The 144,179-nt window shown below is 36.7% G+C and overlaps 1 protein-coding gene and 1 long non-coding RNA gene across 2 annotated transcripts; one reads left to right on the forward strand and one right to left on the reverse strand.

The window, feature by feature from the left end:
- Positions 1-437: 437 nt before the first annotated feature.
- On the reverse strand, positions 438-103,436 carry LOC148066058 (roundabout homolog 2-like). Its single transcript, XM_087807891.1, has 27 exons — positions 103,037-103,436; positions 98,030-98,356; positions 46,879-47,036; positions 46,658-46,778; positions 46,343-46,481; positions 42,534-42,670; positions 39,709-39,833; positions 38,053-38,224; positions 33,522-33,727; positions 31,130-31,211; positions 30,891-31,056; positions 29,266-29,432; positions 29,051-29,172; positions 27,388-27,619; positions 20,564-20,688; positions 20,296-20,467; positions 18,143-18,319; positions 17,655-17,681; positions 17,531-17,570; positions 14,775-14,902; positions 13,969-14,241; positions 11,445-11,604; positions 9,424-9,690; positions 8,740-8,945; positions 4,628-4,780; positions 4,267-4,521; positions 438-3,074 (listed from the first exon to the last, which is right to left on the reverse strand). Coding segments are annotated over exons 1-27 (4,194 nt in total). The 5' UTR covers positions 103,092-103,436; the 3' UTR covers positions 438-3,072.
- Positions 85,644-98,671, forward strand: LOC148066059 (uncharacterized). Its single transcript, XR_015713332.1, has 2 exons — positions 85,644-85,675; positions 98,638-98,671. It is a non-coding gene; the product is annotated as an uncharacterized LOC148066059 (long non-coding RNA).
- Positions 103,437-144,179: the final 40,743 nt, after the last annotated feature.

Here is a 144,179-nt window from a genome sequence, read left to right on the forward strand (position 1 = left end):
CAGGTCAGAATTATTGCTGCAGAGTTCTGCATTTTCTTGTTTAGACACGGAAATAAACTGTAACAATAGTCTACATGAGAAGACACAAACGCATGGATTATAAGCTCCAGATCATGTTGTGACATCATTTTCCTAAGTTTCGATTTGTTTCTCAGTTGAAGGAAAAAGTTTCTGGTCAGTTTTCTCTAGTGTTGCTCTAGAGACATCTCTAGAGTGCCATCTAGTGACCTTTCAAAATAAAGACACTGTTTCACAAGACAGTGCCATCACTACACAGCTGTTTCATGAGGCTTCACGAACCCATCCCTAAAAAAATGTTTTGATATCCCAGTGTAAACACATAAGTTTGGGGGGTAAAACTGAGTATATTAGCAGCCCAAAGGAAATCTGAGTCAGAATCAGAGTCAAAAATATTGTCGCTTTTTACACACAATGTTTTATTTTTGCATCAAAGGATTGAAGAGAACCGACCCGGCGGACTGTGGCTGTGTATTCCTGAAGACAAACCGATCTGGAAGGGAACCATTTCTGGACTGCTGGTCAGGAGAAAAAAGCAGTGAGGACGTTGCAGCGATGATGAAAAGTTTCCCCGATTCTCATCTTCACAAGATGATACAAAATGAACAGTAAGTTCCTATGAACAAAAAGGTGTTTTTTTTTCAGATGTTAAACATCACATATATAAATATGCTTCTTTGTGACGTCACAACATTGTTTTTTTCATCTTGTTTCCCTCACTGTCCTTTAAATATTGCACTTGTATCATGTCAGAGAAACTATTAACTACTCATAAATATTATCTGTCAATCACAGAGTGGCAGTGGAGAAAAGTATACCCATTAAAACACGTATTTGCTCTGGATACCATAAATATTGTGTTGTATTGCAACTGTAAAGGAATTCTTTGAAAGCATTGAGTCTGTGTCAGAAGTTGTCGATGTATAAATCACCCATTGAAGGTCATTAAAAACAAAAAAAAGAGGCAAAATCTGGTCACAATTAATAAGAAATGGGGGTTAAAATCTCAAATGAAAGAAAAACAATTTCATGCAAAAAGAAACCAGGTCGTGTCAAAAGCATGTCGTTAAATTTCTTTCACTCCATGACAAAACTTTTATTTTATAGTGGACGTCAATTATTTAACACAGGGGGTGTCAAACTCAATCACACAAGCGGATAAAATCCTAGTGATGGTCTGATGAAGCTTCATGAAGCAGTGTCATTATTTTCAGAGCCCACTAGATGGCGGTCTCTACACTATATACTAACTGTTCTAATGAAACGTCACATCATTTTTAAAATGATGGCGCCACCTACTGACCTCTAAACAACATGACACTGTTTCATGAAGCTTCACCAACACATGACTACAAAATCCTTTAGCCTTCTTAGTAAAGTGTTGCATCAAATGTATATTTACTAAGCTGTCTGTAGCAGGAATTGAGTTTAATTGCTGTATTTTAAACAAACACTCACCAAGCAAATTTCTTATTGGACTCCTCTGTATATAATTATAAAAATGCATAATCTCTTCCTTATATTAGTGTAAGCATTGGAATCTTCATAAGACACCATATATATATATATATATATATATATGTAAATGACTTGGTGGGCCTGATTTGAGTTAGATACATGGATTGCTCTCTTCAATATGGAAATTAAGACGAGACCAAACGTTTTTCTACTTTTCTTTCTTCTGTTTTTGCTTTTGAAATAGTATCTTCTCAAGTAACAAAGACATAGAGTCTCATTTGGTCATTTTAAAAGACCTAGATATTATTAAAACTGAGGTTTTTATTTTGATCAAATAAATGTTCATTGTCAAACTCAATCAAAAAATAAGCCAAAATCATTAAGTACTCTTGGTCAAAAAGCCAAAACATATTTAATACTGACCAAACTGTTTTTAATAGAATATAATCCCCATCAAATTGGAAGTCTCTTTGCAATTTCGTAAAACCGATAATCTCTTTTCCTTATCATAGCTTAATCACTGGCATGTTTATAGGTCACAATATCAAAGTGATAATTAATCTACTTTGATTTCTAGTCAAACATCTCGCAGGCTTCCGAAAATGACTTCACTTTTTGAGACGTGGGCTTTTCGAAAGTTCATTTCAATAGGGAAATAATAGAAGACCAAAGGCAAGTTTTGCTACTTTTCTTCTTATTGTTTCCGCTTTTGAAATAGTATCTTAGCAAGTCATGAAGAAAAAGACCCTCATGTGCTAATTTTTAAAGCTTTTTACTTAAAAAAACTGAACTTGATGGATAAAATAAATGTCCACTGTCCACCTCCATTATATTATGATCCAAAGGTATTATTATTACCCCTAATTAAAACAAATAAACCCCCAAAATTGTATTTGAAAGTTTCAGTCATTGTGTAAATAGTGCTCGAGTCCATGTGAAGTGATCAGTAAAATCCATCCATGCGTCTCCTGCCAACATGATAATGTTCGAGTTCACATCCACATTTCGGACGAACTCTCTCTCTGCCACGACGATTCTCCTCCTTCAGCTCAGTCCACAATTTGTGCTTATTTTTTCACCAAAAAACAAACAAAAAAAACACTCTGTGCAAAGTACAATGATACAGTAGCTTCATAAAAGTTTGAGCATCAATGAAAAAAGATTCACAGTAATAAATCACAAGAGAGAGAGAGAGAGAGAGAGACCGCGTCAGGTTTGGCTTGCATAGCAAAGCAAAAGAAACATTAAAAAAGATATTTACAAATGATGCAAGTCCGTTTTTGCACGAGTGTCGTTTCTTCTTCTTCTTCTTCTCGATCGCCATCCGTGTGAACATCAAGTGAAAGGAAACGGAAGCGGACATGGAACACATCGTCGTTTTTGAAGAGGAGGCGGGGGAAGGACGAGGGAGGGGGAAGGGGTCAAAGTTACACCGTGAGACAAGTGTCCGTGTCTGTACACGACATTTACACATCTGCAGTTTTTTTTCCCTTTATTCCTTTCATCTGCGTGTCTTTCCGAAATCGTTCCGTGCTCCAGTGAGGAGAATGTCAATTTTTTTTCCTGGGATCGGCAGGAGATGAAGCAGCTCAGCGACTCTGGAAGACACAGAAATATATTTTACTGATATAATAAAAACTTCAAGTTCACTGTATTTCAACAAAGTGGTTTACCCTAAAAAGTATATAATATACTTGATGTATTTATCAAGATCTTCATTTAACATTTGGAAGAATACAGATCCTAATTCAGAACCAAATGATTTAGGAAGATTTAACATTTTTTTTAGCAAAAGAAAACAAATGAGGTCAAAGATCATTTAGAAACTACAAAACGGAATTTTGTATTTATTTATTTTATATTATTCTTTGATAGTCTCTAAAACATGACTCTATAGTTTTTTTTTTCTTCGCTTTTGGACAATTTTTAGCCACTCAAAAAGGTTATAGTGATTGTTAATGTGTACATGACATTTAAAAAAAGTATATAAAACACTATAAAATAATAATCTTTGCATGTTTATCTTGATTTTATAGATGTTTAGTTACTACTAACTAGTAGATTAGTTTGCACTACTGACTTCAAAAAACGTTATCACCTTTATATTTTTTAGCAAATTTCCACCACCATCAAGTAAGTAGTAGATAATATAAAGAAAATGTGCTTCAATACATATTAAAGAAATATATAAAGGTTACATTGAATAATTTTAAATAATAGGAGCTTTACAAAAGTGCACTTTTTTCCGGCTAATTTCTTTTGCTGTTGAAAAGACACTGAAAACTAGATTCTAAAATGTTGTCCAATAACCAAGTCATATTCCTGAGGCAGGAAAGTAAAATTAATTTGCTAAAAAGATACAACTTGAATAGTATAATTATACAAAAATAAAAGTTTTTTAAACCAAAAGTTAAAAAAAAGGCCTGGAAGAACAATATTTTTTGACAAAATGTATCTTCTATATTAATCTTAAACTATAAGTAATTAGCTAAATTGGACAGTAGGTGGCAGTAGCTTTATGAAACTCTTGTATAATATTGGCAAAGATGAGTTGCTTAGAGTGAGATATCCTTCAAAATTTTCCTGGATCCACATGGAACTCCAGAACACAATCAAAATTGAATTGTTGTTCCTTCGGTTGTTGAGTTTTTACCTCTTCAATAGAGGTAAATTTGTAAATTAAAAGGTGTCTTAAAATTCTTAAAATGTTCCTTAACTAGCCAACAAGAATGGTTTAACTGTAATAAAACTCCACAAACAGATTAATTTTGGCAGAAACATCTCACTCACAGTGGTCCAGCTTATCTGTGCTGTTGGTCGGTAGATGCCCGTTGTGGCAGTGGTCGGCGCCAGGCCTCTTGTGGGAGCCCCGTCCCAGCGTGGCCCTGTTAGATGCCGTGGTGCCGCTCCATGAAGCCATATGCTGGCGCTCCAGCGTCGACACGGTCACCATGCACTCGTCTGAGGCGTCTGGGGCCGCAGCTGCCCACGAGCCGTGCAGACGGGAACCCACGCTGTGCGGCGGCTTCACTGCAGGCGTGTGAGCTGCAGGAGTGGATGGTTCCACGGTTGCGAGAGTGGGACGGCGATCAGACGGGGTTTGCTTTTAAGTGATGAATAATGACTGAGGCGTCGGCGCGCCTTCACTCACCGTCTGAATGGTTGTCTTTCCGTCTGGGCAGAGTCCCAACCTTGTCCGCCTGTGATCTCAGGCCAGGATGTGGCGCCCTCTGGTGGCCGAGGCTGTGCGTACTCTTGTCGGCCGCGCCAGACCCGTCTGGGTGGCACTGCTGACGGGGTTTACCTGAAAGAGGGACGGATATGATTGATGTCTCTTCAGAGAGAGTCCACTCCACTGAAGTCCGCGCTTGACTTCTAATCGACATGAGCGTATTGATCGATCGCGTTTTTTTTGTTTTCAAGCTGTGATTCCGCAATGTCAGGCTGAAATAATGAAAACACACAAGGTTTGTTTTTCGCTGCCCTTGAACGACAACAGAAGAGAAGTTATGGATGTTGACACATGACAGAGTCACTCTGATTTGTTGCTGCAACTTTTGAAACTTTCAAAAATAACCACGCCACTGACCACCAGACTGCTTCACGGTAGTGGGTCGGAGACGGAGGTTGAATTAATTTCCATATTGAGTGAAACTTCCGGGAAGACCAACAGACAATCAAAAGGTTTTTTTCATATTTTTTTTTATATTGTAGTTTTGAAATACACGACACACTGAGCTTATGGAGTAAAGTTTGGTCAGGTATTAAAAAATAAACCTGTGAAATTTGATCCGACTTGTCATTTTATGAGGCCCTGACAATTTTGATATCATGACCTATAAACATGCTAGTGATTAGGCTAAGATAAGAATCAGAGATCATCGATCTTAACAATAAAAAATAAACTTTCAATAACTAAAAAACCTGGTTTGAAAAAGAGGGATCTGATGGGGATTTTATTCTCTTAAATACAGTTTGGTGAACATAAAATATGTTTGGCTTTTTGACCGAGAGTACTCAAAGATTTTGGCCCATGGTGTGAGTGAGTTTAACCCCCCTGTCTTAAAAAAAAATCAAAATTTTAATTTTAATTTTAAGTAAAATGTGAATAATGTCTCTTGCTCTCTAGCTAAAATAAAATAAAAATAAATACTATTCAAGGTGCCTTTCATATTCTCTGATTTTCTTCCTTCTATATTCACATTCTAATTCCACATTACTAAGTTTCCTTTAAATATACATTTATATCCTATATTTTTATATATTTACAGAAAGAAAATCATATATATATATTTTTTTAATCATTGATTCTTGGTCAGCAAAAAATGTACTTCAGACATGGCAGAATTTCGTCGTCCGGGGTATAAACTTTCAACTGCTGAAGCCACAAACATTTAAATTTGAAGGAGAACTAACTGTGCAGTACATTATAAAGCTGACAACCGTCAGTAGATGCAGTACGATTATCATAACGTAAAGCAAGTAAATAATATTTTTTAACTGTAGCCATGAGTCTTCTTTAATAATCTATTCAAGAAAAATGAACTGGAAAAAAAAGAAACATTTTAACTAATGTTAAAGTATATTTAATTCCATTTTATTAAGTAATTTATTGAATTTATTATACAATTTACCATTATTTAGTTATAACTATTTTGTCATATACTTATTTAAGTTATTACAGCAATCCAAAAAATAGTTACAATTTTCCAATAATTTTGTGTTGGTAATTCAATTTCAGTGTTGTGTCATCTCATCTACATTATTTAGAGTCCTAGAACTGTATGTTTTTGAATATAAAGAGGGATATTTTATTGAGTCTGAAGTCATTTCATCCACATCCCGGACCCCCTGCTGAGTTTCCTTCACAACACCATCTTTGTTCATGTGTCCATCAACGACAAAACACGACTAAAAACATGAAAAAAGTGTCAACAAACACAAATACAGACGACTCGATTAAACGTTTGCATCGCTAATGGTAATATTTTTAGTCACGTTGACGCGTGATTTGCCCAGTAAAGTACATGAAAAAATACATATTCTCGACGCACAAGTAGGATCTTGTAACCTATCAAACGGCGGCGTCTATAAATGGTGCACTTTTATCCCGGCGGGAGACGCCGTCAAAGTTATTCTTTTAAGCGTTCAGACAGTAACAAACCCTATTTATAAATGCATTGTGGAGTTTTAGACAGCCGACTCTTCTGTGGACTTTTTAAATATTCTATGTTATGCCTTTGATGTCGGCACACGAGTGGCTCGGAGAGGCTTTTAGCGGAACATGTCTTTGATGGAGAATGCAAACAGTGACATAAGGAGACCCAGGAGCCGGTTTTAATTGGTGAGCGAGGCAAATATTTTCTACTTTTAATGGTGCCGATGTTTTTTTTTTAACACCTTTGAGTGTCAATCAAGCTCTCTTCTTACTGGCTGGATAAATATGTATCAGCTTGTCTAAACAAGACTGGCCAGTTGTGTTTGTGCCTTTAATCTTCTCTCAACTTCTTCTTTCACTGTTCACGTTCACAATATCAATAATATATTATATTTCCTTTCAGATTACTGTTGTTTCTACATTACAACTTTTCCTTTAAAACAAATGTTTATTATATATACAGTATAAATATAAATATATATATATACTGTATATATAATTATACCTGGTCGGCAAAAAAAACATGGACTGCACACAAGGCACAATTGTTCCGCGCCACCTCCAACCATAATACTGTTTTGGGATTAAACCGTCAACTGCTAAATCAATGAATGGTTGAAAAAGACCAGACTGTGTAGTACATTTATGGGGCTGAAAACCCCATAATATTTATTTTAATCCTCTCAATGTAAATGTATTTCTTTAAAACAGTCCTTGGTCAGATGTCTCCTTTAATAATCTATTCAAGATTTAGAAAAAAGCAAAATAATTCAGTGAAAAAACTCTTCAATTTTTTACATGATGTTTATAGTTTACTATAAGAAGTACATTTTTTTTTTCATTTTTTTTACAAAACTGCAAAAAAATATGAAATGAAAAATGTGATTGGCTGTGTAATTTAATTTTTAAAATATCTTAATGTCCCTTAAATGTCTGCATGAACTTAAAATGGTGCCAGTGCCGTTTTTCAGGCGAGAAAAAGAAAAATTCAAAAATTACACAGAAGCTGCTAAGGGCTAAAAGAAGACTAAAAACGTTAAGGGACTTGTGGAACTTGCTTAATATTTGAGCTACAGAGCTCATTTTTTTGAGCCACAGAGCTCCTTATTTGAGCTACAGAGCCCTTTATTTGAACTACAGAGCTCTTTATTTCAGCAACAGAGCTCTTTATTTGAGCGACACAGCTCTTTATTTGAGCGACAGAGCTCTTTATTTCAGTAACAAAGCTCTTTATTTGAGCCACAGAGCTCTTTATTTCAGCTACAGAACTCTTTATTTGAGCTACAGAACTCTTTATTTGAGCTACAGAGCTCTTTATTTGAGCGACAAAGCTCTTTATTTCAGCTACAGAACTCTTTATATGAGCAACAGAGCTCTTTATTTGAGCTGCAGAGCTCTTTATTTCAGCTACAGAACTCTTTATTTGAGCTACAGAACTCTTTATTTGAGCTACAGAGCTCTTTATTTCAGCCACAGAGCTCTTTATTTAAGCTACAGAACTCTTTATTTGAGCTACAGAGCTCTTTATTTGAGCCACAGAGCTCTTTATTTGAGCCACAGAGCTCTTTATTTGAACTACAGAGCTATTTTGTTTAAAAACTTCATTGTAATAAGACGATGACTAATAATAGGGGTGTAGTTAGCGCATAACTGATTTTGGCCTTTATGTCCAGATAAATAGGCCAAAAATGAAAAAAAGTCTGTTGTTTAGTCCAGACTCAGAGCAGCTCATGGCGATCATTCTGAGCCGAAGAAGAGTTCGGTAGGACCTGTGAGAGAACCAAGTGCACTTTAAATATATGGATTTAAATGCACTTTATTTCACAATCACTTATAATGAACCTTCCATTCTTGTGTAATAATTAAATTGGCATAAACTCATTTGAGTTATCGCGGCAATTCAATTTGATTCGTTCCATATAATAAATATAATTATTCCAATCACTTCCAGCTGTTAATTCCATTTTACGGTGTCTTGTCGTTTCACCTAAGTTAATTTAGAGTGATTCAATTTAAGTTTCTCAATATTGGGAAGGAAACGAGAGAGCGCGGGTGAGACCACCACGAAGACCTTGTTAAAAAACTGCTTCCCCTCGTCGGTGTACCTGAGTATTCCAGATGATCCCCGCTGTGTCCGGAGGAGTAATCGAAGCCGCCGGAGTTCTTGGCCACCATGGCGTATCTCTGCTCCAGCTCCTCCTCTTCGTCCTCCGACAGGAGCGTCTTCCCCAGGTCCGAGCCCAGCGTGCTGGACAGGAAGTCCATGGGCGGGACGGAGGTGCTGGACATGTTGGAGCTGCTCTTGATGTGCCTGCGCGTCGAAAGGGAAACGTGACAATCAATAACGCGACTGTAAGTGTCCGCCCGGGGGGGAAGGCGAGAGGATGCAGCAGTCATTCCGCTGATTGCTCTTCCCTTTTTCTGCTGGTGTGTGTTGTGCTAACACAATTCAGATGTAATTGGGCTGGATAAAGGAGATGTGGATGGGCTGGGCTGTCACCAACATGCCTCTTATCTCCCCCACAGCTGTCCTCCGTGATGGCTCACGTCCCACCATCGAGGAGATGCATGCATAATTACCAACTCTATTTACTGATGTCGGCGCTAAACCCAGTTATTACCACCCAACGTGGGTTGCCTGCGACTTGTCACAGTTTTTTTTTCCAGGCATGAAACCTGTTTTTATCTCCGTCGAGGACCATGGACTTTCCATGTTGTCACACCTGTTATTTGAGGAGGTTCTGTTCGGCCAATCCTGGATTATTCACGGGTACAATCTTTGGTCTTACCAGGCCTGCTTCGCCACCTCGTACTGGTAGGCCCGGGTCAGCTCGTCCAGGTGCGCCTGCAGGATGGACTGCATCTCCTCGTGGTGGGCCGAGCTGAGGGACGAGGAGGAGGGCTGGCAGAAGGGGGCCGCCGACGAGGTCGCCGGAGAGGACGACCTCCCTCTCAGCGGCGGGGTGGGACCCCTGTCGTCGTCGCCCTCGTTGTCCGAGCTCTGATGGCAGAAGCTCGGGACGGAGATGGCGGGAGCCCAACTGTTTGTGTCATACCTGTCATGGGATCCAAAAACACGTGTTACTGGTTCAGTTCATGGAAGACCTTCCAATTTTTTGAACCTTGCTCACTTCCCCTTGGGGAAATCCCTCCTGCCATCTTAACCCTTTTGTTGTCTCAGGGTCAAGAGGACCCAGTGGCCTGAGCACAAACGTGTTTGTGTTATCCCTTGTGTTTTATCCACTACCACTGCATATGTATCTATGGAAGCCAGGGAGGTTGTTCATCTTGACTAAAACCTGGCATCATTTTCATACTAAGAGCTCCATCTAGTGGCTACAGAGCTCTTTATTTGAGCCACGGTGCTCTTTATTTTAGCTACAGAGCTCTAGTAAGGACACTGTGTCATGATACAGTGTCTTTACTAAACCGCTGTTTCGTGAGGCTTCATCAACTCATCATTATTAGACACAAAAGTTACCCCCTTTTTATAGTCTCTTGGAATTTCTTGCTCATTCCAGTGTGAACAAGCAGTAGCTTTGCTAACTAGCTAAGCTCTGCTGGCTGAGCATTTTTTATTTTTTATTTCTCATGATGTGACATTATTGTTTACGTCAATATTTCTTAGCTTATTATCTACATCAACTACGAAATTTACGAGTGACTCTATAAGACTGATTATATTTCCACTTTGCATTTCAAAAAAATGATCTATAAAAAGCATTTTTATAAGACATTTATATTATGAAAGACACATAAAGTCATGGAAAAATGTTAGAGTTGCCTTGTTTACTTCAGCTTCTCGTAAATTAGGTTAGATTGGATATTACTTTATTATTAATTTGGGAAAATTCCTTCGGGAAATTACGGTTCCAGTCACAGCAGCCGACAGAAGATCAAAGTTCAAATGAACAAATTAAGTTTAGTGTCTTAAACTGATCTGACCAGAGGTACGTTTTTGATGAGACTGGGTCACATTCTTGGGGGTCTTTCAGTCCCTTTTTTTCTTTGATCGAAATGTAATTTATATTTTTGTGTAGTTTCACTGTGAATTTGGCCCATTTTTTCTTTCAAATTTTAAGTATTTCCACCAAAATCTGTCCAATCTTCACTATATAATCAAAGCTATATAGAGGATAAGATGAGGATTGATTATCATTATTCCTCAACAATTTGACATTGTATAAAGACAAAGAAGTCCCTTATTCTTGCACTCATAAAGCTCAAGTTTGAGACCCCTTGTTTGGAAAAATATAGGGATAAGACGAGCTGTTTTAAGAGCTGATATCTTGAAATTTTCCATGTTTTCTAAAATATATAAGAATCAGAAAAGTTTTATTGTAAGTGTTGTAATGACAACACAGGGATTTTCTATGGTGATGACAGTACAAATATGAGAAATGCAATACATATAAATGAATTAAATACAACTATATTAATAAAATTCAATGAAATAACAGACATAGACATGACATTAAATTGGCATATACATAGTTTTTAATTTAATTGAATTAACCCTAACCTTAATCCAAATACACATATAAAATGAAATAAAATACAATGAAACAACGGCATTCTATGATACACACACACAGGAGTTACTGCTTGATTTCATAAGCCTTGTCCAAGGTTGAACAAATCCTCTTCATCATCAATTTTCCATCAGACAAATAGTTTCCCCATCAATTGAACACAAGCATCCAGCGATGGGAGAATATGAACAACAAAGAGGGTACACAGGTGCAGCGGCGTTGACCCGTGTGTGCGTTCTGTGTCAGAAGAGACTGATGAGACGTGAACGCAGTCTTACCCTCCGCCGTGATTTTCCTGGGGGTAGCGGTCGAGGTCGACCTCGGTTCCAGGGAGAGGGTGCATGGGTGGAGGAGGCAGCGGCATGTTCGCCCAACACGTCCCGTTGGATTTCTTTGTTCCACCACCCTTCACCTTCTTCTTCTTCCCGCCCTTTGCACCTGAGGATCGGCACAAGAAATGCCGGTAAACTCATCTTTGTGTTTACCTTCAGATCTAACTCCCCTTTCATTTGCAGTGCAAACGGCGAAAACATTTTCTTTTCCACTAAACGGTGACATTTCTTAGCGCTCTTGAAGCACTTAAATCTGTTCTTCTCCTACTTCTTTATCTCAGCTTGGCCTGACATTTAGCTGAACACACTTAGAATCGTGTGTGGCAGACAAAAAAAAAAAGTCCATACGGCGTCCGTAATAATCTCACGGATATAAACTTTGCGCAATAAAATTGCTGCAAAGATTCCCCGTCATTACTAATAAAGTCAAAGCCCAAAGAAATGTGTTGTGATTGCGTGACATTTCTAGGCTGGAGAAGCTCTGCGGGTAGAATGGCGATGCAGAGAGAGGAAAGTAATTAGAAGTGTTGTCCTGAGGGTCCATTTTCAGTAAAGTCTGTTGTCTCTGCTGCAGATCATAATCATAAGGAACTGATTTTAAATCTCACGAGAGGCACTTGATACAAAGCAGCTAGCAAGCTAAAGTTCTATCATCCAGAACAATGCTGTGTCTCAGATCGCATACTTCTCTTAGTGCACTGGCGGTTAGTATGCATCAGGATAGTACGCAAATTCTCGTCAGATAGTATGTCTTAAATCAAACACTGCCACTACGCGCTAATATATATATGACGTAACTTCCGTTTACAACGTCAACGTCACTAAGATGGCGGCCGTTTAGGGTAGAAAGTGTCCATCGATCCTTACTCAGTTTTGTTGGTGTTTTAGTACGTCAATTTAGTGTACAAGGCGTAGTAAATTTAGCAAACTAAAAATTGTGACGGATGCACAAAAATTACCAAGTTTAAGTACGCAAGTATGCAATTTGAGACACAGCTTGGGCATGCCTTGATTCGCCATGTTTTTTTATGGCAACCCAAGTGGGACAACAAAACTGAGTATGTTACTAGTGTTGATACACGATCCGGAAAATCAGCCTTCCATTTGTGCATGTGCGTTGCATTTCAAAACTTTAGTCAAATACTCGATACTATAGTTTTGCTTCTCTCAAATCAATTTTATGAAAAAGATCTAGGGAAAGGTTTTCGTTTGCCAGTATGTCAGTTTAGAGCAGGAGTGGAAAATTCCATTATTATATACTGCTTTTTATAAGGGGCTGTTAAGCCAAAAAAGGACAAATAAATAATTCAAGATGGGTGAAAAACTTAAAGCAAATAAATAAATAAAAGCACTAATTTAAATATATATACATTTTTTAACTCTTAATTTGATTGAAGATCATTTCATTTTTTAATTTATTTTAATTTGAAGATTCAGTGGGTAAAAAAGATCATTTTAAACATTTGTTGTTAAAAGAATATAGTCAAAAACAAGTTATATTATGCCATTATATACATATTATTTAAAATATGATGTAAAAGCAGTACCAAAACATTTAAAAGAAATACCCATAAAAAGGACAAATGAATGGTAGCAAATAAACGACTAAAAGTTATATGTTATAAAGTTATATGTAGAATTAAACTAGTGATATTGTTAAATCATCATCAGAAACATTTCTAAATGGTTGATTTTATAGTGTTTTTTTGAACAAGCGCTACTTTTACTTATTATAATATTATAAAACAAATAACCATAAAAAGGAAAAAAATAGGAGAATAAAAGTCCTCAAACGATTAACAAGTTATATTTAAAATTGAACTGGTAATATTGTTGAATAGCAATTGGACAAATTGGTAACTGGTGGGTTTTCTAGTATTATTTTGACCTTAATGGAAAATTAATGGAGTCAGGGGCCGTGTGTGGCCCCAGGGGCGCAATTCGCCCAGGTCTGGTTTAGAGCTCTGGTGGGAAATTTAATTTCCCAAAGGGTCACATTATACACCAGGTTTGATGTGAGGGGCTGTCGAGCAAAAATGACCAAAAAAAGTTGATGTAGAGAAAGAAAATATAAACTAAAAAGTATAATTATTTCACCTAATAAACAATTATTAAATGCTTACGTTTCAATCCAATTGTGTATTATTTTATTTTATAATAATCGTATTCAACTATCCTCTCTATAAATAACATTGTGTGTAATTTCTGGGTCAAGTTGACTCAAAGGCACGGACATAAATGTGTTTGTGATATCCCCCGTGTTGTCTCTTGGTCAAAGCGAACATTTGTTTTCGGGCCTTCGGGTCACGTTGACCCTGAGATAACACAAGGGATGATAAGATATAACATAATAAATAATAAAAAAAGATGGACCAAATTCTGACGTACTTTAAAATACTTAAAAAGTCCAAGATAAAACTAAAGAGTAACAATTGTAGTAATAATACGAAAGTTTTCGGTTTTACGCTACCATTGCATGGCCGCCGGTCCGTTAAGGAGTATCCCATGTTGGCCATCTCCTGCTGGGCCTGGAGGGAAGTCTTCCAGCGAGGATCGGGTCGGTCCACCGCCAGCTCGTGGAAGCTGTTGGACTGCAGGATCTGGGTCGTGGCGTAAGGTCCCGGCTGAACCCCCCTCGCCGGGCTGCTGTAGCCAGCTTTCCCCATGAAGTCGATGCTGCTGTAGATGGCGCCGTCGGACAGCATGGTCCCCGTCTTCTCCACGGATGCGGACGGCAGAACATCTAAAGGAGGCAACAAGGAGGAATCATGGAGGGATGTTTCGGGATTACCTTTAAGGTCATTAGCGATCCCTACTGCTCTGGTCCTCAGTGTTGGTTAAAAATGATGCCTTTCGATGAGCTTGATTTGAACGGATGTGATTATTTACAAGCGTAATTAGCGTGTACCGCCCTGTTGGAGCCTGATGGAGGTTTCACCAGAGGGTACCTCTCAAACTGTGCTAACCTTCAGATCTGACCCGGCTCTTGCGAGCGCTGGACACAAGCGAACACGCCATAGACTTGAACTTTATAGCACACAATAGCTAGAGAAGAGAGAGAGTAATTACTTACAACACAATTCTAAGCCAAATATCATGCTTGTCACATCAGATTAGTAAAGTGTGACCCTCAAAGGCTCTGTTAATTTGCGTGTGTTTGTTTGTGTGTCATGTCCTGTCGCTGTGTTCACCACGGGGCGAATCGTCACAGCTGTCGGACCAGGCATCGCTAAAGCTCCATCCGTCAGGCGTGTTAGTGTGTTTTTTTTTCTTTACCTCCTCGGCCAAAGTTACTGCCGCCCTTCGGACTTCCTAAATCTCCGTTGGCTGGGAGGCTTGTCGTTGGCCAGGAGTCAGCCAGCCATGGCAGCCCGGGGTCGCCACCTTTCAACAAGCCCGGACGACTGGACAGAGGACAGAGGACGGAGAGTGAGTGAGTGACACAGAAAAAAAAAAAAAAAGATGCATTCTGACAACAATACCGCTCGCTTTATTCGCCACGCAAATTGATGCGAAACCCTATTCAGCATATTCTATGGAGAGGCCTGGCTAGCAGGCAAACGATAAACAACGGAGAGACATAAAAATGGCAAGTCTATAAATCAGACCGCTGCCTCTCCCTTAACACCACCTCCCCAGTAACTCTCCCCGGAGAGACAAGCAGGCCAAAACACACACTAAATCCACTTTGGAGCTTTAGCACAACAAAAAATTTACATTTTAAATCGAGAATCATAGACTGCCGCTGGCGGCGCCGGCTACAGCGGCGGCTGCAGTGTTTCCATGGCAACAGAGACAGCGAAAGCCTATTAGGTGCTTCAGTAGAGCTACCGTGTCATTTAGTGTTGGTGAGATTCAGCAGTCTTGAATACAAGAAGGTAAGACGGAGCGAGGCGAGCCTCGTATTCAAACACGGATCCGTCCAAAATCGTGTTTGCTAAATGTGCTGCCACGCGGGAATTCTTCCAGCCCGGGCTGATTGGAATTGTTTACAGCTGACTCAAAGGTGTTCAAACAATGACATCAATAATTTCCATTTTAAAATAAAGCAGGACAAGATAATGAATGAATTGAATACACAGGCATGTACGTTCATCTACATACGCGCCGCAACCTTGTCACAATAAGCCCTGCGGATGGAAATGTGTTTTTTTTTTTTTTCAATCCGTCACTGCAACATTTGTTGTGGCTCTGGGCTTATCGGCTTGTTTAGGTTCGACACAAAGGAAGGGACGGTTATTGTGCTGAGCGAATTCTTTGGACTATTTTTGAGAAGAGAAATGTTTTTGAGTTTGTCATGGGTAAACTGCATTGCTAAAACTTTTTTTTAAACAGAGCTTTTTCTACAATAATATAAAGTATAAATCCATTTATCAACTCTATGTTTCTTTAATGTATTTAACCCCTTTGTTATCTCAGGGTCAGGGTGACCCGGTGGCCCCAAAACAAATGTGCTTGTGGTATCCCTTGTGTTGCCTATCGGTCAAGGTGAATAACCTCTACCACTGCATTTGTATTTATAGAAGAATTTTGAATAAATACCTTATGCACTAATTCCATTGAAGACTTTCCAAACTTAGTTAAATTATCCAAACGCTTGATGAAATTTCAAGAATTACTGTATATGCAAGTTCAGTTTTGATTGTTTAACCCTTGTGTTATCGCTGGGTGAAATTATCCTTAATAAAACAGTTTTGATACTCAGTTAACAAGTGTTGTGTATGGGGTTCCATCGCACACAGCCTATTATCTCATGACCCTTGCAGGAGCCAAGGTCTCAAGCAATCAGGATACAATTTGGCAAACATTTTTTGCTACTAGTATGTACATAAAATACCAACTTTTCTTACCAACTGGAACTGAACCGAGTCATTCACCTTGACCCAGAGATAACAGAAGTTTTAAAGAATCAAAACTGAAATTTCTTAATTCACATATAAATCCTTAATTTTAATAAAGGATTCGGACAATTTACCCAAGTTTGGAAAGTCTTTCATAGAAGTATAAATTCAAAAATCCCAATTATTATCCAACATTTTCATGGTAAAGTTTAATTTTATCAAATGCAGTTAACTAGTTTTATGTACCTGATTAGTGTGTGTTTATTGTCCCGCCATGATTTAGCAACTCCAATCACAGCTGACATCACAGCTGATGATGTCATGGCCCTCGCAGGAGCCAAGGTTCTCGAGCTGTCCTGATTCAATTTGACACGATTTATTTACTACTTATACACAAAACACTCTTTTAATGAACCTTTATGACCCTGATCTGTGAAAGGCGCCTCACAAATAAAGCTTACTTACTTGCTTGCTTTATTACCAACTGAAACTGAACTTGCTCAGCTAGTCGAGCAGTCCATTTGATGTGTGATCAAACGTTTTATCTTAGTATATCTTTAAGGTTACAATTCTAAAGATAATTGGGATATATAAATAGGTTTGAAAATATATACTTTTAGGTCTATTGTGTCTGTCTTTATTTAATTTATAAGCATTAGTTTTGGTTTAAACCCAAGTATATGTAGGATAACACTGGTTGCAATAACAAGCAAATGGTAGTTTTGGGCATTTTTTAATCCTTTTTTTAAAAAAGATATCCAAGCCATCCCTTTTGGAACTTCCTGAAAGAAAAAATCCCAGTATTCGCAACTGGCACAACATAACACCCCCTCCCGTCCCTCCCCACCCTCTCACTTATTGATGCCAGCACATCTTCTCTTTGGTCATATTTCAGCCTTTTAGCGTTCATCCAAAAACATTAACGGTTGTGGAAAGGGGGCCGGAGCCAATTCCGGTTTACCTCAAATAAACCGAAAATCAAACAGCCGCCCACCTGCCTCAGTTTTGGCATCCTTGTTATGGGAGTGATTTATGACTTCATCAGTGCAGATCATACCCCACCATGAAAAGGCCAGGAGGATTATATGCAAATATAGTTCACGCCGAAAAACATCCCATTTAGCGGGAGCCAACGGAAACGGCACCTCTGGTGTTATGTATATCGTCGGGGTTGGAATTTGAGACACCCACCTTCCATTCCTGATGAGGCCTCTGTCTCTCTGGAATGTAACTTGAAAAAAAAATGGAGAGAAAAACAGTAGAATTAACACACTTTTTAAGGAGCTATTAACTTAGTGAATGGTGTTGACAATACCTGCACGAGTGAAGGTGAAGGATTGAACTGTAAAATAAACAACATTATAAGTAAATTGAGTTTCTGTCAAGAACAATCCAGACTCCATAATACATTTTCTCTCTCCATATAGCGTCGACTACGATCTTAGAAGTCATGCTTATAAAGATCTTTCAGAATCCATTTGCTGGCAAATCAATTTGAGCGGTTGTTGTTGCCATCTGAAAAAATATCTTTCCATATTCTGAATGTTCTCGATAGAGCAAATGAGAAGAGTAGATTATATTTATCACAATTGAATTAGGAAATCAAGATAGCTACTCCACTAAATCAAAACGAAAGCAACGCGCATTACGATAAAGAAAGACGGCGATAGTCGATCCACTCGGAAAGAAACAAGAGTCTATGTGCAAACATCACCTGTTGTGACGGGCTAATGGACAGCTTTGTTGAATTACTGAGTGTATTAAAGAGCTGACCGGGATCTGAAACAGTCGGTCGATGTCTACCTGCGTAATTGCTGAGTCCCTTCCTCTTTTTCCTCCTCCAGTAGAGCCACGCACTGAAGCCCATCAGGACGATCCAGCAGGCTCCTCCCAGACCGGCGATGAAGGCTGGCTGCTTCACCACGTCGGAGATGCTGTTGTTGCCCTCCGACCCCGTCATTACGTCCCTCTGCTCAGCACCTGAGAACAAAGACAAACACTCAAGGAAATGTCGGAATTCTGGCAAGAACGAGGAATAATTTAGCACCAAAGACATGATGGAACTAGATATACAAACAGTAGAAACCAGACACCCTTTTAAATGTTACTGAATGGACAACAAAGTTTTAGTTGTGTATAAACCCACTATTTCAGGCATTTCCAAAAGTCAGGCCCAGATTTAAGTCTGCCCACTACCTTGTTCATCAAGAGAATGTAAAGTATATATTTTTTAAATTCTAAACTTAAATATTTTTAAAGACAAAACAAGGTCTGGAGTCAATTAAAAAACAACACACGTTGAAGCTACCTAGTGTTGATTCCATTGTACCGGAAAAATTTGGCCATATTTTGGTTGAATTGGATCAAGAAATAGATTTATCCCGAAAAGTAGACATCGAATTTGTCGCTCTCTTCAAAATTTGACAAATACTACAAATGGTACAAACAGTAATAACACTTTATAGATATTTAAAGTAATCAGCAATGAGGCGGGCTGGTAGCTGTGTTTCTGTATTTTTATGTATTATTACTATTTTTTTCAAATGTATTTATTTTATTATCATTTTGTCTTCCCTTATATTTCATTGTTAAGCAAAAACAGAAAGAACAACAAAATGCAAATGTACGTATGATGCCATGTCCATCTTTTTGTCAATATATAGCATATTAAAAAAAAAACACACAAATAAAATTGTAACTTTTTGAGACTTAAACATATTAAACATTAACTTTTCCTAGTTCTGTTTGTAAAATAAAACCTTTTTTATTGTACTTTTTAGTTTCTGGTTTTCTATGTTTACTAGTGATGGAATAATGAAGCCTCATGAAACAGGTTTATAGTGAAGACACTTTCTACTAAATAGCAATCTAGAATCCCTCCAAAATCGTAAACACTAACCAATTTTCGAGTTATTTTTGAGCAATTTTTTACAAGATGGAGACCAACGCCAGCAAAAAGCAACAACCTTCTTGATGTTGGTAAACATTTCGTGTGCTGGATCACTTAATCATGCTTTATTCTAACATTTTTATTTCAGTTCAACCTCTTTTAATACCAATCAAATTAAAAATACATCAAGTCTCTCCTCTCACTGTCTGATCCATACATCCGTCCTTCCTGCCTCATGAATACTAAGACCGTCAAGGACTTTTCTTTACATATCTCATCTCAAGAAATGTGAGGAAACATATGAAAAAAAAAACGACAACAACAACAAAAGACAGGGCAACCGTGGCAAAAGCATAAAAAAAAAACAGCATCGCTGCACACAATGCAGAGTTAATCAATTCAGCAGTGCACTTATCAACACTGGCTGCAAGATGCGAGATTGACAGAGCAGCTCTGACAGAGTTTGATTTTCCGTTGCGGCTACTGTGCTGTGAAATTAGATTCACAGTCTCCAGCAGGAAACCAACCCCTCCCGGCCCCCCTAGACCCCCCCATCATTAAGCTCCAGTCCACAGGCCTGTGTTTCGTTTCCCCCCCCTGTGTGTTAACGCTGTTATTATATATCAGTCAGAAGTCCCAGATGAAGAGCACCTGGCCTCGACTCCGATATTGATTCCGGGCTTATATGCTCTGAGCATCCTTTAGCTGTTTGATAAGATGTGAAATGCTGATAAGCTCCAAACAAAAACACTGTCTACTTTGTTAGCAGCAGCTGCCCACGTAGTGAAGGGGATTATTGATATGGCTAACAGCACTTGGCACAGTGTTTCGCAGACACTATATTTAATGAACCGCTATTGATTTCTCAGTCGATGGCCGTGTTGCAAGGTGCAATCTTCTTTCTTCAATAGCGTTAAATTGATAAATCAGTTTTCAAGCACCCCCCCTCTACCCCCCGACTACATTCCCCCACCTACCACCACGAAACCCGACACCTCGGCCCTCAACATCAGGAGGCCATTTTATTTGAATCCCGGGTTCATCTGATTGTCTTGAGTGGATTTACCCAAGATGATGAGCTGGGGTTTGCTCCTGACCCCCACTCCTGCGCTGGTGCCCGCGGCCACCTCCACGCCGTACTGCACCCCCGCCTGCAGGCCGCCGACAACCACTGAACGGATGGTTGCGTCCACAGACTTATTGACGTGAAATCGTGTTTCGTTGGCCAGACACCAGATCTGAAGAAGATGGAGGCAGCAGACAGAAATCATCAGGGACGAGCGCAGGGGGGAGGCTGCACATTAAATTACGAGAAAGTATGAGCGTGAACTTACCTTGTATTCCTGGATGATGCCGTTCTGTTGGTCCGAGGGGGGAGGGTCCCATGACACGCTGATGGATGTGCTGTTGTGAGTCCCGACTTTCACGACCGTCACTTGCTGTGGAGGTGCACTTGGAGCTGGAAAGATTGAACCAAACTTGTTACAAGGAGATTAAAAAAAAGACCACTTCTGGTGAATCAATGATTCACGATGTGTCATCACTGGTATAACTTGTATTGATGCTTTGTTGAGCCTTTGTCAAGGGGTTGTGCGTTCTATAAGCTACCTCAACTGAGACAGAACATTGTGGTGCCTTATAATTTGGAAATGAATCATGTGTTCTAAAGATGTATTCAAGTGTTCTTTGAAGAAAAACCAAGGAAACAAACATTTTTCTATGATGCTAATAGAACCGAATAGAGACTGGCCAAAAGCCCATTCATGCATTGTCTCAGTTTTGTCTAGGTCTCTGGTCTTGATTTGCTCTTGATCTTGGTCCCAATCTTGGTATTGGGTTCTATACTTCACGTCCCAGTCTTCAACATAATGCATCACGGGTTTTGTTCCATATTTTCCTTTAATAAGACTAATGGTACAAAGGTTGGCACTTCTCTTTACACTCCAGAGGGATCAATTGACATCGTAGAAATGTCGTCAAAATTATTACGTGACCAAAGAGTATGATTGCGATATTATCTTTTCATTTTTCGAGGCGCGAATCCGCTATCCTAACAAACCTTGCACTAAAATCATAAAAGACTGACTTTATTATATTATAAATTCGATCATTCTTAAGGATGCGAGACGGCTGTTAAGAAGGGTTCGGCTAAGCTCTAAGATAAGGGTGTTTCCCCAGACACGTTCTTTACTACCTTCTTAGGAGAACCTTAAGATTAAGCCAAAGACGCTTCGTAGGAAGCTCTTAGTGGGCTTAGGCAACACGTTTATAATAAGTCGGATTTTCTCTATGTTAAATTACATCTGTTTCCTTGATATCTGTGAAATGCCACAGTGTTCTAGATGTCTATTATATGTAGTTGTTGAAAAGCTTTATATTTTATTTCCTTCTTAGTGAAAGATCTTCCCAAACTAAGAGCACACACATCCTTCTTTCACATATTCTTAAGGTCGCTCTTAAGAAGATCATAGCTTCTTAACCAATCTGGGAATCCTGACTCAAACAACTGAGGCATAAAAGCACTAAAAATGGGAAAAGAGAAAACAGTAATCCGACCATCCATGTCTTTCACTATCAGGTACTTTGTTGCCATCAGTGGAGATAGAATCAGTCGAACATATCTCAATGTCATTGCCTCATAATGCATTTCCTGCACATAATGCTGCAAGCATAGAAAACCTAAAATGTATAATTCCATCACTAATGTGGGTTTAATGTTCCTCCTTCTCTTCATAAAGCATTTGTGTCTTGCTAATGAAAACCCCTGCCAGCAGACACGTGAGCAGAAACATGGACTACAGAACTACTGACAAAAAAAAACACATTATCTGCAATACCCATTAATTTCCTGTAAAAAATCCACATGAGCATGTTTTTTGGCCAGTTTACTTCGAAAATATCTGCTCCAAAGCTATAAATAGATGGTTCTCTCACAAGGAACCACTTTTTGGGAGACACAAAATCTTGTATGGGCTCAGTTTATTTATTTCTCTAATATTGTCTCAATTTCACGCTGCATTACCGTTTTTTGTAGACAGCAATTATCTTTAAATTGTTCAAGAGAATGTGTATTTTCTGCATGTTATTTCGGATTTGGAAATGTGAAGGAAACATTGTGGGTTAATGATGGCTGGAACATCACTGAAGAGCCATTTACTGTTTGTAATAATGCAGATTTACTCTTTGTAAACCTCTCAGAATGAAAACAACCTGTTGTCAGTAATGAAGCAATGATCAGTAGTTGGTTGATGACTTAATAATAAAAAGAAGCAAGTGAATAAATACCAATATTGAGTGATCAGTGATGAGAAATACATTCCATTATAAATGAAGACAAAAGTGAAAACATGACAATATTTGAAGGATATTTTCTTAAAAAATACTATCAATAAATCATAATTGAACCATCTTCTCAACCATTAATCAAACCTTTATATTTCGTGGATCGAGCACTTTGACATATAGAAATGAAAAGATAAAAAAACATTTTTATTTTTATTTAAATTAACAGCATTTTTTCATCTCTCAATGTCTCATGTTGAAGCTGGTAACGTTTGTTGTTCAGTGACAGATGCAAATGCTTAAAAATAATGAGTGAATATTTACATTAATATTTATCTAGATTACTTTTCACTTCATGAAACATCAGCTGGACTCACATAGTTAATATTATTATATTCTGAAAAAATGATTTCACATATTTTAATTCAAATTTATTTATATTATATTTATTAATTCTGGAAATTTTTCAAGCCAAAATTCTGTTAATTACAATTTTTTGTGATAGTTTTTCAGAATTTTACTTCTGATTCTCTCAGGGTATTTATTTGAAATAAAATATAAATGTATTAAATTGAAATTATGCCCATTTAAATTTAAAAAACAAACTAAAATATTTACAAATATGATGTAATAAGCAAAAGTAAAGTACAACTGAAGTAAACTGATTAAAATAAACATTTCAACAGTGGTTATAAAACATGCATATTATTCCAAAAGTTATTTCCCTCACCCAACATTTCACTTACATCTCGAATAAAACCTTGTTGAGGTAAGAAAAAAAAAACATCATTCAGAATCCCCCGCTGCTCAGAACATTTCCTACTAGACACGGGAAAAGGCTGCTGCATAATTTAACTTTGCAGCAACCGTAACATGCTGCAGGTAGAGCCGAGACAAAGAAGCTACAATGAAACAGTACTGCAGTGAAATGGAAAAAAAACAGTGATGACTTTGTTGCAAGTTTATCTCTTACCCAAACTATATTTAGAGAAAATCTCTGTCGAGGCCATTAAAGGTTGGGGTGTGAGTGCACTGTAGCTTCCTGTAGCGATGCAAATCCATAGTCTAGAAAGAGTAGTGCTGCTTCAGCAGCCAGATGTCAATTCAAATGTTTACATAAAGACGTGCCAGGAAGCATTATGTGTCGATCTGAGTGACAGTGAGGCTGCAATACCAGTAATGACCTGTATTTTAAAAATGTGCTTCTGCACTTAACAGTAAATTCAATTGAATGATTTTCTTAGTGCAGTTTGTCGAAAAAGTTTCCAACAACGTATTAGAATTTACCGGAATGTCATTTAAAGTTTTGGGAACTTAATAAAACATGAATAAATGTAATTGTAGATTAAAAAAAAATCCTACTCTTTTAAATCATTTTTAACTAAAACTATGGGACCACCTCTGGAGATTCCTATATAGAATTATCAAACATATAGTTAAAAATGTATCAATTATAACCAAATTTTATTCAGAAACATTGTGTAAAAACAACACAGGATTATTTTGTGGTGTCTGTACAGAACAAAAAAATGAAATAAAATCAATGAAATAAAAAGAGATTAATAAAAATACAATAAATTAAAAATAAAACTAGAATCAACAACATATTATTTACATATAAATAATGAATTGTTCATATTAATACAGTTACAATGTACATTATTAAAAATGTAATTTATATTATATTATATTTTTAATTATTTATTTAATATGCTCCAACTGTATTGGTGAAGGAAGTTTAAAACGGTAAGTACTGTATATTTTTCCATGGTGGCGGCCATTTTGAAAATGCAAACATCCGTTTTTAGACATTTTTTTTTGGCTAGTTGTACGTGAATTTCTGTCTTTCTGCAGTAATCCTCAATAGATAAGTAGATATATAGATTGACTTTAGTAATCCCTCGGATCTCCTTCATGAAATTGGGTTTTATAGTTCGGTATAAAACAAGAACAGGAACAAAGTGCAAGGGATGACAAAGTGCAAGTTTAAAAAAACATAAATCAAAGGTAATAAAGCAAACAAAAAGTAGGAAAGGAAAAAGGATAAAGGGAAAACGGAAGGCAAGGTGAACTCAAAGAACTGTGGCTTTTTTGCACTTCCGCATTGACTTCACTTTTTAAATCAAATGTAGATCCTTGTTTCTTACCATTGGAACCCGAAAAAAAAAGGATTTTAGGTAAATTTCTGTCTGTACTTTTGAGTGGAAATATTGCAAATTCAATGCCACTTATTAAGATGATAAATGGAGCAGCTCCTGGAATCTGCTGAACCTATTGTCCTTAAATAACATTTCCTCGAGCTGACGCTGACGATGGATATGAGGTTGAGTCTCTGCCCTCCGACCCTCCCTGCTCTCACCACCGGTTCACCGAAGGGTCCCAACAATTACTCACCCGGATAAACCTTCTCTCATCGATTCTCCCATCAGCCATTACATGTGTTATCTTGGCCTTTGATATTAAGCATTTTCTCAAAGTGTCTTCAACCGTATGTTTTCTACCGAGCTGATTTTTTTTTTGCGAGAGCTACATTCTCCGGAATCGGACCTCCACTGATCCCATGAGTCCATTTTAATTGGGCTCCAGCGAGGTGAGTCTCTTCTTTCCCTCTTTTTCCTTCCTCGTCTGTCGAAGCACCGGGTTTTCTCCTCTCGTATATCACCATCCGAGGAAGATGCTGCGTGTGAATCTTTTCCTCCCTGCAGGCTAACGATCTCATCACCACTTGTCCGAGTGCACGGCGATGCTTCACATTTCAGCTAATGCAGTACTTGATCGGGGTACGGTTACACCGGGAAAAGGGAAGGAGCGACGACACCAGGAAGTGAGGCAGGATCTCTGGCGAGCCCGGTTCCAAACTACAGCGCGTTTAATCTTCATCTCGGAAAAAGGAATCTGACAGTCGTAGGCGGCACGCTGGGCCGATGTGGCCGCGAGCCGGGCTTTCATCCTAATCACATCCGTGTCATCACTTGGATGCAGTCGGCTCCATTGATCTTTTAAATGGACGCCGGACAGATATTACTACGTCGTTTACGCCACTTTGCCATTTTACTATATGCATTCAGGAGGATACGATTACTAATTGGATTCAATTTTTATACTTTAGTTTGCAGGGTGGTCATACTGATTAAACTGATGAACATTAGCTGAAAGTGAAGTTGCCCCTAAAGTTTCATGGACCCACTTATTATATGTATAAAGTTTTTTCTTTCAAAGTATTTCTAAGCGGCCATAAAAGGAGAAAAAGAGGCACAATTTAATGAGAAAACTAAAGAAATATGTATAAATGAATGATAGAAAATTTATATTTTAAACTCAATTAAATGTAATTATTATAAGATTCATTTTATTAAAATATCATGTAAAACAAACCAGAAATATCTTAAGACAAAACATAAAAATATATTATTTTCAGGTATTTTTAAAGTTATTTTTTTCATGGAAATAAAGAAAGAAAAGATAAAAAGTTTTTTAAAAAGTAAGGCAACAGAGGAATACATCCCGATAGGGGCGTGAGAAAATATCGTTTCATCGACAGATCGCAAAAAAAATATTTTTCACGATACGTATCGATGTTCAACAGCACCTTGTTAATTTGTCTTTAAGGATTAAAATCATATTTTATTTTTTATCATAGTTTTTTCATGATTTATATTTCAATAACGTGTGAGAAAATGAAATTGTATTATTTTATTTACAATTAACATGCAAATGTTCAGTGTTTGTTCATTTTTGTGTTGTGATTACACTTTTGAGTGCAGTCATTACATCCTCTACAAATGAAGGAACAAAGAAATCCTGGCGATGACTAAGAACGAGAGGATACAGTGGAATCCCCTTTTCCCATAATAATAATAAAATAAAACTTTAATAAATATATTTAGTGTAGATATACAAATAAAAGACACAGTTATTAATTTTATACAAATTCCATTAAAATATCCTGAAAATAAATCATAAGATTTACGGCGAAACCATAACAGAATGTGTATATATATAAAAAATAAATGTTCCCATTTTCTTCGGAAAACATTTAGACTGAAAATAAATACTTTTCGAAAATGCAGTGAAAGTATAATTTTTACCCAAATATTATTGATTTTATATAAATATACTTCAAATATCAAAAATATAAATAATAAAAATCTATTTAAAATCATTACAAAATAATATATACGTATACTTTCCTTCAAATAAATAAATGAATTATTTTGACGGACAAGATTTAATATTAACGTTATTAAAAACTTGAATATATTCCTTGGGCCATTAAATACAGTCAAAGGACCACATGTGGCTCCCAAGCCACACCTTTTTCCCAGAACCCTTTTATATTATATCTCGGCCTGCGGTAAAATGTTTGGATTAAGCTATACTGCTACATAAAGTTTTTTATTCCTTATGACATGCACGTAAACACACATGATCATGTTTGAAACCGCGTGTAAAGGAGGTCGACGTATCATCGGCATAGAAGGGGGTAGGGGGTTGTTATAGTGCAGGTCTTGCTCTGGTTAGAGGGGGGCTCTTTGGCGGCGGGGGTCCACATCAGCACAGTGAAAGATATCAGCTTATGTCAGAGGCGACAGTTCCTCCAACCTCCTAACCCACTGAGGCTCGGTCTTGTCATAGACCCCCCGCCGAGCTGTCTGGGAGACCTGTTTGCACGCACTGTAGCAGTGTGCGTGAGTAGGTGGCTGCACTTGAAATGCCATTATCCATTACTCTCTAACCATGCAGCCGTTACCAGGGGCCATGAGATATAAAAAAAAAAAAGGGGAAGCATCTACACAGGAGGATTTCATTAGCTCATGAACGGAAATGAAACTATTTTTGGAGATTAGATTTTTTTTTAATGGACTTGCCGACGTACCTTCCTCCATCGTGCGGGCCGTCATGGATTCGCTGTCCGCCCCCTGGAACTCGTTGAAGTAAGGCCTCACTTTGATTTCGTACACGATGCCTTTCTTCAGACCGGAGATGGTGAGGTCCCTCTCCGACGCCACCTTCAGGTCCTGGATCTGCCAGGGACCCGGGGAGGGCAGCCCCGAAGTCTGGCGGTACAGGACGCGGTAGCCTTGGATGAACTGGGATGGATTCTCCACCTGAGAGGAGAAGGAACAGGGATTGAAGATAAACTGAGATGAGGGTATATCAGGAAGTGACATGAACTCAACTCTTTACAGTTTATTAAAAGTTCTTCTTAATTAGTTTGTGAGGAATTTGCTAAACTAAAAAAAAATGAATCTTATATTTGGAAGCAAATATTTATTTGCTCCAAGTAAATACATCATAGATTTCTTTAAAATAAATATAAATTACAATTAAATAGATTACACAGGACTTTATGTCATGTGACATGTCTGCCTCATGAAACAGCTTTGTCGTGAAGACACTGTATCATGATACAGTGTCTTAATTTACCACTAGATGGCACTCCAAAATTCAAAGGATGCCAGGTTTAAATAGTGATGGTTTTGATGAAGCTTCATGAAACAGTGTCATTATTTTCAGAGTCCACTAGATGGCGGCCTCTGCACTATTTTGGTTTGTCTTGAACAACTGTTCTAATGAAAAATCGCATCATTTTTAAACTGATGGCGCCATCTACTGACCTCGAAACAACATGACACTGTATCCCGAAGCTTCACCAGGTTTAATTGTATCAGACATTTGTAGTATTTGTTCATTTTTTGAAGAAGGGGACAAGTTTGATTCCTACTTTTATTTTGGCGACAACGATAAAAAAATTAGAAAAACAATTGATATGATACAGTTTCTTCATTTTCTTCAAAGGCCACTAGATGGCAGTCTAATTTTGAAAATCATGCCAGGTTTCATTGATTTAGTAGAGAAATGTCAGAAATGTCAAAGCAGACAGTGCCATCTGGTGGCCTTTCTAAAATGAAGACACAGTATCATGAAACAACACAATACAAAAACTGAAACTATAAATAAAAACCACCAAACTATTCAAAAAATAACCTCTTTTCTTTCTTTCTTTTTTCCCTTCAAAACAGTCGCAGAAAAAGTCGTTTTTACACCGAAAAAAATTTTGAAACGAAAACTCAGAGTCTCAAGAAGTTAAAACGTTTTTACTTTGTGTTTGTATTTTATTGTTTCATAATCTCAATTCAAATATGTTGGGTCCGACATTCGTAGTATCCGTTGTATTTTTGAAGGAGGGCGACAAGTTTGATGCCTACTTTTCTTTGGGAGACAAGGATAAAAGTTTATGCAGTGCGTCATTAACCTTCAGCGGCAGACAGACGGGACACCTTGCCAGCAGACAGAAAAATAAGAGAGGACTGCAAACTGCCTTTTTCCTGAGGCGACATGTGTAGCAGCTAATGGTGATTTATTTGTCCTGTGGAGAAACATTAGTCTTGATTCATGCGACACCTCGTACCTAAACTCACACGGCAGTAGCTGATCTGCATATCAAGTTATTGTCTTCCAACAACTTCCTGTGTCGAATCCCAGATAAAATAACCAGGTGATAATAAAGTTGTTTGAAACAGCACAAGACTACTCACTGTCCATGTGACCTGCACCGAAGTGGAGCCGAGGACCACGGGGTTATGCATGCTGACCACCACGTCCCCCAGCTCCTTCTGCACGCGCCGATGGTCCACGCCCTGAGCCGGCGGACTGATGTCTGCGGGGGCAATAAAAACAGAGCAGGGGATGCAGAAGCCGATTGTCATGCTCCACTAAGACCGCATTACGATCCATCGATTTGTTTTTGTACCTTGTGTCCGCACGGGCTCAGACATCAGGCTGGGGTCTCCGAGCCCTTGAACATTGACAGCTCTGACGATAAACAGGTAGACGGTGTTCGGCCGGAGGTCCTTGACCGTGAACTCTGTGGTCTTTACGTGGTCTGCCATGGTCTGCCAACTGTTACTCACCGACTGGCTGTATGAGAAGAAAACATTTGAATCAATCGGGATTGTCTTTTTGACCTTTATTAGATTCCTAAAAAAGTATATGGAGGAGGAAGTGTGATAACTGAGGATGAGGAGAGATATATTTATGAAATAATACAGTAGTGTTTATGATTATATAGCAACTAAATTTGTATATGGTATGTATGTACAAGGATAATACTAATGTAGGATGTATGTGTGTATATATAACATATTTATATGGATTTCTGCCTCGTAAATGCATATATATTATACTACATCATCAATAAAGTTACATCTAATCTAATCTGATTTTCTTTTTTAAGTAGTTTTACTTCCTTCTACCATTCAAACTAAAGTTTTTAAAATTAAAGATATGTTTTCTTTTAATTTGTATTTTTTTTTTGTATGTTACAACTAACAAAGTAAAACTTGTCACAGCATGATCTGGAGCAGTGTTAAATTAAATTAATATATGGTATATATATACAAGGATAATACTAATGTAGAATGTGGGTGTATATATGATATATTTATATGGATATCTGCCTAGTACATGCATATATATTATACTACATCATCAATAAAATTAAATCTAATCTAATCTGATTTTCTTTTTTAAGTAGTTTTACTCCCTCCTACTATTCAGACAAAAGATTTTAAAATTATTGTTATGTTTTCTTTTAATTTGTATTTATTTATTTTGTATGTACAAAAACAAAAAAAATGTATTTACAACTAACTAAGTAAAACAACAAAAATGTGTGTGACCTGCTCTAGTAGAAGAACTCACATTTCTCTGATCCTTAAAACTCTTCACTGGCTGCCTGTTTCTTTCAGGATCGAAGGATAGAATTCTGGTTCTTACTTTCAGAGCTATAGTCACTAATTCATTTATTTAAAATGTAACAAAATGTTAAATTTAAAGGATTAAAAGGATTTTTTTACTGATGACTCCAGACAAATGTGTTTTTCTCAAAATGAATGTAGATTAATGTTCATGTTGATAAAGTTATTTATAAAGATGCTACTGTTTAAGTTAAGATAAGGGACGAAGATTATGATGAAGGAGAACAATGAAAAATCAATATTGTAAAATAATAGAATATATTTCAAAATATATTGTTTAGAATGTATCAGTCTCATCATTTTGATATTTTATATCCTTTAATATCTGTTTTAATTTCCTTTTTATATCAATTTCATATAAAAAGTTCTTGGAAACCTGTCAAATTTAGTTTGACATAAATGTGTATTTTCTTCTCTCTAGGATTGTTCAGAGATTTCGGCCCCTTGTGCGATTGAATTTGACACCCCTGACTCAGGGTCAAGTTAAAAAAAAAACAACATCATGGTAAAACATTCAGATTTTTCTGCTGGAGTTGCTACAAAAACACACACATCTGCTACTGTCAGGGGAGTTCAGGGGCCACTAGAAGAAGCTTGAGGCCTTAGGTCGCAGACATACCCGAAAGCCTCGATGACATAGGAGGACACGGGAGAGCCCGACTCTGATCCCGGTTCCCATGACAACGATATGCTGCTCTTGGTCACATCGGTGACCTCTGGCTTGGAAGGGGGGCCTGGTAGAGCGGTGGCGTTGTTTGACCTAAAGTCCACCAGATCAGTTGAGTCTGTGGAGGAACAGCACGATTTAGCCAAAAATAAAAGGGGGAATGATTTCAAGTGAGTAAAGTAAAAGTGAACCTTTGATGTCCAAGTAGGCACTCCATGATGTTTCACCACTGGAGCTAGTGGCTACGCAGGTGTACAACCCAGAGTCAGAGAGCTGTGAGAGACAAAGATGAGTATTTAAAAAAAAAACATTCTCAAGGTAGACTTGATGTTTGCCAGATTATGCATCTACCTACCTACCTACCTAGCTACCTAGCTACCTAGCTACCTACCTACCTACCTACCTACCTACCTACCTACCTACCTACCTACCTACCTACCTACCTACCTACCTACCTTCCTACCTACCTACCTACCTACCTACCTACCTACCTACCTACCTACCTACCTACCTACCTACCTACCTACCTACCTTCCTACCTACCTACCTACCTTCCTACCTACCTACCTACCTACCTACCTACCTACCTACCTACCTACCTACCTACCTACCTACCTACCTACCTTCCTACCTCCCTACCTTCCTACCTACCTTCCTTCCTTCCTTCCTTACTACCTACCTACCTACTATGACCAACCAACCATCCATCCGCCAAAACCAACCTACCTACCCATACATCCATCCATTTATCTATCCTTCTATCTCTACAATATCTCAGCAGTTTACTATTCAGCTACACAACCGCCTTGAAAAATGACTCAAAAATTCTTCATACCTGTGCAGTATGTGTTTCACTAAATTTCTAAAAAATGTTATATCCAAAGTGAGAAAACTCATTGGGAAGATGGTAAATTTGAAAATTGTCATATAGAACAGACTTTTAATCCTAATACATCTTGTCTTGTTATTAGTTTATAAAGTAAATAACGTGTTTTAGGGCATCAATAAGCCAGGGAGTCATGGAAACAATCCTATATGGAAACAAAATACGTACACAACTGAGCGCTGGTATAAGTTTATAACAGAAAAAATAAATAGGTCACTGAAACTTTCCCCTTTTCGTTTCTCCTTCATATCAACATCAAAGTAAATCTCAAACTGTGTTGCAGTGCAAAGAGAAGTAAGCCTTTTGTAACTTCCATCCCAGATGGCTTCAACAAGGACTTGCGTCACTCCGGGCTTCTGAGGAGCAAGTGGTAACAGTGAAAATGCATTAACCTTCTCTGGCCTGCATTTGGCTCGGGTAAAGCATGAGTGGATGAGAAAAGATTTTAACACCTAGTACTGAAAAAAAAAAAAAAAAAGAATCCAGTAAGCGCTTACATTAATTTTCCTAATTGATTCTCTCCAATAAGAGTCACTGCTGTTCCAGGAATCATCACCAACATTATGGTCATTGGCAAGGGGAAATAAGAGATATGACCGTCTACTTTATGGATCTTTCAGAAGATCTCTCAGGAGAAGAAGGAGTGAGACAAGACGAGAGCACTTTGACACCAGGACAGCACATGGAATATTGCAGTTCCTACCCTTGGACTCGGCTCACCTGTCCTTGAGTCCGGCTGATGCCGGGGGAGATTGCGACTAAATAGCAGCGTTTAACGACTTATAAAAATCAATACGCACTATTCATCTTTTAAAAGCAACATGACTGCACTTGTCTATTTGAATTAAGGCTGACATCAGCCGGTGGGAGACGGAGATTTTTCTGTGGATCGAGAAACTAAAATGTTTTGTAACATTCAAAGGAAAACACTCTAAACCCTTTCGTAAATTTAAATGTATTTTGATTGAAACTCAGCGATGGAAACACTTAGGATCATGAAAGATACTGAATGAAACTTAGAATCAAATCTCCTCTAAAGAACACAGCGACGGCTCCTTTAGGGATCAGTTAAGGATAATGCTTTTTGATTTCCTTGGGGCTTTTGCAGAAATTATTCGGGAGATCTAAGATTTTTTTTACAAGCACATAGCGGAACCTTGTCAAACCTTTTGACAATATCCTGTTATTGAAACGCGACTCGTATAAAAAAACAAAAAAGAAACATAATCAAAACGATTGATATCAAAACTTCTTCAAATGAAACACAACAAAATGTAACAAAACAAACAATAAAAAATAAAAAAAATGAGTGAGGGCACATAGTGTACATTTCAATTTCAGAAGTTACTGGTACACACCTCTGGTGTATGCAACTTTAATTTTGGGTCAACCTTATCTGTTATAATGTTATATATATTTGGAAAAAAAACTCTCAGAGATGCCTTTTCACAACAATCACTGCGGCCATGTGTGCAGAAATACACATACACAGTGATGCAATTTTTACGATTGCCATACAGTATGTATATAATTATGATTGGTCCCCAATGAATGTACTAATAAACATTTGATACGCAGAAAAAGAGAGAAAAAAACCCTTATTTGGATATTAATTGCCGCAAAGATACAAACATTTTGTGTGTTTTCTTTGGGATTAGAATTAGCTCAAATACTCTTAAAAAAAAATAAGAGCCTACCATGGCATTCTGGATTTGAAGACTTCCATGCTCCAGCAGTGAGTACCTCTGGTCCTTTCCCAGCAGACTGACCCCATTCTTTCGCCAGGTGACCGTGGGCTGTGGGTCTCCCAATGCCTGACACCTGAGAACGGTCACACCCCCCAAGGCCTGCGTCTGGTTGGACGGGCCCTGTCGGATTATTGGCGGTGGGCGGTCCTTCATGGCTGCAGATGAGAATAGCAAACCCGTAATCAAGTTATAATCGGAAACAATGCTTGAGCTCTCGACACAAATTGAGATTTGGGGCTGATTCGTGTCAGAAAATAAACCGTGACCTTATCACGGGGTGTTAATTTGTGATTGCGGTAATTGCGAAAACCAATATGTTAACGCTCACTCTGACGGCTTTGTTTTGAAAGTGAGTGTTTTGTGGACTTTTTTTTTTCCACGGTGTGTCAGAGTGCTCGTGGCACTGCATCGCACCTCCGAGCTTTAATTACTAGGTGAGGATTAACGCTTCTTCCCGAGGTGCTGATTACCATACTTTCTTTGTAACACCTCTCAACACATTCAAGCCTGTGATACTGACTCACGGTCCTACACCTTCTTTCGCTGTCTTGGCATCTTTATCCCCCCTTCTACATCATGAAACCCCTGAATTAACATATAGGACAACTATACATCTCTTTTACAGTGCTTTTTATCATTGGGAAATCTGCTCTCGGGATCTTGTTAATGCCCTTGCTTCCCGTTCAATCACTGCTGCTCCCTTGCCATTATCAGGTTCGTCTACATCTGCACATGTCTACACAAGTTCTCCTTATCTTTTATCTCTTTCTTCGCGGGTCCTCCAGAAACCCAGCAAGACAAATGAGGGATGAATGGAAAAGGGTTCAGATGCAACACCTAAAAAAAAGAGAATGTATTCTAGAAATATATCGTTGAAGTATAGGCTTTGTTGTTCCTAGGTTATGTATCGAAGTGAATTCTCACGGGTACATCAATACTGTAGCCATTCATGGTTGACAACGTGCTGCATTAGTCGAATCCATCGCAGCATGGTAAAGGCAATACACATGTTTTTCATGGCGTACAAGCTCTGCCATACTCAGGGACAGTTGCTTCCCTCGCCATCCTTAAACACTCCACTGGGAATCAAACTTCACTTTGTGCACTTACCTACTTGTTTACCTTGACTGCAAATGAACTGTACCTAACAATTTCACTTTATATTATGTCTGTCAATTTATATTTCTCCTTTTTATACTTGTTTTATGTACTGTTTTTAATGCTAGTAGTCTTAACGTTGTGCATTTTTAATGCTTTATAAAGAACACTTTGGCATAAACTGTCTTACAAATTCAAGAGGAATAGATGGACAAAGTTTCTTCAACTTTAGGAAAAAAAGGATCTTTTTTTTAATGTTCTTATTTTCCATTATTTTTTTGAACGCAACACAAATTAGAGATTAGATTTAGTTTGAGGTTACCTATTGCCCACAGGTGTCAAACGAGTCCAGAAAAGGGCTGAGAATCTCCAAAAATTGCAGTTCACTTATCAAAATTTTCATTAAAAATAACAATAGATATGAACCAAATTAAATACAAGCCAACTTTAAAATATCTAGTTAAAATACATTGTTTGCTTACTAAAACAGTAAAAACACCCCCGTCAAAATGGAAGAGCCCAACACCCCCCCAATCAGAGCTTTTATCTACCCCATTGGTCCATTCCATCTGCTTCTCCTGGAGAACAAGGAAGTGCGGTGTTTGAATGGTGGTGAGTAACTGCGAACTGTTTCCCAAATAAGTTTAAACAACTGCTTTAGAGAATTACTTCACTCTTTGACAAGTTAAATAGCGAGTGCAAATAAAAAATGTTACTGTTGTGTTTGAACTACCTCATGTTTATCAATTTTGACCAAACATTTTAAAATCCATGAAGGACACACAACTATTTCAATCAAAGGTTGTGTGTTATTTATTTTGCAGTTGTGGTGGGCCAATAAAGCTTCATGAAACAGTATCTTTATTTTAGCAGAATGCTAGTGACACTCTCGGCTCTACTAATGGTTTGATGAGGCCTCATTATCATGATACAGTGTCTTAATTTGAAAATAATTTGAAAAGCCACTAGATTGCACTCTCTGCTTTATGGTGACCTTTCAAAATAAAGACACACTGTATCATGATGCAGTGTCTTCATTACAAAACTGTTTCATGAGGCCTTATCAACCCATCACCACCCTGCTCTATAATCTTATTTTCTTTTAACCGATATCGGAATGAAACTTCTCAGTTTGTAGCAGGGTTTTATTTAGTTTCTTAACACTGGACCATTGATGGGACTAACAGGTAATTATTTAACAGGATGTGAATCATTTAAAAAAAATGTAACAATAAAATATTGTGTATATATATATATATATATATATATATATATATAAATATATTGCAGTACTATACGTAATGCACTGAAAGCTTAAATATACTGAACCTCCTGTCTCTGCCTCACAATGATATGGAACGAATGATTTTGTCCTTGGATTTTATTTTAATCAATGCAAAGAAGATCATCCCATTCCTTCTCCCATCATGGATTTATTCAGAAATTATTAACCCTGTCATTTTAATCCAACAATATGTGTACATTAAATCACAATAAGCGTGTGTTTGACGAGATGCACGTGTTTAAACACAACTGATACCTCTCTAGATGCATGGAATGGGTTCAGTAGGTGGTTGTTTTTATTTATGTGTTGGTAAAACCTCTCCTCTCCGAAGCTGAAGAGTGACCTTTAACAGGATTAATGTGGAATGTGATGAATAAGTTGGAGCGATGAGAGCGAGAATTGTCGTTCATCAGCCCTCGAGCTGCCCAACCTCCTTTGACCGTAGGATCGCGAAAGAAGATGGAATGGGGGTTAAAAATTCCCCTCTTAAGTAATATGATTATCTTTTATACATTAAGACAGATTTTCATTCCCTTCAAATTTTTTACCACCTTCATCAACCACATCTCAAGCTCAAGTAACACCATTTTCACTCCAAATAAGCAGATGTTTATTTAACGATGTGTGGGAGAAAGAGTCGCGCAACAAAAGAAAAGAGGAGCGTCAACGGCTACGAGGTGGGCGACAGCACGCCACTTAATCGTAGCATTAAAGCTTCGTCCCGTAATTGCGGGCGATATTTTCATTCAAAATCCTTATTAAATGAACGGCGAGATGACCATAAAAAGGGGGGAAGGTAAGCCGGACACGGATTCATCAACATGTAGTGGAACTCTTTCCTCAGCTTTGGGAAATACTAAAAAAAAAAGGATTTTAAATTTGACAGCCCTTATATGAACGCTGTATTGTCTAAATTAATGTTGCTATCAGTGCAAAGAGAAGCCCCTTCCAATGATACCATTGGGAGAAACCCTAATGGCTTTAATGTAGCGTTATTACCCGTGTATCGAGCCATGTAAATGTGCAATAGCGATTTGCATATTCAATAATTGTGCGTGTACATCCCATAAGGATTGTGTAGCTAACAAGGCATATAATAGAACATGTGACAAATCATATTACCACCGAGCTGTGTCACGAGAATGTTGTCGGTATTGTCGGCTCATTTTTTTTTGTTTGCCTCACACGCCGTGTCATTGATATTATTGTGCAGAAGAAAAATGTTGTTGTTGAGTTCACTTGACATTACACTTCCAATGTTTGGCTCGCAAACTAACTCTTTTGGGGGGAGGGAGGATATCCATGACAGCTCAGGAATATGCTTGAGGCGTTTTGCTTTAATAGCTTTGCAAGTTTCTTCTTTTTAAACCAGGCTTCTCCCGAGACCTAATCCTAAGTGAAGTCAACATCCTTGTAATTAATTTGCCGTGGTATTTTATTTGAACCATGAATGGAAGCCCTCACAGACTCTAGGTTTACAATCTGTGACGCGTCTTGTGTGTCAAAACTGCCAACATTTTCTTTAGAATTCTCCACATCAATTATCCCTTGACATTTATTTTCCTGTCCTTCCAAACAAGTCCCAATGGAAACCTGAGCATCTTTCACTCTGACTCTTCTAACTCTGCTTCCTGTTTCTGTGTCTGTGATCTTATTTTTTTCCTGTTAAACTTTTCGCTTGAGCCGCTGTTACAGATCATCCCTTGAACGTGACCTTTGTGAGCATGATTGATCCCAAACTGGAACTCTGCTTAATTGTACTACAAATCACTATATCATCAGCAAACATCATCGTCCCTGGAGACTCGTACCTAAACTTGTCTCATGTAAACTATAGTAAAAAGGGAGAACCTGTACATAAAAACAAAAGCTTTGCATTATTATTTATAGACGGATGGATGGATGTATAGATGGAAGGATAGATGGATAGATGGATGGATGAATGAACGCATGGATAGATGTATAAACTTTATTAATCCCTCAGGAGATCTCCTTCGGGAAATTGTGTATCATCTCATTATCATAATTATCTTGGTGACCATATGATACTACTTTCCGTCAACCACGTAGCAAATCCTGTTTTGTATCCATGCTTACCATCTGAAACTTCCAGCTGGGCTTTGGCCATGATGCTCCCAGCGACAGTCAGGGCCTGGCAGATGTAATAGCCGGCATCGGAGCGCTGCACGGATGTTATGGTCAGCTCCCCGTTCACGGACACCGACATACGACTGTCTCCTTGTGATGGCTGGCTGGGGAACATCAGATCCTGCAGTGAGAGGAAAGAAAGTCAGGCAGAAATATTCAGTTCTCAAATGTGGGGGTTAATCTAGCCTATATGTATTTAAACTAGGGTTGGGAATTAGTTTTGTAATTATTTGAATCTTTGACTCTACAATAGCAAAATAATGAACTGGTATAAAAATTCTGATTCCTGAATTATATAACTTCAAGTGATGGATCACACAAAATTCAAATATCATTTGCTTCTCACCCTCAAGTCGACTAAGGGTTGGGATTATTTTCAAAGCAATCTGTTGCTTTTTGGAGTTCTCAGCAAAAAGTGATGTCCATTCTAAAATAATGACCAGTGCTTGTTTACTTCTCCAAAAAGACACTCTAATGTGCCTCTTGCCTTGGTATTAAAAAGTTTTCCAAAAAAACATCGTAAATAAGTCTTAATTTAAACTTGTTTTTAGAGAACGATCCTATGCTACCAGCAGAAATCTTGAGCATGTGCACTGACACTGTGATTCAATGAGGCTAAACGTGTAGCTGGAGCCACAAACAAGCTTAAAATATATAGACTTATTTAATTTGTTTTTGTAACTATTCTTCATGTTGAGGCGTCAACTCAAAATGCAAGTTGCAGACGAGCATCACGGTGGTATTTGGATGGTTTTAAGCGTGTCTTTTTAGAAGAAGATGAAGATGAGGAACAGTCGATACGTTAATATAAACATACATTTTTGCCTTTAACTCTTAAAAGGAACCAATTACACTAAACATATTCACAACCCTTTAGATTACATGAGGGTGAGTATAAAGAATTTGAATTTTGGGTGATCTATCACTTAAACGGATTGTCTCTCCATGATTGGTTAAAGATTTAAAATACTGTTTTTGATTAATTTATAAACTGAAAAGTACATTAACTAGAAGTTAAACGTCACTTGTATTCATCCACTTGTTGTCTTAAATTTGTGTAGATGATCAAAATATCACATGTTAAATTGTAAAAGTTATCGTAATTTAATTTAATTTCCTGAATGCATGTGTTGATAGAATGTTGTTTATACTTGTTATATTTGTTTTGCTAAAAGTAAATGAAGGCATATTTTAAAATCTCCAGGCCGTAAGACACCTTGAATCTACTCCTTTTTCTTTTTACATTTATGTACAATTCAGTGAACAAAAGAGCAAGAATTCTATTTCCTGCCGGAACAAAATGACTCTTTTTGCCCCAGAGAGATAATCCCGCAATCATGGTCATGAAATTGAGGCATCAGCATTGTTCATTTCTGCAGCCCAAGCAGACGGGCTGACGGGCAGGAAAGGACATTAGCCTGCTTTCATTACGTCTAATGACTCTAGTGAGGTGGTCAGAATGGCGCAGGATTGATGATAAATGACCGTTTCATTATCTGTGGTGGCACACGACCGCTTACAATGTCACATCTGCTGTATTCTGATATTTCCCACCGAAACGTCCGGAAGGTTTTTTGAAATGGTCTGCAGGTCTGCTTTTCTCACCTGGCTACCCTCCCGTTGCCAGAAGACGGCGGGTTGAGGTTTGCCGCGGGTCTCGCAGGGGAAAGTGGCCGTCCTGCCCTGAGCCACGATCTGGTCCCGGGGTCGCACCACAAACTGAGGCGCCTCTGAGGTCAAATAAAGACATCGCATTTTCAGAACTTTGACGACAGGGGGAAAAAAAATCGGGAGGGCTATCTAGTCGGGTCATGCACTTGGGAGTGTGTTATCTATAGTTTACTGGGTGTGCGTTATCTCTATCCCTGGGCTTTGATAACCACACGTACCATTCATTACGTTGACGGGGACGTCAGAATGAATGATATTGGCTATCGTAATTAGTGGGCAGACTCGATGTCCTTCACAAGTTTTTCAACTAAACCTTCATAAGAGCTTCTCTAGGTCACTATGCTTCTTTAGAGAAAAAAAAAAAAGGGGAGAGATGAGGGTTGAGTGCAAAAAACGTAGATCCTCGCTTAATGAATGCATGCGTATGTGTGATTAAAAAAGAGAGAGAACAACACATGCACGATGGGTTTCAGCTCCTACTTACCAACAGGGCGAGCTGGTGACACAACAATGGTGACGATGACATAAACACAGAGAGCAGAGAGGAGCAGAACAGAAGGAAGGGGGGGAAAAAAATAATGATGAAAAATCCAGATGAATGATGTGGAGTTGTTTTTTTTCCCTTTGTGACCTTCAGTCGGGTGGAGGATGAATCTCCATCACCAAGGCGGGGTGATGGGAAGAGCATTAAGGACATGTTTGGTTAGAATGGTGAGCACTGACCAAAAGTCACAGGCTGAAATGATCAACACGTATGGAACCCTCCCCCTCGCAAAAAAGTCTATCTATTCATGAGTATTTTGTTTTTATTTTCCAGGTAAAATACAGTTTACAAAGCATGATTTAATCTGATCTTGCATTAGCTACCAGCAGACAGGGATGTGGTTTCTCTCAACTCTTCTCTGTGTTTTCCTTCTTGACTCTAATAGTATTTTACAGCAACTGAAATCCAACTGAAAAATGTTTTACCAAGTCATATATATATATCAAATGACACAAACAAAGTCAGTATTGAGTAACATCATTTAAAATGAACACAATAACATAAATGAAGTGGGGAGACAATATTTGGTTAAGCGAAATAGAAAAGAAGGAAAATCTTACATCTTTTCTTCTCTATGCTCCATTTTAATCGGTGAAACTTATTTGATAACAGTTGAAATGTGTATTTTATTACATTCTAGAAACAAATCTGTACTATTGTGAATACATAACAGATATAATGAAAACCGATGTAGATAAAGGATAAGAAATAATGAACAAACAACATCAACAGCTCTCGGCTAGTTTTCAGACGTGATTTCCTTCCAAAAATATCTTTTGTTTTTTCTTACATTTGTCCTTGTTGTTAAAAGTGCTGTTTCAACAGCCCTCCAAAGGTTGCAGTAAAAACATTTTCTCTTAAAACTGTTATTAATTATTTAAGGTGTGTTTTCGATGGACCAATAAATACATTTACTTCTTATTAAAAAAACGTTTGGGAAATGCATCAGGCAAATATATACTTAAGAAGTTTCTTCAAGTAAAAAAATCTTGGGAAAAAAGTAAAATGTTCAGAGTGAAATATATATTAAAGGTCTGGGTATCGACCAAAATGTTTTGATACTACTACAGATACCAATACTTTCACTTTGATACCAGTTCCTGTTCTTTACTTTTTTCAATACCAATTTTAAAACATCAATTCTAACAAAAGGAAAATTACATTACAAATTGTACACATTTTGTGTTAATTTTTTTAACCTTTGGGATATTTTCACTCCTGTTTTCTTACAAAAACAAAATAAACTAATAATTTCCATTGCAAAGAACATTTGCTAACAGGTGACACATGTTTCTGATGTTTCCTAACTTTGTCACTTCTCAGTTCTCTTTGGAAAAAAATAACTCATTATCATCGTCTCATCGTATCATTCGTGCACCGAAAAATAATCAAAAGTTGAAAGAAAATTTGGGTTTAATTGAATTCATTATGGTAGGTATTTGCAAATCATTGTAGGTTAGGTTAGTGTAAAAATAATAAAATAATTTGCTATGCACAACTAACCTAATGCAATTATTAGCAAAAACGTTATTTCAACTTTTAGTTTTTTCCAGTGTGGCCACCAAAAAGACGAGCATTTCGGTTGTTTGCCACAAAAGAATCAAAGTTCATTACCAATCCCTAGGATATGGATAACAAGAAACGATGAGTTCTAGTACTCGTGTGTACTCCTTTTAGTATTTTTATTGGTGAACCAAGATCCTAAAGGTCTCTTTGAACCTCCTCACAACCAATTAGAACCAGCCTCTGAAACCCCATCAAAAACCCCCTGGAGTTTTTAACAGATAGCTATAATCTCGGCTACGAAAAAAAAAATCCAATACGTGTTACGGCTGATCTGTGTACACAGCATACCAAAAGGATAATTACTTCACAGTTAATAACAACCACCAATATGCTTTATGATCCCTGGTATTTCACAATATTGTTTTCGTGAGGATCATTTAGGGGGTTTTTGCGCTTCCCGGGGGGACATATCATATCAGTTAAAGCTGGTGAGACGGTTCATATTTGGGACCTGGCTGGAGATCCCAGGCAATAAACTGCATCATCCGGATATATTAGAAGAAGCCCCTGCCTGGGCATAACCTTCCAGCAGGGGGCCAATAGCGCTCGCAAAATGAGCAATGGAAAAAAAAAAAGGAAAAATCCTATGACCTGCCTCAGGAGGGTTATGAAAGAAATAAAAATATTTCTGCCACGAGTTTGTACCCACCTCTGATCGTCAAGTAGGCAGACGCTTCCACTTTACCCACACGGTTCTCAGCCACACAGCCGAAGGTTCCCTGATCGCTGACGGATGCTTTCTTTATCCGGAGCAGGAAATCCTCTTTGTCATACTTGATGTCATATCTGGTGACGGAGAATTCCAGTCAGTGCTTGTCAGTCCATTTAAAAAAAACAAAAAAAAACGGAAGATGGATCAATGGCAAGGAGAGAAGACGGCGCCGTTGACGCGTTGATCAGGATAAACAAAGATCACAGGAAGTATCATGTCGGAGTAATTGACGAGTCAAACAAAGTCGTGGAACTTAATGTTTCAAACACATAGTCCTTTGAATGATTTTCTTTGAAATCCTAATTATAAACCAGTGATCTACTTCAAAAAATAGAAATAAACAAAAAACTAAAATACATCTGTTGTCTTATAAACTGAGCTGGTTTCCACTCAAAATATCGTCATATTTTCTCTGTAATACCTTTGAGTTGCATTCATTTTTTCCTTTGTAGCATATTTACTTCAATGTTTGTGTAACATTTCTAAATCTGATCAGGGAGGTTTTTATTACTATTTCAAAATGCACTTTCAAATCATCTCACAAGCATGTAAAAAAAACCCAAACATATTATTGAATTGATATTTTGAGCTCTTGTTTACAGAAGTAATTAGAGAAATGGAATGTTAATTTCATTTTAGAAATTATATACCATATGTTGGGACTTTTCACTGCATAATATAAATGAGGATTCATCTTAATCTCAGGGATAATTAATCCCATGGCCGAGAGCAGAGGACTCTCAAATTTACTCTGAAGCCATTCAAAAATCCAAACAATATCAAACGACAAAATATAAATCGGGAGACAAATGCTAACAGAACCTCCCAGTCAAAAAAGACCCCTGACTTAGAGCTATATAAAATACAGCAGACACCCTTAAGGAGCATGAATTATTTTAACCTTTGGTTAGTATTTTTGTGAATTTAACTATTTAAAAAAAAATAAAAAAAATCCCAATTCCTTGAAGTGTCATTTAGATCCCCTTAATAGTTTATGAGAGTCGTGTAAGATTACATTTCTTGTCAAATAAATCAAGGAGGTTCTTATTACTATACCAAAATGTACTTTCAAAAACTAGTCTGTTAGTTAGTTTGAGAAATGAAATTTCAATTTTAGTAAACTTAACTTAAAACTGCATACTTTAAATAATGTTTTATTCACTTCTTGGTGGAATTGAACTTGTGGCTCATCTACCCTTTTTAAGACATTAAATGTGATTTTTGATGTCTTCAATTTAACAATTGTGGGCTGACCAGTGGACTCCATCTTGGTACAGTGTCAGATGGTTAAGAAGTTAAAATAATCACATCAAATATTATTTATATAGCTTTAATTGTACTGTTAACATGGAACAGACCTTTAAAAAAAAAAAACACAGGAAAAAAAATGTAGCATGTTCACAGTGAAACCACAAAAAAATAAAGAATATTAAACAGAAAAATAAATAAAATTTTGATCAAAGATGGCCCCTTTCGACAAGAATATACACCCTTATTTAGATCTATTATTTAGAAATGCACATAAACACTTAAAATCGCAACATTTATTTTACCTCTGTGTGCTCGTTTTGTGATTTTAACCATACATTAAGTAAGAAAAACAAACACAAGCAGATTCTTCCAAAGCTTGTTGGGTTGCTCTTCTTAGTATTAGTACTATCTTTAAAAAATATAATTACTATCATGACAATTGGATAAGGAAAGGTTCAAAAATGTAAGTTGATTTGTTGAGTCTTAAATAAAAAAACAAACCAATAATAAAAAGATATCCTTTCAAAAACTCCAGCCCTATTCGTTTAAAGCGGGTACATATGAAAACTGTTGACAAACAATATGTCATTTTCTATAAAAATACACTGAGTTTTGAGGGCAATTAGGACTCCCCACTGTAAACACTTCATTGCGGGAACAAGTGGGGGGAGCAATTACGCTGTGATGAAGGAACAGCGAAATGAAAGATGCTTTCAGCTGGAACCCTGACTGTTCCACTATTTCAATATTTATAAAGATGAGCCACCCACTGTGGTGTGGGTTTGGCGTGTGTGTGTGTGTGTGAGTGTGTGTGTGCACGTAAAAAGAGAGACGGAAAGCCAAAGAAAAGGAGACAGAGCCGGAGACGTAGACAAACAGTCTGAGACTCGGGGAGTGGCGCGACAGACGGAATTTGACGAATGGGTCGAGCTGTAAGAAATGACTAATTCATGGCGGTGTTCAGCGCACCAGGGCAGAAATCTCCTACACGAGCGACGCATCTGAGCCCGAGTTAGGATAAGTAAGAGTTGAGGATCAAGCAGTCGGACGCTCCATCTCAGGGGTCTCTTTTTGCTGGGGGAGAGACATGGAGAAATCGTCCAGCCAGCCATGCCGAGTGGGGAAAAATAGTAGCCAAGTCAGGCAGAGTAATGGCACACGAGGTGAGAAAGAGTCATATTTAAAAATGTCCTTTAGGGGGAGAAATATCGATGGGGTCTTGCGAGAGGGAGTCCATTCACAGCCCATCACTGACCCAGAAACACACTTCACTCAAGTGCCGGTGATAGAAGAAAAGGATTGAAGGAAGGGGTAGGGGGCGGTACCGAAGGTGGGACATGTTTGCCAAGTCAAGGGCTACGGAGGTCAAAACATGTTCAGAAAGACTGTCGGAGAGAAAGACAGGCATTGATTATAGTGGAGAAAGCTGCCACTTTGGTCTCCATCTTTGGTCTCGCAAATGGTAACGGGGGATTGAAAGGTAAACATCCTGGCGAGAAATCACTTTTCACGACCGCGGATTACATTTTCACAAACCAAAACACTTTTATGTTTGATATTGAAGAATCAAAATGGTAATTTTAAAAAAAAATCTTACTACAATCTCATTCGACCATTGGATTTCTACAGACTTACTCAGACATTCACATCCAAACCATTATCGCCTTGCTTGGACTTTTTTTTTTTTTTTTTTTTTCGTAGCCTAGCAACAGTAAACGCCAAGAAGCACATTGAGAAAAAAAAAAAGAAAAAAAGAGGTCATGGATGCTGCCGGAGTAAAAAATTCATCCGATAACCTCGGGGGTGAACCTTGCATATAATATGACGTCGTTAAGGTTGTATGAGAATCGATTTTTACAAACTCTGCACCTTTTTTTCATCCGAAAATATGTGAGACACTGTATAAATTCATTCATTTATTTTATATTAAAAAAGTTTAATCTATTTCAACTATCCACTTAGAAGCAGTAAATGCCTGATCTTCATTGTCATTCCACGTAGTTAACATTTATTATTCATTTACTGTATATTCAACGTTTGAGGAAAAATCAACCTTTAGAATAAATATTGTAATTAATATTTAAGTGGATGCAGTGGTTGCTGCCTCACAGCAAGAAGGTTGCTGGTTTGCTTCCAGCTAAATTCCAGAAAAGGGAATAAGAAAATGAATAAAAGATTGAAACGGTAAAATATGTTTTCGTGTCACAGCGTTTGTTCACTTTAAGAACTTAAAAAATTGCGGGCTATGGTTGGTAGATTCCGACCACTTTTTTAGCACCAAAAAGTACAAATATGGTCAGAATATTAGCAGTAAAAATAAAATATTGGAGTGAAATTGAATTCATACAAAAATATCGTCTATAACAGGGCATTAAATAATGAATCAAAAATAATTAGCTAATGGCTATGCATTATTTTCCCTTGTGTTTACAACAATAGATAAATAAATACAACATCCTCATTTTTTTTTACAATTCAAGAGACCTCTTGCTCACCTTCCACGGGGAATATCCACATCATCCTTTTTCCAGCGAAGGGTAGGCGGCGGGTCACCCTGGACCTGACACCGGAACTCAACACTCTCGTCTACCAAGACCACTTGGTTCATAGGTCGCTGTACAAACGTTGGTCTCTCTAGATGTTGACAAAAAAAAAAGTAACACAACACGTGAATATTAAACGTGCAAGAAATAATATTCTGCTATTTTATAAAGGGTTATCAAACAAAAAAATGTAATTAGTCTTTTATTTCAGACAGAGCTTCTGACCCCTGTGGTAACACAATTCATGAATAGTGCAGGGTTTCTTACCAAAGACAGAGAGCTGAGCTTTCTCACTTTCCCTTTCGCCAACCATGTTGACGGCCACGCACACGTAAATCCCCACGTCACTCTTCTTTGTGTTGGTGATGGTCAACTTTCCTCCACGCACCTGAAGAACACAAACTTCCATAAGTGCGTCGACACACTCCGGGAGACACCGCGGTGTGACTGACTTGAAGTGAGATGAGCGAATCTGCTCGATGACCCACCGTGATCCTGTCGTCTTTGAGGTCGAGTCGAGTCTTATCTTTCCTCCAGAAGGTTGTAGGTTCGGGGTGCCCACGGGGAGGTTGACACTCAAGAATTGCAGTTTCCCCAACCGACACCACGATGTCCTGGGGATTTTGTCTGAAGTCGTCTCGCAACACTAAGAAACAAACACAAAAAGGATGCAATCTTATTAATTTCAGTATTGCTTTAATAATGTATCAGTACTGACAATAACTTTGAACTAGTGGAAGATGCAGCAAAAACTCTTAGAAGTTTCAATAGTAGGTTTTAGGTCTAAAATGTTTCAATATGCAGATGACACTTCTTTTTACAATTCTAAAGGTTTTTCATAAACATCACTGACACTGAGTTCAACCATAGAATACGAGGCAAATAAATTGGTGGGTTAAATTATAACGAAACGAATATTTCTTGGGAGTAATTGCCTATTACACTATTGTCCAACTCAAGGCCTGGGGGCCAAATCTGGTTCGCCAAGTCACTTTTATGTGGTCCCAAGATGGTTGGTTCATAGCAAAGAGTTCATTAATGCGTGTGTGGCCACACAATACATATCACAATACAGAGGCATCAATATGACCGCATTATAGAAAACGAGGATATATTTCTAGTATTGTCAAGTACTTGACTCTGGTGTTGCAGAATTTACAGACCACATGACTCTTGATGAAGTAGTAACCACTTTCATTTGTTTTGAAACCAAAATGTGGTTTGTCCGACTGTATCCTCTCATCCTAATTTCCAGGATTTCATTGTTCCTTAAGTCGCGGATGACTTAATAATTTCTGCTCTCTAGCGGCCGAAAGTTTAACTGCAACACAAATATGAAAATATGCAAACCATAAACCAGTTATGTGTTATTTTTAATTTCTAGCTTTTTTCAAGGATGTCTGTTTCAACTGATATTTTTCAGTTTTTAACGGTATTTTGAGGATCTTATGGTTAATTTGAATACTCACAAAAGCCCATTCTATATCAGAAATCTGTTGAATGAGCTAATTAAATAATTTCAGTTAACAACACCCTCATTTGTGAGGCAAACAAAGGTTCTCTTTTTTAACTCCTTGATTCACAATAATTACATGCTTTTATGCATACAACTAGAATACTATGCTGCATTTATCGGGAATAATAGAGCTTTTTTTGGGGTCCCACTGCACCGACAGTTATTCCCGTTGCAGCTAACGCATTTTACTTTGAACAAAAGAAACATCTATATTTGATTTTTTATTTTTTCGCTCTTCAAAGCGACTGGTTTGTCAAGATTTTGTCGTACACTGTCAAGAGAACGGTCATCGTGTATAAATTAAAGTTAAAAGATAGCCTCAAACACTCCCCAGTTCTGTCACAAGTGCTGTCCCGAATAACGGCTCCAAAGCTTTAAGGAGGCAAAGAGATGACAGCATTGTGCGGCTTTACTGGAATTATATGGTTAAAAATAGAGATCATGGATCCGACTCAGAATTGTGCAGCCTTTGCATTAATCGCTTGTGACATGTTTTTCTTTTTTAAAAATGTGCCTTTATGTGGTCCATTTTGTGATGATGGGAATAAAATGATGAAGCTGGAAAAGAGGAAATTACCATTTAGTTTAGATAAATGAATGAATAATTAATAAAACAAAGCTAGTTAACCAAATCACACTCTCTGCATAATAATGAACAGTTTATTATGTCTTACAAGTTGCTTATTTTGTATATTGAGTTGAAATAAACCCCTGAGTAAATTATATTTACAGAGGCTTGCTTCCACAATTCCCTCATTACAGCTATAAACTGTTCTGCTGATATGCGGCCGCATGGATTCCAAGTCCCAGGGGACACCTTTAGTGAGAAGGAAAATCAGCAAGGAGCCAACAGCCCTTTGGCCCAGCCGTCAATCACGGGCAGGCTGCGCTAGAGTAAATGAGACTCGCTAGCAGACAGTGTTTTGGCACAGGCATATGCCCGGCTGGCTGTCACATGGTACTATTCGCTCGGTGACCCTTTTTGTGAAGGAGAAAGTCCGGTCATGCAGTCACGACTTCCCTGATCCAGCGAAGATGCTTTTGGAACCAGTAGAATGTTTATTGATACAGAAGTGAATCCAGTACAAAAAAAGAACATCTTCCAGCATAATTCAAATGATGAATTATTTATTTAAATTTTCTAAAACGCAATTAAAAAAAAATCTCAAAAGCTGTAAACATGAAAAATTACTGTCAAAGAGAGACTTCAATGGACTTTTTACAACAGTTGAAACATTTATATTAACAAAAATACTATTTTTTTGTCAGGTTATTAAGTCTGTCCAGCTGCTTCTTGGTCTGACGATGCTTCACGATTGGCTAGGGTTATAGCTATTTATTTGTCATGCATGCAACACTAATAGACACAGGGAGGCATTCATTCCTTGTGCTACTATATTGTATAATTCTGAATTTGGGGGCAGGAGTGGAGTGAAAGGATGATGTATTGTATTCTATGTTAATCTTTGTATCCTTTTCTTGCATTTTTTTCTTTGATCTATGTTCTTTATATTTGCACTTGGTCATTCCTTGCACGTTGTTCTTTTGTTTGTACTTTGTTCTTGTTTTAAATTAAACTTGCTGTACAGAATAATATCCAACATTCCTGTCATAGTTAAACCTATTATAGATTATTTTAGGACCTCTTTAACAACAGTTTTTACAACATTTATATTGACAAAAAGACCATTTTCAAAAGCCTCTGTTAGTTAAGTTACTTCCTGGTGTGACGATGCTTCATGATTGGCGGCTAGTGCGGGTTATCGCTTGTTATTGTTTAGGCAATATTGATTTCTTAGTAGCCCAAAACAATTCTATAAATATGAGTGTTATTAGAACTATTATTAAATGATTTTATGAATTTCTACAAACCCCAATCAAAAAGATCTCGAACGCATTTGATCCTTTAACATGCAAATGTAAAAACGAAACATTTATATTAACAAAAATACAATGTTCGTCAATCTTCAGCTTTCCAACTCTGTCTGTTTTGTTACTACCAGATCTGATAATGCTTCATGATATTAAACCTTTTTTTTATTTGCTTATAAATCAGCCAACCTTATTGTATGTCTTCACTTTTAATTTTAAAGTGAAAATTGAATCCAGTACAAAAAAATACAAGTTTGAGTGCAATTAGAATCTATATTGTGAATTATTTATATGAATTTCTATTAAACAAAATGATAACAATCGATATTTTACCTAATAATATAAACCATTCCTGTCTCGATTTCAAAGGAAAACAAAAAAATGATTACCTATGATTATTACTTTCCAAATCCCAAATTCAAAATATAATATGTGTTTTACTGGGCTATATTTAAAAACATCATAGGGAAAGACCACTATATTATCAACCTCACTTTGGATATTTTTTGTCAAAGAATACAACTTTGTAGTATTTGGGCTGAATTCACTCGTTGTTATGCTCCTTAAGTACACTTTCTTCTCACAATACACCTCATTATTCTCGACAAATAAAAAAACCTATGAATTGTGTGCGTGAACGCAGACTGTCGCGTTGCAGTGTTTCGGGCTATTGATCTCAAATTTGGAATCCCCTGTGGAGCCATCACCCATGTGTAGTGTTGTTGTCGGCTGGTAATTATTTCCGATTGCAAGGGAAGGAGAGGGAGTGGGTGGTGGTGGTGGGGGTGAGCATGCCTCGCTGCCTCATGTTGTCTGATTGAGTAGCGCACAATTATTCAAACAAGCCATTCAGTAGACATTCTGCAGTTTAATTTATTAAATGAGATGGAGAGTGGTTTTTAAAGAGGCTGCATTTTGTTGCACAAAAGGTGCTAAAACATATGCAGAGGTGGATTTCTCTCCAAACAAAAGGAAAATATATAATTATCGTATATGTCTTGCATATGCTTTTTAATCTGTCTTAATGTGCTGTCACAAATATTTCTTTTATGGCCTAAAACTCTTAAGATCCATTTTTTTTTTTTGTTAATTTGTGTTTTGTTTTGCTGCGTCTCATCAGGAACGTGAAGGTCGTGCAAGGACGTTCTGTAAGTGGAAGCTTCAGTTAAGACGACTTAAACTGTCCTTGAGACTTTGAAAGCTTGATTGCGTTTATTCTCGAGCTTTTATAGGAGAATCCAGCATTTTAACATTACTACCATCCATCTGGTTCTTATCCCCGAGGAGATCTGAGAGCTGGAGCAAAGCCAAGCTGACATTCGCTGAGACCCTGAAAGATAAGGAGGCCACGTAATCTTACATGCTTTCATACCTGTTGTTCGATGTATGGAATGCATCCTTCATTTAGTTATTAAACTTAAGATAATTCTACTCAAGCACAGGCTAAAGCATTTCTATAATACATTTCCCTTTTAATGCAGTGAATATATATAAACATGTACACAGCCAACATAGAAATAAATACGTAGAAAATGTGCTCTTATTGTATTGATTATGACCGTCTGAAATGGGTTTAATTATTTTATTTGTTTCAGATTTTCTCTGATATGGCGTTAAAGGGATAGTTCACCCAAAATTGAAACTTCACTCATTTTATACTCTCTCACTATACCCTCATGTCGATTAAGGGTTGGTCTTATTTAAGGGGTAATCTGTGTTATTTGGGAGTTATAACAAGAAATGTATGTTGGTATCGTCGTCGCGACTGGTGCTAACTTTTTTTTACGTCCAATAAAACACACTTAAAAACATCCAAATACCTCCATACTGCTTCTGTGTAATGACCCATTGTATTCAAGTCTTGTTATGAGATACTCTTCGGAATAAAATCAAACAAGTATATATTTTAGGATTGTTTGTAGGAGGCTAACATGCTACACAGACAGGAAACACCTGAGCTCTGTGTACAGAGTCCTTATCTCGAAGCTGTGAATATTAGACAAGTTGCTAAAAAAAAAAAAAAAACCTTAAACTAGGACAAAAAAGAAAAAAATATATATAATATAAAGGAACAATCTTGTTGCATAGAAAGAATCCCAGGGCTGTATTTTTCATGCAGTAAATGTTGAATGTATTTGCATCTTCATTTTCGGTCGGTCCGAGAAAATATTTACAACATTAAATTGGTCCAAAAAAAAGGGTTGTGGAATTAGTATTCTCATATATATATATATATATATTTTTTTTTTTATGTGTTTGAGAAATATATGTTCTGGATGTTTTAGAAATATTGCTCCATCTCTCGGCATCCAAGTTTGAAATGATGATCTTTTGTAAAAACCTGTTGTCTTCACAATGGTATTACCTTAAAACACAGTTGACCCATATACAAAGAAAAGTATAAAAAAAAATCTTATTGAGAGTATAGATAGATAGATAGATAGACAAAACAACAATGTGTGAGTATATAGAACATCAAAATAAAGAACATGAATCAAAGGAAATGACACAAAGGAAAAGGGATTCAAACACTAACATAGAATAACATCATCCTTTCACTCCACTCCTGCCCCCAAAATTCAGAATAATACAATCTAATAGCACAAGGAATTAATGAGTCCCTAAGTCTATTAGTGTTGCATCAGGGGAGGAGCATTCATGCACTCCATCTGCTTCTCTGCTCACTGATGACTGTGTTCGCATTTAGTTGAAAATGGAAAGAAAAGAAACATACCAATGCAAACGCTTAAGCTATTAAATTCAACTTATCTCATTTTTCTTAACAAAGATTCAACAAATCTCCTCAAAAAAAGACGACAAAAGTGCGTACCTCCCTTTTTAAAGCTGCATGTCTCTGGTAACCATACCAAGCTACACCTGGGCAACTTTTTTTTACGAAGGGATTTTGTTCTCTTCATAATGAAAATACTTGTAAACACCTTATGAGCTGACAGATGGTGAAAAACCACAAGGAAATTAATTCCGAAAACATATGCCTAAATGTGTTAATGCTTGCCCAAGAGCTCGCGTGTGTGCTGACAAATGTGTGTTGGTGGGTGGTGGGTGGTGGTCTAGCCATGGAATACATTATCGCACACACCTCTCCTACCCCAACCCCGAGGACAACTGTTATTCTGCTCAGGCAAGGCGGCAGTGGCGAGAAAGAAACAGAATTATATATGAGTGGAGAGGAAAGATGAAGACAACTCGCTAGTCGCCGCATATAACAGATGGTTGGATTTCCATTTGGGAATAACAAAGGCAATAAGGAAGTGATGTGCTGCATGCCGACAAAGCTCACGACACATCAGCTTTACCAAATACCCTTCTTCTAAACAAATACTTCTCTTCTTCTGAGCAGAAACTGGCGGATGTCAGGTACTGGGATGTTAAAAAAAAAAAGAGCCCAATGTCTCCTAGAGGTTGAATAAGTCGAGTCAAGGAGAGATAAACAACAAGCCAAGTGATTGGATATGACAGAGGGATCTCGCATTGTGACTCAGAAGTTGTTGAAGATTAGTTTTGAACAAGATAGCCTGTAGCGATGTGTCACTTTCTCCACCACAGTCAAGGATGTCCCGCATCTGTCACGAGCGCCAAAACGCACAATGACAACCACAAACAAACACAAAGAAGAAGAAGAAAAAAAACAGCTGCCCTGGTCGTATATCACTGACATTGCTGATGACCACAACACATCGTCCTAGTTCAAGGGACGCAAGGGGGAAATCTGCCGACCCACAGATAACCGTGCGAAGAGTGATGAGTTGGTTATTTGCACGGTTGGCTATTTTTTTCTTTCTTTTTTTTTTATACATTTTGAATAAATAAATAAACAACTTAACATCCCCGTGCCCTGAAAAAGTCATCAGCAATCAGTCAGGACTACGATCAGCAGGGAGATGAGGAGCGTTTACACGAAGTCCCCAGAGGCGATACAAGCACAGCTCAGTCCTACATTACCTATTATAATTCTGCCCTCACATCAGCAGCAGAATTACAATCAAGGTCTACTTCCAAAGGCAGAACTGTGTGTCCTGAAAATCCTTCCAGGTAGAAAAACATCTTTAATGGACAAGGCAGTTTGAGGAGAAAGACACCGGGATCTAACCATTACCAGGTTTGAGTGACATTTTGGGATGAAGAGAGAGACGGCTGGTATATATTTCCTTAGGTTTAATATGTAATTTTATAGTTATATATTAAGATATTGAAGATGATTACGGCCTGTTTAAAAAAAAACAATCACAGAATTTGACAGATTTCTGACTTTAAATTCAAACTTCTCGGTTTGAATTTGGCTTTTAAACTCTCACCTTAATGATCATTTAAAAATGATGTCAGCGTTTTCTTTCTAATCTCAAAATCTAATCTTTGAAGACAGAAACCACACATTTAACTCATTTCACAAGATTTTTTAGCTCAACGTAGATTCTGACAGAATTCAGAACTCTCACTTTGATCTCGTTATTGTCAATTTTAAGGTCGGATTTACAAGATTTAAGCAAGTTTTCTTCACCAACTTTATATTCTGACTATAAGAGAGAATAAGAATAAGATTGAAGTTGGAATTTGGACTTCTTGAATTCTGAATTTCAAGTCAAAACTACTCTAATAAAGGATTCTTACACTGTTTAAGACTCACTTAAGTCTCTAAATTCTCACTTAAAAAGAAAATTCAATTTATAAAATGTTTTTGTTTCATAAGTATTTTCAATTGTGTTAGGAATTTACCCTCCAATTCTTAATTTGAAGATTCACTTAAAAAACACCCAAAAAACATATCCATAAAATACCCATAAAGTATTTTAACTACAGGACCCAACGTCACAAAAAGGTTTCTTCTGGTACAACACACGTTTGAAACTTGACACAAATGATGCTAAAACTGGTCTGGTTTTTCACAAGGATGATGCTTCATACGGAAGAGGATTAGGGCCAGTCGAAAGAAAAGGATCTCAGATTTCTCCCTTGAGGGATTTTAGCTCAAAGTAAATTATATTCTTTGATGTCGGAATTCAGAAGGTTTAACTTTAATTTCATTATTGTGACTCTTTAAGTCAGAACTCTGAAAACAACGTGAAGGGTTTAAACTCAATGTAAACTCAGATTTTAAGTAAGAATAAGATTAATGTGATCATTTTTGATCAGAATTCAGATTTCTGACTTCAAAGTCAATATTTACTTTGAGCTAAAACCCCTCAAGGGAGAAATTCGAGATCCTTTTCTTTTGACTGGCCCTAATCCTCTTCCGTATGAAGCCTCATGCATGTGAAAACCAGACTGGTTTTAGCATCATTTGTGTCAAGTTCCAAAAGTGTCAAACGTGTGTTGTCCCTGGCAACACAATTTGTAGATTAAATTACTTCTTACGATAACTAATTGTGAAATGTTGAGTATTTCTGTCATAAAGCTTTGTCGCTAAAATACAAGGCAACCATTGGCAGCGTTCCATCCACACATCGTCCCATGAATTATGTGAATCTACACTTGGAGGTTGGGGGAGGGGGGTTACTGGGGGCTCCTTTAAACATGGAGCCAGTAAACCACCACGAATGCTTAACAATAACGCCTTGCATTGTCATGTTTAATTAACCTCAGGTTCTTGTCACGTAATGGAAATTGAAGTTGAGGACGCCGTACTATCCTCCTTCCACTCGTCCCCGCGTCTCTCCTCCCTCATTTGCCATGCCTCTAGTTACTGTAACAGCGTTCCCCCAGACCACATTTCCACATCTATAATTAATCACCCCTGTCTCCATCTATTTCTTCACAGAAGTAGAATCCTCCAAACCTCAGACTTCCGTGTAGCTTGGCCCGCTTCCCATAATTTCTTGGCTTATTCCACTGGACTTGTAAATGGTAAAAATACATTTCCGTCCCAAGCTTTGATTTCACAAGTTAAAAAAAAACAAAACTGTGCGCTAGATCTAAAATTATTCTACCCAAGACGAAAATTGGATGAAAAATTGAACAAAGGCATGAAATCATATAACGTTTTTAACCACTCCCTTGTTTTTTTGTTCTACTACATTAACTTCAAATAATACAACAGGTTTGTAGTTTAAAGTTCTAAACTGCATTTTGTACAGGTGAGAGAAGGAAATATGGATAAAATACCTTTACGTGGATTCTATCTACAATTAGAGACTGAAGTAGTTTACTATGTCATCTGCCAATCTGGTTATGAGAATGAAAAAAAATGTTTGTTTAAAGGCAACAAACTGCCGTTTTTTTTGTTTTGTTTTTAATCTGCATTTTGTTCACCATCAAACATTATAGGTGAGAGCAGCGAATATAAATAAAATACCTTTACGTGGATTCTGTCTACACTTAGAGACTGAAGTAGTTCACTATGTCATCTGCAAACCTGTTTACGAGAATAAAAGAAACATTTCTTTAATGGTTTTATTGGGGGTTATTGTTTTTGGATTATATTTTTTTGCAAGATCAGATTTTTTGTGATCCCTGTTAAAAGCTGGTGAAAACTAATGAGTATTTAAAAAATAACAAATATCCACAAATCTGCTCAGTTATTTATTTGTTCCTACAACACAAACAATTAATTGAATTATTTTTATGTTATGTCTTTGTTATCACGGCTGTAAAAGGAACTTTGCCCACTGTGACTAATCATGAAATATCATATCTAAATATTCTGTTGTTTATTTCCATCACTCCACCACCATACAACAGTCACCTTTTAGTGACCTTGGTAGCTTCTTCCAATGGCCCTGCTGCAAACATGCGACCATTGATTTGAGCCCTGAAGCAACTGGACAGGCACATTTCCTGTGTAGTCTAAATGCTGTGGCGGGAAAAGCAAATGTAAAAGTGAAGCGATCAAATTATGCTTTTGACGGAAACCACAGATATCACAGACCCTCGGAGCAAATTTGTTGAAATGCTCCACATGAGCTGGGAAGATGAGAAAAAGGGTTGTGAATTTAGCGTTTTTATCCGCTTTGTTTCACTAAAGCAGCTCTCACCCTGGGAGAGAGAGTACTTTCTTACATTCTCCTTGAAATGCAATTATGTACACGGCTGTGCTTTATTGTCGTTAGATCACTAAAACGCTTAACAAGCACTTGTTTTTCCTAAAAATAACTTCTTTAAAATGTTATTCTGGTTGAACAATTCATTACTATCAGGGAATATGCTTCCTGCTTTTTTGGTTTGCTTGCTCTTCAATATGGATTATTTCTTTTAAAATGAAAAAAACATATAAATGACTTAATCAGTGGAGAAAAGAAAACCTGTGGTCAATATTGTATCACAATACAGGGATGATAGTATGATATTGCGATACTGTAGTAACAAGTATATATTTGTAGTATTGTCGAGTACTTGACTCTGGTGTTGCAGAATTTACAGACCACATGAATCTTGATGAAGTCGTAACTGCTTTCATTTTGTTTTTAAAACCAAATAAGTCCAATCATTGGCTTTAAAAGCTACTGGAGTCAACTGTATCCTCTCATCCTCAGTAGGCATCTTGCGGGAATCGATTGCTTCTTTTGTGGAGGATGTAATGTTTGCTGCCATCTAGCAACAGATGTTTAAATTCAACACAGAAAATGCTATTAATATTTTTATGTTGATTGTAAATAAAAATACCAAACCATTTCTAAATTAAATATATTTGATACAGTACTTTTAAACATTGATACTGTAATGTGTATCGTGATGTTTTTTACACCCATAGTAATTTTTTTAAGGCAAAAACTGAAGAATAATAAAAGTCAGAAATTAGTTGTTAGTGACCCGAGTTTCTCAAAGTCAGATATAAAAGTGTATTTTTTGTAGTCTAACAAATGATGTCTTGAGATTTTCAACAATGTTTCTATTACTAATATTATTTTAATCATTATTTCTATTGTTCATCTGTTTGATAATTAGTCAGTGTAAATAAAGAAGCATTAAGATGAAATTTATAATTTGTAAATTTGTGAATTTAGTCTAGTTTTTATATGTCACACTGATGATTATATTGTATTGGACCGGTATTTATTTTACTCCTGTCACAAGACCCTTATTATGGCCTGAGGCGGAGAGAGCAGTTGACCAAAATAATAATAAGGCCAAAGACCGTTGAGGGAAAGACTCTGACAGATTTTACTTTGATATACTTGGTATGTGGATATATTTGATACAAGCCTCAAACTCAATGCAACTCCAATTTATTTATAGAGCACTTGCAAAAAACAGCAGTTGTCACAAAGATCATATAACTAAAACATAAATAATTACAATAAAACACTACAAGAAAATCAATTTAAAAAATCTGTAAATAAACAGATTCTAATGATCAAACTACATACAGAATCTCCATCAACCACTTGAAATGGATCACACAAACACTCCTGGTAAATTATTCCTAAAATGTGGTGCAGAATTTAAAAAATGCATGAGCTATTTAGTGTGAGCAAACAGAGATCTTGGTAAGTCACCCCTCGAGAGTATTAAGGAATTCTGTTGTTATAATGATATGATATAAGGGAATTCATTCGTAGAACAGTTAAAACAGAATGCTGAGACTGACTTTATTGTACTTCTATTATGTCAAAAAAAAAATGCACAGGATGTCAGGAGCAAATAAAAAAGTCGACAGACCCCAGAGTAGAACCATCAAACTTCTGTAGTGTGAAATAAAACAACATCCTTTTGACAGTTTGATTGTGAAATTTGTCTTTTTTTTTTTTTAAACCTTTGCCCGACGCTGCCGAAGAATCTTCAGAGCATAAATATGCATCATATTTCCCTACAGATAGGATCGTTGTACGGAGACGGAACTGGAGAAAATCAGCAGCTGGTCAACAGAGACAGTGTTTACCACCACTGTCAACATATAAGCTGCTCTGCGTGTGCAGACGGCCTCACAATATGTGCGCGTTTGGATGGTATGTATGGATTTGACGAAGGCGTTTGAGAAAACGCTCACAGCTCTGAGGCGATGTCGCCGCTATAACCTAACCTCCCCCCCCCCCCCCCCCCCCCCACCAATGGCATTCAACACAAAAGGAAAGTAATTAATATGGTAATGTCACGGCGGCGCATTAACTGATAATGTGTGTCACGCCTCGCTCCTTTGATCGTGCTGATTTGACCTTTGATCTATAAATGACTCGATGAACTGAAATGCCCAAGTTTGAGTGTCCTACACAGGGTTCATGGCACCCCCGGGGGGGGGTCGTCAGGGGGTCTCAGACTCATCAGCTTTCATTCAACATATACTGTTAAACACAGATGAGTAATAGCAAAGTCATTACATCTTTTACATATGGAAAAAGAAAAAAATCTCAAATTGAAAATTATTGTTAATGAAAAAAAAAAAAATCATTAATTTTCAGGCCCTTAAGTGTGGCCCAAGGGTCCCTTGACTCTATTTATGTGGCCCTCATAAGGTCAGAGTGAAATTGATTACCAATTTCTATATCTGTAAAAAAAACGAATTTATTATATTTTTGCACTTTATTTAAAATTAATTATTAAAAGGTAATTTCCTTTCTATTATTTATAGAACATCTTATTTATAGTTTAATATTTGTTATCTGTCCTTTATAAGTATTTATTTTTCCTCAAAATAGTTACTATTTGGTCACTATTGGTGTTACTATTATATTCTATTATAGACAATTCTATTTTTACTTATTTGTCCTCAAACAAATTTCAGTAACTTGAAGACATATTTGAATACATTATTATTTAATATCGATTATTTATAGAATATTTCCTAGAATATATTATTATTTAATTCTTTATTCTATTTTAAATCATTTATTTTACTTTGTGAAGAGACTGTTAAGAGACACTTTGAAATAAAAATGTAAACAACCTTCTTTTTGTGAGGTTGTAGCGTCAACCAGTCGGCTAACTATTAATAAAAAGTGTTTAACTTTTTAGGTTTTCAAGATTATTTTCTATTGTAAATTAGCATTTCCTAACCACATAAAACAGACCGGGGGCCACATGTGGCACTTTGACTGTATTTTTTTGGCCCTCAAGAGGTTAAAAGTTTTTGTTTTAGGGTTACCCTTTTTCTTCTTTTTCGTCTTTTCATCAGTATTTCTTTTCCCTCAAAATAATTAAAGTAAGTTGAATAAATAGTTGTGAAAACAAACATTACTTTTATCATGACATTTTATATTTTATAGAGTATATAATAACGTGTACCTTATTTATGTTTATTATAAAATATCATGGCATAATAACCTTCTTTCTATTGGCTTGAAGGTCCCCTGTAATAGTCATAATGAATAATGTGGCCCCTGAGGAAATTGAATTGCACACTGTTCAAATAAAGTGATTGAATATCATGTTTTACTTTAAATATGTTTTTCTTTGTTCTTTACTTGACGCAAAAATTGTTGCTGTGACTTGGATTCAAGCGAATCTATTTAACAAATTTATTAACGGGTGCAGGAAAAATGGAGAAATAAAATCTTTGTTTCAATATAACCACAAAAAAACGGATGGGAATTACATTTTTCTAAATAGTTATTCTTTTGTCAACAATAAACCGGAGATCCAGGTAGAGAGGCTCCGCCCCTTTTTGCTACTCCCAGCCCCCACCAACCACCACCACCACAACTGAGCAGCTTAGAAGATTATTCACCCCAAATCTCTGTTAATCACATGCAAGCACAGCCCCCACTTCCACTCCCCGATGCCCACCCAGTACACAATCCTGCAAGAGAGCATCTGTCCCCATACCCTGCTATACCTTCCCTTGATCGTGCTCCGTCAGCGTTGATCAAACCATCCCATCTTTCAGAGGCCGATACATGTGACGTTCCTCTTCAGCGAGTGTGGAGAAAAATCCCACCAATCTTCCCGCGATCAGTCTTCACCGGGCGAGAAAAGGATCGACTCTCACGCTCAATATTTACAAACTTAATGACGGAGGTGTGAGTGCAAACACAAGCGAATGATCCATCATTTATGCACAAACACACCCTCGAGTTGAGAAGATTGCCTTTTCATTTCATACATGACGTGCCGTCCAGGATTTCAAGTTCACCGTCTTGCTGCTCTTCGTCGTCTGCGCTCGGATCCTCCGTCGCGTTAATTAACTCCTTCGACAGCGAGGATTATCTACGCGACAGCGTCGGTCGCCTCGATCAGAGGGAAAATCATCTTCCATCCTTACGACGACCACGTCTAATGTAGCGCCCTTGGATGAAACGCTATAGTTTAACATCTAAATATTTTGATATTTTTGCAACTTTTAAAGGGCCAGTCCACAACTATTTCTCCAATTAAATGTACATTAACCAGGAAGTATGAGTCTGTTTACGATATTGACTTTAACCCTTGTATTATCTCAGGGTCAAGGTGACCCGAGGGCCCGAAAACAAATGTGTTGGTGGTATCCCTTGTGTTGTCTCTGAGGTCAAGGTGAACGACCTCCCGGGCTTCCAAAATGCTTATGCAGAGTCATCTTGACCAAGAGCTCACACAGGGGATACTGCAAACACATTATTTTTTTCAGTCCACTGGGTCACTTTGACCCTTAGATAACACAAAGGTAACATAGTTGGAGGCTCAATCAATCATAATTTCCCCTTTGTTTTCTTATTAAACATCAGTTTAATCTTTTAGGAAGTGTTTGTATAATGGTGGACGATAATAATCTGTCTCCCTTAAAGTGAAAATTGGGATTATTTTCAGAGTAATCTGTTTATTTTAAGAGTTATAAGGAAAAATGATTGTTTATTTTAATGTAGTGACTGGAGCTCAGTTGTCTTCACCTTCGTCCAAAAAGACACAAATACCTACAGACTGCTCGACTGTAATGTCCATCTTGAATTGAAGCCTTGACATTAAAATAAGTCTATATTTTAAGTTGGTTTTTAGTGGAAGATTCCAGGCTATCAGCCTAAATCTTGTGAATTGAAACTTGTGTTTTAATGAGGAGACATTTTGAGCTGGATAACCTGATAGATACTTTATTGATCTTCAGGAGATAACACAGCAGTAATAACACATCCATCCAAACAAACACCCATAAATACATGTAAAAATGATCAAATAAATACAATAAACACATACAAAACTTATAAAAGACAAAACTTTTGACGCATGTGATCTAGTATTTACTTTCCCCCGATGTCATGGAAAGAATTAATCACTTAATAAAAAATGTACTTTCAATAATCTACATTTTTTTCTGACGTCAAGTTTTTTTTTTTATTAAAAAATAAAATATGAATAAATATATTGACGCTGTGACAAAAAAGTGGATTTTGGAGCAAACTTTTACATTTAATTCTAGAATTAGCTAGTTTCTATAAATCCATACTGTTTTGTGTCTAATCCTGTTTCAATGTACGGTAAATTGGTTAAAATGTTTAAACATTAAAAAGAAAAAAGTGAATTTCTTTTAAAAGTTGAACAACTACAAAATAATCTCGATCTAGTATATTTGGTCGGGTTTCAGTTGTATAACGTGATATTATTGAATTACTAAATCACTTTTTTAACATTAGTTCTTTACGAATGTCTTTTACTGCCTTTATTTTATTGTAATTACTGTATTTTGACCCCATCTAGGTATATCCAGCAACATATTTTTATAGATTTTTATTCTTCAAGTGTGAATTGAGTGCGATTTTATCTTTTTTTTCTTTCATCAGGGAATAAGTGGACGAAAAAAATTATGAAAATATATTTTGTTTGTTGTGAAATCCTCTAAACTACTTCAAATGGTTATTAACAATTTATTTCTGCACCAAAATAGTTATAACCCGTCCAATTTTCCATCTTTTTTATTTGGATATTTGGAGCAAAATACAGTGAAATGGCTAATCTCATCACAGCTGTTAGCATTAGGTCTTTTAATCCTGGTCCAGAAAACATGTATGCTCCCACAGGCTGGGGGGACGAATGAGCGAGAGCCACCAGACTGCCAAGTGGGCCAAAGGCAGCTCTGATTCCCGTATTGGACATGGCAGGCTGAGAATATTGGGTCAAGACAAAACAAAAATGAATCCAGGCGGTACCGTAAACAAACCCAGGGGCACAGAAGCCGTTTCCCTTTGTGATATTGAGTGTGAAAATCTTAAATAAAAATGGAAAATACATCGAAAACTATGGCTTTTATTGGGTGGTCTGAGTAGAATCTTGATATAAAACTCTTATTAAAAATCAAATTCTCTCAGTTCATACTCTCTATCAGAGTTCTCTGACTGTTTTCCTTTGACGCTGCCCACCACAAATCATCACTTGTATTCCCACAGGCGATCTAACAACCCTCTAAATCAAAGCAAAAATGACTGAGGTGAGCGGCTGACTCTGCAGTCTGATTTACTTCCACGCTTGCTGACACGTCGCCGACTAACCCCCTTCGGAACTGCATGCGTTCGCAGCGTGCCAGACCTGATTGTATGTGGACACGTGAAGAAGTGAGGAGGGAGAGGCGAGGCAACGTCGGTGCCGCTTTTTTGGTAAAAGGAAAAGGTCGTGAGTGTAAGAAATGCGGCGGATGATTGACGGAAGGGAGGCGGGGATGGGAATGCCGAGCCATATTCCGGAGGTGAAAGACTCACGGATACTGACGATCCTGTCTTAATCTTCTGGATATGGAGACTCTAGTCATGAGTTTGTCGCTTTATAAACGTGGGCATTGAACAGTAAAAATTTATAAAAAAAAAAATAGTATGGTGTAGTCGCAAGTATATGACGATATGTATAACAATACACTATATGGCAGTTTAGTACTGTAGGACAACGATGTATACTTGTAGTATTGTAGTAGTACTTGACTCTGGTTTTGCAGAATTTACAGACCACATGTCCAAACATCTTCTTTAAAAGATTCTGGAGTTGACTGTATCCTCTTGTCCTCAGTCATCTGAATATGGAGAGTCAGTCATGAGTTTGTCGCTTTACCAATTTAGGGATTGAAAAAGAAAAATGTATAAAAAAGTCTGATGGTTTAGTCGCAAGAATCTGGCGATACGATACGTACATGATACAGGAGCAACGACACACTATATCGCAGTTTAGTACTGTAGGAGAACAAAGTATACTTGTAGTATTGTCAGAGTACTTGACTCTGGTGTTGCAGAATTTACAGACCACATGACTCTTGACAAAGTCGTAACTGCTTTCATTTGTTTTAAAATCAAAATATGTCCAAACATCAGCTTTAAAAGATGCTGGAGTCGACTGTATCCTCTCGTCCTCAGTCCTCTCAATATGGAGACTCAGCCATGAGTTTGTCGCTTTATAAACATGGGGATTGAAAAGTAAAAATGTATTAAAAAAATCTAAGGGTTTAGTCGAAAGAATCTGGTGATATGATACGTATCACATTACAGGGGCAATGACACACTACAGTATATCGCGGTATAGTACTCTTTTTACACCATTTATGAAAAAAGGGATCAAACTTGCGACCCATACGGTAATATTTTGCAACCCTCTCTTTAATTTTGAGTAAGGGACTCCATCTACAATTAGATTGTTAAGGGATAAAGTTATTCACATCAAATGTTAATTGTTTTATAGATTTGACTAAATAGTTAAGATGAAAATAATACACAACATAAAAATGGTACAAATTCACAATGAAATCACAACAAACATTTGACAACAAAAAATGAATCAAATTTGAATCAAAAGCCAGATTAAGGATAAATAGTACCTGTGGACAAAAGGCTATTTGTAAGAATTTTGGAGATTTAATCCTGTGCGAATGCCCCATGTCTGTGATTTGTAATGTATTGATTCCGCCGCAAATTACCTTCTGTATGTTGCCTAACACGGGCGTCGGGTTATATTACTAGTTCGGTGAGAATCTGCATCCCCATGTTTGTTATTGTCTATATGCTACCTTTTTCTTTGAGTAAATGCACCTTTTTAGATCTGTTGTAGACCATAGCTTCGAACATTCGTTGGTATCGGGGCTCGGGCTGGGTGTGGATTAAAAAAAAACTGTGAAAAATATCCTTTAAACAAAGGAAGTGTAAGGGTAACTTAATTATATTAAAGGCAATTATGGAAAAAAATAGAAAGAAAAGTAAGCCTGATATAAGAATTTATAAAATACAGTCCAAAGAAAACAAACTCTGCCAGATACTTGTTAAAGTATGAAACTAAGTGAAGCGATTTTTCAACCCATTATAATGTCCTGTAGTGTTTTAATAATGATGTATTAAAATCTAGAAAGTAAGCTGAAAAATTGGATGAAAGAAGGGAGTGAAAAAAAAGAAAAAAAAGACCAATTAATGGAGTTTAATATAGTGCCACTGCGCCTCTACAAAGACTCGACTTATTATTGTTAAGTTGCGGCAATTACCGGCGGGGGGGAGGAGGCGTTGGGGTAAAAAAAGGAGGGACCATTAACTCCTGCAGCCGAGGAAACCGAAAACCAGTCGGGCGTTTTCACTCTGGGAATGTAATTGATGAGACGGCGGAACAACAAACCAACTAGAGGATCCCTCAGTGAATTATGACCAGTGTTTGCGGAACACACATATAGAGACGCACCTGAAGTCAATAATGCACTGCTTCGGAATGAAACATCCATAAAAGCCTCCTGTGGAAGTAGATCCATGAATAAGTAAATAAAAACTTATTAAATAAAAATAATAAATAATAAACGGGAAATATCTTCCATTTGAGTCGGTTAAGATAAAAGACAAAGTGCAGCACTTAGTCTCTATTTATTGGCCCTAATAAAGTAAGATTGAAACTATAACATTTTAAAAATTACAGCTAATATAAATTATGTTAATAATTAAAATGTTCATTTTTGGGCTTTTTCTGAATTTAGTTACTATAATAGAATAACCTTATTTAATCAGATTTTAACACCTCAAATAGAAAAAAACGTAAGAGTCCAGATTCAAAGTAAGATTGAAAATGTAAAATTCGAAAAAACATTTGTCTTAATTTAAATGATCAATTAGTTCAAATGATCAAATGTAAATCTAACAAATTTTTGGGAGGCTAATTTCCCCCTTTTTCTCTTTGTTATTTTCCTCCGTATTAAAGGGACGTTTTATCATAGAATAACCCAATTCAGTCAGATATTACCTACCTAAACAGAAACTATATTTAAGAGTCCGGAAACTGCCCCTATATTGTACAGATTGAAACTATAAAATGTAATATTTAAAAGGGACAGCTAGCTCGAATTATGTGTTTAATTTAAATTGTTTTCTGGACTTTTTTAATGTGTTGCTTTTTTATATCTAACTTATTTCTTTAGGGCTTAGTTTTCTCTCTTGTTGTCCTTTTATATTTTTCGTATTAAAGTTCCGCTCTATCATTGAATAAACCTATTTAATCAGATACTAATAGTGAGTAAGTCATTATTATTTGTAAAAGTGGAGTAAGGATGGATCAGATCACTGATGTAAGGAGCAGTCTGACCATGAATAGATCTCAAAGTAAGAACCAGAATTTAAAAATGGATCCTGAAAGAAACTGGCAGCCATTGAAGAGATTTAAGGATCGGGGAAATGTGAGTTCTTCTACTAGAGCAGCTCATAATTCACTCTGCAGAGTTTTGTATTAACTGCATGCAAGACAGCTCCTTCTTGTTTAGACACAAATATAAACTGCTCCAAAAAAATTTAATGTAACCATTTTAACTTAACTATTTAAATAGAAACTCCATTTAAGAGTCCTGGTGCGTAATTGAAGTTATCACTTAGTATTTCTTAATGCTTTATTCCTTGTCAAATCTTAATCAAACTAGATTTTTATAGGGTTTTCGTTTTGCCCATTTTTCTCCTTTTATTTTCTTTCAGATTGAACCGCGCTATATTATTGATTAACCCTATCAATCAAATATGAAGTACTTAACCTAATATTTAGCTACCTTAAAATAAATAGAATACGAATAACTCATTTTATATTGTCAAAGCCACACTTTTAATAATTTATTCACTTACATTTTCTTTTTAATATCCAGTAATTCCCTTTTTCATATTCGATTTTATTCAAATATATTGATTTATTGATTTATATTGATACATTTTTTGTGTCAATTGTGTCCCACTAACAACAGTGCTTCTTTAAAATGTGGCCCCTTGGAATATGGTTCTAGACAATCTCTTCTATTTCATAACAAAGTAAATCAATTGCAGGGAAAACTTGTCAGGTGTGCAAGACTCGCGAAAGCAGGTAGAACGTTGGTTGCTAAGGGTGAAAAATCCTCATATTTTATATCTTTCCCCGACATTGATGGACATAATCCTAATTCCAGTGTCACACCGATTGTAAATGAGCGCTGTGTCCCTTCACTACTTATCCCTCGAGTGGCAGAATCTTCTCTTGGAGAAGAGTTAAAGATCTCGACGAAAGCTCATCCACCTCCGCAGCCGAGACGACCTGCCACTGATCTTTCTATGCCTGCGAGCTAAACTTAATCAGCTCACATAAGCAGGCGACCACTAAGGTGTGGGCGTCTGCATGTATTATGATCGAAGCTCCTCCGCCGCCGACCGCGCTCTCTTTCACTGCGAAAAAGAAATATGTTCAGTTACTGACCAAGTCTGGGGAGAAATCCTCGTCAAACATGTTTGTTACCTTATCTTTTAATTGATCAGCAGAATGATGTATAATAATGAATTGTTTCAGAGCAGATTAAGAGAATGACGGAGCGAAGCGTGTTGTACAACTTCATTAACCGAGGATTTATCGGAGTTTAAAAAAAAACCCAATTTATTATCTTCCTCCATTTCTTAATGGAGGAAAATATTCCTGTCAAATTAATAAGTAAATATTGCTCTAGTGGGTGTTCCATTAGCAAATGGAAACACAACTGAAAAAACTGTAAATACCTTTTTGACAAACGTGAACCATTTTATTATGTTTATTTGATTGATTTCCATGGAAAACCAGCAACAAATATCTATTAAATTCAATTACACATTGATCAGTTGTTACACCTTTGTTCGTCCAACCTTTTCGTACTTTAAGTTATCATGGCAGTTCATAAATTAATGAAAACAGCTCAAAACAACAATCGCCAAGGGCATAAAAATACATCTAAGAAAATTTATAAGAGTTCTTTGCTGGTTTCTCTTCAATAAGAGATTATTCAATTCAATAATTTACACAATTTTGCTAGTTGACAGTTTTTTTTCTTCATTTAAAACTGATAGAAACAAGCGACTTTTACAATTAAGAGCCACGGGATAATGTAACTTTGGAGAAATATTGTTCTGCTTTTCTTAAAATAAAACACCTTTCAGACAGAAATAAATATTTTTTGTTTTCTTTGTGTGTTTCCTTAGAATTTTAAAGCAAAGTTGAACGAATAATAATAACAAATAAGTTGTAGCTCATACCACAATTAGTGCATAGATGCTAAACAAGTTAATTTCTAAACCAAGCGTGGGCAATTAAAATTCTTCAATGGCCAAAATAAATTATTTAACTGTTGTAAGTGGCCATCAAGCCAATGGAAAGAAGAATAAAAAAAATAATAATAAAGGGAAAAATCGAGTAAACTATCATTATTTCATTGCATTCATTTCGCTACAATGTTTTTCTTTTATAAAAAATATTTTCAAATCATGTATTTAAGTAACAAATTACAAAATACTCACAAAAAGGCCAAATAAAAAAAAGGACAGTGATTTAATCATTTGGTTCTTATTGATCTACTTAGTGTTTTAAAGCAAAGTTGGACGAATAGCAAAAAAAAACATATATTGGATAAGTTTTTTTGCATGTTTAGCACGTAGATGCGATGAATATATAAACATTAAAATCCTTCAAAACTTTTCGATTAACTTTGACGGTAGATAAACACAAACATACATCAAGATCATAAAATCATACAAATCATACAAACATACATAAATCAAGACGTTTCTATTTGTTCAGGCTTTTCCTTGATTTTCTGGAACTCCTGTGTTGTTCTCAGTATTATCTTGATCTTTAAAGTATATACTTTTTTGAGTATTGTTTTGATTGTTAAAGCGCTTTGTGACCCTGGTCTGGAAAAGCGCTATATAAATAAATATTACTTACTTACTTACTTACTTACTTACATCCTTTTCAGATGTAATAATAGTTGATAACCCCATCATTGTTACATCATACTGTAGAAGCGCCACTCTCCTGAAAAACTGTGCTAGAAAATGAATTCCAGCCCTGGAAATGTGCACTTCCAACTCTTTGTTTGAGTAGTGTGTATGAATTAGTGATAAGCCGGTGATCTCTATCCTCTTGACTACCTTATAGCAGAGAATGCATAATTATACGTGACAGAGGACGGGGGATGTGAGCGACGCTTTGACTGCGACGAGAAGAGAAACGCATCCTGCCAGATCTCGAGATGTGTACTGGATGTAGAGACGAGAGGGTTTATTCTGGATGGGTGGCGCTTTACTTTAAAAAAATCTTGGTGGGTTGTGCCGTTGAGCACTGCATGACTAGAGTCGACTCGTGGTGGCACGTTGGAAAAAAAAAAAAGAAAAACCTCACCCACCGAGCCTTCCCTCCGACTGTCACATGCCACTGAACCAGAGTAAACAACAACACACACAGAGTACTTTACATTAACAGAACTCCTGGAACACTCAGCCCAGCTGGTCTCTGAGTCCACACTGGAACTGAACATCTGGTGTCAATGCTCTATAGAGGGACACCATCTGCTTGAATGAATGGAGGAGGGGGGGGGCAGGAAGAGGAAGGAGACGTTGGGCTGGGGGTCGGTCAAAAGAGATCGGAGGCAACGACAAAAACAAAACAAAAAAAAGGACACTCATCGATATCGTTGCGTTCGGCAACATAAAAAATGAATCGTCGGATGCTCAAAGTACTCTCCGCGCATTAGTCGTAAGAGGATTAGATGGCACCATCAGGTTTGCTTCCTGAGCATTCACAGCTAATGGAAATGAGCAGATAGCATGTTAAATGACTCCAGACTTGCAAAAAAAAAACATACATCCTCGCAACATGAATTCAGGTTTCACGCATTGTCGTCGGCTATTAAATGTTGCATCATACGGGGGAAAAAAAACATTAATAATTCTTTCGAACTTCCACGTGACTTTTAGCAGAGACTATTTTTACATATTTGCAGTGTGACAGGCTGCTTTGTTATTCAGTGTTACAAGATCCGCCCGTCTGTTTGTATTAGAACACGTGCTGATGGAGGTGTCTTCTTGTATATCGCACCAACACTAGCGTTAAAAAAACATGTTTCATAAGTTGTAAATCGGGAATTCTTAATGGGTATTCCATTATGAAATACACAACTAACGATTAAGAATGTAAATACCTGTTTGAGAATCCTCTGATTAAAAAACAAAAAAACAACTATCATATTCTGTACATACTGTATCTTTAGTTTTTATGATTAATTTGAATGGAAACCACCAAAGATTCAAGTAAATTATTAAATGTATCATTACGCCAATTGGCAGAATTATTTGGGTTCATCATTTTCAAGATCAGGACCTCTAGATAAATCCTAGCAAAAATTAACTAGCTTTATTGGAAAAAAAATATGAATTTTTAGGTGCATCGAAATACCAAAAAGCTCTCTACCAGTTTTATCTTCAAAAAGGTGGTCTGATATGGAGTTTTACAAATTTTTGCTAATGAGCAAGGGCCTCATGAACAAAGAAGTTTGTGGATTTTCTACGTTGTTCACTGAAATCCAGAAAATGGGGGCACGTACAAAAATAGTGGGATGTATGAATCTGCGCGTGCACACAAGTACAAGCACTTTTCCTTTGTTCATCCCAATCAACGTAGAATTAATCTTGTTTGTCCCTTTTCAACGCACTTATTTACATATTTGAATCATATTTTAATGAACCAGAGTCTGTGATTCTTCGTTCCACGATCAGAATAAACAAATGAAAACATTAATTTTAACTGGATAAACAGTTTTTATTCGTTCATTTAAACATTTCTGACATGGATCACATACTTCAATTTAAATTAGTGCAGACGAGCTCCATTGTAAATGTTTATATTTTAACATATAGGGTTATTAATGCGAACACTTTATTTATAGAGACGATGAGGGGCTTATTTGAAACGTCTTAAAATGGAGTTTAACAAGAATAAAACTGTAAATCAGTAACTTAAAGCACTGAGTAGTGAGGATGTTGTGAAGATGGTCTGATCGTCTGAGCTTCATGTGAATGTGTGATGCAACTTCGCAACAAACGCCCAAATACTTATTACATTTATAATATATAAGCATTTTGTTTACAAATTACAAATGTGACGGTGTATTTATATAAGTGTGTTTTCAACGAGATCACTCCAATCACATGAAAACCGGCTTTAGCTGCTTTCATTCTGCAGCTTCAGTTTGATAAAAATAGGCTCATGATACCTTTACGTTTTTCAAATCCTTATTGTTACATATGGACTTTGACGTGGACATGTCCGCGCCTATTTTGTGCGTACGACCCCATGGTTCATGAGGCCCCAGGGTAGCATAAACGAGTGTCTCTAGATCTATGAAATGCAACAGGCTAATGCTACCTTGTACCTTTTCTCAACCTTTTTTCAGAGGAGGGTCATGTTCGAGGAGTTGAATAATGGGAGTACTTATTGTCTATTCTGTTACGAAACGACAACGCATCAAAATAGGAATAATAAATACCCGTTTAAAAAACCTCTGATTGACAACATGAACCACTTTATTCTGCACATATGTTCAGTTTATATTGGGGTTTTTTATGCTTTTATGTCAGGTTCAATCGTGAGTGTGATTTGCAATTCAAGATTAATTGAATGTAACACTACAGCAATTGGTAAAAAATAATTGGGTTCAATGTCGAGATCATCTCCAGAATAATGACTAGAATGACTAGCAAAAAAAAAAATCTAAGTGCATTGAAATTCATCTCACCAAAATGCTTAGGCTGTTTTCTCTTTAAAACGATTCTTTGTAGTTTTCAGTTTTAAAAAAAAATAAAACCGACGTCAACAAGATACCTGACCTATGAAGAGCCACAGGCTGATGGTAATAAAGTGAACAATGATATCATAACAAGTGTTATCTTGTGTCTTTATCGTTATATAGTTTTACTGAAAAGTATTTAGGCATTAACATCAATATTTAGCTTCACTCTGACATTTAAAAAATATATTTTATCATGTGATTTTCTAATAAAAAATGTCCCTGAAATATAATAAAGTTATTTTATTTAAATTTGAAAATGGTTGTGTTGTGTATTTTATCATCGACAGGACACATATCCACTCAAGAGCTACACACCTTTTTCTACACAATCCTGTTTTCAAAACATTGTTGTCTGTAATCCCTTAAGTGTACGTTGCAAGGTTGCACATCAGATTCCGAATAATAGCGAGAGGTCAGACGGTGGCTGCAGACCTTTGGATGTACCCGCAGTAATGCACTCAAACACTGGATTAATCCACATGCACCAGGCCTTCTGCCGCCAGTGGACAACTGAATCACGTTCTTATTAAACCTTGATCGGAATTTCAGCTCAGGCATTATCCACTTACAGTTATTAATGCTGCAGCTCTCCGGGGACGATAAGTCAGGGAGGGAGACGGAGATACGTACCACACATACAGATCCTTGCGGAGAGAATCAGACGACTCTTGAGCAGCCGGTTGAGCGACAAATGTATTCGGAGATCACAACAAAACGTACGGAAATGTTCTTTGACGAAAATTAGAACCTATTTGAAAACAGTAGTTATTCTAAATCACCCCTGGAATCCAAGTAAATGGGAAATAAACATTTCATTAATACATAGAAAGATGTAAAAAAGCATTGCTTCCTCATCTGTAGAATTACAATGTGAATATGATTGAACAAGTAATTACAATTTGTTTTAAGTTGGTAATATCTGTCCAGTATTTCTCTAAATAAGTATCAAATGTTACCTATATAATTCATTAAAACTGAATTCACATATGGCTGGTTTTTGGTGGTCAAACATAATGATGACAAAATATCTAATACGCTTGGGCTGATTTTCATCTTTTTTAAATTTGAACAAAGAAAAACATCTACCTTTCCTTTTAAATATATCCGTAATATTTATTACAGTATTCCTAGGATTTTTAAGAAGATAAAAAAGTGGATTTATTTGACTTTGTTATAGGTTTATTGTATTTTATTACAAAACGGCTTGAATTGAATCTTCAGTTTGATATCAAGATTGTTTTTAATTTCAATCAAAAACTATAGAAAAATAGTTGAATATTTAAGATAAGATAATATAAGAGATAAAATACTGTATGAAAATCCTTTATTAGTCCCACAGTGTGGAAATGTGTGTTTACCATTCAGTTAAGAGTGGACTTATTTTTCTTGAAATGTTGAGGGGGAAGAAAGGTTTGTAATTAATACCAATTAACACAGATATACATGTGGATCTGTTAATAAACTGACTAACTAAACTAAAGAAATAAACTGTTAAATCAAGATTTGTTGCAAAACCTTCTCCATAGAAGTGAGTAAATATGTTGTTTTTTTCAATGTCAATTTTAAATGCCTTCTTGTATCCTGGAGCTACAATTCTTTACATTGAAATACTCATTATTATTGATGACTATTGGCTTCTTTTAGGAAACATAATGAGGAATGAATGATTTTCCACATTGTTTATTTATAGACTGGGAGCCAGAAGAGATAGTTTGGGGCAGGAGGACAAATGCAGAGCAGGACAAACATGGCAGCTTTCTGGCTTTGACGACAAGTCTTGGGTAAGAGTGAAGGCTCTGTCTTAGAGGGAAGCAGGTGTGTGAAGTGGTGATAAGAGTGTTGCTGCAAGTGTGACACACATGGAAGCACACATGCAGAAATGTATGTCTGTACAGCCGGAGCTCGCACGATATTTACCTCAGTGTTTCCTGTTTGTGTAATATGTTAGCCTTTTAGCTTCTGCTACAAATTCTTTTTTTTTTTTAACCATTTCTTATGCCTATGCTTGAATAAAAGATGGTAGATACATACGAGCAGTATGCAGGTATTTGGATGTTTTTTAAGTGAAACTTTTTGGATGAGAAGGACAAAGAAAAGTAGCCGTGATTTGTGACTGTGGTATGGAAATATATTTCCGCCTGTAAAGGAACAGATTACTCTGAAAATAGTTCCAAACCTTAGTCGACATGAGGGTGATATAGAAAATGAGTGAAATTTTAATTTTGGTTGAACTATTGCTTTAAAGAAGAAAATCTATCTTCTCCAGCTCAGATGAACAATTTTTAGCAAAATTTTACGTTGTTTGATATCTGCTAGAGTAAATTGCTATGCTAATATGTAGCAATAAATTCAAAGCTCAATTGGTTTCTGCTTGTAGCTAACAACCAAAGACTTAAATGTATATTTAGAAGAATGTTTTTTTTCAACATGTATACAATAGGAGAAATTCAGTTAGTGGATTTATGTTGGTGACCAATTAAGATGTCAGTGTTTAAGATAATATAAGGAACATAGATTATCAACTGTTATACATGGTTGTCAAAAATGAGTAAAAAGATGTTGAAGGAACATTGTTTGAAAATGTTTGATGGAGGACAAACGATTAGAATATTAGGATACATTAGCCTCCAGGAATAAAACGATAATATCGCAATTAGAGTACCTTTTGGCAAGTATACACTAAAGTCTGCTAAAATATTGTGTCCCCTTGTGTCATTGAGTTTGACAGGACTGATATAAACAAATTGGACTGACCCATGCACAGTATTAAGGATGCATTAGTGCCTTTAGGAACACGCCTTTAAAAAATGTGCTACAGAACAATGGAAAGTAATTTACAAGTAAGACGGTTGTTTGGCCAGCTTATTTCTTAAATCCATTAATTGAATGTTGCTGAATGTGCGGCACTTACAGTTTGTTTTTTAAACACCGGCGTCTAATCATCAGCTCACAGTTTATTCAGCTGTTGAGCATCTGCTAATAGCCGGAGTGAAACCACACAAGGGCTTTCTAATGCTCTGAGAACATCCAGTACAACTATAGGAGTAGCAGGAAGCTGACTCGGACTGCAGATAATACATAAAATAAACCCTTTAGAGTACTAACTTTGCAGCTGTCAATGTTTATAATAGGCGCCAGAAGGTAAGTTAAAAGGCAATTACAGTCTTTTTGTCAAATATAAGGGTTGTTTGGCTGCAAAGCAGAGAAGATACACAGCCAAGCACGCTACATCACATCCACAGTTATATGCCTCGCACAAGCAATTACATCCAATCAGTGCTTAATTGAACCAACATAGAAAAGGAAAGGATGACTTTGGAATTGTTATGCTTCGGCAAGTGTCCTATGTCCAATTAAAATATCATTTATTTGATTGGCTGGCTGCTTGTGTTCGCTGTGTACATTTTGTCAGCGCGAGTGTGACTGAATGCCTTTTTGATTGTGAGGCAATAAACAGTGGTCGGGGACACAGACCGGTCGTTCCGACTATTAGCGCCATCATCATTTAGATATCCGAGCTAAAACAATCAATGCTGATGGCGTCGAAGAAATAAATGGAAGCTACGGTTTGACCTCGGAGTTGCCTAACTTAGGTAGTTTCAACAGTAATTCTCCCGGAGCCCAATTATCAGCCTTCCAGCTTTGGCTGAACGGAAGCGTTAACTTGACGCAGAAAGCTAGATAATTGCAAGTCGACTTCTAAAGCGACACGTTCTCGGCTGAGCTGTGAACCTGAAGTTGCAGAAAGGTGTCAAAACAGAAAGTGCTTTTCTGTGTTTTGGGTCACTCGATGTGTGGTGTTGATACTCGTCTCGCTATACCCAGCTCGATCGTAAAAAAAAAAAGGCATAAAAAAGAATTCAAAGATGATGAATGACCTATAGATTTAAATGTCAATGTTCTACACACAAGAACTTCTCCGCAGATGCCACTTCATCATCATGGCTGTCCAACGCTGCCCACAATTCATAGCAATGTGGATTGCACTCATCCTGTAAGGGTTTGAAGGCTGTGGCGTTTTGCCCGCCTATCCAAATAGAAGAGCAACCCCTGCCAAAATTTTGTCAACTGATTCTGATCTGTGGGGATCAGGTCCACGGTGTGGATCCAACAGAGGGAATCAAATTCAATGCTAAACTTGATTTCAAACAAGACATGCCTAAGATCTTATATAGGGTAGGCATGGGCTTAGCAACGATTGCATTGATCTTTCTAAGCACCAAGGCAGGGCTTTTGAGGGGTATTAGAGGTATTCACCCAAGATTCAAATTTCACTCATTTTCTACTAACCCTCATGTCGACTAAGAGTCGGGATTATTTTCAGAGTAATCGGTTCCTTTTTGGAGTTAGAGGAAATCATTTCCATATTAGCATCACAAAAGGAGCCCCATTTCCTTCGTCCAAAAAGACACCCCAAAAACCACTCAAATACCTCCATACTGCTCTTCTGTAATGACCCTCTTGTAATGAAGCCTTGACATAATGATCAGAAAAAGTCTGAATTTTAAGCTTTTTTTTCCAGAAGCTAAAAGGCTAACATGCTACAAACAAAGAAAACATCTTATTACATATCATTCAAGCTCCCAGGGTCCACTGGTATAGACGAGTAGTTTAATTTTTTGATCTTGATCCACATTTTATCTTGTTGGGGACATTACAGAAGAGCAGTGTGGATGTATTTGGATGAGTAAGATAATGAGCGCTGTTCGTGACTGTCACTAGGACATACATTTTCGCCTATTACTCCAAAACACATTACTCTGTTACCCTGATTACTCTGAAAATAATCCCGACCATTAGTTGACACGAGGGTGAGTAGAAAATGAGTGAAATTAAAATTTTGGGTTGAACTAACACTTTGACCGTGGAGGGCTGAGGACACACAAGGTTCCAATGCAAAACATAGTTCATTCACTTATGTGTAATCCGCACAAGCAAAAAAAGCTAAATCATTGTAATCCTTCACGCATTAATAATGTCTTTAATCTATCATTCTGTGATTGCTATTCCATCCCATCATCTAACCACTTCAGGTAAATTCACACAAACAAGTCACAATGGGTTTTACCAATTTTCATGCATGATTTCAGTTCATTTGCCCTCAATATTTGACACACTTCAATGCAAACACAAATTAATTTTGCTGAAACCTCTTAAAGACTTTACCTTTTTTTATTACTGCCACCATAATAGACTTTCAACTAATTAAACGATTCATTTGAATACGTATTTTAAGAGCCCTATGGTATTATTTCTAACAGAGCTACATTAGACTCTATTCATGTTCTTTTTAAGATGCATTAATAAACAGATATTTGTATCTGCCATTATCTTTATGTTGTATATTTTTATTTTATTTATATTTTTAATTTTATTCATGCACATTACATTAGGAATCACAAACATCACTCACAAAGAAAAATGAATAAAGCTTTTTTATGATTCTCATGTAACTTTTAACAATATATTTGTTTATATTTAACTGTTCTCACAGTTATACCTAACTGTATAAGCCAATCAATTTATGCACTAAAGTATTTCCCACCAAGGCTTAAGGGACCATGGTTGCATGGGTTGGCAGGGGAAGGTGGGTATTGGGTTTGATCAAAAACGGATCCTAATACTCTATTATTGCTATTTTAAAACTTCCAGAGTAGCTTATTCATGATCCAGCCGTTGTTTTTTTTTATATTGTATAATATTGTATTGTATATGTTATTGTAAGAACTCTTCACTGCACACAAATCGATATGTGTTTTGTTTGGCTACTATTTTAGTCGAGGTTGATTTTAGCATATTTTTTTATATTTTGTACACTACATTATTATTGTTTTGTTTTATTAATTCATCTCTTTACCTCTATCCGGACATCTGGTGTCAAACTTCTTTACCCAATCTACCAATCCCATAGTTGCCTCTAGTTGGTCGTTATCACAGACGACCTTCTTACTTCGAGGCGTTATGCCCTCTTGCTGCCCAGAAAATTATTCATTTCACATACATCTATATTATATGAAGCACTTTGTAGTTGGGCTTACTGAAGCCAATGCACTTATTTATCCCCTAATGTTCTGTGTCTGGACTGTCAAGGTTTAAAAGCACTTAATGTGTTTTATTACATTATTAAATATAATCTATGATTAGTCAAACTAATCATACATATTATTAATTCCCATACACAAATCTTATTCAATGTCATTAATTGGCTTTTAACATTAAGGACTGTCTTTCTACCACAATTTACATTCTACTCCTGCTTGAGTACTCTTTTTAGGGATCTAAAACTTCAAAGTGGTCTTTAATTATACTTTAAAGAAAAGAGGGCATTTTGTGTTATCTGAAATCTCTTTGTTCGATGTTTTCGCTGATCTCTGGTCGTCACACTATCGTTAAATGACCATTACCCTTTTGTCATTGACAATTGTGCTGGATCCAGATCAGCAAAGCCCCAGGCAAGGCCACGAGAACACTCGCGAGCATAAACCGCATCATCTGTTGGCAAGCGAAGTGTCATTTATCCAACAGGCAACGGATGCAGGCGGGCGATACAAACCAACAACCTAATTGTCTCGGGGGGTTCTCGACCCATATGACAACAGCATCCTAGACCAGCATCCATCACTGGAAATGACGAGGTGTGTGTTTGTCTTTGCTTTACATGCACTTCTGTACGCACTGACAGAAATCTGTCAGCTGCAGGGCTCGGCTGATTTTCCGCCGGCTTCCATGGAGAAAATCCTGGTTGGGGTAGACACCGCGGGATGTGCGAGAGCAGTTTTAAGCAGATTAATTAGGGTGTAGCCACAACTGTGAAGAAATCTTTCTTCCGTTGATGCCATATCCACCGACGCAGATCTGCAAGCGTCTAAAATGAGCACACACAACTACCCGCATTTGCCTCAAACTCCACACAAATCTGCTGCATACACACATAGACCCTGCTGGAGGGCCAAAGGAGGCATTCATAGCCCCCACTCATCTTCTCTCTCCAGGCTTAGTCCGATAATCATAACCCTCAATCTCCCTGAATGTGTTTATTTTCTCTGTTTGCCTCTTACTTGGTTTTTGCTTCCAAGACATTTCTCTTGGTAATGTGTGTCTGTTTCAGTGTTTGTGTGTGTGTGGAGCCTGCTGTTCTGCTCTCGATGGTCATTTCTTCTTTTTTAATCAAGACTCAGCAGTTAGATAATGTACATTATATAGTGAAAGAAAAAGAAAGGTATTTGTTTTCGGGAAATTAGAGCTGTAAACTAAGTCAACGACATGGGAATTGGGCTACAATGGTTCCCATCGTTTTTGCAGGAGACGCTAAATCGAAGTAGAAAAGATAGAAACATCTATTTTAACTGTCATGTTTTTGAATAAGGCACACCTAAAATCCTTGTCAAAAATCGTCAGTAAGCCTTGTAATCCGATGCACCTCATGTATAATTTCTGGTTGTACTACCGGAAATTGAACGATTTTACGTGGTAAACGTTGCAAGAAAATCTGTCAAAGTGTTGGTAAACTAGAAAGCTACACGGTGATGTCCCTTGGTAGTACTCTGTGTGAAGCATTACTCTTTGAGGCTCCTTAGTATTACTCTGTGAGGCCCCATAGTATTACTCCGGGAGGTGGCATTTTATTACTTCATAAGGCGCCATAGTTTTACTCCGCGAGAAGCCGTAGTGTTAATCCACAAGGGACTGTTGTATTACTCTGTGAGGAGCCATAACATTACTCCATGAGGCACCGTTGTATTACTTCGTGAGGCAACATTTTATTACTCCTTAAGGAGCCATAGTAATGCTCCGTGGGGCGCCATTGAACTACACCAAAAGGCGGCGTTGTATTACTCAATGAAGCGCCGTAGTATTACTCCTCAAGGTGCTGTTGTATTACTCTGTAAGGTAGCGTTGAATTACTCCCTTAGGTGGCGTTGTATTACGTTAGAATCTGTGATATAACTACTTGGGCCGCCATAGTATTTCTCTTTTAGTAGCCATACTATTACTCAGTTAGGCACCATTGTATTACTTTGCGAGGTGCCATAGTATTACTATGTAAGGCAGCGTTGTATCACTCTTTGAGGAGCCGTTGTATAACTCCGTAAGGCACAATAGTATTAATCCCTGCTCTGTATTACTCTAAAAGACTGCGTGGTATTACTCCGTGAGGAACCATTGGATTACTCCAATAGGCATTGTAGATTAACCCCTTGAGGCACTGTTGTATTACTTTGCGAGGAACTGTGGAATAATACTGCAAGTCCCACATTGTTCTTGTCAAAAATGATAAAAATTACACATTTCTCTTCAATCAGACCAATATACAAATCACTTTACTTTTAAATTGATGGAAACGAAAGCATGAAATATTTGGTCGATGCTAATGAAATGTTAATTGTAGATCTTGACTTGAACTTCTTGACCACTCGCTCCTCAAGCACTCATCAACTGCCATCTTATCTCACTCAAATGATTGATATTGAAGAAAGACAAGGGCAAAAAAATACCCCCAACCCCCAAACCCCCCCACCCTCCTTTCACATAATACTCATCACCATCATCATTTTCATCATTACTTGGAATATGACCGAGAGCAGAATCCCACAATGCCGTGCAAATGTCGGCAGGCGTTAGCATCAAGTAGACACAAGAGATATGTATGCATCATCTGGCCAGGAGAACATCACTTGTGGGGAGACAGCCAGAGGCCCGGAGGAGGAGACGTGGAGGAGAACGGAGGGAGGGAGGGAGGATGGCAGGAGAAGGGAGAATGAGAGAGGGAACTAGCAAGTGTAGAAGACAACAGCTTGGAATTGAGAGTGAAAAGATAATAAGGGTTTGATTCAAGGAAAGAGTGAACCGGAGAAGAGTAACCCCTCAATAGGAGAGAATGGAAGCATAATATTCTGCCGCTGCTTAATCTGGACAGATTTGAGCATAATGCATAATCTCTACAGGTTCAATAATACACCATGTGGCCTAATTCCTGGCCAATTACCAGCCTGTGCTCCTACTTTGCCTGTACATATGACTATTGATTTGACGGAGACAGAAGCATAAAAGGTCCAAGGCAAAGAAAGATTTAGGAGGAGCTTCCAGACAGATGGGGTCCCCGAGCACGCATGAGGCATTCCCTCCCCAATACCTTCTCTATACTCCAATGCCCTTCACTGACCAGATTAAGGCCCGGATGACAAGCGCACAAAGACGGGGAACATCTGTTCTGGAACAGGCTGTCCATTCCTCCCCATGCTGAGCTCCGCTGGTCACTTCTCAGTTCCATTCCCATGCGGTACAACATCTGCAGCCAAGGACTAGAGCACATTAAGCAGTGGACCATAACACTGAAGTAACCCACAGACCATAAGAGCACTGTCCTCTGCACGGGAACAGGAATTTTTTGACCTTAGATTAAGAGTTTTTGTTTCAAACTACCAAGTTTCTTGGGGAAAAGTTTCTGTATCGTTAAGCATTAGGTATGCACATCTGATTTACAGATAAAACAAATTAACAACAGTGTGTTTGTTAATATATCTAGACTACAATGCTACGTAGGGGAAGCTTTTATCAGCGTAAGTAGGTACTATTGGCCCTAATGGGTTTTATTCTAATCGTACCGTACACATATCGGAGTCGCAACTGTGAAAGCAAACCTACACTTAAAGGTGTCCAGAGCTGCCCGGAACTGGAATCAAACCTTCTTAGTGTGATGCTGCAGCAAAAACTCTCTACTCTATTGATCCAACAATAATTAAATGTGAATATTTGTAGCATGATCTCAAAAATGACTAAACGTCTCAATAATAATAGATAAAAAATACAAAGTTCAACAATTAATATGTAGATTTGCAAAGATGCAAAATGGTCAGAAATCAGATATTGTTGACGTAAATATCAGATTAGTGTTTGGCTTTATTACACCCTTTACTTTTCTCCTTTTTAACTACTTTGATTTAAATAAAAATCTCTGAAAAAATACCAATGTACAAACCCTGAAACAAATCTCAAACTACTGAATGTAATTTATAAAGAAATAAATCACAAAATTGTTTACAAACTCTGACACGCATTAACAAACAATTAGGATTATTTTACAAACTCTGAAGCCAATTTAAAAGCTACTACAACTAATTTACAGACTACTGGATGTAATTTATAAACTCTGAATAAAATGCACTTCCCAGCGGCTAAGTAAAGATATATGTGTTCTCCACATGCACTTGGAATTGATCGCCCTTTTTTCCTGTGCATATCAGCAAGTGTTGCTGAGTAAAACGAGACTTGGGCAGAAACTGTCACTTCTGCATCAAATCGTATTGCATGCCTTGCAGTAATTTATCGTATGCTGGTAGAAAGTGGCTTTAATGGTGATGTTAAGCCAATATAGACCCTGTAGCTCCTGACGGGTGTTTCCTATCACTCCTAATTCAGATAAAGGATTTTTACAGCTGCGTTGGAGGGTTTAACGCTCCTTGTAGCGATTCTAGACTTACCACCTCTGTTAATGCCTGGATATTTGTGGAACCAATTTTGTGTAAGCTGTGCTATGAAAGGCAACAAAGCCGGGCCTAAAAACCAAACAGATAAGCTGTTAGTTTTCCCGAGTAGATGTTAAGGTGAGTGTAGTAAGTGCCATAAAGAAGAGTAAACAAGGTGGCTATGAAACCTCTATCCTGCTCCACTGGTTTGGAATTGAGCCGCTCCTTTTTTTTCTGCTCCGGCAAGAAAAAAAAGTATCTACTGCACTTTAAGAAAACACAGACACATGTCAAATTGAGTAGCTCTTGCTCCCCAGTTGCAACAACACTCCATTCAACAGCAGTAGAACAAGTTGACACAAAGGAGCAAAGCACTTCGCAAACTCTAGGCTATAAGAGCCACTGACAGGCCGGATAAACGTGCACACTCTTTTCTTCCGTGAGGTATTTATTTATTTAATAACCACAGCCAGGTAAAAAGCATGAGGGAACAGACTCCCGGAGGTGTTGGGAAGTTACCGGCTAGATAAAAGGACAACACCCGAGAGGATTTCATGAATTAAACAAGCGCCCGGACATCTTTCTGTTTGAGTGTGGTGGAATGTCTGATTGCATCTTATTGCAATCTCGGCTTCACGCCACTACTTGTAAGCTCAAAGGTTGTTGGTGGTTCTGCTCTTTTCCTGGTATAATCGTGATGGAGAAGCAGACAAACATAGGTCTGGAATGTGACATGTTTCACACAAGGCTGTGCCCTAGATTGGATGAGATGTTGAGAAGGCCACATGAATAATAAACTAAATACAAACCCCCTCTGGCTGGGTTGTAATGTTCTTAAGTCTAATCACCCAGGCTAGACTGAAGGGGGTGGATAAGGTTACTTAAATTATCAACATAACTCCATAGAATTTGAAATTTTTATCATGGTTTTTGCTCCCAGTGTTGCTTAACATACTTCAAAAGAATAATCTCTTCATTTTCTGAATGCCACTGCTTACAAATGACGCCTGAACCGCCACACCTCTAGTAACGCTTTTGGTCTTCGAGGACGGTACCGCACGAGAACCTATATCTGAAGGCCATTCCATCAGATCTTCATGTGCCTGATGCACTTGTTTACTTCTAAGTGCCACAGTGTGTTGTATTATCATGCTTAACGCTAGTTCTTTGGCCAATTTTGTTTGGGGGGGGAAAAAAAGTATCTATCTAAACTATATATTTTCTAACCTTATCAATGTGTCCGGTTAAGAAACTCACTCAGTGATGAAATTCAACAAACTGATATCAGTGATCAGAATTGGTTTAAGGTCACATTATTTTACTTCCAGCAAGTAGAGAGCAAATACAGAATGTACTCATCATACTCTGTCCCATTTCTCTCTGAAGCAAGAACTGTTCCGGTTGCATCTTTATACTCCATCATAGAGTATTGATTATCCGAGAGACAGAAACAACTGTAAAACATATACTGGTATACATTACTGCTTGTCTTGTATAAAGCATATTAAACTTAGTGTTCCTCCTGAAACAATCTAGCTCATTAATTTTCCATCTTCTTCTTGGAATCTTACAAGGTTTCAAAGTGGTTTCGTCAAGCTATCTCCCAGGTTTAATGGCAGTAAATAGGTCTGTATATTGAGTAGGATGGCAGTATCGCTGCAAGTAGACTTTTTTTTCCTTGTAGGCCAGGGGTAATCAACTCGGTCCTAAAATTAGCAGGGTAGGGTTAAAGGATTTTGATCCAACTAGTCAAAGCCATGTAGTTAAACCAATCCGTTGTCTGAAGACTGTAATCAGTTGATTTTCAATCTGGTGCCTCTGTTTCCGCTGACAACTGATTCGGTAACTAATGTGTGCTTGACTAGCTGGAACAAAACACCTGAACTACTCTGGCCATTTGAGGAAAGAGTTGAGTAAAGGAGCTGTAGGCCATGGATTTGGAAGGTAGAGTCTGGCATATTGTTGTTAAACTTTGTTTCTTGTTGAGAGTCTAGAAGGAGTGTTAGTGATGTCTGTTAGCATTTAGCTAACGAAAAAAGGACAGTCATCTTGCATCTCTTTTTCTTTTCTTTTTGCCTTTAATAATTCGTTGATATTGTCTTTAATCTCCAACCTGCACTAGACAAGGTTAATGTCATCGATCCACAAAACAAGTCCACTGTCCATATGTACTGTCTGTCACTACTTTTTTTTTTAACCATATCATGTATTGTTGCTGTGTTTGTAATGTTAATTTCTGATGTATAATTGTAAATGTATAAATAAAAAGAATATCCCTATGGGACATAATAAATACCTTAATTTAAATGTTTCAAGTAATGATACTTTAAATATAGTATACAACATACAGTAGAACATACACTAATGTTTTCTCAACATCCCAACACTCGTAAATCATTCGTTAATTGTTGTAATTGGTTAGCAGTGACATTAAAAACTAGGTATAGATGAAAGTCTTAGTTGTAAATTGCAAGTGCCAGTCATTGGTATGGTTTTGATTCGAGATGCAAGTATAAATAATTCAGAGTTATAGGATAATGTTTGCTGTCCACTACTATAATTTCGCAGTCGACCAATCGAAGCAGTCACTTTGATAGAAGGTGTGAATAAATCAAAGATTTAATGAGAACATTTTTAATCCATTAAAGGTTTAAAACTTTATATCTTGCCTTGAAATCTTCAGAATCGCTCCTGATAGAAGTTAGCGTCATGGAAATTGGAGGGTGAGTCTGATTTCGCTGCTTCCATCAATGACCAAAGCAATAATTCAACGCTGCATCTATAATCGCATGAACGTCTCCTTTCAAGGTCTACTAATGGAGTAGCTTGAGCCGCTGCCAACTCATCTAAAAAGAGACGTAAAGCCATTTTCAATTTCAAATGTTAAAACACAACTGCATTAATTAACCGCCAATAATATATTGTTCACGCCGTCGCAATAAACAACTATGAAAGGTAATCAGCGGCGAGTGATGAATCAAATCAAGCTCCGTCATGTCCACAATTAATTGGATGTTGTTGAGCACAAATCTTTTCCGTGTGTAACACTAAAGGGATTGTGGGGATTTAGGACAAACACTAACTTCAGGTCAACACTATTTATGAAGATATGTTTTCTACTTTATGGAGCGGATTCAAGCAGCATGACCTCATCAAGCAATATCCCTGTGTTCTATTAAATGATATATATATATAAATATATATATATATATATATTATATATGAGAAAAGAACATGTGTTCAAATCCAAACTTTATAATTAGCTGCTTAACTGAAAAAATTAAAACAAAATACAATCATTATAATCTTATTTTAAACAAACACCCGCCTAGTAGCCTAGTATCCTTTTCAAGATTTTTCTTTTTTGCTGTGCAAGCTAAATTAGCTAAAATAAAGATTAAAAAAACATCTAAACAATTAATGATTCTCTTATTAATTCGTTTTATGAACAACATGTATAATTATGATGTGCTAGCTACTTGTGGTGGGCTGATGAAGCTTCATGAAACAGTGTCCTAAATTTTAGAGCTCAGTAGGTGGCGGCCTATGGTTAAAATAATAACAATAATAATAAAATATATATTATAGAGCATAAAGGACCTCTTAGAATGCTTTGAAAATAGGGAAAGTGCATCATGAAGTCAGCTCAGTCAGACCTTTATTTTTTCACTTGCTGTATTTAGAAAGACATAGTTAAGAGAGATTTTGATTGTACTTTTTGGTACCTAATTATATATAGTTGAGAGAAAAACAAATTAGCATATTGACAGAGAAGTAGAAGCTATTTTGTGAAATGTAATTTGCAAGGTTGTAAAAAAAACAAAACGGTTGTCCATAATTGAAACCATTTGAAAATCAAATGCAAAAAAAGGAGATTTGTAAAAGCATTCTAACTGATTATAATTATGGCATACATTGGTTTAAATTTTGAAGAACAAGTGCAGGATTGAATACACCAACATAGATTAGTTTTTCTTGTAACCCTTCATAAAACAAAAAAAGTTATCACACGTAATCGTGTTCCAACACAGCCACACAATAATCGAGTTATTATGTTTTTTTTCACACTAGCATATGCTTCTTCCAACCAACTGTAAGAAAGTGCACAAGAGCTCTTAAAGGTGTTTGCATGGTCCAGTTAACAACAGATGCTAGCCCTTAGCACACTAGAAAAAAAAACATTTCGCACAGACCTCCAAGGAGTGAGCATGGTCCAGTTAGCACCAGATGCTAGTCCCTCATCTTACTGTCATCAGCCACTTTAAAAAAAAGGTTAGCATTCATTAGTTCCCCCTGCCTCATCTGGCCATCTAAATAGTTGTCCTTTTAAAGCCTGATGTGACATTTCAGAAAGTAAACCTCATCTGGATTTATACTTCGAAGGTTTTTCGTAAACAGCAATGTCTTGTCGACCTTGGCAAACCATAAAACCTCTTTCAAACTTCTTAAAACAAACTTGTTTGATTTTGCTGTGCTGAAAACTCAGTGAACAGACATCAGAGATCAGTTTAAAGTTGCAACAATTTTAGCAAGAAATTGCAAATAGAGAACATACTCATCCAAGTTTGTCTGATTTCTCTCTGAAGCAAGGACGATTTCAGTTGCATCTTTATACTCTAAATAGCTGGAGTCATATGTATTGCAAATTTAAGTGGCCTGAACTTGATTGAAGTTCAACTCTTTTCTAGAAAAAGCACTTAAGCACATGTCTGTCCAACTCTTACGGTTAGAGGGACAGTCACTAACAATACAAAAAAAAAGTTTTTGGAAGAAACTTTTTCTGTGGAGACTAGATAAAGTCACAGAAAGGTGAAAAAGATTGTTTATGTTCCGGTTAGTACATTTGGTGAAAAATGCAATATGGGGCGTGTGAATCCCATCTGTTTTTGCGGAAATGGAGATGCAAATAAAGTCATTAAGCCAACATAATTCGATTGACTAGATTGTTGAAAGCAATTTTGTGGGTAGAAATGGTCGATTTGGGCTCAAATTTAGGTGCAGTGTTCATTTGTAATTGCATGTGATTGTTGTTGGACAGTTGTTTTTTGTGAGAAATAAACTTCATTTTTGACACAAGCTTTAAGTAGACGGCCATATGAAAAAAAGCTGAATATTTTCTCAGCCACTCGTGATTGCATCAGCATTTAATTTAAAATGGGTTTTCATAGTTTGTTTGCTGGTACACAAGTGATTTGATGGCTTAAAAAAGCATTAAAAAAAAAGCAGCAACTAATGCGAGCGAGGAAGTAATCTGGATGAAGGATGTTTATCAGACTGCAGCAGAGGAGGGTATTTTACATGTTGACATTTTAACAGGAGCTCATGTTTGTACCCAAATGTTCCTCTCGTGTTCCACGATTCATCATACAGTATGAATCGAACCCACGATATAATGACAAGATAAGCGCACAGGCTTCCTGTAAGTGTCGCATCTAATGCAAAGTCGGCGAGTCAATATACGTTTTTCATCATCATCTCCGAACGCTTCTGAACATCAACTGATCGAGTCGGTTGCGCTTAAAATGGTCGGATTATTATTTTACTTTATGTTCTTCCTCCATCCATACATGCAAGAAATGAACAATGATAACATCAGTTTTTACAGCAGAAAAAGGCAATCTAGCTCAGCACATGTTTATTCATCCATCTGAGACTATTTTTCACACTTACGTTGAACAGGAATTATTGACAAGTATGTCATATATGGATTGTGTTGCGAGAGGCTCTTTCAAAAACAACATAGCATGTAGTAATGACGAAATTTTCCCTGTGCGAAAGTGATTTATTACAATCTGTTTTTCTTAGATATTGCTGAAATACAATACTTCAATTAGGTTTAAATAAAGGTATATCAAAATAAAAATTCAATTTTATGTGTAAAGGTTAATAAAAAAAATAATTAAAAAAAAGAAATCAATATGTATCTGTACCTGTATGAAAATACTCGATACCAACATGTTATATTTTAAAGGGATGAGATAACAAACATCACATTTTCAACATTAAATGGAATACAAATTCATTGCCAGCCAAGTTGTCGGAAATTAACTAGTGATCTATTGAACTTATCGCATACGTTTACGTTTTTATTTTGATATACAATTCATTAAATCCTAATTTAGGTGTTTTATTTTAACTGGAAACACAAATAAAGTTAATCAAGATTTTTGTTTGTGTTGGTAATAACTAGCGTACTTGATTTACATATTCTATGCAAAACATTTTCCAGAGATATCCAACAAGCATCATTTTTTAAACCATATGTGTAAATGACTTTCTATGTTTTCTATCTGTGATGAAGCCACATGTGTACCAGTCGAAATATAAGGCAGAACACATGCGTGCTGGAATGACTCTATATGCAGATGATGCACTGCAGTGAAATGGACCAAATTGACCCACAAAGGCACGAGGATGTGACAACTGACCGAAACAGAAATGGATTTATGTTACAATACTCCGTCTTCCTGATCTAGAAAAGCAATGGTAAACAATTGTTTTATATCATTCTATCTTCCAATCATCTGTACATCTCGTGACAGTCCTATGTCATTTGGGTGTACCAGAAAAAAAGGTTCAAATATTGGGGATCCTCTCCAAGGTCAAAAAAAGAATAATTTAATAGCTTTTGGATAATAAAATGATCAGTTTTAGTTGGTTATGATGTGCTAATGATTGTACCATTTAGTGCATTGACCTGCTCTTCATCTGAAGGTGGGATGGAATCTGAAACCTTTCCATCACAAACCAAAAGGGCTGTAGCAATACATGAATCTCACGATACCATTAGATATGACATATTTTTATACACTTGTTTGATTTTATGAGTGATTTGAGGGTACACAGAATTGAAGTGACATCTTGTGACTGTTCCATTCTCTTTTGGTTGAATTAATAGAACTGAAAACCTAAAAAAAACCATTAGCTGGAGTCGACTGTATCCTCTTGTCCTGAGTCATCGTATGTATATTGATTTTTTTTCTTCTTTTATTCACGCTTTAATGTAATATAAACCATAAACAGCTTTGATAAAAATATTAGTAACTTGAAAGCCTAAATAAAATTAATATGTCAATCCATCCATCTCTATAAAAACATTTGATACCTACATTATTTTTGAAAGTATAAGAAAAATTTTATCCTCAATAAAATTCTTGTTGAAAAGCTAAAAAAATAAAAACAACTTCAGTGAAAGACAAATATGGTTTCATAGCCTATATATATTTAATGCACTGTTATTCCTTCAAAGATCAATTCAAACAACTTTATTCCTCGACAAACAAAGCTGAGGCGAGTGAGAACAAAATGTCAGCCTGGCTCACAGACTTGAGTTGGTATAAAAAGGCAAACATGGAAGCCGAGAGACTGGCAACAGATGGCGCAATGTGGCCAATCTATCCACACACAGTAAACATTGACAGTCTGCCTTGGAACACTCGCGACTGGCACCGAAACCAAACCTTGGATAAAAAGAGTGGCTAATAGTAAAAAATTCGCGATCACTGACTAGTTCAATCCACATGAACGATTCCAGACACAAGCCCTCATGGTGCAATGCTTTTCCTCAACAACAGTGTTGACGATGGAGACTTATTTGCAGCTAATTTCCAGAAAACCAACAGCGAAAATCCTGCCCTGGATCTATTCAAACACTTTCTAATCCACCTCCCACATGTCGCCTGCCAGTTGAAAACACAGAGGAAGGCATGGATGATTCTACCCATGAGAGGCGCTTTTGAGAAAGGACGCTATTTCATGCCTGGAGAAAGCTTCATATTATGCCAATTAGTCTAATGCTGTTTACTGCGAAGCCTACAGCTCGGGACTGCTCGGAGAAATGCCCAAAGTTGAAGAGAACACAGTGACAGTAAAGTGAAGGGTCATGAAAAAAAAAAAAAAAATCATTCCGAAGACAAGCAGAGGAGGAAAAATATTAAGTGGAATTTTATGGTCTAGACTAACGGGCTCTGCTACACAACTAATGTTTTGATCACTGACTCCTTTTTATTACTTTGATAAGTGTAAGGATTCGTTAAGTAACAGCTATTTGTAAAGAGCCTTTCTAGATCAAGGTCACAAAGTGCTTGAACAATCGAAAGCAATTAAGCACAGTTAAAAATGCATATAAATGTAAAAACTCTTGGCCAAGACAACATAGAGACAAACACAGAAGCCCAGAAAATTAGGAAAAGGCATGCACTAATAAAAAGTTCTTAAGATGCTTCTTGAAGGAGTCAGTTTTAAGGATCGGGAAATGTGAGTTCTCCTACTAGAGCAGAATTCTTGCTGCATATATGCAATAGTCTAAACAAGAAGACAAAAACACATAGTATATACACATAGTATATACACATAGTATATAGCGCTTGTCTATCCTATTTTAGCAACCAAAGCGCTTTATACGAAGCTAACATTCACACGCTGATGGGAGTAGACCGCGACGCAGCACACCAGCTCATCCATCAGAAGGACACAACACCACAATCTTATCCGGACCCAGGATCAAACCTCTGCTGCCATACTCCTACCTGTTTTCTGTCACTAATTGCTCCCTCACTCTTTTCTCCATCCATCTGTCTCCCCCTCCCCCCATCCACCCTCCCAGTCGGTCACAGCAGGAGGCTGTCAACACTGAGTCTGGTTCTACTTGAGGTTTCTGCCTTCTAAAAGGAAGTTTTTTTCTTCGCCATGCATTTTCTCAGTCTACAAGCTAACCACTCTACCATCTTAGCTCTTATGAATTGATAATAAATTGTAGCATATTAGCTATATACCTAGCTTTTTACATAGAATAAAGATTAAAAGTAAAACAAAATGTTAAGTTTTCTGGCTGTCATGGTCCTAAAAGGCAGGGCTCCCCGCAGATTAGTTAGAATGCATTGACAGAAAAAATGTGCATGAAAAAAGTAACTCTATTTAATAATCATCTTTAGTTATCAAAAGTCACATCCTTATGTTATTATCTATTTAAATAAAAATTGAATCATCTTACAGACAGAAAAATTCAATACAACATAATTTTTTTCTGCCTCCCAGTGAAAAACGCAACACAGACGGGAGTTGGATGTTGTTTTTATTTCGAATAAGTCATTAACAAAGGTCAACCACCACTTTTTAATATCATTAATGTTATGTTGTGTGATTTAATTGATTAATTGAGCAACAATGTTGAACTTTAAAGTTTAAACTTAAAGTAAAGCTGAACAACAGGGTTAATTTTTCCTCATTATGTTAATATTTTAAATACATTTTCATCCAATTTAATCCCTCATTAACATCATTTCCACAGAGCCACGACTCGCACCACAATTTTGTCCAACCCTATGTCCGCTTTTTTTCTTTTCCTGCTTTTAACAAGAAGCTATAATTGATGATCGTCTGGCTGAGTGACTTTACTTCTAATTCACTTAGCGGAGTCAAACGGAGGCGCGTAGATGGGTCTGGAGTTTTTTCCCTCTAATGAACACCCTTGCGGCCGCTGCCCCTCCGCCCACGCGACACCCATCAACACGTCACAGTAAATGTCTCTCCGTCCTTTAGTAGTTTGAGGGACCTGTTCTAATTCCATCAACAGCCACTCACGGTGAAGATTAGTGCCAGTCGACGGGTGGCCCCGGAGGTCAATCAGGAGTTTGTCATTGTTGCCGGGAGGGTGGGCCTCAGCTGTGGCTTTGGAACGAGCTCGCTGCGGATGTGACATCCAGGATCAGAGATTATATTAAATAAATACGTAACTGTATGTAATAAACAGCTTGACCTTGTGTAGCAGACGATATCCAGACCATCAAGGGTGAAATGCAAAAGCTGCTTGTATGGTCAAATGATGGTGATGATTTTTTTTTTTTATTTAACTATAATTATTATTTATATATGTTAATGTTATATATTTAGGTATTTCTTTAATTATTATTTTCATTCATAGTTTTTAATGTGCACTGTATGTCTAAATATATTGTATTTGTATTTTTTTTAATTTTTTTATTTTAATAGACATAGTACATATATTAGAAATGTAAAATACAATAAACTAACTAATGTATTTGTATATTTTATTGTTATTTTTTAAAATAATTATTTATATTTATTATTTTTAATATTTGTACTGTACTTCTAAATTTATTGTATTTGTATGTTGTTTTATTTATTTATTTAAATCATTTGTTGTATTTTAAATTTTTAATATGTGTATTGTGTCTAAATATAATGTATTTGTATGTATTTTTAAACAATTTATTCAAATTATTAGTTATATTTATTATTTAGAGTGTATGTCTAAATATATATATATTTTTATATCATTTGTTAAAATTACTATTTTTATTTATGATTTTAATATGAGTACTGTATGTTTAAATATAATGTATTATTTAAAAAGAACATTTTTATTTATTTTATCTAACATGGGTACTGTATGTCTAAATAAAATGTATATGTTTGGTAAATTATTGTTTTGTGACAATTTAAATTTCCCAAATGTGCAGAGAATAAATGCATGTATTATCTTATGTTTTACTTCTAATAATTTTACTACTGTGTGTAATCTGTAAGCACTGAAATTAACGATGCGATTGAACAGATTGAATTCACTGATTCACTTGATTGAATTGAAGGTGTGGGTTTTAGGGGGGAGGGAAACTAGATCAGGTCATGGGAAAGGGAGGAAAAAGGGGGCGGAAGACCCCATGACAATTTTAACATGTCTAATTTTGATGAAATTTTAACAATATTTATATTGTTATGGGAAAAGTTTCCAGAATGCGTGTTCCTTTCATCATTGGGAGCTAAAAAGAGGACAGAAGACCCCCATGAAATTCATAGCATATTTTATACATGGTAAATAAAAAATATTTTTCAAATTTCAGATATTTTTGGCGATTGCAGGACCCATAATCCACCTGAAACTTTTCTCTTCTCTCCTCCGCCTTTCCAGAATTTAAGCTCTTTTCATCAATTTCAAGGGGGCGGAAATGGGGGGGATGGAGACCCCCATGAAAATTCTAATAGGTCAACATTTAAAGAAGTTCATACCATATTTTATAAATATTAAATAAGGATCTTTTTTTTTGCCCTATTTTATGATTGTAGGACCCACAATTCACTTGAACTCATTCCATATCTACCCCCCTCCATTTTCACATTGTTCTTTAAGTTATTCTAATTTGTTTTATTTTCTTAAGACACTAAAGTAAATCTTTAAACCAAATAACCCAGGCAACACCATGTATTTAAGCTAGCAAGCTATAAAAATATTTATATAATTTAGCTAAATACTTATTTAATCATGACAGAAATAACATTATATAATAACTGTAACAATATAGTAATAAGTATAAAGAAGCATTTGCAAACTATTTAATGAAACACCTAGCAGGTAAAACAAGCTAAAGAACCCATTGTTTTAAGAATGCACTCTACGACCCACTAACATAATTCCATTTATTAGTAAAAACAAGTTCAAATTGCATCAGCATTTTACCAATAAGTTAATTACGTCTTGTTGCCACGGGGAAATGAGTACAACAACGAAACCCATTTTTCCATATTTCAGGCATAACTATGGCATTAAAAAGCTCAAGTGTTTGGCCTCCAGTGGAATAAATAGCGTCCTTTCATATTTCAGCCCCGACACAAGCTCATAAAATGCATGAGGAAACACCAAAATTGAGCTTGTACAGCACAAATGCACCCAGGGGAGCAGCGCCGCTACCCCCCCAACCCCAGCCCCCGCCTCTCTAGTTAGCTGCATTTTCTGAGCCACTGGTCGAGGTACAATGCGAGAGCCCATTATAAAATTTGAGATATGTGCGGAATGTACAAAAGACAGGGTTTTACGCTGGCCTCAGCATTATGAGCATAAGCTTTCTCCGGAGAAGACATTCAGCTATAAATCCAAAACCCTCAGGAACACTGAAAAAAAAGAAAAGAATATCGTCTGTACCTGTACGTCAGTTCGCTTGTTAAAACACGGAGTAATTCACATTTTTAAGAGACTCTGTAGAAGAGTGAGTCAAGTGCTCGGAAAAGTGTGGATGTCGTTACAATGGCACCGGAAGTAAGCACATGGGGATGGTTTAATAGCAGCTGAATCGTCGAGCTTACGCACTCATTATATCGCCATCCGAAAGGAGGCGCAAAGACGAGGCAATTAAAAAAAATCCACCGTGGCCACTTGAAATTTAATATACACCGAGTGGGAGCTCTCGCACCTGAATTCAGTTTTTATAGTTTGTGTAAGCCGCCGAGATGGCTTGGAAATTTAAGAGGGTGTTCAGTTCCAGCAGACTTTAGAGCAGTCGTGCGGGGAGAGATGATGTTTATCCTGAGAGATGGAAGTCATTTGTTCATATGTTTAATTGCCGATTTGGTTCCGATCTGCAACTCCTTAATATGAATGGAAAGACAAGTGATAGGTTATGAAAAATTCACCCGTTATTTTATTTAAGAATTGTTTGTTTTTTTAACTAGTGATGTGCTGGTGAATCTTCATGAAGCAGTGCTATGTCTTTAAGAGGTCAGTAGGTGGCGCCATCAGTTTAAAAATTATGTGATGTTTCATTAGAACGTTTTTTCAAAACTAAGGAAAATTGTGCAAATACCGCCATCTAGTGGGCTCTGAAAATAATAACACTGCTTCATGAAGCTTCATCAGACCATCGTGACTTAAAACAATAACAATTAGTTGTAATTTTAATATGCAAGTAATACAAAAAAATTGTATTTCTAGGTAATACTTTCACTTCTACCAGATAAAAAAAAGAAAAGTTTAGTGTTTGTAGCGGCTACCTTGATGGTTGGTTCTGTTTTTCTATTGCTTATTTTGTGTTTTATCTTATTTATTCTTTTGTTCTGTACCGACACCACAAAAAAAGGGTTTACAACACTGGCAATAAAAGTTTCTGATACTGAGTGTACCGGTAATTGTGTTTACATTTTTCAGCGACTTTAGAATCTTACCTGGTCATTTAAGACGAATTGTAAAATGTAAAATAAAGCAAATGCATACTCCATAAGCAAATAAAACAATATCTTATGTTCAAAGAATTAACCTTATTTTTTTAATAAAAAGCATTATTAACAATGGGATTTCCCAACCTGTCTTGCACTTTTGAATGGTTTAGTGTCACGTACTGACCTTCCACTAAAAATGGCCTGATTGGAAAAAAAAAACAAAAAACGTTAAGTTCATGAAGAAAACACATAACTATAATGTTGACTCAGCAGGTGCCTAGGCTGGTATCTGTACAACAATATAGTCGTTTATAGAGTTTTTTTGTATTTTGTTTATGGTTTTATATGTTTAAGATTCCTTATTCTATTCTATTATTGCTTTCTTTTGTGTTTTTTAAGTGCATTATAAATACAATATAATGGTATGGTAAATGTATACCATGTTTAATACATATTAAATGAAGAAGATTTTCATAATATCAGCTCCTTTTGGCAACTTTAAGATCCATTATCTGCCTGAATTGACTTACTTCCTTCCTTCCTCTCTCTCCTAAAGTGTTGCCCAATATTTAAATCTCGCTTATTTTCGACTAAGGTTTTTTTTAGTGCTACAGGCAAAAAAGTTTGTCCATTTGACTGTTGGAACATCTCCCACTTTTATTCGTCTTCATCTCTGTCCAAGAAGACTCACTTAAAAACATCCAAATACCTCCATAAGTAAGTTAGTATTAATTTGTAAAGCAAATTTAAAATGGATTACTTAAAGAAATTGGCAGCCAATGCAGAGTTTTAAGTAGCGGGAAAATATGAGTTCTCCTACTAGAGCAGGTCAGAATTCTAGCTGCAAAGTTTTGTATTAACTGCAGGCAAGACAGTTCCTTCTTGTTTAGATTAAATTAAAATAAACTATTACAATAGTCCAGGCGAGAAGACACAAATGCATGAATTATAAACTCTACATTGTGTTGTGACACCATTTTCCTGTGCTGCCATCTTGTATCGAAGCCTTAACATTAGAAAACGTTCCAAAAAAAAATCGAATAAGTCTATATTTTAGGCTTGTTTGTAGCAGAAGCTAAAAAACTAAAATGCTAAACAGACAGGAAACACAAAAACCAGTAAACTTGCACAAGCTCAGAGTGCACAACGTAGATACTGAGACCTCTTGCGATATCTAGGACGAAGAAAAGTGGACCTAGATTTTTTTCCCGTAACTCCAAAATCCCAACCCTTAGTCAAGATAAGGGTGAGTAGAAAATGAGTGTGAATTTTGGGTGAGCTTAACCTTCAGGTTTTTTGGGTTTGTGTCTTTTATGTTTTTAATTTCTATTATTTCTTACCTTAAACCATAACCAATTATCTGCCTATTCCTGGGTATTTCAGATAGTAGGCAATAGAGAAACAATATGAATTGGCTACGGAATAATCATGGAAACAATAACATTATTTAGTTACCGTACCAGTCGATACAGTTGTTTCAGATTGTTCTACTGTTATAAAGCAACAATCGCACATCTTGTATCATGGTCAGTGATTGTAACATGACTCTGTCGAAACACTAACATATGACGACGCAAGTAAAAAGATACTGCTTGTGTTCAACATATCTGTGACTGAGAAACAGCAAAGACATGGAGTGGGTGTTTGTAAGTGCAAACATCTATATCAATGTGCGTTGCTAAGAGCGCGTGTGCATCTTGTTCATGGCAAGAAATCAGCTCAGTTTAGCACATAATGGAAATGCGAATAGCCTCGAGCAACTCTCCCACACAGACGAGAGAGAGCGGTGGCTGGGAACTGGCTGCGTCTTCTCAAAAAAAAAAAAAAAGAGAGTTAGGTGGGTTAAAATGCTGCCTCTCGGCTCCCCGGAGCCACTCACAGCTTCGCTCCATACATTACTCAAACAGGTCATCCAAACAGGTCTCGCGAGCAGTCGGGGAATAAAAAAACCCACTCATGACATGGACTTACTTTCGCACACACCGTCGGTTGCTCAGTGAAAAGGTGTTGGTGCTCGTATTATGACAGATGACATACGTGGCGCCGTTGACAGTACAACCAGTACAATGTTCTTCGTAATGCAAGCCACTCTATCCGAATGCAAGTTTAATACGATCTCACTGTGGATCTTATCACATTGTTTACTTCGGCCAACGGACTTTAAATGTGAATCTCTAAACTGTAGTTTTACAGCATTAAAATCCGATATTGAGTTTGAAAAACAACTGTTGTTATTTTCAGTTGGTTTCAAATTCAGTGTAAGATTCCATGTGTACAAACATTTATTGTAAACAATTCAATTAAAAAATTCAATCTAATAAAAATTACAATGTTAATAACCAAGCGTGATGGTGAAAAAACTGAATTTCATCTTTTCTTTTTTTTTTTAACTATTTAATGTTTTTATTTAATTATTACATTACATTTCATTACAATGCAATTTTATACTGACATTTTCATTTAATTTACTTTTAAATTACATTTTTTTACACTAAATATATTTTCACATTACATTTGTATATTGCATTTTTTGATACAATTTTTTTTTTACATTTAGTTTTCACATTTTTTACACTAAATATTTATTTAATTTAATATATTTTACCTTTTTTATTTTATTTTTTTTACACTGAATTGTTTTTTTATTTCAACACATTCTACATTGAATCTTTGTCTAACATTTTTTTTTTTACATTAAACCTATTTATAAAATATGTTATTTTATAAACTGGATTTATTCATACATTGAAAAGAAAATGACTGCCAAAAAAGTAGAGTACCATAAAATGCAAAGGTTAATTTTGATGCTTTAAAAATGTAGTGTTGGAAAGTCAGATTTAAAGTCCGATGGCACGCGTTTACTTCCACAGATTAACATGTCCAGTGTCGTGCAACCTTTTACTGTCATCCCGGAACAGTCTTGATATAGAAAGAAAACTTACATGCGACTTCAAGAGATGCGTTTCGACTCCTCGCTTCTCCCAGATAGTTGCGAGCTACGCACACGTAGCTGCCGTCGTCGGGCTTGCTTCGGCGCCCGTGGAGGATGCGTAGGAAGAAGAGCGAGCCACTGGGCAGCAGCATACGATTGGATCGGGGGTTATCGCGGTCCGTCTCCACGCGCTCCCCGTCTTTGTACCACTCCACCGTGGGGGTGGGCCGGCCTTCTGCCTTGCAGTTGAGGGTGGCTGGTTCCCCCTTGGACACGATGAGGTCAGAGGGGTGCTCAACGATACGTGGAGGCGAGTCCTCCTGGCGAATACGAGACCCTGGAGGGCAGAAAGATATAGATTAACTATAATTACATTAAATCAGTACATAAATATATGATCAGAAAAAATAACTGTTGTAATACATAAGGGGGTGTTAAGTGAACTTGTAATTCTTATCATTGATCAGATTTAAACCTGCACTTTCATCACTTTTTTGGCTTTTTTTTATGTAGCCACTAGTCTGATGATTATATTTAGGGAAATTGTTAGTTAGGTGGTGGTAGTGATGTGTTGGTGAAGCTTTATGATACAATGTCATGTTGTTTAGAGGTCAGTAGGTGGCGCCATCAGTTTAAAAATGATGTGTTTCATTAGAACCGTTGCTCAAAACAAAGGAAAAAAGTGCAGAGACCGCCATCTGGTGGACTCTGACAATAATGACACTGCTTCATGAAGCTTCATCAGACAATCAGTAGTTAGTGGTTAAGGTGCTAAGATTCATAAAAAAAGATGACTCAGGACGTGGACTGACTGTGTGGGTGATCCTAATGAGTCAATGAAGCTTCACAAAACTATCTTTATTTTCCAAGCCCGCTAGATGGCACTCTCTGCTCTATAATATTTTGTTTTAAACCCTTCATCGTAGTGATAGGTTGGTGAGGCCTTGTGAAACAACTGTGTAATTAAGACACTGTATCATACAGAGTCTTCATTTTTAAAGGCCACTAAATGGCACTCACTGCTTTATAATTTCCGGCTCTAATCTACTCATTCCAGGAAATCTGGCATGATTTGCAAACTTGGTTTCAACTCTGAAGGTTCTCGAAACAGTGTCATTATTTTCTGAGTCCACTAGATGGCTATCGCTGCACTACAATAGTTTGTTTTGAACAACGGTTCTAATGAAACATCACAACATTCTTAAACTAATGGCGCCACCTACCGACCTCTGAACAACATGACATGGCTTCATAAAGCTTCATCAGCACATCACTTCTATTGGCCTTTTATCAACACGTACATTTTGAGTTATGTTTTTTTAAATGTATATAATTGTGTAGGGTGCAATGTTTTTTTCAGCATTTTAATATATGTTTTAATGGTATTTTTAAATGTGTTTTGCTTTTGATTGTTAAAGCGCTTTGTGACCCTGGTCTAGAAAGGCGCTTTACTAATAACTATTACTTACTTACTATAGAAAATGGTGGAAAATATGGCCCATCAAGTCATTTTTTGTGGCCAATTGGATGGTTGGCTCAAAATCAAGGTTGATCAACGTTCATGTGGTTTATTTTTAGTCTCAAGATCAAGGGTGTCAAACTCGTATTCTTCCAAAGTGGCAAAAATATTTCAAATATTTTGAGTCGCTGTCCAAAATATATTTTCCTGGCTGTGACAGGAAGTGCAAGTCTGATTCCAGACTTTTTGGAGGCTTAATCTTATATATATATATATGTGTATATATCTGTACAATTGTTGGAATCTATTAACCATCTTCCTTATCTCATCTTCAACAGCTTTATATCCATAGTTAAACAAACCAACATGAATAATAATCCATTTTCATTTGAGCTCACCATCACATCAAGTGGTGAATCTTTTTTTTTTTACGAATCTTCCGTACACAATTAATGAGAGTTATGAAGGATTTTATTACGATAAATTCATCAGGATTTGTCCTCTTTCAAGGTAAAGAATGAATTGGTAATAAATGATTCCTGGAGTTCAAGATAAATTTGTTTATACACATCAATTATGCCCTTATATCTGGTGTCTTCTTCTAATGGTGATTGTCTTTCTCTACATCTTTTTTTTTTTTGAAAAACATCCCTCCTCAAAAGTTCAAATTCCTCAAAAGCATCATCTTAACTCAACTTAGTTCCTGTGTGAAACATTTTAATGGATAGATCAATTGCTGCTACTCTTATTTGTTAGCTTTATTAGCAAGTGAGAGTTTAAATTCCATGTCAATTTGCCAATGATTCCACTCAAAAACTCCTGTTTCAGAGTTATTATTGTTTGTTAGGTACAGCAAATGATACATGAGATCTAGTCTAGAACAAGATTAAAGATTAACATAAATAAAAATGCAGTTGTGTTTGTTGCTACTCATGTTTACATTTATAGCTGTGGATTCCAACTCCTGGGTTCATGCTCACTTAAACTTAAACCCACCCCATCTAAATAAGAGAAATGCATCAATATAGAGTTTCTATTGAGTAGCCTTGGTAATCAAATAAGAAAGAAAACAGGACTGCAGCGTGTAATTTGGTTTCGGTTTCCTGATTGGAAAGTTAATCAGCGTCAGCGTCTTATTGGCTCCTCTACACTCAGGCTGGAATATTTATTCTCATGTGCAGTCATTACATCTCATTAGCTATTTCAATAACAGGTCCCATCGAACACTGACACGCACAAATGTGTGTTAGAGAGTGTAGAACACGATGTATTGACGCTTGTTTACGATCGGAGTCAGTCATGGTTTGAGATTCATTGATGGGGGAAATGGTCTAGATTTCTTTTCTTTTTTTCCTTTGGAATCTCCTTCATACCTCGATCTCGGCCAATTACAACGAGACAGTACGTTATTTTGTGAATCGTTTACATCCCTAAAGACGGTGAGCATCCATTTTTAGTGGCCTGTTCAATGATTGAAAGATGCAGCTTCCTCATACTTATGTCAATATCGTTTGTCCAGAAGCAATATATTTATGTCCAGAAGCATATAAGTGCAAAATAAAAGGGGAAGAAGTAGCTAAAAACAAAACATTTGGCATTTAAATACCAAAAGCTTTTGGTGAAGAAACAATTTTTAATTTAGCTAAAATAAATGTTACATTTTAAGTGAGATTGTTTAGTGTAAAAATGTAAATAACTTGATGATAAACCTTCTAAAAGCTATCATTATTTCTCCCAAAAATAAATGAAAATATAGTATATTTGCTTTCCATATGCCATATTAGAGACTAATGAGGAGACTGTGATGTTTGCCAGTGAAGAAAACTGAATTTCAATTATGTTACTGGTGGGTGGACCAGTGGGTTCAGTAGTTGGTGCTGTCAAAAAAGATCAACTAGGAGCAGCAGGATTCTGTCATTTTACAGCAGTATGATTGACAGTCCTCCAATCCAGGGGGGTTTTTGCCTGCTCTATGTCTTCTCCACGAACCCATGAACCCATTATGAATAAGTCAAAATTGAGGGAGAAGCTTCTGTTCTGTCAGCAGGAAAAGACAAAAGAATCAGCTGAATCAGCTTCTAAAGAAATTGTGGTAAAGTATATTTGTAGGATTATAATATTTATTTTAGGGATTTAATTAAAGAACACAGGCAAATGCAACTGAAGGGCCTTATCTCTATCGCTAGGAGTTTGATAATTGGAGCTATTATGGTGAGAAAATTATAGATAATTAAGTCAGAATTATATCAGATAATAGAATGTGTGTTTCTTTTTAGATATTAGAATTGAATATATTAACCTACAGAATATGAAGTAGCCTGGCATACTGCAAAATAAAATAAAGAAACATGAAGTTGCTAAAAGTGTTTTTAAACGTTAAAAAGTGTAAGAATAATGTGTACTTAGTATGAGTTGCAAGTTATTTCAAATATATATATATTTTTGTTTGGGCTAATTTTATAAAGTCCTCTTCTAAAAATCTGATTTAATTAATGTTCTGAATGTATTCATTTTAAAATGATAAAAGCATTTACAAGCAACGATATATATGTGCATTGAAATAGTCTGATCAATACTAAATATAGACCCATAGCTGTGGGAACAAAAGATCTATAGTATCTCTACCCAGTCCCTGGGCTCACCAGTGAGGAAGTCAATTGCGAACTCAGTGAAGTCTCTTGAAAGCATCATGACTTCCAACAACCCTCAACGTTGATAGGCAGTGCTCCAAGAATCACTGGTTGGCCAGCTGGCAGCGAAACCAAATGTTGGTGTGTTTTGGAGGGATGAGGAAGTGGATTACTAGTCAGTTCCTGTTGTAAGGTATGTGAGCCCATGCTGTTATAGACACCAGTGGGCAGAAAAAAAACAAAAAAACGATTTCCTACTACTTTCTTAGACATATTTCTGAAATATAATCTTTAAATCTTCTTTATTATAAGGATATGTAACGGTTATAAAATGACTCTGTCCATGGTTCTGAAACGTAAACCACGTTTATATAACTATAAATTAGATTTGTGCGTGTGTATATATATATATATAAAAACACCAAAATATATCTGCTTTGTCTGTATTTTCTCGACACACTACACAGAGACACACGCACGTACGTCACCATCACGATCATGTATTTCTATACGAGTCGCCCGCGGACACAAATCACTCCGGAGAAGCTAAGCCTATATGAGTAAGCATCGTTTCCACAACACATTAGGCATTTCCACTTGGACATGAGGCTCCATCATCTGCTTGAGCAACCTGAGCAATAGGTCGTACTGACTCTGATCCCTTGAGTCAACAGCAGAAGTGAGAAATAAAGTTGATTTACCCAACATATTCCTAGTGGTTTGAGTCATATAAGATTTATCTTTCTGCACATTTTTTTTTTTTTTAATATGTTTGAGCACGAACAAGTGCAAACCATAAATGTCTCGTTAATGCACTTCAACAAACAAAATAAAAACCGACATGTGGAATTGTGTACTTTTTAAAGCTTAATACACAGCATGGTATCATCCAGTCGTTGCTTTTCGAGAGTATTATTCATGCACTTACCGAAGGTTTTGGTATACATAAGTCCACAGAGGAATAAATATTGTAGAGGACCCATCCTGGCATATTGGCCCCTCTCAGCTACCAGATGCTTGAATTCCTCCTCGAGTGTCCAAAAAACACGATCAAAACGACTCAAACAATCCAGGTACTTTCAGGCGCAAAGACGCATCTAGAAAGGTGGTAGTTGTTCCATTCTTTCCCTCTCTTCTCCAAGAGCGCGCCGCTGGTTCCTCGCAAACACCCGTAGATATTCTGCAGTCTACCTACTCGCGAAAAGCACCGACGCCCGAGCTGCTCCGGCGACTGACGGCTTCCCGGTGCGACCGCATTCCTCCTCCTCCTCCTCCAAGCCGAGTCCCAGCGCGGGGATGCGCGTCCATTCCAGCGCGGGACAAGTGGAAGGGGCGGCGGGTTGGATGGAGCTGAGATCCGAGCCAGAGGTGAGGAGCTTGAACGGTGCGCTCCACAGCCCCGCCTCTACGGGAGGAACACACACACACACACACACACACATACACACACACACGAGTACACACAGTAGCGAGTGGCATAAAGGATTCACATTTGATCAATTTGTTTACGTTTATTATTATTTTTAAATCACGCATTAAAACCTGTATATTAATTCGTTAATAATTTAACTTTAAACAGTTTAACAAAGCAAATAAACGGATGGGGAGAAGCAGAATGGAATCCGTATTTAGAGCAAGGGTCTCCATTTATTATCCATTTTTTTATGAGTCCAACGTCAGATGGTTAAAAGGGAAACTAATGTTATTATTCGAGTCTCTTAAATTGATCTTGGGCCTCTATTGTACTCATCAGTATGTGTCTGTTCGTACAAAACTCTATTTTCATCTAACTATTTACATTAGAAAATGATCTTAAGCCCCTCCCACTGAAAACACTTATACTGGAGGTAAAATATTGTTTACCATAACCACTCCCACTCTGCTGTGATTGGTCAAGCATCATAGTTTGTCACAGCGCATCATTAATCCAGGAAGTTTCCACCTCCAAGGTACTTTTTGTATAAACAAAGCAGGGCGTATTCACAGCTGGCTTGAGGATGAGTGAAGCCACAATTACATCACAGTGAACTCTCTCTCGTAACCTCTTGTTCGCCCAGATATCAGACGAGGTAGAACTTTATAAAGTGATAAATTCAAAACATGGTTATGATGAGAGACTTACTGCATCTTGGAGAGGAATACTTCAACATTTGAAACATGCGAGTGAGTCAGGAGAGTTGGGCTTTCACATTAGTTGCCCTTGTTTAAGAAATAATGAGTATCTAAGGGAATTTTCTAATTTATGCATCTTTCATTATATAGTTAAGATGAAACAGATCTTTTTCTAATTAGACAGAAATGTCCCAGATTCACAGTGGGACATATATTCAAACTTGAAAACGTATCCACGTTTGGTTTTTGACAAAATACCAAGATTAAACTTAACTTTCGACACTCACAAAATACACCAAATGCAATATTGCGTTTGAGCTAACAGAGTTTAAGAAAATGCATTTGTATAAAATGCATTTATATGCAATTTTTGGTTCTATTTGTTTTAGACTCTCAAAAGTCTCAATGCTGCCAAATTTCTTGTTCAAGCTTTAGTTTTGCAGTTCAACAGGAAACTGTGTCAACTAAATTTAGGAAGACAGAAGAAAATAAAAAGTAGGTGCATGTATTCATGTCAAGAGGAGGAGTTTTTACTTTACTATCGTATTTCACTCTGTTCCGACACTTTTATATTTCAATGAAAAATGGAAAATGATCTGGACGTTGTTCAATGTTTTGGCCTCTAGCGTCAGACACTTTCACAACATGCCAACACTGGCTTGATTTTTGGATTTATTTCACAGAAATGTGTCAATAAAAATGAGGGGAAATCGCTTCAACTCACGCGATGAAACATTATCATCCAAATTTTTCTTCTTTGGTCAACAAAAATGTAGGAAATGTAACAGCTGGTGTTTCGAGTTAACCATAGAAAAAAAAGCTCTGACACCGGTGTAAAGAAATTGCCTTTCACTCATACGGATCTTATTCAGCCTCAGTCATTACTGATCAATATTGTCGGTAGTGTTATAAATGCAGTCTCGGCAGGCGAGAATGAGACCCATGTGTATCGGCCGCTATTGATCCACCAGCCGAAATTAAACCATTTTGGCACAGTGCTCACAGCAGTAGATCGAATAATAATCGTGGATGATGGTTAAATTGAGTCTGCAGGAAAGGCGGCTGTAAAGTGAACACAATCTTTTAAATTGGATGCACCAGAAGAGGATGTGTTCCAAGGCTGTTCGAATGTTCTCATGGTCACTCTTCCTCCCAACAGCCTTTTGGTTATGGTTCAATAGAGCGCAGATTTGCCAAAAAAATAAAAGTGAAGAGTAATGACAGATAAGAGGTGAATTTGAATGAAGATGGAAGGAATGAAAGCAAGAGGGATGGTGAGGTTCTGCACTTGAAAATTCGTTTCAAGATCTACAGAGCCTGTCATTGAAGGACTGTTTTTTTCTTTTTTTTTTTTTTTTTTACCCAGGGTGACCTCTGCATCTTGTTTTTTTAAGTGGGGGCAGGGAGAGGATCATAAATTGGCTTTTCAAGAAAATTAATAGCCTCACAAAAAATTCATCAAGGTGAACTTTAATGATCCGAGAACTCGTGTACATGCAGAGTAGTAATTATTTACTCACATCATTGTATTTATCCTTCTATGTATGATGACAAGAAAGTCAGCAATGTTTTACAGTCATCTACTGTCGCAGACAGTAAGACAAAGGTAGACTTATAATTTTATTTTCTCCCTGGAGGTAACAGATGTCTTGATGTCATGACAGGTACTTCGATGTCTGAAGGAGTAAACGCTAACCTCGACCTTGAGCATAATTACTCATTCATGTTTGTGTTTGGTGGAAATGATTAGAAGTGAAGATCATTAACAGCTCCTGAAAATGCAACAAAGATATACTGGAACAGCAACATACCAGCTCTGTGCTTCAGAGAGAATTCAGACAGACATGTAAACTCTGTTCTTTTTTTCTCTCTTGTACAAGTATAACCCTTGACTTTTAACCAGATCGGATTTATTTTCTTTGTTTGAGTAAAAGCATTAAGTCAGATTCCTAACCTTAAAAAAACAAACAATTTGAGTCAGTACTTGGTTGACTTGTCTCTAGTACAACCCTTCAGAAAAATGACTAGAAACTGTTTCCTTCAACTGAGAAAAATCTCAAAATTTAGGAAAATTGTGTCACAAAACGGTCTGAAGCTTGTGATCCATGTGTTTGTGTCTTCTAGTTTATACTATTGTAACAGTTTATTTTGGTGTCTAAACAAGATGGAGCTGTCTCGCCTGCAGTTAATGCAAAACTCATGCAACGAGAATTATGACCAGCTCTAGTAGAAGAACTCACATTTCCCTGATTATTAACTCTCTGCATTGGCTGCCAGTTTCTTTCAGGGATCCATTTTAAAATTCTGGTTCTTACTTTCAGAGCTATTCATGGTCAGGCTCCTCCTTACATCAGTGATCTGTTCCAGCCTTACACCCAAGCTTGGGCTTTGAGGTTTGTGGATCAGAATAAGCTTATGGTTCCGCTCACACGATTCCAGACCAGAGGAGAGAAATCCTTCCAGGCTGTTGCTCCTAAGCTTTGGAACGATCTTCCTCTCCCTCTGTGTTTGATGGAGTCTACTTACTCCTTCAAGAAACATCTTAAGACCTTTTTATTTGTGCAGGCCTTTTCCTAATTTTCTTGCGGCTGCTGTGTTTGTCTCTATGTTGCCTTGGCCTTTTAAAGTATGTATTTTAACTGTGTATTGTTTTTGATTGTTTAAGCGCTTTGTGACCCTTGTCTGTTTAATGCGCTTCACAAATATATACTTACTTACTTACTTCATTTATTAGAAAATAAAATAAATCATGTCATTGCTTATCATAAATGACAGTAAATAGGTTTCACTAATTTTAACACTAACCAAGTTTCCTTTCTTGGTTAGCTCAGTCATGATAATATAACATAAACTCAATAATCACCTTCTTCTTTTTCAAGGCTTGTGTGTCAACTGCGGAATTATTCATAAGGGTAAGCAAACTCCTGAGTGCTCTCGAAAGACTACGGTTTTGTTTTTCATAAAAGCTCCAAATGTTGCTAAAGTTTTATGATGGTTGAATAATACATGATGTATATTCACCAGCTTACTCTCCCTAAAGTTTTGTGCCATTTCACATGAAACTGATATTTTGTGCAAAAATAGAACAATTCAATATCCTCTCATGTGGTAAAAAAAAAAAAAATTGTAGCACTTTATTTCTCCACTTTTTCCATTTAAAAACAGTTTAGAATGTTGAAATAGACCTGTAAATGCAAAAGATAGATACACCTTTCTTCATTATAGTACTGTTAAGCTTATTTCTTATAATCTTTGATCAGAAGGATTTTCCTCTTGGGATGGCTTGTAGTCACTAACACTGATCAAGATCTTCAGATTTTCTTTCTTTTTCTTTTTATTATTATTTTTTTTTATTTCTGGGTGTTTTATTTTCTTGGTATATTACTCTGGCTGTTGTTGAACTGAATTTCCCCTCGCGGGAAAATAAAGGATTCTGATTCTGATTCTGATCTATTATTCGAAATGTATTTATGGAGCAAACCCACATTGGCCACTGTACAAAAGACTGTACATTACAAAAAATAATATATAAATAGTACAATATAAAGTATACAATAAGACAACTATACAATACAAATAACAGAAAAAAAATTGAAAAAACAAGAAAACTTGAAAGCTGAGGCCAAGTGACTGGATTTATGTGGCCCTCATTATTTATGTGGCCCTCATTGGGTCATCGATCATCTAGAAACGTATTTATTTTATATTTATTTATTTTATTAATTACTCGTCTCTGATTATAAGAGGTTTTTCTTTAAGGAGTTCTGTCATTTCTGTGAGCATCAGTTTCCAAACAAAAAGATTTAAGTGGATATAAAAAGAACATTTAATAATTATATTATAAATTATAATGTTTGTATATTTATCTTATATTTAACATTTTTTCTCCTTTATTGTTTCATGGTCCCTCACAATAGCCACTAAATATGATTCAAATTTGGCCCATGTGTAAATTTAAATAACTTTCTTTTACAAAAACCTTTGTTTTTACCCATAGATGAAAAGTTCTGCCCCCTAGAGAAGCGTATAGGTGATGCAGTCCTCCCCCAAGCAGCTTATATCAATCGATTTTAATCAAATTTTACCACCTTATATTTATTTTATCATTACAATGACATAATTTTTTAGCATTTGAAATATCACTGATATCATTAATTTGTGTTTATATGAATCAGAGGGAGAAAAAAAACAACTGAAAACATATCTTCAAAAGTGCTTTTGTGTTTCCAGGCAACAAAAGAGTCTTTGATTCAGTTACAGCCACAACCTCATCCCATCAATCTGCCTCCCAGTCTGTGTTGATCACACAGAAGAGTCGGAGTCAAGGTCACAAGTTTCGTCCGCCCCATTACCTACTCATGACGGTGTTTGTCCAAGCCAGGAGTTGCCGGAGAGAACAGATGGCGTGTGTGACAGGGTGTTCGACACCGGCGTGCACGGCCTTAGAGTGCGAGAAGACATGTGTCGCGACCGCAAACCTGCGTCCAACTTGACAATCATCTGCACTGCAGTGCTGGCTGTTTACTACCTCGTGAAAAACCATGAGGAGAATATTATGATAAATGTCTCATTTGCAGCTGTTTTCCGAAAAGTCTCCTCCAATGTTTTTGAGCCGATGCATCTTGTTGTCAACGCGTTAGTATCTCATTATCCTCTCGCCACGTCGACGGCTTCAAAGTGTACTTTCACGCGCCACCAGACACCGTTGAACTCCTGACACACCTTGAAGGAGCTGAGGGACTCAAACACCATCTCTTGCATCTCCATGAAAATCCTTTCAAACGCCATCATTCAAAAGGTTCTGCAGAACCTGAACAAGAGACGGTATGTTTTTGTACGAAGATATAAGTTCCACGGGGGGAAAAAAGGAGGAAAAATATCGAAGAAACATCTAAAACTTGGAGTTCAATGGAAAGATGGCAGTCGTCATTCTATCCTCCGAGGCTTAAAGAACAAAATCCTGGCGATGACTGAGTACAGGAGGATACAGTCGACTCCAGCAACTTTAAAGCTGATGTTTTAGGTTTTCAGTTCTATTGATTCAACGAAAAGAGAGTGGAAAAGTCACAAGAAGTCAATACAAATTGAGTGTGCCCTAAAATTCTTCAGAAAATAAAACAAGTGTATCCAATAGAATCGAATAAGAGATGTGTGCGATTGGTTTAACGCCCTAGCTATCACCTTATAATCTTGTTTTGAGTTTTCAAAAATACAAAAAATAGTAATAAAACATGTATTTGTAAAAGTAATTCCATGAAAATTTATTTTGGAATCAATTAGTTTTCATTAATTTGATTTTGTTTTTATTTAAGTTTTGATTTTCATCATAATTTTTCTCATTTCTATCCTTTACCTTTGAATTTTACTTCAACAATTCATTGAAATACTGAACTATATGCCATTGTAGTATTAAGAGGTGTCCACAAAGACGATTGGTTTCATAAGCGAAAGATTTTCATGTATTCATGGGTCATTCAACACCAGACAATCCACACTTTTGTTAGAGAGCTCCTTGAATCATTCGACAGGCCCTTATTTGCAAGTATATATATAAACTCACACATACATACATATTCAATATGGCTGTTAGGACTTATATATTATAGAAAAAATATCGATTATGCATACATTCCTGGCAGTAAAATTATTATTTTTTTGTGTCCACATATCAAATCCCTCTTCCTTTGTTTCTAGATCCCCTGTAGTGATTCATCCACAAGATGGTGCTATGAGGCGAACCACTAACACCGTATCACGCTGTGTTGGCACAATTAGTCAAATGTGCAAAGCACCCTGTGAGGTACCGTCAAACCAAACCAATTTCCGAGGTGCTCATCTTTCTTCTGAGCAGCCCTCGACTATCATAACTCATGAGGCGTAGAACGTCCGACAACTGCTTTTTCTAGGGAACAAAGCTGCCCTTTTTGGCCAGTCATTTGTTTATTAAACTTAAAAGAAATAGCAATATTTATATAGATCGATAGATACTGTAGATAGATTGACTTTGTTAATCCCTCTGCAGATCTCCTTCGGGAAATTAGGTTTCCAGTACACAGCAGAAGATGGAAGGTACAGAAGTTTATAAAAGCAAAAACAAGAACATTAAGAACATTTATTGTAAAAGCGCAATATTAAAGACGAGTATTGCTTGTCTCAGGGTGACAGTATATATAGCCTCTTCCTTTTTTTTTTCAAGCTCATGGGCAACAGTTTGCATTTCTCTGTGCACTTTACCGACTGTACAAAGTCCACAGCTGGTCCTTGTAGGAGCAAAAAAATCCTTGACATAAAACGATAAAGGCAAACACTGGTTCTGTCCAATCAGAAATAAAATAAAATAAAAGGTTTAAAGGAAATAATCAGGGGTTATATTAAGTAGACCTGTATACAGTCGAGGCCAAAAGCTTGGATTCACCTAAAAGGTCTCATTCAAAGTTTATGCAATTTTCCGGTCTGGCTGAGCTTCGTTTGTTAAAGTAATGATGGTCACTCGTTTATCTTAATTATGCTGATTGTTTCTTGTCATAATAAGCTGTGTTTAAACCAGACTTCTACACAATTTATGGCCCCAACTCCAATTACCCTTTTGTAATCTCAGGGTCAAGGTGGCCGGAAAACAAATGTGTTTTAGGTATCCCTTTTGTTGCCTCTATGTCCAGTTGAACGACCTCTATAGCTTCTAGAAATTAATATGCAGTGGTGAATTTGTTTTTTGACTTTAGGGTCACCTTGACCCAGACATAACACAGGGTTACATAGTCAAGAAATTTCACAAAGTAAGTGAAAACCATGTCAAGGGACTACCTCTTGAACTTAAAAATAAAAACCTAGGTCAGCAAAGCATTAATTAGAAAAGGGTTGGCTACTTTGAAAAACTATACTATAAGGCATTTTTTTCAGTGATTTATATTTGTTTGTACATCATTTTACTCGTATCCCCTCATAGTTGTGATGCCTTCAGTAATAATCTACAATCCAAATAGTTGTGAAAATAATGAAACCACATTGAATGAAAAGGTATGTCCACACCTTTGGACTGGACTGTACGTGGAACTCTCCTCCAAAAAGACCATATTTTGACTTAAAAACGACAAATTGTGTACTTTTGAAGAAACCAATGCAGGTTGTTGACTGATTGGAATAACAACAGATTCTGGGTAGTACCAGCCCATGAGGCATTTGATACCGGGTCACTAAAAATAGCATAAGAATGTTACTCTACTTAAAATACTTGTTTCAGACAAGTTTACTCAAAAACTAAAGTAAATTAATTAAAATTAGTAACACAAACCATTATAGGACCATGTTGTTGCAGAGAAACCAGAACATTGCTCTCACTATTTCAACTCTATGGTGAATGAATATTTCTATTTATTTTCCATGCAATTAATAGTTTAATTTTGCTGGTCGTGCTATTTTATTTCCACTGTTTCTACCTGGAGATGGTTATGTGAGAATAAAGACTGCACTCAGACTGACTTTGGCACAATAAAGCTTGGGTAATGCTTCATTTAAGTTCCAGAAAGGATAGAAATGTGTGACTGAGTTGATAAAAAGTTTGACAGATGATTTCACGTACTTTAACAAAAAGATTAAACCGACGCAGTTTTAATTCAAAAGAAATCTGACAAAAATAACATGAATATGCATGAAATCCAAAAGTGCTCTTCACAAAGCTGCTCCGCTTCTGTAGAAGTCGCACGTCAATCAGAATGCTAGTTTTCCCCTCCTAATCCGGCTGACAGACGGACGAACAAGGACATAAACGAACAGAAGCGGCAGAAAACATTGGCTCCTCAGCAGGGATAATAAAGAAGAGGGTTCTTTGGGGAAATATCTGCAAAGTATTTTTCATCTCAGCCTGCCGACTTGACAGACAGGCTGCCGAAGTAATATACCGTATGGATCAGATAAAAAAAAAAAAGTTGAAGGCAAACACAAAAATTGCATCAATGCCCAATGGACAAGGAAGACACCATAATGATATTTTGAAGTGTTTAAGTTGGATTAGATAAGTGAAGTGGACATTATCTCTGCAATTAAATGACAAAATGTCGTTACACTTTAAACATTACACTTTCATGATGAGACATTTTTGGACATGTTTTTTAACTCAACAAATATAAAGCTTTATTAGAGACCTTCTTAACTGAGCACGACATGTGGTCCCAACAAAGAGTTCCTTTAGCAAAGAAAATAAACACATACTGTATATACATTTAAATTATTGTTACAGTATATTTCCCTTTTTATTCTGCAATTATCGCTGCAATTAAATGACCAAATGTTATCACATTTCTTTAGATAATTGAGATGTGACATTTTTTTTTTTTTTTTTTAACTTAACAAATACAAAGCTTCTACGTTAAAAATTTCAAAGGAAAGCTAATTTTTACTGCATGAATCAGGCTTATTCTGAGCAGAAAAAGGAAGAACTGTTCTATAATCCGCGTACAGTTGCTTCCTTCTGCACCACTTCCCTGTTTTCATGTTGTCCTTCTGACCTACGTTATGGAACTTTCAGGCTAGTGACCGAAAGAATGAGTTTTTGGAAGCAAGTGAACCACAGTTTCTTGCTTCCGCGTGACAGGGTGACGGACTTACTGATCCAGAAGGACCTTGGTACCATTGTGGCTCCGGCCTGATAGGAAACACTGCCAAGATAATCCGGAGTCGCACTCAAGGACTCTTTATTAACACAACACAGTCAGTTGTTTTTTATTCTCAGGGAATTATCTTGTTTATAGGAAGATAAATTATGATGTGATTCCTCCATTTTGGCTCATTTTAAACAAATCTAAACAGGACTGAGAGTAGCAAAAAGATTCATGTGACTTTAGTGTCTTGTCTGATTTATATTTTTTGGCATACGAGTGAGCAATTATATTCGGAGACAAACTTTGTTACAAACACTTTCGACATCAACATTGGCAGTCTTCTGTGGACCTGCGGTAAAACTGATTTACTTAATTGAATACAACTCAATAATCAGAACTCTCTGAGAGTGAATAATGGAATTTAATGGGATTGTATGTCAAAACAAATTTGGCAAGCTTCACCAACAGCATCAGTATAAGTGAATGCTTTCAGATATCATCCGGTAAACGATTCACAACTGCTTATGGTGCTTTACGGAAATTATATCTATTTTAAGAGAAGGCAAAGGCTTCCCTCTTGAGAAACAAAACAAAGTTGTTTGATTATAATTATAATTATAGTGATAATCTCTTCATCTACACATCATCTCTACCTTTTTCTTTTGAAAAAGACAACTAGTTTATTATCATTAATATTGCAATGCTCACTAAATGCATCAGGTATATTCCATCAGGAAGTCAAGCTCCATGTACCGGCTGGACTTCTCGTCATCATTTTAAACGGTGGAACCATCGCCCCGGGTTTTCCAGCCCGCATTTCAAAGTAACCTCAGAGGTTGCAAAAGCCAAGATATAAACTTTCTGGGTCAGATCTGCCAACACTTCCCTGTCTCAATATATTCTTCTTAAACAACCATCATATAGTTATCTACCCACTGATAAAATACTGTTTCAAAACACCTTTCTAGGGGAGATTGTGATTTGAACTCTTTTCAATGACACCTTAAGTACAAATAGACACGATCTGGAACTTATAATCCATGCGTTGCTATCTTTTTTTTGGACTATTGTAACAGTTTATTTTTGTGTCTGAACAGCGCTGTCTTGCCTGCAGTTATTACAAAACTCTGCAGCGAGAATTCTGACCAGCTCTAGTAGAAGAACTCACATTCCCCCGAACTTTGCATTGGCTGCCAGTTTCTTTCACGATCAATCACTTACTTACCTGCTCACTAAATAAACTGTAGTTTTTTTTTTTTTCATTATTGATAACCAAATAGAAATGGTGCCATAACAAACAACTTAATTTAAAAAGACAACATTTAAATATACCAACAGAGGTATATGTTGTACGGTTAGCCTTCTACCATTGGCTACTGGTTTACCTCACGAAAAAGAACCATCCCCACAGCATCTGACCTTTATGATCTGTCTTCCAGGATGTATGTCTACCAGAAGGCACACCTACACTTCTCACGCCGGTCCCTATAGATATATGCCTGGTTAACGGCACTCACCTTTTGGCCAATGCTATCAGTATTGCTCCGTGCGGGTTTCGGTGACCCATGTTAACGCCAAGTTTGGATATTAAAATGCTCTAAATCGGGTACCTTACAAATGTTTTCCATTGCACCCACTACTATAAAAGAATACGAATGAAAATGTGTTACTTATCAAAGAGCTACGTTATGTAATAAAAACAAATGAATAAAGATTCGAAGCCCATTAACGTACAGGAGCTTCAGCTGCTTTTGCTCCAGGCATCATTTCAGAATGTCTTGCTTCCATGCATTTCACGTCGCATCTCCACTTAGTTCCCCCTGGTTTACCGGAGCAGAATAGAGTAGCTAAACTCTCCTCTCCACAAATCAGTGTGTTGACAATATTGAGCCATCGCCACTGACATCGAAAGAGAAATGAGTCTGAGTCATGACACACTGTTATAAAACAGCCATCGTGGCCTTAACGGGTTTATGATTCATGTGTTATGAAACGAAACAAAAGCAGCTGTAGGGTATTGAAATTGTAAATGCTCGAGAATTACGGTATTTTAAAAAAAATGAAAGTATTCAAGAATATCCAACAGATGGTGCACTCATGGCTTCACTGCCAAACATAGAGGCTGCTGATGTTTTTTTTTTCCATCACACAAGGTTGAGCTGGATGGACAGGTTAAAGCGAACATACGACAATGAGACAGATGTCACCTTCATGTCGGCTTCAGAGATTTCAATTTCACCGGCCAAAGCACGAGGACAGTTAGTAACCTTGAAGTACCAACAGCTTTTATACGCAGTATTTGTATCCTGCTCAAACCATCACTGAAAAAAGAGAGCATTCTACTAATCCATTTTTATTGCTGCAAATTTAATAAAATAAATTCCCTTTAAAAAGGTCTCGAGAAATAAAAAAAGGTATAAATTCCCTGTCAGAAGGGTCAGTGTCGTTGAGACACTGAGCTTCAACTCTGACTCATACTTTTAAAGTATCTTCTTCATTGTCTCTACAAAATAATCCAATTCCCCGCCCTAATAGCAACTATGTGTTCAACAAACAGGCTGTTTTTTCTGAAAGCACAACCAGTCTGATGTCTCTAAGACTAATCCAGAGCAAGGAGACGGACGCAGGGACAGAATTACCATCTAGAATTGTCAATTCTGACGACAGAATGACAGAAAAATAATAACTATTTCTTAAGCAAAGTTAGCACCGTCTGATAGCTGGAGGAATCCTGCAGAACTTATGGTGTATCACAAATCGCACACTTAATATCTTGGGTACACATGTGTGTTCACACTGAGCAGAAAATTGAGTTTGGATTGATGGAAACTTCCCAACCCTAAACAGCCACCATCTTAGTGACATATATGACACTACGTTGCTAAATGGAAGATACGTCACTACCACTGAAATGTTCCTTCTTTGACAACAGGAGGGTAAAAAAATGTTTATTATTTGCAAAGAACACAGTTTTTTAGGTTAAAACATACACATACAGGTATATTTTCAGCCAGGAGGATGAGGACGTCAAGTCAAGCAGATACAGGTGAAAATGTCTCGAGAAAACACTCATTTTACCACAAAACAACACAACCACAATAACAACACAATGAAACTCCAGCCCTCCCAGGCAACCCTCATAAGGGATAAAGTGTTAAAAAATGAATGACTGAATAAATAATAATAATACAAATAGTAATAATAATGATAATGATTTTATATGTAAGGAGTCTTTCAAAACTCACAAGGACATCATATAGACAGTTAATAAAACAACAGTGAAAAAGACAACAGTAAAACAGTAGTAGGGAACTAATAAAGGGAACTAAAACTAAAAACATGGACATCATTAAACAACATTTACAGTGAATAATCCAGTTTAAAAAGGTGAGTCTTTAGGTGAGTTTTAAAAACAGTCAGTGTCTCAAATATCCTGTGGGAGGGACTTCCATAACATTATACTTAATAAATACAATTAAAATGCAAATAAAATACATAATGCAGTAAACATGTATATCATGCGTCTGTCATCGTTTTTTTGCTAATTGTAATAACATATTGCTTTAGCAGTGGTGTTTCTGTGTAAAAAGTGTTAAAATGCACTTTCAGCCATTTTTTTCCAAAAGGTTTTTGGTGGCCAATTTCCTGTGCATCCCTTGATATAATAACACGTCAAACACTGCAGTGCAATAAAGTACCCAGCTTCTAAATGTGTCCCGTTTAGAAAACAAATAAAAAAAAGAGCTGAAAGAAAGGAAAAGAAACAGGATATTTTCAAGGATCTGGAGAAAAAAGCCCAGTTAAATGAATATATATTCCGTGGTCTATTTCAGTTTCCGCTCACTAATTTGGATGCATAATACCAGTGATCTGTAAAAGGAAATAATGATCCAGTGTAGATTGAAAACAGAACAGCATGCCCATGTTTACTATTTCAATTTCATGCATCATTGGACAAACCAGTCAGTGATCAAAAAGTCACGTCGCAATTGTCAGTCCCTGCCCGTAGACTGACCCTCGGCGTCTTGCATTTATAATTGAATTATTAAAGAACAAAAGAAACATTTATTTCAGAAGTACTTGCATTGGTCTAATAGTTTATTTGGAAACGCTTAAATAATGTATGCTATCATCTCAAAATAAGGTAATATCTTCTGGCAAAGATTCTGTATTTCTCTTACCAAGCCCAAAATTTCCAGTTCCCTGTCCTTGAACAGTTCTGCTGACAGCGCGAGCACGACTCTCCCTGGTGGCCATGTGTCCCACCGACTAACAAGAGGGCAAAATTGGTAGGTATTCAAGCCTCCGAGTTCATGCAGTGGGAAGTATGTCAGGTTGATAAATTGATTCATACAGAAATGCAATAATTCTCTCAGGTACAGCGCATGACCTTGAACAACAACATGGGTTTGATTTCCTAAAGGTGTGTCCCAACAGTAGTGCAGACTCAGTTAAACTAAAAGGAAAGGGAGAAGATATGGTACAATTATGTTTAGTTTAAAAGGCTTAAATGATTCATTTGAAACATTTGAAAATTAAAGATAATTTTTTTAATCAATGTTTCAGAAGATTCTCCTTACGTTGACTGTCCCAGTCGAGCATTGTAAACCACAATCTCTGCGTCATTGTATCCCCTATTTTCTAGATTTATTTATTTATGTTTTAGTCACATTATTACCTTCATTTATTTTGCTAGAGACGGTTGTTGTGTTCTTTTCTTTCCCAAACTCTGGGTCAACTTCATGCCTGAAATAAAGTTGAAGAAAAACAAAAAAAAAAATAGTACACCGCTCAAAACTATGCAAGTTTGAGCCTCCAGTTTATAATCAACCACTGTCTCAATGTCGGAATTGTGTCCTGAAGGTCATCTTCCCCTCAAGGGGCGGCATTTGCAAATCCTCATGGTGCACACCACAGATTAGCGAAGCCGCTCGACTGAAGAAGTAGGCCTTTGGGATTGTGTTGTGGTGGGTGGAAAGTGTTTGACGAGCATGAAGGGCTTTGACCAAAGCAATATAGGAAAACGTTTAGTATTAAATTATAAATGGACTTTTTTAACTTACTCTGAAGGGACTGGCATTCCTATATTTTGTATAAATACATTTTATAAAGTTCTATTTACGCGAATCAATGGTTTAACAAAATAATTGTATATATATTCGTTATAATTTTTGGTTGGAATCGCCACTAATGAAGTTGAAATTAAACTAGAATTGTGTCACCAACATACTGTTTCAGTGTAAAAGGACAGAAAATAAAATAATGAATGCAAATACACATTGAAATACAAATAGAAAACTATCTGGGTTATTTCTAAAAACAACAATAAGTGGCGCCACTAACTAACTCACTCTAGTGCCAATCTGCATGAGGCCTCCCTTTCCATACAACTCACTTCAAAACATTGAATTTTTTTGGCACAATATGCCAAAACCTGGTAATTAGGACGATTGCAGGGTGCAAATTACACCCAGTTTCCCACAGCGGTGCCAATAAACATTCTTCTTTCCAATTGCAACGTGATGAGAAGATTTTATCTCAAGGGCGTTTGTTTAATGACACAGGGTGAGATCTGTTGATTAAAATTCATAGTTTAATGACAGACAGGGTTTGTACGATTTGGGATATTTTAGGAATAGTGGTTTGTGATCCCTCCCAAAAAAGATACCAAATTGTTTTCTGTTCTGTCCACCGAGTTGGTATCTTGCCTCGGATCAATTGCTAATTCTAACTGAAGCTCTAAAACTTGGATTGCCACAAATCAAGCACCCCAGTAAATCCTGCATCCTGATTACCTAGAAAAAAGCACAACAACAGAAGTATTAATAGCATCTTATTACTCAAAAATAAGTATTTTTAATTGTGAATATGTCCCATATTCTAAAGTGACGCTAGTTTAGTCTTAATTCACAAGTATTTTGCAACTTAAAAAATGTTTTACACAAGTATTTTTTTTTATTCAAAAAATATCATAATACATATCACTATTATGAGGTAGAATACAGACAAAATGAACAAGGTGTACTTATTTTATACTGGCTAATTTGCTGTTAATACACAAATAAAAAGGTAGATTACTAATACTTATTATGTGTTCTTGGGTCTAAAGCACACCTGGGTAAAGTGCAGCACGGGGGCCACATGTGGCCCTTTGAATGTATTCATGTGGCCCTCAAGAGGTCAGAGTTGAACATAGACATAATTTCCGACAGCTTACAATTTAATATTGCGTTTATTATTGTATTAACTCTAAATATATAAAGATCTATGTTTCTGATTTTTTTGTTTTTACTTTTTTTAGAAGAGTTTTGGCCATCGAAATTATTGACATCATATTTGGAGGAAAAAATTATTTTCCCATTAGTTTCTTTTACATGAAAGGTTGATTAAAGTGTTTTGACATAGTCAGGTTTATTTTATGCTGATATTTCATAGGAGTGAAGCCATTATTACGTCATAATGGACTCTGCTCTCGTAACCTCTTGTTCGCCCAGACTGTTTTTGATTTTATTTATTTTTTGTGAATAAGTCATTTTGTGTACACTGTTTAATACGTTGCTCGATTCTCTATTGTTTGTGCTTAACATTCCTCAGCCACCTTATTATTAGTTTAGATATATAAAAAAAAAGATTTCTACCATTTTTTATTTATTTTTTTGCTCATCAAAGATTATTGAAAACCAGCTACAGTCAGAGCAGGATAAATCTATATTTATATACTGATGAATATTATATGAATATCATTTTATGAATATTATTTTATACAGGTACTCCCACTGTCCTAAAGATTACAGCAGGTTACTTCTTCCTTTCAACCGCTTGACGTCAATCGCCAAATTAACTCTAAAATGCCTGAATCCTGAAGACACATCGGGGAGACATCCTTCTGCCTCGTCCTGGTCTGGATGTAAACCCCCCTGAGATTAGTATGTTTGGCCACCACTGCCGCTGCTGACCCCGAAAAACCCCCTTTGACAGATGAGTCTTTGGTACGCTGAGCACATGTTGATAATGCTCATTAATTTTCATCCGTGCTACTTTGACTCCTTGGCTTTCCATTTTTAATTGGATAGGCAATGAATCTCAGGTGACTCGAACATTTTTGTTTCGGAGTGGCGAGACGGAGCCGAACTGCTCATCTGGGAAATTGACTGCTCAAAACAATCTCCTATTTTTTTAAGCTTTTTTTTTTTTTTTTTAGAAAATTATTGTCTGATCATGATAATATTGTATTATTGCTTCACAATTTCTCTTGTCAAATTTGAGAAATTAAGTTTGAGAAAAATTCAGAAACAATTTAACCAAGAAAATTTTACGTGAGAAACTAAAATAAACAACAAAACAATAGTTTGACAGATGCACGCAGAAAACAAAAATCAAAAACACAGTTGAGCACATGAAGAAAAAAGTACCGAATGAAGTATGAATAGTATGTATCATAGAGTTAATCAGAAATTGTATATATTATATAAAAAATATTCCTTTTGATGTTTTGTTGTCAACTATTTTTAGAGAGAATGTTGTTTTTATTTTGTCTTTTCTTGTTGTTTTTTTAGTTTTATTAGGGGAGAAAAAGAAGTTAATAATGTGCAAATTTGTGTTCATGAATGACCATGTTTTGTCCTATAAAAACAACAAAAATAAGGGGTTAAAAAAATAAGAAAAAAGGATTGGGTTACTTGTTTCATTCCAAAGTTCGAGAGCAATCACTCAACATTCTTTCAGGTTTGATAGAATCAAAATATATTATTTTATATATGTCCAGGTCCAATAAACGAATAATGTATGCAGTCTCAGACTGCACAACACAATCAATGCAATGGTCGAATTCAAATCCTTAAAGTTAAGTATCCGCCATGAAATAAGATATTAATTAAAATAAAAAAAGGTATTTGAAACGAGATTCTGCCATGGATGAGATTTTTGTTTCTTATATGATCTAAAATCTAAAAGAAAATCCCAACATCTCAATGGAATTCTGCTCAGTATGATACATATTATCTTTTCCAAGTATGGGAATGAGTTCTGTCTCTCAATGTAGGAGTAGAAGAATCTAAGGGTCTTGAAAATCTTTTTTTTTGTTTTTATATTTGGAAGAAAAGTGGTGAAATAGTGTCAATAAGTTTCTTGATAACTAATCTTGGATTCAGGATTTGTTAAATAGTCCTTAAATTGTACATTTTCCAAGATTAACCTCTTTAATCTGATTGGCTGCCGGTAGGGTCAGGTGACTTCCTGCAGCCCATGTAGCACAGGTGTGGAGCTGTGGAGAGGGATTGCCAAACAATAAAAGTTTGGATCTGAGAACCTGCTTGAGGAGCTGAGAAAATAAGGCTGAAGACCTGCATCGTATGGGAATTAATTCAATAAACTAAGGTTCTGGACACAAGCTTTTATTCCGTATTATTACATCTGTAGACATGGACGGACACAATGCTTCCTTTTAAATAACCAAACGTGACCTTTACAGGTTAAAACGTTGAGCTACGTTTGCTTTTTCGCCATGTTGACAATCTTTTCGTCGGTGGAATCAGTAAGTGACACACTATTTAATCACCACCGGTGCCGACCCCTGCATATATTTCCAATAATCTGTTTTTCCAATGAAGCAATTAACCAAAGCAAATACCTGCCTGTACCCCCACCAGCGGCCCCTCGCTGACGTATTCTGCTTCGGCGAGCGCAGGGGAGGAATTTGGCAGTCATTCTAATGCTGGATGAAAAGAAGACATCTGCCTCACAGTAATATGGAACAGAGAAAAATATTTGCTGCTTCTACAAACAAATCAGTTTGCTAAAAAAAAATAGACTTTTTGTGGAAGTGTTAAATATTCAAGTCTTCAAAACTGAAAAGCTGCTATTCTTTTCATAAACAATGTGCAGAAGCTAAAATGGGCCTGAAGCTGTCATCCGGCGCTCAAACAGACAGGCGTGAAGCTGATACACAATATACAATAGACCCAAGACAGGGAAGACGCAACCAAATACAACATTTGCATTCGTTCCCCAGAGGACTTATGCTGGCGGAATATTTTTGTCAAAGCCAACTGGAGAAATCCACCCGTTCTACCTCGAAAACGCACGTTTTACACATAAATATTATATTGTGTTTTGATTTGGACCCAAGAAACGCTCACCCACACTAAATCGGCTCCAGTGGTTGAATATTTCATTTCGCATCCTTGTCTTTCAACAAAGAGCACTTCGTGAAATGTATTCCTGAGATTCTGTTGTGGAACCAGATTCTACATGATATTAGGAAATGTGCGATTTTTCTTTTTTTGAAAAGGGGTTTTGTTGATCAGATATGATTCACAGCAGTTGGTGCAACATGAACACTTTTTTTCTTCATAAGGATCACAGCTGCCAGATTTATCAAAGGGAAACTGGGCATGTGCCGTATAATCATAGCTCTGGATTCACATCCTCACTTCATAAATCTCTCAATTTGAAAGTGAAAAAACAGGTGAAATACATCTATAAGTCCAGAGGAAACCGGTTTGGTTATATCCTTACACAGTTGTGATTACTTCGATGAACAAAAAAACGTATTTATTATTTTCTGTTAAAGAATTTATGTTGCTTATAGTCTTATCACAAAAAACATGTAGTCATGCTTGCTGCGGCTCACAATGAGCTGTAAGAATGTGTCCAGCTAGAGTTTAGTTTTTTCGAGAAATGACAGTTTGTGCATTAAGATACAGTGGCCTCACCAAGATATGGGAGCTGATCTCCCCGTGCAGGCTCTTATGCCGCGCTCACTGACTCATACAGAAAACCGGTCTTTTCTGGCTGTGTCCAGCAACAAATGAACAAACTGTTTGTATTTAAGTGTGTCATCCTCTGAGCTTTGGAATAAAAAGCAAGCAAGGAGAGAGGAACATCAGTGGTTTGGGCCGAGCCTTGAGAAGCGCCTGAACTCCGTGCTGGTGGTAAAATCTGCATTCTGACTCTGTTTATTATTCAAACACTTGTCTCTGTTCTCATTCCAATTGTCCGGGAGAAAATCCCTGACATTTTCTATGAAGTGAAATGTAATTTGTAAAGTAACTGTTGCTGTTAAGTAGTTTCTCTCGCTGTAGATGTAGATAAGGGGTCTTGTGTACTAGGGGTTGTACGAACAAAATACGCACGACATTCATTATTCCCCATTTTCAGAGACATTGATTTTCGGCCGTTTCTACAAGTTTTCGTACTTTATTTATGGGGTATGTCTGATATCATACTTAAATATTCCGACATTTTTTTCCATTTCTGGAGACATCGATTTTTGGCCGTTTTTAAAAGTTTGAGTGGTTGAAATAAGTCAAATTCTAGCTTTTTTGGAGCCTTCAAAAAACAACATTTTACACATTTGGGAAACAATTTTTTGCGCTCACATGGTCCGTCTGATATCATACTTTTTTTTTTTTTTTTTTCGGAAAAAAAATTCTATTTCCGTAGACGTCTATTTTTGTCAATTTGTTTTAAGTTTGAGTGATTAAAAAAAGTCGAATTAGACCTTTTATGAGCCTTCAAAAAACAACATTTTACAGATTTGGGAAACAATTTTTTACTTTCACATGATCCGCCTGATATTAAACTATGGTTTAAAGACATTATTGCCCATTTCAGAGACGTTGACTTTTAGCCCTTTTTTCAACCCCCGGGGTCAAGAAATCTCAAAATGTCAACTTTTTTTGAGGCTTCAGAAAACAACATTTTCCACATTTAGGCAACATTTATTTGCGTTCACATGATCCGCCTGATGATAAACTATGGCTTAAAGACATGATTGGCCAATTTCAGAGACGTTGACTTTTAGCCCTTTTTCAACCCCCGGGGTCAAGAAATCTCAAAATGTCAACATTTTTTTGAGGCTTCAGAAAACAACATTTTCAACATTTAGGCAACATTTATTTGTGTTCACATGATCCGCCTGATGATAAACTATGGTTTAAAGACATTATTGCCCAATTTCAGAGATGTTGACTTTTAGCCCTTTTTTCAACCCCCGGGGTCAAGAAATCTCAAAATGTCAACTTTTTTTGAGGCTTCAGAAAACAACATTTTCCACATTTAGGCAACATTTATTTGCGTTCACATGATCCGCCTGATGATAAACTATGGTTTAAAGACATTATTGCCCAATTTCAGAGACGTTGACTTTTAGCCCTTTTTTCAACCCCTGGGGTCAAGAAATCTCAAAACGTCAACTTTTTTTGAGGCTTCAGAAAACAACATTTTCCACATTTAGGCAACATTTATTTGCGTTCACATGATCCGCCTGATGATAAACTATGGTTTAAAGACATTATTGCCCAATTTCAGAGACGTTGACTTTTAGCCCTTTTTTCAACCCCCGGGGTCAAGAAATCTCAAAATGTCAACTTTTTTTGAGGCTTCAGAAAACAACATTTTCAACATTTAGGCAACATTTATTTGCGTTCACATGATCCGCCTGATGATAAACTATGGTTTAAAGACATTATTGCCCACTTTCAGAGACGTTGACTTTTAGCTCTTTTTTCAATCCCCGGGGTCAAGAAATCTCAAAATGTCAACTTTTTTTGAGGCTTCAGAAAACAACATTTTCAACATTTAGGCAACATTTATTTGCGTTCACATGATCCGCCTTATGATAAACTATGGTTTAAAGACATTATTGCCCAATTTCAGAGATGTTGACTTTTAGCCCTTTTTTCAACCCCCGGGGTCAAGAAATCTCAAAATGTCAATTTTTTTTGAGGCTTCAGAAAACAACATTTTCAACGTTTAGGCAACATTTATTTGCCTTCACATGATCCGCCTATTGATAAACTATGGTTTAAAGACATTATTGCCCAATTTCAGAGACGTTGACTTTTAGCCCTTTTTTCAACCCCCGGGGTCAAGAAATCTCAAAATGTCAACTTTTTTTGAGGCTTCAGAAAACAACATTTTCAACGTTTAGGCAACATTTATTTGCGTTCACATGATCCGCCTGATGATAAACTATGGTTTAAAGGCAATATTGGCCAATTTCAGAGACGTTGACTTTTAGCCCTTTTTCAACCCCCGGGGTCAAGAAATCTCAAAATGTCAACATTTTTTTGAGGCTTCAGAAAACAACATTTTCAACATTTAGGCAACATTTATTTGTGTTCACATGATCCGCCTGATGATAAACTATGGTTTAAAGACATTATTGCCCAATTTCAGAGATGTTGACTTTTAGCCCTTTTTTCAACCCCCGGGGTCAAGAAATCTCAAAATGTCAACTTTTTTTGAGGCTTCAGAAAACAACATTTTCCACATTTAGGCAACATTTATTTGCGTTCACATGATCCGCCTGATGATAAACTATGGTTTAAAGACATTATTGCCCACTTTCAGAGACGTTGACTTTTAGCTCTTTTTTCAATCCCCGGGGTCAAGAAATCTCAAAATGTCAACTTTTTTTGAGGCTTCAGAAAACAACATTTTCAACATTTAGGCAACATTTATTTGCGTTCACATGATCCGCCTTATGATAAACTATGGTTTAAAGACATTATTGCCCAATTTCAGAGATGTTGACTTTTAGCCCTTTTTTCAACCCCCGGGGTCAAGAAATCTCAAAATGTCAATTTTTTTTGAGGCTTCAGAAAACAACATTTTCAACGTTTAGGCAACATTTATTTGCCTTCACATGATCCGCCTATTGATAAACTATGGTTTAAAGACATTATTGCCCAATTTCAGAGACGTTGACTTTTAGCCCTTTTTTCAACCCCCGGGGTCAAGAAATCTCAAAATGTCAACTTTTTTTGAGGCTTCAGAAAACAACATTTTCAACGTTTAGGCAACATTTATTTGCGTTCACATGATCCGCCTGATGATAAACTATGGTTTAAAGGCAATATTGCCCAATTTGAGAGACGTTGACTTTTAGCCCTTTTTTCAACCCCGGGGTCAAGAAATCTCAAAATGTCAACTTTTTTTGAGGCTTCAGAAAACAACATTTTCAACATTTAGGCAACATTTATTTGCGTTCACATGATCCGCCTGATGATAAACTATGGTTTAAAGACATTATTGCCCAATTTCAGAGACGTTGACTTTTAGCCCTTTTTTCAACCCCCGGGGTCAAGAAATCTCAAAATGTCAACTTTTTTGAGGCTTCAGAAAACAACATTTTCAACATTTTGGCAACATTTATTTGCGTTCACATGATCCGCCTGATGATAAACTATGGTTTAAAGACATTATTGCCCAATTTCAGAGACGTTGACTTTTAGCCCTTTTTTCAACCCCAGGGGTCAAGAAATCTCAAAATGTCAACTTTTTTTTGAGGCTTCAGAAAACAACATTTTCAACATTTAGGCAACATTTATTTGCGTTCACATGATCCGCCTGATGATAAACTATGGTTTAAAGACATTATTGCCCAATTTCAGAGATGTTGACTTTTAGCCCTTTTTTCAACCCCCGGGGTCAAGAAATCTCAAAATGTCAACTTTTTTTGAGGCTTCAGAAAACAACATTTTCCACATTTAGGCAACATTTATTTGCGTTCACATGACCCGCCTGATGATAAACTATGGTTTAAAGACATTATTGCCCAATTTCAGAGATGTTGAATTTTAGCCCTTTTTTCAACCCCCGGGGTCAAGAAATCTCAAAATGTCAACTTTTTTGAGGCTTCAGAAAACAACATTTTCAACATTTAGGCAACATTTATTTGCGTTCACATGATCCGCCTGATGATAAACTATGGTTTAAAGACATTATTGCCCAATTTCAGAGACGTTGACTTTTAGCCCTTTTTTCAACCCCCGGGGTCAAGAAATCTCAAAATGTCAACTTTTTTGAGGCTTCAGAAAACAACATTTTAAACATTTAGGCAACATTTATTTGCGTTCACATGATACGCCTGATGATAAACTATGGTTTAAAGACATTATTGCCCAATTTCAGAGACGTTTACTTTTAGCCCTTTTTTCAACCCCCGGGGTCAAGAAATCTCAAAATGTCAACTTTTTTTGAGGCTTCAGAAAACAACATTTTCAACATTTAGGCAACATTTATTTGCGTTCACATGATCCGCCTGATGATAAACTATGGTTTAAAGACATTATTGCCCAATTTCAGAGACGTTGACTTTTAGCCCTTTTTTCAACCCCCGGGGTCAAGAAATCTCAAAATGTCAACTTTTTTTGAGGCTTCAGAAAACAACATTTTCCACATTTAGGCAACATTTATTTGCGTTCACATGATCCGCCTGATGATAAACTATGGTTTAAAGACATTATTGCCCAATTTCGGAGATGTTGACTTTTAGCCCTTTTTTCAACCCCCGGGGTCAAGAAAACTCAAAATGTCCACTTTTTTGAGGCTTCAGAAAACAACATTTTAAACATTTAGGCAACATTTATTTGCGTTCACATGATACGCCTGATGATAAACTATGGTTTAAAGACATTATTGCCCAATTTCAGAGACGTTGACTTTTAGCCCTTTTTTCAACCCCCGGGGTCAAGAAATCTCAAAATGTCAACTTTTTTTGAGGCTTCAGAAAACAACATTTTCAACATTTAGGCAACATTTATTTGCGTTCACATGATCCGCCTGATGATAAACTATGGTTTAAAGACATTATTGCCCAATTTCAGAGACGTTGACTTTTAGCCCTTTTTTCAACCCCCGGGGTCAAGAAATCTCAAAATGTCAACTTTTTTTGAGGCTTCAGAAAACAACATTTTCCACATTTAGGCAACATTTATTTGCGTTCACATGATCCGCCTGATGATAAACTATGGTTTAAAGACATTATTGCCCAATTTCAGAGACGTTGACTTTTAGCCCTTTTTTCAACCCCAGGGGTCAAGAAATCTCAAAATGTCAACTTTTTTTTGAGGCTTCAGAAAACAACATTTTCAACATTTAGGCAACATTTATTTGCGTTCACATGATCCGCCTGATGATAAACTATGGTTTAAAGACATTATTGCCCAATTTCAGAGATGTTGACTTTTAGCCCTTTTTTCAACCCCCGGGGTCAAGAAATCTCAAAATGTCAACTTTTTTTGAGGCTTCAGAAAACAACATTTTCCACATTTAGGCAACATTTATTTGCGTTCACATGATCCGCCTGATGATAAACTATGGTTTAAAGACATTATTGCCCAATTTCAGAGATGTTGAATTTTAGCCCTTTTTTCAACCCCCGGGGTCAAGAAATCTCAAAATGTCAACTTTTTTGAGGCTTCAGAAAACAACATTTTCAACATTTAGGCAACATTTATTTGCGTTCACATGATCCGCCTGATGATAAACTATGGTTTAAAGACATTATTGCCCAATTTCAGAGACGTTGACTTTTAGCCCTTTTTTCAACCCCCGGGGTCAAGAAATCTCAAAATGTCAACTTTTTTGAGGCTTCAGAAAACAACATTTTAAACATTTAGGCAACATTTATTTGCGTTCACATGATACGCCTGATGATAAACTACGGTTTAAAGACATTATTGCCCAATTTCAGAGACGTTTACTTTTAGCCCTTTTTTCAACCCCCGGGGTCAAGAAATCTCAAAATGTCAACTTTTTTTGAGGCTTCAGAAAACAACATTTTCAACATTTAGGCAACATTTATTTGCGTTCACATGATCCGCCTGATGATAAACTATGGTTTAAAGACATTATTGCCCAATTTCAGAGACGTTGACTTTTAGCCCTTTTTTCAACCCCCGGGGTCAAGAAATCTCAAAATGTCAACTTTTTTTGAGGCTTCAGAAAACAACATTTTCCACATTTAGGCAACATTTATTTGCGTTCACATGATCCGCCTGATGATAAACTATGGTTTAAAGACATTATTGCCCAATTTCGGAGATGTTGACTTTTAGCCCTTTTTTCAACCCCCGGGGTCAAGAAATCTCAAAATGTCAACTTTTTTGAGGCTTCAGAAAACAACATTTTAAACATTTAGGCAACATTTATTTGCGTTCACATGATACGCCTGATGATAAACTACGGTTTAAAGACATTATTGCCCAATTTCAGAGACGTTTACTTTTAGCCCTTTTTTCAACCCCCGGGGTCAAGAAATCTCAAAATGTCAACTTTTTTTGAGGCTTCAGAAAACAACATTTTCAACATTTAGGCAACATTTATTTGCGTTCACATGATCCGCCTGATGATAAACTATGGTTTAAAGACATTATTGCCCAATTTCAGAGACGTTGACTTTTAGCCCTTTTTTCAACCCCCGGGGTCAAGAAATCTCAAAATGTCAACTTTTTTTGAGGCTTCAGAAAACAACATTTTCCACATTTAGGCAACATTTATTTGCGTTCACATGATCCGCCTGATGATAAACTATGGTTTAAAGACATTATTGCCCAATTTCGGAGATGTTGACTTTTAGCCCTTTTTTCAACCCCCGGGGTCAAGAAAACTCAAAATGTCCACTTTTTTGAGGCTTCAGAAAACAACATTTTAAACATTTAGGCAACATTTATTTGCGTTCACATGATACGCCTGATGATAAACTATGGTTTAAAGACATTATTGCCCAATTTCAGAGACGTTGACTTTTAGCCCTTTTTTCAACCCCCGGGGTCAAGAAATCTCAAAATGTCAACTTTTTTTGAGGCTTCAGAAAACAACATTTTCAACATTTAGGCAACATTTATTTGCGTTCACATGATCCGCCTGATGATAAACTATGGTTTAAAGACATTATTGCCCAATTTCAGAGACGTTGACTTTTAGCCCTTTTTTCAACCCCCGGGGTCAAGAAATCTCAAAATGTCAACTTTTTTTGAGGCTTCAGAAAACAACATTTTCCACATTTAGGCAACATTTATTTGCGTTCACATGATCCGCCTGATGATAAACTATGGTTTAAAGACATTATTGCCCAATTTCGGAGATGTTGACTTTTAGCCCTTTTTTCAACCCCCGGGGTCAAGAAAACTCAAAATAACCACTTTTTTGAGGCTTCAGAAAACAACATTTTAAACATTTAGGCAACATTTATTTGCGTTCACATGATACGCCTGATGATAAACTATGGTTTAAAGACATTATTGCCCAATTTCAGAGACGTTGACTTTTAGCCCTTTTTTCAACCCCCGGGGTCAAGAAATCTCAAAATGTCAACTTTTTTTGAGGCTTCAGAAAACAACATTTTCAACATTTAGGCAACATTTATTTGCGTTCACATGATCCGCCTGATGATAAACTATGGTTTAAAGACATTATTGCCCAATTTCAGAGACGTTGACTTTTAGCCCTTTTTTCAACCCCCGGGGGTGAAGAAATCTCAAAATGTCAACTTTTTTTGAGGCTTCAGAAAACAACATTTTCCACATTTAGGCAACATTTATTTGCGTTCACATGATCCGCCTGATGATAAACTATGGTTTAAAGACATTACTGCCCAATTTCAGAGACGTTGACTTTTAGCCCTTTTTACAACCCCCGGGGTCAAGAAATCTCAAAATGTCAACTTTTTTTGAGGCTTCAGAAAACAACATTTTCAACATTTAGGCAACATTTATTTGCGTTCACATGATCCGCCTGATGATAAACTATGGTTTAAAGACATTATTGCCCAATTTCAGAGACGTTGACTTTTAGCCCTTTTTTCAACCCCCGGGGTCAAGAAATCTCAAAATGTCAACTTTTTTTGAGGCTTTAGAAAACAACATTTTCCACATTTAGGCAACATTTATTTGCGTTCACATGATCCGCCTGATGATAAACTATGGTTTAAAGACATTATTGCCCAATTTCGGAGATGTTGACTTTTAGCCCTTTTTTCAACCCCCGGGGTCAAGAAATCTCAAAATGTCAACTTTTTTTGAGGCTTCAGAAAACAACATTTTCAACATTTAGGCAACATTTATTTGCGTTCACATGATCCGCCTGATGATAAACTATGGTTTAAAGACATTATTGCCCAATTTCGGAGATGTTGACGTTTAGCCCTTTTTACAACCCCCGGGGTCAAGAAATCTCAAAATGTCAACTTTTTTTGAGGCTTCAGAAAACAACATTTTCAACATTTAGGCAACATTTATTTGCGTTCACATGATCCGCCTGATGATAAACTATGGTTTAAAGACATTATTGCCCAATTTCAGAGACGTTGACTTTTAGCCCTTTTTTCAACCCCCGGGGGTGAAGAAATCTCAAAATGTCAACTTTTTTTGAGGCTTCAGAAAACAACATTTTCCACATTTAGGCAACATTTATTTGCGTTCACATGATCCGCCTGATGATAAACTATGGTTTAAAGACATTACTGCCCAATTTCAGAGACGTTGACTTTTAGCCCTTTTTACAACCCCCGGGGTCAAGAAATCTCAAAATGTCAACTTTTTTTGAGGCTTCAGAAAACAACATTTTCAACATTTAGGCAACATTTATTTGCGTTCACATGATCCGCCTGATGATAAACTATGGTTTAAAGACATTATTGCCCAATTTCAGAGACGTTGACTTTTAGCCCTTTTTTCAACCCCCGGGGTCAAGAAATCTCAAAATGTCAACTTTTTTTGAGGCTTTAGAAAACAACATTTTCCACATTTAGGCAACATTTATTTGCGTTCACATGATCCGCCTGATGATAAACTATGGTTTAAAGACATTATTGCCCAATTTCGGAGATGTTGACTTTTAGCCCTTTTTTCAACCCCCGGGGTCAAGAAATCTCAAAATGTCAACTTTTTTTGAGGCTTCAGAAAACAACATTTTCAACATTTAGGCAACATTTATTTGCGTTCACATGATCCGCCTGATGATAAACTATGGTTTAAAGACATTATTGCCCAATTTCAGAGACGTTGACTTTTAGCCCTTTTTTCAACCCCCGGGGTCAAGAAATCTCAAAATGTCAACTTTTTTTGAGGCTTCAGAAAACAACATTTTCAACATTTAGGCAACATTTATTTGCGTTCACATGATCCGCCTGATGATAAACTATGGTTTAAAGACATTATTGCCCAATTTCAGAGACGTTGACTTTTAGCCCTTTTTACAACCCCCGGGGTCAAGAAATCTCAAAATGTCAACTTTTTTTGAGGCTTCAGAAAACAACATTTTCAACATTTAGGCAACATTTATTTGCGTTCACATGATCCGCCTGATGATAAACTATGGTTTAAAGACATTATTGCCCAATTTCAGAGACGTTGACTTTTAGCCCTTTTTTCAACCCCCGGGGTCAAGAAATCTCAAAATGTCAACTTTTTTTGATGCTTCAGAAAACAACATTTTCAACATTTAGGCAACATTTATTTGCGTTCACATGATCCGCCTGATGATAAACTATGGTTTAAAGACATTATTGCCCAATTTCAGAGACGTTGACTTTTAGCCCTTTTTACAACCCCCGGGGTCAAGAAATCTCAAAATGTCAACTTTTTTTGAGCCTTCAGAAAACAACATTTTCAACATTTAGGCAACATTTATTTCCGTTCACATGATCCGCCTGATGATAAACTATGGTTTAAAGACATTATTGCCCAATTTCAGAGACGTTGACTTTTAGCCCTTTTTACAACCCCCGGGGTCAAGAAATCTCAAAATGTCAACTTTTTTTGAGGCTTCAGAAAACAACATTTTCAACATTTAGGCAACATTTATTTGCGTTCACATGATCCAACTGATGATAAACTATGGTTTAAAGACATTATTGCCCAATTTCAGAGATGTTGAATTTTAGCCCTTTTTTCAACCCCCGGGTTCAAGAAATCTCAAAATGTCAATTTTTTTTGAGCCTTCAGAAAACAACATTTTCCACATTTAGGCAACATTTATTTGCGTTCACATGATCCGCCTGATGATAAACTATGGTTTAAAGACATTATTGCCCAATTTCAGAGACGTTGACTTTTAGCCCTTTTTACAACCCCCGGGGTCAAGAAATCTCAAAATGTCAACTTTTTTTGAGGCTTCAGAAAACAACATTTTCAACATTTAGGCAACATTTATTTGCGTTCACATGATCCGCCTGATGATAAACTATGGTTTAAAGACATTATTGCCCAATTTCAGAGACGTTGACTTTTAGCCCTTTTTTCAACCCCCGGTGTCAAGAAATCTCAAAATGTCAACTTTTTTTGAGGCTTCAGAAAACAACATTTTCAACATTTAGGCAACATTTATTTGCGTTCACATGATCCGCCTGATGATAAACTATGGTTTAAAGACATTATTGCCCAATTTCAGAGACGTTGACTTTTAGCCCTTTTTACAACCCCCGGGGTCAAGAAATCTCAAAATGTCAACTTTTTTTGAGGCTTCAGAAAACAACATTTTCAACATTTAGGCAACATTTATTTGCGTTCACATGATCCGCCTGATGATAAACTATGGTTTAAAGACATTATTGCCCAATTTCAGAGACGTTGACTTTTAGCCCTTTTTACAACCCCCGGGGTCAAGAAATCTCAAAATGTCAATTTTTTTTGAGCCTTCAGAAAACAACATTTTCCACATTTAGGCAACATTTATTTGCGTTCACATGATCCGCCTGATGATAAACTATGGTTTAAAGACATTATTGCCCAATTTCAGAGATGTTGAATTTTAGCCCTTTTTTCAACCCCCGGGGTCAAGAAATCTCAAAATGTCAATTTTTTTTGAGCCTTCAGAAAACAACATTTTCCACATTTAGGCAACATTTATTTGCGTTCACATGATCCGCCTGATGATAAACTATGGTTTAAAGACATTATTGCCCAATTTCAGAGACGTTGACTTTTAGCCCTTTTTACAACCCCCGGGGTCAAGAAATCTCAAAATGTCAACTTTTTTTGAGGCTTCAGAAAACAACATTTTCAACATTTAGGCAACATTTATTTGCGTTCACATGATCCGCCTGATGATAAACTATGGTTTAAAGACATTATTGCCCAATTTCAGAGACGTTGACTTTTAGCCCTTTTTACAACCCCCGGGGTCAAGAAATCTCAAAATGTCAACTTTTTTTAAGGCTTCAGAAAACAACATTTTCAACATTTAGGCAACATTTATTTGCGTTCACATGATCCGCCTGATGATAAACTATGGTTTAAAGACATTATTGCCCAATTTCAGAGACGTTGACTTTTAGCCCTTTTTACAACCCCCGGGGTCAAGAAATCTCAAAATGTCAATTTTTTTTGAGCCTTCAGAAAACAACATTTTCCACATTTAGGCAACATTTATTTGCGTTCACATGATCCGCCTGATGATAAACTATGGTTTAAAGACATTATTGCCCAATTTCAGAGATGTTGAATTTTAGCCCTTTTTTCAACCCCCGGGGTCAAGAAATCTCAAAATGTCAATTTTTTTTGAGCCTTCAGAAAACAACATTTTCCACATTTAGGCAACATTTATTTGCGTTCACATGATCCGCCTGATGATAAACTATGGTTTAAAGACATTATTGCCCAATTTCAGAGACGTTGACTTTTAGCCCTTTTTACAACCCCCGGGGTCAAGAAATCTCAAAATGTCAACTTTTTTTGAGGCTTCAGAAAACAACATTTTCAACATTTAGGCAACATTTATTTGCGTTCACATGATCCGCCTGATGATAAACTATGGTTTAAAGACATTATTGCCCAATTTCAGAGATGTTGAATTTTAGCCCTTTTTTCAACCCCCGGGGTCAAGAAATCTCAAAATGTCCATTTTTTTTGAGGCTTCAGAAAACAACATTTTCAACATTTAGGCAACATTTATTTGCGTTCACATGATCCGCCTGATGATAAACTATGGTTTAAAGACATTATTGCCCAATTTCAGAGACGTTGACTTTTAGCCCTTTTTACAACCCCCGGGGTCAAGAAATCTCAAAATGTCAACTTTTTTTGAGGCTTCAGAAAACAACATTTTCAACATTTAGGCAACATTTATTTGCGTTCACATGATCCAACTGATGATAAACTATGGTTTAAAGACATTATTGCCCAATTTCAGAGATGTTGAATTTTAGCCCTTTTTTCAACCCCCGGGTTCAAGAAATCTCAAAATGTCAATTTTTTTTGAGCCTTCAGAAAACAACATTTTCCACATTTAGGCAACATTTATTTGCGTTCACATGATCCGCCTGATGATAAACTATGGTTTAAAGACATTATTGCCCAATTTCAGAGACGTTGACTTTTAGCCCTTTTTACAACCCCCGGGGTCAAGAAATCTCAAAATGTCAACTTTTTTTGAGGCTTCAGAAAACAACATTTTCAACATTTAGGCAACATTTATTTGCGTTCACATGATCCGCCTGATGATAAACTATGGTTTAAAGACATTATTGCCCAATTTCAGAGACGTTGACTTTTAGCCCTTTTTACAACCCCCGGGGTCAAGAAATCTCAAAATGTCAATTTTTTTTGAGCCTTCAGAAAACAACATTTTCCACATTTAGGCAACATTTATTTGCGTTCACATGATCCGCCTGATGATAAACTATGGTTTAAAGACATTATTGCCCAATTTCAGAGATGTTGAATTTTAGCCCTTTTTTCAACCCCCGGGGTCAAGAAATCTCAAAATGTCAATTTTTTTTGAGCCTTCAGAAAACAACATTTTCCACATTTAGGCAACATTTATTTGCGTTCACATGATCCGCCTGATGATAAACTATGGTTTAAAGACATTATTGCCCAATTTCAGAGACGTTGACTTTTAGCCCTTTTTACAACCCCCGGGGTCAAGAAATCTCAAAATGTCAACTTTTTTTGAGGCTTCAGAAAACAACATTTTCAACATTTAGGCAACATTTATTTGCGTTCACATGATCCGCCTGATGATAAACTATGGTTTAAAGACATTATTGCCCAATTTCAGAGACGTTGACTTTTAGCCCTTTTTTCAACCCCCGGTGTCAAGAAATCTCAAAATGTCAACTTTTTTTGAGGCTTCAGAAAACAACATTTTCAACATTTAGGCAACATTTATTTGCGTTCACATGATCCGCCTGATGATAAACTATGGTTTAAAGACATTATTGCCCAATTTCAGAGACGTTGACTTTTAGCCCTTTTTACAACCCCCGGGGTCAAGAAATCTCAAAATGTCAACTTTTTTTGAGGCTTCAGAAAACAACATTTTCAACATTTAGGCAACATTTATTTGCGTTCACATGATCCGCCTGATGATAAACTATGGTTTAAAGACATTATTGCCCAATTTCAGAGACGTTGACTTTTAGCCCTTTTTACAACCCCCGGGGTCAAGAAATCTCAAAATGTCAATTTTTTTTGAGCCTTCAGAAAACAACATTTTCCACATTTAGGCAACATTTATTTGCGTTCACATGATCCGCCTGATGATAAACTATGGTTTAAAGACATTATTGCCCAATTTCAGAGATGTTGAATTTTAGCCCTTTTTTCAACCCCCGGGGTCAAGAAATCTCAAAATGTCAATTTTTTTTGAGCCTTCAGAAAACAACATTTTCCACATTTAGGCAACATTTATTTGCGTTCACATGATCCGCCTGATGATAAACTATGGTTTAAAGACATTATTGCCCAATTTCAGAGACGTTGACTTTTAGCCCTTTTTACAACCCCCGGGGGTCAAGAAATCTCAAAATGTCAACTTTTTTTGAGGCTTCAGAAAACAACATTTTCAACATTTAGGCAACATTTATTTGCGTTCACATGATCCGCCTGATGATAAACTATGGTTTAAAGACATTATTGCCCAATTTCAGAGACGTTGACTTTTAGCCCTTTTTACAACCCCCGGGGTCAAGAAATCTCAAAATGTCAACTTTTTTTGAGGCTTCAGAAAACAACATTTTCAACATTTAGGCAACATTTATTTGCGTTCACATGATCCAACTGATGATAAACTATGGTTTAAAGACATTATTGCCCAATTTCAGAGATGTTGAATTTTAGCCCTTTTTTCAACCCCCGGGTTCAAGAAATCTCAAAATGTCAATTTTTTTTGAGCCTTCAGAAAACAACATTTTCCACATTTAGGCAACATTTATTTGCGTTCACATGATCCGCCTGATGATAAACTATGGTTTAAAGACATTATTGCCCAATTTCAGAGACGTTGACTTTTAGCCCTTTTTACAACCCCCGGGGTCAAGAAATCTCAAAATGTCAACTTTTTTTGAGGCTTCAGAAAACAACATTTTCAACATTTAGGCAACATTTATTTGCGTTCACATGATCCGCCTGATGATAAACTATGGTTTAAAGACATTATTGCCCAATTTCAGAGATGTTGAATTTTAGCCCTTTTTTCAACCCCCGGGGTCAAGAAATCTCAAAATGTCAATTTTTGTTTGAGCCTTCAGAAAACAACATTTTCCACATTTAGGCAACATTTATTTGCGTTCACATGATCCGCCTGATGATAAACTATGGTTTAAAGACATTATTGCCCAATTTCAGAGACGTTGACTTTTAGCCCTTTTTACAACCCCCGGGGTCAAGAAATCTCAAAATGTCAACTTTTTTTGAGGCTTCAGAAAACAACATTTTCAACATTTAGGCAACATTTATTTGCGTTCACATGATCCGCCTGATGATAAACTATGGTTTAAAGACATTATTGCCCAATTTCAGAGATGTTGAATTTTAGCCCTTTTTTCAACCCCCGGGTTCAAGAAATCTCAAAATGTCAATTTTTTTTGAGCCTTCAGAAAACAACATTTTCCACATTTAGGCAACATTTATTTGCGTTCACATGATCCGCCTGATGATAAACTATGGTTTAAAGACATTATTGCCCAATTTCAGAGACGTTGACTTTTAGCCCTTTTTACAACCCCCGGGGTCAAGAAATCTCAAAATGTCAACTTTTTTTGAGGCTTCAGAAAACAACATTTTCAACATTTAGGCAACATTTATTTGCGTTCACATGATCCGCCTGATGATAAACTATGGTTTAAAGACATTATTGCCCAATTTCAGAGACGTTGACTTTTAGCCCTTTTTACAACCCCCGGGGTCAAGAAATCTCAAAATGTCAACTTTTTTTGAGGCTTCAGAAAACAACATTTTCAACATTTAGGCAACATTTATTTGCGTTCACATGATCCGCCTGATGATAAACTATGGTTTAAAGACATTATTGCCCAATTTCAGAGACGTTGACTTTTAGCCCTTTTTACAACCCCCGGGATCAAGAAATCTCAAAATGTCAACTTTTTTTGAGGCTTCAGAAAACAACATTTTCCACATTTAGGCAACATTTATTTGCGTTCACATGATCTGCCTGATGATAAACTATGGTTTAAAGACATTATTGCCCAATTTCAGAGACGTTGACTTTTAGCCCTTTTTACAACCCCCGGGGTCAAGAAATCTCAAAATGTCAACTTTTTTTGAGGCTTCAGAAAACAACATTTTCAACATTTAGGCAACATTTATTTGCGTTCACATGATCCGCCTGATGATAAACTATGGTTTAAAGACATTATTGCCCAATTTCAGAGACGTTGACTTTTAGCCCTTTTTACAACCCCCGGGGTCAAGAAATCTCAAAATGTCAACTTTTTTTGAGGCTTCAGAAAACAACATTTTCAACATTTAGGCAACATTTATTTGCGTTCACATGATCCGCCTGATGATAAACTATGGTTTAAAGACATTATTGCCCAATTTCAGAGACGTTGACTTTTAGCCCTTTTTACAACCCCCGGGGTCAAGAAATCTCAAAATGTCAACTTTTTTTGAGGCTTCAGAAAACAACATTTTCAACATTTAGGCAACATTTATTTGCGTTCACATGATCCGCCTGATGATAAACTATGGTTTAAAGACATTATTGCCGAATTTCAGAGATGTTGAATTTTAGCCCTTTTTTCAACCCCCGGGGTCAAGAAATCTCAAAATGTCAATTTTTGTTTGAGGCTTCAGAAAACAACATTTTCCACATTTAGGCAACATTTATTTGCGTTCACATGATCCGCCTGATGATAAACTATGGTTTAAAGACATTATTGCCCAATTTCAGAGACGTTGACTTTTAGCCCTTTTTACAACCCCCGGGGTCAAGAAATCTCAAAATGTCAACTTTTTTTGAGGCTTCAGAAAACAACATTTTCAACATTTAGGCAACATTTATTTGCGTTCACATGATCCGCCTGATGATAAACTATGGTTTAAAGACATTATTGCCCAATTTCAGAGATGTTGAATTTTAGCCCTTTTTTCAACCCCCGGGTTCAAGAAATCTCAAAATGTCAATTTTTTTTGAGCCTTCAGAAAACAACATTTTCCACATTTAGGCAACATTTATTTGCGTTCACATGATCCGCCTGATGATAAACTATGGTTTAAAGACATTATTGCCCAATTTCAGAGACGTTGACTTTTAGCCCTTTTTACAACCCCCGGGGTCAAGAAATCTCAAAATGTCAACTTTTTTTGAGGCTTCAGAAAACAACATTTTCAACATTTAGGCAACATTTATTTGCGTTCACATGATCCGCCTGATGATAAACTATGGTTTAAAGACATTATTGCCCAATTTCAGAGACGTTGACTTTTAGCCCTTTTTACAACCCCCGGGGTCAAGAAATCTCAAAATGTCAACTTTTTTTGAGGCTTCAGAAAACAACATTTTCAACATTTAGGCAACATTTATTTGCGTTCACATGATCCGCCTGATGATAAACTATGGTTTAAAGACATTATTGCCCAATTTCAGAGACGTTGACTTTTAGCCCTTTTTACAACCCCCGGGGTCAAGAAATCTCAAAATGTCAACTTTTTTTGAGGCTTCAGAAAACAACATTTTCAACATTTAGGCAACATTTATTTGCGTTCACATGATCCGCCTGATGATAAACTATGGTTTAAAGACATTATTGCCCAATTTCAGAGACGTTGACTTTTAGCCCTTTTTACAACCCCCGGGATCAAGAAATCTCAAAATGTCAACTTTTTTTGAGGCTTCAGAAAACAACATTTTCCACATTTAGGCAACATTTATTTGCGTTCACATGATCCGCCTGATGATAAACTATGGTTTAAAGACATTATTGCCCAATTTCAGAGACGTTGACTTTTAGCCCTTTTTACAACCCCCGGGGTCAAGAAATCTCAAAATGTCAACTTTTTTTGAGGCTTCAGAAAACAACATTTTCAACATTTAGGCAACATTTATTTGCGTTCACATGATCCGCCTGATGATAAACTATGGTTTAAAGACATTATTGCCCAATTTCAGAGACGTTGACTTTTAGCCCTTTTTACAACCCCCGGGGTCAAGAAATCTCAAAATGTCAACTTTTTTTGAGGCTTCAGAAAACAACATTTTCAACATTTAGGCAACATTTATTTGCGTTCACATGATCCGCCTGATGATAAACTATGGTTTAAAGACATTATTGCCCAATTTCAGAGACGTTGACTTTTAGCCCTTTTTACAACCCCCGGGGTCAAGAAATCTCAAAATGTCAACTTTTTTTGAGGCTTCAGAAAACAACATTTTCAACATTTAGGCAACATTTATTTGCGTTTACATGATCCACCTGATGATAAACTATGGTTTAAAGACATTATTGCCCAATTTCAGAGATGTTGAATTTTAGCCCTTTTTTCAACCCCCGGGGTCAAGAAATCTCAAAATGTCAATTTTTTTTGAGCCTTCAGAAAACAACATTTTCCACATTTAGGCAACATTTATTTGCGTTCACATGATCCGCCTGATGATAAACTATGGTTTAAAGACATTATTGCCCAATTTCAGAGACGTTGACTTTTAGCCCTTTTTACAACCCCCGGGGTCAAGAAATCTCAAAATGTCAACTTTTTTTGAGGCTTCAGAAAACAACATTTTCAACATTTAGGCAACATTTATTTGCGTTTACATGATCCACCTGATGATAAACTATGGTTTAAAGACATTATTGCCCAATTTCAGAGATGTTGAATTTTAGCCCTTTTTTCAACCCCCGGGGTCAAGAAATCTCAAAATGTCAATTTTTTTTGAGCCTTCAGAAAACAACATTTTCCACATTTAGGCAACATTTATTTGCGTTCACATGATCCGCCTGATGATAAACTATGGTTTAAAGACATTATTGCCCAATTTCAGAGACGTTGACTTTTAGCCCTTTTTACAACCCCCGGGGTCAAGAAATCTCAAAATGTCAACTTTTTTTGAGGCTTCAGAAAACAACATTTTCCACATTTAGGCAACATTTATTTGCGTTCACATGATCCGCCTGATGATAAACTATGGTTTAAAGACATTATTGCCCAATTTCAGAGATGTTGAATTTTAGCCCTTTTTTCAACCCCCGGGGTCAAGAAATCTCAAAATGTCAATTTTTTTTGAGCCTTCAGAAAACAACATTTTCCACATTTAGACAACATTCATTTGCGTTCACATGATCCGCCTGATGATAAACTATGGTTTAAAGACATTATTGCCCAATTTCAGAGACGTTGACTTTTAGCCCTTTTTTCAACCCCCGGGGTCAAGAAATCTCAAAATGTCAACTTTTTTTGAGGCTTCAGAAAACAACATTTTCCACATTTAGGCAACATTTATTTGCGTTCACATGATCCGCCTGATGATAAACTATGGTTTAAAGACATTATTGCCCAATTTCAGAGATGTTGAATTTTAGCCCTTTTCCCCGGGGTCAATAAATCTCAAAATGTCAACTTTTTTTGAGGCTTCAGAAAACAACATTTTCCACATTTAGGCAACATTTATTTGCGTTCACATGATCCGCCTGATGATAAACTATGGTTTAAAGACATTATTGCCCAATTTCAGAGATGTTGAATTTTAGCCCTTTTTTCAACCCCCGGGGTCAAGAAATCTCAAAATGTCAATTTTTTTTGAGCCTTCAGAAAACAACATTTTCCACATTTAGACAACATTCATTTGCGTTCACATGATCCGCCTGATGATAAACTATGGTTTAAAGACATTATTGCCCAATTTCAGAGACGTTGACTTTTAGCCCTTTTTTCAACCCCCGGGGTCAAGAAATCTCAAAATGTCAACTTTTTTTGAGGCTTCAGAAAACAACATTTTCAACATTTAGGCAACATTTATTTGCGTTCACATGATCCGCCTGATGATAAACTATGGTTTAAAGACATTATTGCCCAATTTCAGAGATGTTGAATTTTAGCCCTTTTCCCCGGGGTCAATAAATCTCAAAATGTCAATTTTTTTTGAGCCTTCAGAAAACAACATTTTCCACATTTAGGCAACATTGATTTGCGTTCAGATGATCCGCCTGATGATAAACTATGGTTTAAAGACATTATTGCCCAATTTCAGAGACGTTGACTTTTAGCCCTTTTTACAACCCCCGGGGTCAAGAAATCTCAAAATGTCAACTTTTTTTGAGGCTTCAGAAAACAACATTTTCAACATTTAGGCAACATTTATTTGCGTTCACATGATCCGCCTGATGATAAACTATGGTTTAAAGACATTATTGCCCAATTTCAGAGACGTTGACTTTTAGCCCTTTTTACAACCCCCGGGGTCAAGAAATCTCAAAATGTCAACTTTTTTTGAGGCTTCAGAAAACAACATTTTCAACATTTAGGCAACATTTATTTGCGTTCACATGATCCGCCTGATGATAAACTATGGTTTAAAGACATTATTGCCCAATTTCAGAGACGTTGACTTTTAGCCCTTTTTACAACCCCCGGGGTCAAGAAATCTCAAAATGTCAACTTTTTTTGAGGCTTCAGAAAACAACATTTTCAACATTTAGGCAACATTTATTTGCGTTCACATGATCCGCCTGATGATAAACTATGGTTTAAAGACATTATTGCCCAATTTCAGAGACGTTGACTTTTAGCCCTTTTTACAACCCCCGGGATCAAGAAATCTCAAAATGTCAACTTTTTTTGAGGCTTCAGAAAACAACATTTTCCACATTTAGGCAACATTTATTTGCGTTCACATGATCCGCCTGATGATAAACTATGGTTTAAAGACATTATTGCCCAATTTCAGAGACGTTGACTTTTAGCCCTTTTTACAACCCCCGGGGTCAAGAAATCTCAAAATGTCAACTTTTTTTGAGGCTTCAGAAAACAACATTTTCAACATTTAGGCAACATTTATTTGCGTTCACATGATCCGCCTGATGATAAACTATGGTTTAAAGACATTATTGCCCAATTTCAGAGACGTTGACTTTTAGCCCTTTTTACAACCCCCGGGGTCAAGAAATCTCAAAATGTCAACTTTTTTTGAGGCTTCAGAAAACAACATTTTCAACATTTAGGCAACATTTATTTGCGTTCACATGATCCGCCTGATGATAAACTATGGTTTAAAGACATTATTGCCCAATTTCAGAGATGTTGAATTTTAGCCCTTTTTTCAACCCCCGGGGTCAAGAAATCTCAAAATGTCAATTTTTGTTTGAGCCTTCAGAAAACAACATTTTCCACATTTAGGCAACATTTATTTGCGTTCACATGATCCGCCTGATGATAAACTATGGTTTAAAGACATTATTGCCCAATTTCAGAGACGTTGACTTTTAGCCCTTTTTACAACCCCCGGGGTCAAGAAATCTCAAAATGTCAACTTTTTTTGAGGCTTCAGAAAACAACATTTTCAACATTTAGGCAACATTTATTTGCGTTCACATGATCCGCCTGATGATAAACTATGGTTTAAAGACATTATTGCCCAATTTCAGAGATGTTGAATTTTAGCCCTTTTTTCAACCCCCGGGTTCAAGAAATCTCAAAATGTCAACTTTTTTTGAGGCTTCAGAAAACAACATTTTCAACATTTAGGCAACATTTATTTGCGTTCACATGATCCGCCTGATGATAAACTATGGTTTAAAGACATTATTGCCCAATTTCAGAGACGTTGACTTTTAGCCCTTTTTACAACCCCCGGGGTCAAGAAATCTCAAAATGTCAACTTTTTTTGAGGCTTCAGAAAACAACATTTTCAACATTTAGGCAACATTTATTTGCGTTCACATGATCCAACTGATGATAAACTATGGTTTAAAGACATTATTGCCCAATTTCAGAGATGTTGAATTTTAGCCCTTTTTTCAACCCCCGGGTTCAAGAAATCTCAAAATGTCAATTTTTTTTGAGCCTTCAGAAAACAACATTTTCCACATTTAGGCAACATTTATTTGCGTTCACATGATCCGCCTGATGATAAACTATGGTTTAAAGACATTATTGCCCAATTTCAGAGACGTTGACTTTTAGCCCTTTTTACAACCCCCGGGGTCAAGAAATCTCAAAATGTCAACTTTTTTTGAGGCTTCAGAAAACAACATTTTCAACATTTAGGCAACATTTATTTGCGTTCACATGATCCGCCTGATGATAAACTATGGTTTAAAGACATTATTGCCCAATTTCAGAGACGTTGACTTTTAGCCCTTTTTACAACCCCCGGGGTCAAGAAATCTCAAAATGT

This window comes from Callionymus lyra, chromosome 14, assembly GCF_982586985.1.
Source record: "Callionymus lyra chromosome 14, fCalLyr1.hap1.1, whole genome shotgun sequence".
NCBI classification, from domain to species: Eukaryota; Metazoa; Chordata; class Actinopteri; order Syngnathiformes; family Callionymidae; genus Callionymus; species Callionymus lyra.

Bases quoted from the DNA above. Each gene is read 5' to 3' on its own strand.
- LOC148066058 (XM_087807891.1), bottom strand. From the start codon at position 103,091: ATGGGTCCTCTACAATATTTATTCCTCTGTGGACTTATGTATACCAAA. The intron at 46,482-46,657 runs GTAAGAAACCCT...GTCAACATCTAG, and splicing joins AGCTCAGCTCTCTGTCTTTG to AGAGACCAACGTTTGTACAG. The intron at 11,605-13,968 runs GTAGCGTAAAAC...GCCGATCCTCAG, and splicing joins GGACCGGCGGCCATGCAATG to GTGCAAAGGGCGGGAAGAAG.